Source organism: Mytilus edulis, chromosome 2 (genome assembly GCF_963676685.1).
Source record: "Mytilus edulis chromosome 2, xbMytEdul2.2, whole genome shotgun sequence".
NCBI lineage: Eukaryota > Metazoa > Mollusca > Bivalvia > Mytilida > Mytilidae > Mytilus > Mytilus edulis.
In genome coordinates this window covers 43,745,320-43,889,498 of record NC_092345.1, presented here as the reverse complement: position 1 = coordinate 43,889,498, position 144,179 = coordinate 43,745,320, and the positions used below count along the sequence as shown (strand labels likewise).

General features: G+C 32.2%; 3 protein-coding genes across 3 annotated transcripts; 1 reads left to right on the top strand and 2 right to left on the bottom strand.

Moving 5' to 3' along the window:
* Window positions 1-47,782: 47,782 nt before the first annotated feature.
* On the bottom strand, window positions 47,783-48,289 carry LOC139510858 (ankyrin repeat domain-containing protein 34B-like). The gene has a single exon (XM_071297398.1). The coding sequence runs from the start codon at window positions 48,287-48,289 to the stop codon at window positions 47,783-47,785; it is 507 nt and encodes a 168-aa protein (XP_071153499.1).
* A 7,072-nt stretch (window positions 48,290-55,361) lies between these two features.
* LOC139510857 (ankyrin repeat domain-containing protein 34B-like) lies at window positions 55,362-55,898 on the top strand. The gene has a single exon (XM_071297397.1). It carries the CDS (start codon window positions 55,362-55,364, stop codon window positions 55,896-55,898), a length of 537 nt encoding a protein of 178 aa, XP_071153498.1.
* A 24,240-nt stretch (window positions 55,899-80,138) lies between these two features.
* Window positions 80,139-143,956, bottom strand: LOC139512205 (citron rho-interacting kinase-like). Its single transcript, XM_071299628.1, has 44 exons — window positions 143,842-143,956; window positions 141,846-142,050; window positions 141,140-141,315; window positions 140,592-140,740; window positions 140,089-140,184; window positions 139,575-139,668; window positions 137,967-138,179; window positions 137,094-137,247; window positions 136,165-136,345; window positions 133,038-133,335; window positions 132,304-132,431; window positions 125,934-126,096; window positions 125,168-125,293; window positions 123,557-123,664; window positions 120,335-120,490; window positions 119,832-119,957; window positions 118,600-118,680; window positions 118,147-118,263; window positions 116,336-116,466; window positions 115,462-116,037; window positions 114,872-115,136; window positions 113,714-113,890; window positions 111,414-111,488; window positions 110,795-110,911; window positions 110,239-110,348; window positions 109,608-109,691; window positions 109,247-109,382; window positions 108,506-108,610; window positions 107,957-108,097; window positions 107,267-107,377; window positions 104,574-104,736; window positions 101,409-101,648; window positions 100,849-101,029; window positions 99,241-99,477; window positions 98,878-98,983; window positions 98,226-98,306; window positions 96,060-96,204; window positions 95,022-95,263; window positions 94,477-94,585; window positions 88,577-88,708; window positions 87,788-87,868; window positions 82,933-83,014; window positions 81,267-81,437; window positions 80,139-80,655 (listed from the first exon to the last, which is right to left on the bottom strand). The coding sequence occupies exons 2-44, from the start codon at window positions 142,045-142,047 to the stop codon at window positions 80,496-80,498; spliced, it is 6,726 nt and encodes a 2,241-aa protein (XP_071155729.1). The 5' UTR covers window positions 142,048-142,050; window positions 143,842-143,956; the 3' UTR covers window positions 80,139-80,495.
* Between the last annotated feature and the right edge of the window lie 223 nt (window positions 143,957-144,179).

Sequence of the window (144,179 nt, the reverse complement as noted above, 5' to 3'; positions counted from 1 at the left end):
AAATTTTAATAACACAAAATTCTTTTATTAATGTCAGTACCGTACTAGGGTGGTGATTTTCTCGGATATTGGTCCACCATCAGAAGCATCGACCGAGTGGTAGTTATAACATATAAAACGTTGCCATATGCATCAGATGCGCATTTCGACAATCTATGTCTTTTCAGTGATCCTCGAGGCCAAAATATTTCAAAATGTTTAGCCTATTAACCAACAAGGACCGGGCAAGGAATCAGAGCTTTGCAAGAGAGAGAGAGAGAGAGATACATTCCTACATTTTTTATTTTTTCAATAATTTTGTAACAGCAGATCTTAATAACACAAAATCCACATTTTCATGCCAGTAACATCTATCCCATCGAATTGGAGATAAAGGATACTACAGATACAGTTAAGTCGGCTTCATATCTTGACTTACATCTAGAAATTGACAATGAGGGTCGGTTGAAAACAAAACTTTACGACAAAGGAGATGATATCATTTCAGCTTTCCAATTGTGAACTTTCCATTTCTAAGTAGCAACATTCCAGCAGCACCTGCATACGGGGTATATATCTCCCAATTGATACGATATCCCCGTGCTTGCGTTTCCTATCATGATTTTCTTGATAGAGGGTTACTGCTCACAAGGAAGCTATTAAACCAAGAGTTCCAAATGGTGAAGTTGAAATCATCCCTTCGTAAATTTTACGGACGCCATCACTAGTTGGTTGACCGTTATGGAATAACCGTTTCACAAATGATATCGGATATGTTCCTTACGTCGTAACTACAATCCCCTTCCCTTTCATGAATGTGACCTACCGAATTAGACTATTTACCGGATTTGTAATCACATAAGCAACACGACGGGTGCCACATGTGTAGCAGGATCTGCTTACCCTTCCGGAGCACCTGAGATCACCCCTAGTTTTTGGTGGGGTTCGTGTTGTTTATTCTTTAGTTTTCTATGTTGTGTCATGTGTACTATTGTTTTTCTGTTTGTCTTTTTCATTTTTAGCCATGGCGTTGTCAGTTTGTTTTAGATTTATGAGTTTGACTGTCCCTTTGGTATCTTTCGTCCCTCTTTTTTTAACAAAGTACTGGTTGAATTAAAGCAAAATCTGTATTTTCATTCCAGTACCGAATTATAATTGGTTAGTTATTGAGTAATTTGCGTCTTTTAAAGCACAGGAGTTAGAAATCTAATAAAGGTGTATAAATACCATTCGTTCATGGCATTAAGTTTGTTTCCAAAACACTCACGCTTTTCACTTTAAGGAATTTTGGTCCTCCATGCTCTTCAACTTCGTACTTTATTTGGCCTTTTTAACATTTTTTTATTCGAGCGTCACTGATGAGTCTTTTGTAGACAAAACGCGCATCTGGCGTAAATACAAAAAAAGTTTTAGAATATCTGGCCGGAACAGGACATATGATATCATTCCTGTATGTGCACAAAACTGGTTCGACGATTCGCGGAATTTTTAATTGAACACAATGATCCTGATATCTATATAAAATTTTCTAATACAATCGTTTTACCTATACCAAGTCAGGTATATGGCAGTTGTTATCAATTCGTTTGAGCTTGTAATTTAAAATACAGCCAACTATATGTTGTGGTCCCTTATTTTGGCAGTTCACGGACATGGAAAATTGATAATTTAAGCGGGTCATAGTGCTACTGATCTCGTAGTATTAATCATGATCTAATGAACCTAGAATTTTCCAACTTATTTAAGCAGCATTTTCTTACACTACTCTCTTCGGTATGTAGAATTAATCAGTCAAAACACGTTTAACTCATTCAAATACTGTAATTGTTCATCAGGTAGAGAGTGTGTATTCCTTTTGTTTGGTTGCTGTCATCTGTCTGTTTTTCAATTTACAAGCGTAAACACGACCATTTGTGATCTGCGTTTGGTGTTTCATCTTTATGCAGTTCTCTTTTTTTTTTTTTTTTTTTTTTTTTGGCCTTTGATTTTTGAATGAAAGTTGGGTAATCAGCAATCATACCACATATCTCTCATTTTTAGGCTTGAGGTCATAGACCGGTTTATATGTAATATTTTATTGAACGTTGTCTATGTATTACCTGATATAGGTTATTAAATCCGGGATTTTGTGACAATAATTTACTTGAAAATATTACTATTTTTTTCCATAGATATAAAGATTTAGTTTTGAAGTTTGGTTGAACCTGTAGAATATTTATTTCGGACCGGGTAGTACATACTTATTTCTACGAATTGTCGTTAATAGGACGGAAATTTAGATATAATCCGGGTAATTCTAAAGGGTTACTAATTCAACACTGTAACTATATCTTTGAACATTAATTTATTTATTTTTATTAAGGTAGTTCAGGGGTATACCGCCATTTTGAATTGTACAATCACAGTAAATAATCGGTCCAGTTCTTTGCTGTATTTGGCAAAACTTTTAAGGAATTTTGGTCCTCAATGCTATTTAACTTCGTACTTTATTTGGCCTTTTTTTTTTTTAACTTTTTTGGATTCGAGCGCCACGGATGAGTCTTTTGTAGACGAAACGCGCGTCTGGCGTATATACCAAATTTAGTCCTGGTATCTATGATGAGTTTATTTGCCTAAATCTGCATTTGGAGACAGATTTACAATTTATTGGTTACACTGATTGTCTATATAAGAAAACTTATTTATTCATTGCATTATCGAAAATGTTTTCACAAATACTAAATATTTGTGTTTTTAGAATTATTTTTTCAAATAGGCCTTTAAGGGGAGATTACTCTTTTAGTACAAAATTTATACTGGACATTTCGGGAAATTTTTGCTTGTAGCAAGAAAACGAAATCAAGTTAGACCATTTTTTATTTTTTTTTTTTTTTTTAAATATAATTATGAAACGTCGCACGATACTGGTGTCACCTAACGTTACACACTCAAAGACGTAAGCCAAAATAAAAACGTTGGAATGCATGTTGCTCCCTCAGGCAAAGTTGGCTTTAGGTGAATTTGGCTATTAAATTTAGGTATTTTTGACATATAATAGCTCTTCAACGATTTTCAGTACTTATACATCTTCGGATTTCAAATGTTTGGCTTTGAGCGTTCCTGATGAAGGTAAATCCAGAAAAGCGCTTCGGACGCAGTAAATTATTAAACGTGTTGTTTTCCATTTTTACATCACTCGGTCGATACCTCTGCTGGTGGACTATCAGTCCCCGAGGGTATCATCAGCTCAGTAGTCAGTGCTTCGGTACTGACATGATTTAACAAACTTTACTAAAATTTTCCGTTTATAAATTTTGAAATTATTATGAAACTAAGGTTTCAACTCCCTCAGGCAAAGTTGGCTTTAGGTGAATTTGGCTATTAAATTTAGGTATTTTTGACATATAATAGCTCTTCAACGATTTTCAGTACTTATACATCTTCGGATTTCAAATGTTTGGCTTTGAGCGTTCCTGATGAAGGTAAATCCAGAAAAGCGCTTCGGACGCAGTAAATTATTAAACGTGTTGTTTTCCATTTTTTGTTCAGATGGCTTTTTACAATAAATTTTAAAGGATTGATTTTTTTTCCTAAGAAAGGATTAATTGTTTTTTCTTAGATAAAAGATGTTAAGCTTTAGTTTTATTAACAAATTAAAAATAAAAAAGTAACTTGAATTGAAACCATTTGTTTTATATACATTTTAATTATAAAGGCAATCGATTACTTTTTTTTCTTTGCACTCCAGAATGTCAAGGCGAAAGGACTGCGGCATATCTAGCATGTTAGTTCTGCACAAATATATGCAAGGGAATTAGCGGGAACAATTATTATTGCTGTTTCTTTTTCTATTAATTTGTATTATAGCGGATCCGACTATTATATTCCGGAAAACACTTCAGTTCCGCAAGAAAATCTCTCCCAACCCCTTCTTTATGAATCGGTAGAGCTTCCACATAAAACATTAATTTTAAAGTTTTCTTATTAAGCAACAAAATAAAATAGCCGTATTCCAAATCGTCTGTGAAAACCGCAATAATGACAATTAGACGGAACGTTAGAAGTATATTTTATTAAATAACGTCAAAATCGTATGAGGGGACATTGTATCGGACATTTTAGTTTTATCTGATATCTCGTTTATTAGATTTAATTTATGGGAATTTAATATCAAAATAAAGCTAATTTTTTGTACTTTTATCCATTATAATTTGTTTTATGTAGCGAATGGCACTGTATTAAATAAACATCATGAAAAAACAGAAAACGTAACCATACGTTTAATTTAGTTTGAAGGGGACAAAATGTCGGACATTGCTATTCAACTCGAATAATAAGAATTTATTTAAAAAAATCCTGATTATTGCATGAGGCGAAAGTGTGATCTTTGTACCAAATACTAGTATAAGAATTATTTACTTTCAACATGGGGATTACTCTGAAATTCCCTTTTTTTGAGACAATTTAACAAAAATTACGGCAACCTTTCGTGCATGGGACAAATAATTTGTATCATCTTGATCCCTTTTTTTATATTTCTGTCTTTTCGAGAGAAAAAAATCGACATTACGTCATCGCCCAATTATGAATTGCTTGTTCTAGACAAACTTTTATATCGTTTGATAATAAAATTTATATGTTTTTTACGGTATTCAGAATTTCACAAAACTAAAAGTGTAACGCGGGACAAGGAAATCATATTGCAAAATAAAGGTTTTATTGCGTTTTAATTAATGAAAATGGTCTGTTACATATACAAAATTGCAATAATCTGAAAAAAGAGTTTAAAAGCTTTAAAATGATATACAACACTTTATAATATCAATTTTTATGTTTAAAAATTAATAAGATGAATGTGTCTTGTCTGTGATTTTACCAAAGTAACACCAGTAGCGTGCGACGTTTCATTATAAAATACTTTATTTCAAAATTCTGTCTCATGGATTTCTTTTTATGCACAAAAATGTGTTTATTCATGAACAATCTAAACAAATTTTGGCAATTTTGAACACTCGTACCTTGAAAAAAAGCATAGTAAAATCTTTATTTTGGCAAAGTATAAGAAAATTCTGTAATATTTTTTTTTCTATACCTCTGAAGTACCTTAATATTGATTTGGCATTAAATTAAAATAAAATTAAATGTTGTTTTATATACATATACACTTGCTTGACACCCACAATCTGTCGTTCCTGTGTCTTAGCATTGACCAAATGTTTTTTTCTGACTGTTAAGATCTGTTGTGGACATCTTTACACTAAATCCATTGTATGTTGGAAGTGTTCTAACTGATAGTTCAATTTTAAATGCATGCCTTTTTCTATTAGTTGGTCTTTGCTTTGAACTAGCAGTCAGTAACTGTGAGTACTCTCAAGTCTGTACTTAAGTGTCTTTTTGTTGTGGTAATTGAAAAATACTCTGTCACGTCCACCCTTTGTTTTGGCTATATATGGGTTTTTTTTATCTGTCTTATTTAACTGTTTTTTTAAAAAAAAAATTATATTGTACCATTACACCACTTCCTAGGTTAAGAGAGGGGTTGGCATGGTTAAATTACAATCTTGTTTAACCCCGTTACATTCTTTATGTTCCTGTTAGAAGCCTGTAATTCACTGATCCATTGCCACTGAGACAACTCTCTAAAGAGATCAAAGACACTGAAATTTACAATTATTGGTCACTGTACGGCCTTCACCAAAGAGCATAGTTAACTATTAAAGGCACCGAAGTGGCAAATGTAAAACAATTCAAACGAGAACACTGACTGCTTAATTTATGTATTATACATTGTAGTATTAAAAGTTTGCGAATGGAAGGTCAACATAACAAGTGTGTTCTCTTTTATCTATCATAGATAAACGTATGTCCTCAAGTGAGAAATTACACTGTAAGTTAAACAATCATCATTTAATCAAAGGGTACGAGGGTTTTACGTCAAATAACCGAATAAACTAAATGACTTCAATTCGTGTTTTAAAAAAAGCTTAGGAGAACATCTGCTCGACAAGGTTTATGACTCCTTCTGGTGTTATGTATAAAATTGCACTCTAGATCTCTAGCTCTAATGATTAAGGAGTTGGTTTTTTTTTCATTTCCTTTGATAGATTTACACATGTTCTTGTGAAATTAATCAAAGGAAATTCTACGTAAAGTGACCTTATAAACCAAATGACTAATCCATGTTAAAAGTATATAAGAACATCAGTCCATGAACTTTTTAAAGTGTAATGTAATGAAAACAGCAAAAAGTGATATATTTAAGAGGCAAGTCATTTTGTACCCTATACCACAGGGAAACGTCATGCACAGCAAATTGTTTCTATCAGTCTTAATACAAAAAGTCATACACAAACTAAAATCCACCAAAACCCGAGCTAAGTAACGAACGTTGATCGCATCTTAGTAGGTGAACTTCAAAAGGTCTATACTTTTTGGAATTTTGGATCCTCAATGTTCTTCAACTTTTTACTTGTTTGGCTTAAAAATATTTTGATATGAGCATCACTGATGAGTCTTTTGGCGTACTAAATTGTAATCCTGGTACCATCTATAATACTAAAATTACGAGGTCCAATTTGTCAGCCGTCATCGGGTAAAAACGACAAATCAAAGAATTCAACTCTATTTATATCTAATATAGGACAATTGTATAGATTTAAAATAACACCACTCCAGACCCTTTTGTTTTCCACATAATTAATATTGCCAATAATTAACAAGTTGCGGGTCGAATCCGATACCGATACCAATAGTATATTCACCTGTTAGCTATTACCTTATCTGTACGTTCCGCATTTGACAGGCGCACCACCAAACGGTGTATTTAGGATTTTGCTATATACACGGGTCATAATCAAAGGGCTGACACTACTAAATTCAATCATTGTCAAATTGTTCCCTATTGTAGTTTTATTCAGCAATAAGCAAGACTTTCTAAGATAACTAATATAGGACAGTGCTGTTGATTAAAAAAATACTCCATTCCTGGATAGCCAGGACCTTTTGTTTTCCAAATAATTAATATTACCAATAATTGATAAGTTCCAGGTCGACGGGTTCAAACAGAAAGATTTGAAAGCAAAGAAAACTGTGTATCTTATAATCGACATGACTTTATTAGATGACAATACCAATAACTAAAATAAGGCTTAGGCATAGTTTTATACTTTAATTCAGTCACGGACCCGCGATATCACGGGTGTGTACTTGTTGATAACTATTTTAACCTGTTTTAATTAAAACTCTTTTTCAGTAAACTTTAGGAATGAAAGCAGTGCATGCTATAGTTATGGTTACAGGTACAGAAATTGAACTGTAATCAAACACATAATGTTCAAGACGCGATATGCAATTGACCATTATCAATACGAAATAATATTTTGAAAGGTAGGCTTATACTAAATCTAGTCCTGGTATCTATGATGAGTTTATTTACTGAACGAGTACATTTTTGTAGGGGCCAGCTGAATCACGCATCTGGGTGCGGGATGTTCTCGCTCTATTGAAGACCAGTTGGTGGCTTTGGATGTTTTCTGCATTTTGGTCGGATTGTTCTCTTTGACACATTGCCCATTTCAATGCTCAATTTTATTGTTCATACACTTTGAATTATTCTATTGTGTTTAGGTTTTTTTTCTTCTTCACTTTTAATATACAAAAAAACTGAACTCTGAGGAATATTAAAAAAAAGAAAATCCCTAATCAAATGGCAAAATAAAAAGCTCAAACGAATGGATAACACCTGTCATATTCTTGACTTGGTACAGGCTTTTTCTAATGTATAAAATGGTGGAGTAAATCAGGTTTTATACCTAGCTTAACCTCTTACTTGTATGAGTCACACTTAATTTTATTATATTGATAACGTTGTGTGAACAAAACAAACAGATATAATAGATTTAAATGTCAATAATGGGGTATGTAATGCAGACAATCATTTACCATGGCACAATGATGACGGAATGTAAAAGTACAGAGCCACAGAAAGAAACACAAAAAGGCATAAAGCATATTGTTAAAAATAAAAGATAAGAATACAAAAATAACGTTGTGTGAACAAAACAAACAGATATAATAGATATAAATGTCAATAATGGGGTACGTAATGCAGTCAACATTGTGTTATTATCTTAATCACTATTAAAATAAGTATATAACAATCATTTACCATGGCACAATGATGACGGAATGTAAAAGTACAGAGCCACAGAAAGAAACACAAAAAGGCATAAAGCATATTGTTAAAAATAAAAGATGAGAATACAAAAATCATCAGAGAACAATGATGGGATTTATACAGAGCCACGTCATTGCAATTAAGAATTACTAAAAAGGAGTTATGCCATATATGTTATCGTACCTTTGATAATTATTAACACCACTGAGTCGATGCCACTGCTGGTGGACGTTTCGTCACCGAGGGAATCACCAGCCCACTAGTCAACACTTCGTGGGTCGATGCCACTGCTGGTGGACGTTTCGTCCCACGTCCCCGAGGGTATCACCAGCCTAGTAGTCAACACTTCGGTGTGTGTACTACTGTTTGTCTGTTTGTACTTTTCATTTTAAGCCATGGCGTTGTCAGTTTATTTTCGATTTATGAGTTTGACTGTCCCTCTGGTATCTTTCGGGCCTCTCCTCTTGCTTGAATATGTTGGTGTGTGAAACCAAAATTTTGTCAGGCAAAACATGATTATACGTTAGACGAAGCAAAACAAAGAGACCAATATGCAAAGTATATTAAAATAGCATGAAGCCGTAGGATTGAAAAAGACAAACAAATATCACCCGAAAGACAAAAGCACAGTTTTCTGCTTACAGAAAAGCTGTTGGCGAAGTAAGAATATTAAGCAGGAAATCGATAATTCATAAGCAGTACTCTTTTTTTTTAAAGGTATGAAATGATTTTCCTTATAACACTTGATTTACATCCCTAACAAAAACCAAAATTAACAATTGCACTTCTTTTCGGGTAAAGGATTTTACTGGTACTTATATCTATATATATATAATTCGTCTAAATAACAGCCCAGCATTGTTATATCTGTTCTCCGCTGGCCTAAATTCGATCTCGTGCTACTGATATATCGGAACACAACGTTGTAAGGCAGTTTTTTAGACAAATTATATATACAGTACGTGTTTTAGCTTTGTGTCACCATTACTGGTGATCGATCCTATGCATTAAATCTATCATAGAGTTCAAACGTACTTGTAATATAATTAAATATTGTTACAGTTAGTTTGTAAGTTCCTCTACGATAGATAATTCAGCTGATCTGTAATATACCTTCTTCATGCCTGATATATCATGTCCTGTGTTACGACGCTACATAAAAACTGACGAGGAAAGGTTTCCCGTCGACCGAAAGCTAGATTTTTGTCGAGCCTATGTGGTCGATAGGTCTAGCACGGGGCATAGTGCAAGGCAATTTGGTGCCACGATATCTCAGTTCGAATCCCAGCAAGGAAAGAACAAATATTTGCTTTCGCAAATTTACAGTTTTAACATTGTTTTGCTGTTATTTATAAGACAAATTATGTATACAGGATGTGTTACGCGCGTCTGGTGTATTAAATAAACTCATCATAGATACAAGGTTTGAACTTTCCGTGTTTTCAGCCTTGTTCGAGGGATTAAATCTGTCGTAGAGTTTTCATTGGTTCAGATATACTTATATATGTGCTTGTATGTGCGGTGATGCAGTTCAAATTTGGATTCTACTGACTGTCAGGCCATCTGCTAAACAACTATGTTCGCCGTACACAACAACGTAAAAACCAAAAAAAACCTAAAAGTCTCTTGAATCCCAGCTAACCGACAAGCAGAAGAATTTCTCGATACTATTATTCGTAATGCTATCCCGTCTTACTATCACATGTGTCTTCTTGTTGTTGCTTTTGTAGTCCAAATAAAAATACGGTGTTTTTCAGTTCATATCAAATGCAAATGCATCCGCTCCATGTTGTTCTAGAATCTTTATTGTTTCATTGCACCCGTTTATATAAGCATAATGAAGAGCTGTCCTTTTTAAATGTCACTTACGTTTACTTTTGCCCCTTTTTACCAAACATTTTCAAGCCATATTTTTTTTCAAAATGACAATCACCTGTTACTGTATCGCATGCCGCCATCAATGTTGTTACTCCTGATGAAAGTTTTGCAGAAAAATTTGCTCCACCCTCCGCTAAAATTCTGGCGAGTTTAAATTTCTTTAACAGAATTGCTGCAAATAGTTTGTATTTTATTAAGTGTTCTTTTAATAGATATCCCACAAGGACGCGGTGTGTCAGTGTAAGATCATCCCGATGGCCGGAGGCCAGAGGGTGATCTAACACTGACACACCAAGTCCGAATGGGATAACTATTTTACATCCCAGCTGTTTTAGATTAGACGGAAAACCATTTACAATTCATAAAATCTAGTTTAGAATGCCACACAACCATTATAATATACTTTATATATTACTATATGATGTATACCCTTAATGACCCTCAAACTCGATGAGTAGATATCAAATAATGTCATTTCGCCCCACTTGCCAATCGGCCCACACTATATCGCTCCACTCTTGTTTACCGACTCGCCCCACTTTTGAAAAAGTGTAAATTCGAATTGAACAATCAGTCTGAAAACTCACTTATTCATGTTATTAACGAAAAAGGTTTAAACCCCACTGAATAAAGGTTAGACAACTCGCCCCACTTATAAAAAGATCTTGCTTCATTTAAGTTTGTAAAATTACTTTTAATTCGTATCCAGTCGTCCTTGTGTAGTGGTATGTGTCGTGGCTTGATATGCTAAAGGTTTTGAGTTCGAATCCCAGCATATACACTGGATTTTTTCTACGTGAATTTTGATAGATAGTCTTTTCCGTATAATTAATTATAAGTTTTATAGTGGATTTGACATTCCCGCCAAAATGTTACAGAACAAAGGAAAGCATGCATAACACAGAAACTCAAACTGGTGTTATCTGGTATGATCAGATCACCCCTGTTAGAACAAAGGAGCTTGGATGTAACTTCCGAACTAGACCTACGTCTCGTATACAGACTTCTTTCCATGGTAGAAATCTCAACTTGTTCCTCCAGTAATGGAATATAATGCGAATGTTAATAGTTATCAAAGTTATAATTTATTACGCCAGACGCGCGTTTTCTCTACATAAGACTCATCAGTGACGCTCATATTAAACAAATTGGTCAGGTCATCGCTATGTTTGAATTTAAGCTGAATAACATTACCAAAATATATCAAATGATAGAAGGATATTTATTTTATCTGTTTTTCGATTAACCGCACATTGCAAGGACTCCTAGGGGACATTTGCAGCCTTCACATTAAAGCATTTGACAAAGTAGGGCGTCTAGTTAACTATGCGGGATGTATAAGTACACAGTCACGCCCGATCAATAAAGAGATATATAATTCGATGATTCATGTTAATATAGGGCAAACGCTCTTAAAACGTTAAAAACCGTTGCATCATTTCTTTAACGGGTCAGCAATTTGCCAATTGCAAGGCAGTATTCTGTCAATATCCAACATAACTTTACTTACTTGTTTGAATCCAATTTCCGGACGACCTATTTTTTTGTTTTTATTGTAAACCTGTTTTTTCGTCTTGACCATGCATAAACTATTTGTAATTTTTCGTTCCGCATCTAAAAATCAATCAATCAAGAATTCAATTTGTGTTGTTTAGTAATTTTTATCTTTAATCTTCTTGTTTCTCTTATTCCTAATTTTTTTCTTGATTGCCTCTATTTAGACAGTTCTGTTTCTTTTTATTTCCATTGAATTTAAATGAGTCCGTCCAAGCAGTTCTAATTCGACAAGAACACACCCGAAATACCAATTTAGAAAATCATTTGTTTATTTTTTGTTACAATAATCAATAATATAATCTCAGTCAAGAACGATATCAAAATAATACCATGGATAATGCTGTCATCTTAATTAGCTTTTTGTGTGCTTTGGCGATTCCTTTTTTTTTTAAGATACTACCTTACTTCATGTACATTTATTTTTCGAATAGATGTGCTCCCTTGTATCATTATTCCGTTGACATATTTCACATGACCATGCACATGTATGCATGTTGAAAGAGGCACTAGCTGTCAAATTCATGTACAACAATTTGACTAAAATTCTCATATTTGTCTTATAACAATGTAAAACATTTATCCAAATAAAAAAAAAGTATAAAATAAACAACTTACAAGCCATTGACTCGATAATATATAGCTTTGTTTTGTCTGTACTTTAGTCTAGATGCCATCTCATTAACTGTCGAGTTTAACAGTCGAGTTGACCTCCCGAAGACCACCGATGCCCATATAAGCTATACAAACATAACTATAGATATAAAGAGAAAAGGAAACTTGTGCAATTAGATTCTTCTAGGCTGCCGTTCCATAAAACAGTCGCCAATAACGACTAACGACTACATAAAGATGACGTCTACGTGCGTTTCATAAACCGTACGCAGAAGAATCGTTAGAATTTTTGATTGCTAGACAATTGCTATTTATTTATAGCACGGGAATCCCCGAAAACAGCACTCTTTTTCATTGGAGGTATGTAACATAGAAATTAACAGACGAAAATAAGTACAACAATATCTGAGATCATCAGTGAGGAGGTAGATGTAATATTGTGGAGGGAGTGCAAGAGAATTATTCTAATCTTTTTGGAGCACTCTCTCCCAATTTAGACCAGAATAAAAAAAGAAGCCACTCTGGTCAAGTATTGTTCAAAGTATGTTTACACACCACTGAATATTTTAAATAGACACAAATTGAATTAAACCAAACAAATCAGTAACAAATAAACTCGTCATAGATACCAGGACTAAATTTTGTACATACGCCAGACGCGCGTTTCGTCTACAAAAAATTCATCAGTGACGCTCAAATCCAAAAAAGTTAAAAAGGCCAAATAAAGTACGAAGTTAAAGAGCATTGAGGAACAAATTTCCTAAAAGTTTTGATAAATCCAGCTAAGGTAATAATAATAAAAAAAGATTGTTCTTTTAATAATTTGTCAGATGAACGCAAACACTATATTCAGTAAACCGAAATCAGTCCAGTACATGTTCGTTCCCCACAATATATATACTCTATGATCCTCTATGTCAATGGGTTTTTTTTTCCCTATCCTTAAATCTCGGAAACGATAAGGATCACTAACCGCTTCTGGTATGTATTTTAAATATGCACACTTGTACAGTGTACTCCTTTCTTAATTTATTCTTTTTTCAATTCAATTCAATTCAAAGTTTTATTGCCATATAAACTATACAGTTTGTGACATATAACACAACAAAAACAAATAAAGACAATAACTATGTAACTCAATATATATACACAAATTCAGGTAAATATTAAAGGGTCCTCAGTTCCATTGACTTTTTTATAAAGGATCCTAGTTTATTCATTTGTGTTGGTGTTGATAGGTTAAGTATATATATATTAATGAACGGCTATTATCTATTTTGAATTTATCGAACCATAAAACTAATTTTTGACTCTTCACATAGAATAATCCGCCATAGAACAAACAACAGCCGAAGGTCACCAATAGGTCTTCAATGCAGTTTACCTTGTTGAAATGTATCCATTAAAAAGAATACCAAGAAAGAAAAAAATATGTGACAATACTGGTTCTATTGGTACAAAGTTGCTTCATGCTCAAAATATATCAGAGTATTATTATGCTTGTACATATCAGAGACATGTATACTAAATATTTATATATCTCTTTACATATCCACATTAACTTGCAAAAGGTCAATTTCTACCAAACACATCTCATATATGTTTAGATACACCTTGAGTGTGTAAGCCTGAATTGATGTTACTCATTTACAGCATGGTATTATTATGAATTCAGGTTAATTGTTTTCAATATTTTAAATGGAGGATGTGTTCCACAGATATTATATGGTTAAATCTGTGAAACACATGATATATAATTAAAAGCATGAATTGATAAATATAGGATATCCAATTTCATTTGACAATATCTTGGTGTTAAAAGCATGAATTGATAAATATAGGATATCCAATTTCATTTGACAATATCTTGGTGTTAAAAGCATGAATTGATAAATATAGGATATCCAATTTCATTTGACAATATATTGGTGTAAACCTGTATGTTACTTTTAATCAAGAAATATTTGTTATAAGCAAATACTTTTTCATTAACTATATGGAAGTAACAGCTCTTTTTTTCTCTCATCTAAATAGAGTCAATTCAATTAGTTCTGTTGTACGAACTATAACAGAGGTGAAGCACAAATGACAGGATATGTAACTGAAGTCAAAGAGGAAGGAGTCAGAAAGAAATGAGCTACAGAATTTGACAGGTGGTGGACCAGCACCACCTGCTTTAACACCACTTGAGTCAAAGGTTGAATTATTATGTTGTTTTATTATTGTTGTAGTGCAAACAACATTGTTATTAATACATGTAATATATGAATATAAAGGACATATAAAGACAAATTTTGTTGACATTTTGTGTGATTTTAGTGCTCATGAGAATAATATTGCGATGGATTTAAAGACTTTACAATAATTTGGCTTTTAATATTTATGATTTCAAATCCTTGTTTAAATCAATGTTTTCTTGTTTGAAATAAATTAGGTCAACATCTTCTTCTTCAAGTTAGTATTTGACCCCATACTTGAGTGTTATTATTTCATCAAGTAAATTGGTCGATTATTTATTTAAGGTCCGAAAGACAAAAGTACTGCAAACACCAAATGAAATCAAAGAGAGAACCGAGCAAGTATATATCAATAATAATGGATGCCATGGATCAAAACAAAACAATGATAACGCATTTTAACAAACTACCAAAATCAACTGATGGGATGTGGAAGTTAAAGACACATTTGCTGGCAGCCAAAGTCCATAGTGTTGGCATTTATGGCTTCTTTGGTATCTTTCAATGGGCACATGGAAGCAATTTAACTATAACAGCTCTTTTTAATATTTAAAATATCATGAAAGACTCTCTTCCAGAGGTTCTATATCTTCAGATGGACAATTGTGGACGAGAAAACAAAAACAGGTAAGTCATGTCCTTTTTATACGACCGCAAAAAATTTGCGTTCGTATATTGCTATCACGTCGTCGTTGAAAAAAATGCTGAGGTCGGACAGATAATAGAAATTGCAGCTGCATTAATTAAGATTCACTGGTACAAAGGCAACAAGACAGGACCTTGGTGTCCATGTACCATTCCTGTACCAGGAAAACGAGGAAAAAGAATGCCATGGATTGAAGAGATAAGGGCAGAAGAAATATGGAAGAATAATTTCAACTTTACCAACAAAAACTGTTTTACAAAGCAAATAAGATATGCCATTGACAATTATGACAATTAATCAAAAATATTTATGTGGTTCAAATTTCTTGTTATTTAAATATTTTTATCAACTTAATATTTGGATAGAAATTCCCCATTGATTTTATTTATAAACTTTTGACAGAAGTTTACTTGAAATCTGTTCTTCTGAAAAAGTCATAGAAAAATATGTCTGACTAGAAAAGTATACAGTTTTTATTCACATTTCATTTTAATGCTTATCATAAAAAAATTTGCCAAAATAACGTGTAAAATTTGAATGCATTTTTATCTGCCTTTGCTACTGTATCATATGACAATTTCAAAATCATTTAAAATCAGTATCATGAAAGCATGCAAGACAGCTCACTGTGCGGACTCTTTCTTATTTAGTGTGACTTAAATGTTGTTTAACATAGTGTTGGATATATGTTTATGTAGTGTTGGTCATAGTTGTTATTTATATTAATTAATATTCATAACATAACAATAAAAGGGCAATCCAAATAGACAAGACATAAAACCAAAAAGTTTAAGTTTATTTTTGTACAACAATTTTTGTAATACTTATGTTAATTATTAATGTTATTGTAGGTAATGGCTAATGTGTTGTAGCCTGTTTTTTAAGGTGGTACATTACACTACAGGGAGATAACTCTTTAAAAATCAGCTGAACATTTTTATCACATTAGCAAAGAAAAATTTAGCTTCTCAATGATCGAAAATAGTGTTTTTCAAACTGCTATGATATCCACTGAAAATATTCCCATAAATTGTGTGGTTAAAATTTTTCGAAATTTTTATATGTTTGTCAACAGATCAAAGTACATCTTTTATCAACAGATCAAAGTACATCTTTTGTCAACAAAGTACATCTTTTGTCAAAATTTTATCAAAATTAAACGAGACAAATTTATTATAGTTAAAGTGTTGGGTACCACCTGAAAGAAGTTTTAAAATAAAAATAATCTGTAGTAATTTTTGTTTATTGCTCTGATACCATTTTCTATAATCAAATAAATGTGACAAGTGCTGTAAAAATAGGAAAGCGATCTACAATAACCCTATAAAACACCATCTTGATTGTGAAATAGCAATACACAATTAGTCTAAGTTATTTACTGTAATTGGCAAATTTTTTAAACAGAATGAAATAAATGCATTATTTTTATTCAATAAAAATGTATTTTGGTAATTAATTGTATTATTGAGACACTTTGTACAAATAGCAAATATTTAATTTTGTTTTTGAATATATTGGTCAACTTTAATAGCAATATTTTAACAGAAGATAACTGATATGAAAAAATGTTAAAAATCTTTTCTTTCTTGAGCTGGAAAGCGAGTTTTAAAATTATCTGTTAGATTTCTTGTATTCACAATAATGTATTTTTAAGGATAATTTGTTTAAAATTGGTCAGTTTCGCAAACCTGTAGTTTACTTTAATGAACCCTGGGTTACATTTTTCATATATAAATAAAAAAAAAAAGCATGGTTAAGTATACATTATTGCAAAATATTAGCAAATTTTATTATACTTCTTATGTAGACCACCAACTCATTGATGCAATTACAGATTATGGTTCTTAATTCCAAATGTTTATTGCAAATACAAATGTTATGCAGTTTTTTTTATATCTGTTTTAAAAAACTAACCAGTTAACAAATATGTAATGATGTTGTAACATTATTACCATGTTATGAATATTTATGAAAAATATGATATTTTTTTTTTTTTTTTTTTTACTACACAAGAAAATTGTGTGTTAAAAATATGCAAATAAAGTTCTTGTGCTATAAAGTCATTGATATCTGTGTTTATTTTTATATTTCATAAAACTCTGATTAAGGCAGTGAAGATCAATACAAAAAAAAGGTTTGTGCCTAAATTGTTAATAAGAAGGGGAATAAAAAAACATATGAATATCTTGTATAGACATATTTACACTTGTATGCAAATTAATCCGCCATTAATGAAAAACACACAAGTTCCCGTAAAAAAATGTATCACAATTCAAAAGGTTATTTGGAGACAAATATGAGGTCATTTGGAGACAAAATTCAGCTGAATACCCAAAGTGTAAATACATATTTTTCTCTATTTATCACTTGAAAGGGAAATTTTTTTGGTACCAGTAGGTTTTAGTAGCTTCAAGTACTTTTTTGGTATGTCATTTCTTGTTATTAGTCAGGTTCTGTAAATGATGCTGTTGACCAAAATGCAGATTTCATGGTTTAAGTCTGTTTACATGCAAGCTTTGCCATTTGTTGCTATTACATGTTTACGACTTTCCAAGTTTACAAAGTTTCAGAGTCATTAATTATATTCCACTGGTATTTCAATTTTTTTTTCAAAAGTATAGTGTTTGAATATAGAAATAAGAAGATGTGATATTATTACCAATGAGACAACTCTCCACCAGAAAACAAAATGAACAGTTTATTACTCATATTTTCATTGTGTATGTTACCTGATAGAAATGAAACTCCAAGGATGCAAGAAAGACAGTGATGCTCTGCTTAAGTACTGCTGACAAACAAAGAAAGATCCATATAGTAACAGACATGTGGACAAGACGCGTTTTTGGCGTATTGAATTTTAAACCTGATGCTTTTTGTTATCTATTAATCATGCTTTTCTTTGTCTAATATGGTCTCCTTTTTATTTGTATTGTAGTCCTGTAATATTATGTGTCATTTCAATGTTATATTTAACTTTGCCATTAGAGTGCGAGGTTTGGCATGCCATAAAACCAGGTTCAACCCACCACTTTTATTCCCCTTTAAAAGTGTCCTGTACCAAGTCAGGAAGATGGCCATTGTTATAATATTGTTCGTTTCTGTGTGTGTTGCATTTTAATGTTGAGTCGTTTGTGTTTTCTCTTATTTTTGAGATAAGACGTGGCACGGTACTTGTCTATCCCATATTCATGTATTTGGTTTTGATGTTATATTTGTTATTCTCGTGGTGTTTTGTCTGTTGCTTGGTCCGTTTCTGTGTGTGTTGCGTTTCGATGTTGTGTCGTTGTTCTCTTATATTTAATGCGTTTCCCTCGGTTTTAGTTTGTTACCCCGATTTTGTTTTTTGTCCATGGATTTGATTTTGTTTTTTGTCCATGGATTTATGAGTTTTGAACAGCGGTATACTACTGTTGCCTTTATATAAGACCATTTCAAATTGGTCAATGTGATATTGCCATTCCAGAATAGTCAATGTACTGTCACCATTCCATAATGGTCCATCCCATGTTGCCATTCCAGAATGGTCGATCCAGTATTGTCATTCCAGAATGGTTGATCCAGTATTGCCATTCCAGAATGGTCAATGTACTGTTACCATTCCAGAATGGTTGACCCAGTATTGCCATTCCAGAATGGTCAATGTACTTTTACCATTCCAGAATGGTTGATCCAGTATTGCCATTCCAGAATGGTCAATGTATTGTTACCATTCCAGAATGGTTGACCAAGTATTGCCATTCCAGAATGATCAATGTACTGTTACCATTCCAGAATGGTCAATGTACTGTTACCATTCCAGAATGGTTGATCCAGTGTTGTCATTCCAGAATGGTCAATGTAGTGTTATGATGTACTCATATAATGATTACCATTGGCCAACAAATGATATAAAAAAAAATAGAAATAATATCTGCTCAAATTACCATGACATTGGGCACAACAGATAGTGGTATTTATGTTTTGCATAACACAATCTCAGTTGAAATTGAAAATGCATATCGATCTACTTTCTAGAATTCTAAATAAACCCTAATTTAATAAAATAATCTGTTTATTATATAAACATGTACCAGCTTTTTAAAAAGTAAAATTGACGAATTTGCAATGTTTATAACCATGATAACAGATTTGTTATTACTGTATATATTTAAAATAAGACCCATTACAGTATATTATCTGGCTAACTTACAAATTAATTTCCATCTCACGTTTTTATGAATCATTTATTAAACATCATGAAGTACAGATACAGTGACATTGATTCTTTGCCTTAAATTACAGGATAATAATTAAAGGCTTTTTCACCTTGAGAAGAATCCCAATTTGAAAAAAAAAAATGACTTTTAATTGTTCCCAAAAAGATTTTTTCCCGGAAGTGCAGTCTCAGAAGTAATTGTGCATGAATATAAACTGAAAAACACACATTTAAACATTTTTCATGCCGAAAAGACCATGTGTGCAGATGTGAGGGTCTATTTATGTATCATCACTGATAACTCCTATTTACCCAATAAAAAAGGGTAGAGGTAGCTTTGAAGAAAAAAAACCCAATATCACTGATCTGATATTCGTCTTGAACATGTATGAAATATTTGCCACTGGACTTTAATCAAGCAAAAATAAACCAGTTTACGATCTTTTTTATTTCGTTGTTGCATCATATGATGTTATATACCATGTGTAGTAATGTGCCATCCTTTTAAAACTTAATGAAATAATTATTTATTTACATAATTATTTTTTCCCTAAAAATACAGAATATAACTATAAATAGTTGCCTTCTATTCCTTCGTGATAGTCCAGATGAGGGTCTCTTAAAATTTAGAATTCTTATATTTCTAAGGGTTTTTTTTTTATTTTCATTTTTTCCATTATTCTGTATTCAGTATTTTATGTTGAAAACTTCTCTATCGTCTGATCATTATAATTTGGCACCCCAGTTTTCTAAATTTCTTAAGAGGGGAAAAATGGGGGGGGGGGGGTTGTATGATTGTGTAGTGTTGGTTTATTTGTGTTTATACTCAATCCAAAAATATAACTTAAGAAATAAATCAGTATATTGTTTATAACCAAACAAGAAAAAATATCGTTGAGTAAATAAACAAAAGCAAACAAGTTTTTTTCACTTTTAATTAAATTATTGATCAATACCTATCATATATAACCATAAGTACTTTTGAGACGACTACTTACATTTTACCTGTCGTAGTCGTGGTCAACGGTAGGTGTAAAAAGTTGTTGAAAAGATCTATTTATAACTATCAACATAATATCAAGGATTAGTAAAACTAGAGGCTCTTAAGAGCCTGTGTAGCTCACCTTGGTCTATGTGTATGTGCATATTAAACAAAGGACACAGATGGATTCATGACAAAATTGTGTTTTGGTGATGGTGATGTGTTTGTAGATCTTACTTTACTGAACATTCTTGCTTCTTACAATTATCTCAATTTATAATGAACTTGGCCCATTTGTTACAGAGGAAAATATTTTGTTAAAATTTACAAAAATTTACAAAATTATCAAAAATTGACTATAAAGGGCAATATCTCCTTAAGGGGTCCACTGACCTTTTTGGTCATGTTGACTTCTTTGTAGATCTTACTTTGCTGAACATTATTGCTGTTTACAGGTTATCTCTATCTATAATAATATTCAAGATAATAACCAAAAACAGCAAAATTTCCTTAAAAATTTCCAATTCAGGGGCAGCAACCCAAAAACCAGTTGTCGGATTCATCTGAAAATTTCAGGGCAGATAGCCTGAATTGCTCTTAATGCTTTGGTTACAGAGTTATAAGCCAAAATCTACATTTTACCCCTATGTTCTATTTATAGCCAAGGCGGCAATCTTGGTTGGTTGCCGGGTCACGCCACACGTTTTTTAAACTAGATACCCAAATGATGATTTTGGCCAAGTTTGGTTTAATTTGGCCCAGTAGTTTCAGAGGAGAAGATTTTTGTAAAAGCTAACGACGACGGACGCAAGTGATGACAAAAGCTCACTTGGCCCTTCAGGCCAGGTGAGAAATTTCTGCGTGTGTCGTGTTTTTTTTTTTTCTTTCTCTTTCTTAAAATATAAGCAATAGGTCAACTATACTTGTTGGATGGAAGCTGTATTTGTCTGTTTATTGCTATCACTTTAGTTTAAGTAAACCACAGAAGTAAGGTTGGGATTGATTTTGTGGGTTGTGGTCCCAACAGTTTATAAAGGGGTCCAAATAATCTTTTTTTTTCTAATTTCCAATAACTTGCGTGTAATGTATGGATCATTCTGGAATTCTGGAATAAGGGGGCAAAATTGAGTGCTCCAAATAGTTATCAAAAGTACCAGGATTATAATTTTATACGCCTGACGCGCGTTTCGTCTACATAAGACTCATCAGTGACGCTCAGATCAAAATAGCTAAAAAGCCAAACAAATACAAAGTTGAAGAGCATTGAGGACCTAAAATTTCAAAAAGTTGTGCCAAATACAGCTAAGGTAATCTACTCCTGGGTAAGAAAATCCTTAGTTTTTCGAAAAATTCAAAGTTTTGTAAACAGAAAATTAATAAAAAACAAGCCATTAAATTTAGACTATTTCCATATATTTTTTTTTACTAATTTAGAGAACTAATACCATATTAATATCTGAGTAAATTTATTTAACTTTAAAGTAAGAGATAACTGTATGGTATTTTACGCTCCGACGGCATCAGTTGGGGATTTGATGGTCGCAAATTCATTTTCGATTTATGAGTTTGACTGTCCCTCTGATATCTTTCGTCTCTCTTTTGTATTGATGGTAACATTTTACATGGAGGTATATATTTTTTTTAGTCTGATTTTTTCCGGACAATGTGCAATCATAGTATCAGTTTAGTTTATCGACACAATCAGTCAAACATTTTTTTTTTCAAAATTTATAAGGCCTAGGTAGTGAGAAAATCTTAATATTTGTTTTATTATTATCTAAACAAAATAATTGATAGTGTCTTTTTAATGATGTGCCAACTTACAAGGGTCATACCTAATGAAAAGTTGAGTATTTTATTATAAGTAAACGTGTTAATTATATACTCAAACGGTCATAACCATACGAGAATGGTCAAAATAGCAATATGGTCCGGAACACATCAATGTTTATATTTAGACCGGAGTAAATTTGGTTTGACAATCAAACAATTCCTGTTAAAACACCATTATGTAGCGTCAACAGTAAATAATGGATCGAAATATTTGGTAAACAATTTTGTTTAACATAACTTGTTATGGGACTATGGTTTGAGTCCAGATATATATGTTTTTTTATACTAGATAATTTACCATTTAAGTCCATAGCACTCTCAGTCTAGAAGAAAGACAGTATATTTTGTTTTATGACGTCAAAATTTTACGGGAACCTGTGTGATATTCAGTAATGGCGGACAATTAGCGATAAGGTGTATTGCTGAAAGACATAAGCTTCCGTCTTATCATATAGTTTTCTGACGGAAGATACACGTTAATTAACAAGCTTTTTTTAATCTATGTCTCCATATAATATTTGTGGACGGGTTGTTTTTATATAAAAACCCAAGACTCGTATACTTACTTCATCTTGGCATCACAAATGGCTTGCACATTCAAGCTGAGCAAATATTTTTCTGCACACAAATAAGTTCAATATCATTTAAATTGTCCATAATATTGGTCCCATCTCTAAAGACTCTTTCCCTCCGCAGTGCCCCGCGTTCATTATAAGTAATGCGACGGCCATCTTTGCGGACGCTGCGGTTAATCTGCGATAGGTTCAAGTACACGCCAATGACGTACGCGATTTGCACGCAATGTACGACCATCGCAAAGTACGTTTGGTTAACGTTCAAATGTACGCTAACGATCGTTTTATGAAACGGCAGCTACGTCTGTTTAATTTCATTTAAAGATTAAAAATATATGTTAATCATTATTTTGACCTGAATAAGAATAAATTTTGGAGGATCGAATCGGGCAATCAAATGATTTACCTTTGTTTCACTTTCAATGTAAATTGAATTTCACATGAATACGGATTCAATGAAGTCAAATTATTAACTAGCCAGTAAATAATTCATCATGAATGTTTGATAACTTATTTTGACATATTTGGATCATACTTGATGCTAAATAGCGAATGATTATTTCACTATTTCAAACATGACATTATTATCTATGACAAACAAGACGATTTTAATTTTGAAATTAAAAATTTCCCCCATCTTAGTAGCAATATACCAACTTCACCTGCATATGGGATATAAATTTCACAACTTATTAGTTCAAGAGCTTACAGCTCCTACTCAGACTTTGTAAAACGTCATCAGAGTCTGAGCAGAAAGTTGATGAACCAGGGTTATGTCAAAGAACGTTTCGTCCTTTTTCTGAAAAAAAAAAGTTCATCGAAAGGTACCAAGACCTTGTTGACAAATATTCCGTATCAACTTCACAAATAATACAGGATGGTCTTGATGTATAGATTCTGCGTACTGACGTTGTTTAGCATCTTAACAAATTACATCTTAAAATATTGTTATTTTATTCGTCTTTGTTCCATCATTAATATTACTTTTACTGTTGGATTGTTTTCTGTGATATCCATTTAACGTGGCTCGGTACTTATACATCCCGTCAATGTGGTATTATCTTTAATTTTTGCTGGTATGTTTTTGTATATGCAACTTTTTGAGTTTCGTTGGTTCTTTTAACGCCACTCTGTACTTTGAAACATCCTGTCAGTATGTTATTGTTCTATTTTAAGTCATGTTATATTGCTATTATGAATTAAAAAAATACGTAGATCCATAAACGTCAAAATTATTTGATTATGGAATGAAACATGGATTCTTAGGGACGGCATCAAAAGTTCAATGAAGGATAACAAACTTAATTCACATAGTTTTTGTCACTGACCCCCAACACCCCCTCTTAACTTAATTTGGGATAAGTTGATTGACCAATAGGGATATATGTAAATTCGATTTTAGATTAATAAAACTTGCAGCAATGTTGACCCCCACCCCCAAACTATTTGATTTAAGTTTTTTTTATCCTACATCGATCTTTTGATGTCGTCCCTTATAAATTCAATAGAACTTTTGGACTATTTTAGATTTCGGTCTATTTCTGAAACTAATTCTTACATACTTTTGATTGTTTAACCCTGTATGCTAACATTGCCCATGTGAAATTTTATAGTTGTTTTGTATAAACATTAAACGACAAAAATATGTGACGTTTAACACGTCAGACACGCGAAATTGTTTCTTTTAAAATTGTAACACTGATGACTGCTGTACCCATATTTTGACTATTTTATTTATTAGTGAGTCTGTTTAGTTCACGCATCATAGTAAATAAAACGGAATTTGATGACACTGTCGTACAAACTGAGAGGTGTATCGCTACAAAACCAGGTTTAATCCACCATTTTCTATATTTGAAAATGCCTGTATCAAGTGAGGAATATGACAGTTGTTGTCCATTCGTTTTTGATGTGTATGTCATTTGATTTTGCCAAGTGATAAGGGACTTTCCGATTTGATTTCCCCCTGAATTTAGTATTATTGTGATTTTACTTTTCACTCTCATTAATGATTGATTAAAAAAAAATATCATATTTTACATTATCCCAGACAGAAAATCCTAGTCGTATTAGACACAACTTTTGGTCCTCGATGCTTTTCAACTTTGTACTTGTTTTGGCTTTCAAACTTTTGTATCTGGGCGTCACTAGTAAGTCTTGTGTGGACAAAACGCACTTCTGGCGTTTTAAAAATTTTAAACTGTGTTGCCTTTTGTTAGCTATTTCTCGTGTGTTTCATTTTAACGTTGTGTCGTTTCTTTTCTTTTATTTTTGAGTATGTATTCACATTACTATAAGACGTGTCACGGTACTTATCTATCCCAAATTCATGTAGTTGGTTTTGATGTTATGTTTGTTATTCTCATAGGATTTTGTCTAATGCTAAGTCCGTTTCTGTGTGTGTGTGTGTGTGTGTGTGTGTAACATTTTAATGGTGTGTCGTTCCCCTCTTATATGTAATTAGTTATCAAAAGTACCAGGATTATAATTTTATACGCCAGACGCGCGTTTCGTCTACATAAGACTCATCAGTGACGCTCATGTAATGCGTTTCCCTCAGTTTTAGTTTGAAACCCCGATTTAGTTTTTTGTCCATGAATTTATGAGTTTTGAACAGCGGTATACTACTGTTGCCTTTATTTGGAACTTTTGGTCTTCAATGCTCGTCAACTTTGTACTTGTATTGGCTTACGAACTTTTTTCATCTGAGCGTCCCAGATTATTCGTGTGTTTCTCTGTCCTACAAGTTCTCCCATTTTTGGAAAAAAAAGGAAAAATATGAAGAGAAAAAATTACGATAAGACAACCACCGACATGTCGACTCAAAATATCTTGGCGTTTGGATCTTTCAATCATCCCCCCCTTTTCTCTCCAAAAACATATTCTTCCTTAGATAGATTGTCATGTTCCATTGTTGAACCATCAACGACGTCTTTTGGGGAAAGCCGAATACATGTTCAATAGCTAGTTACATTTTTTTTTATCTGAATAACACTTTAGTGCATGCAAACGTTGATTTCTCAAACGTTAACAAAGGGCGACATAAAAGATTAGTTCGTTGCTAAATGTGAACAGTTGGAAAGTCACGGTTTGATCCCAACTCTAACAACAACAATTGAGTCACTCGACCTGCAAAAACAATGTTTCTTTTAATAAACAAGGAGTAAATGAAGAACTTAAAATTGATAAAACTTATGAATAACATCATTTTGCTCTTATCTGTTGCTTTTACATAATTTAGCTCTGTTTCAATCGTATAATAAAATTAACGGTACCAATTTTCTTGCACCAGATGCGCATTTCGACAATACATGTCTCTTCAGTGATGCTCGTGGCCAAAATATTTGCAATCCAAAGCTTATATAAGAGATGAAGAGCTATAATCCAAAAAGTCCAAAAAGTATTAGCCAAATCCGTGAAAGGAATCCGAGCTTTGCATGAGGGAGATACATTCCTTTATTTAAAATAATTTCTAATATTTTGTAACAGCAAATTTTAATAACACAATAAATCCGTATTTTCATACATTTTCTTTTATTGTGCCTTTTTAATATAAGGGAATTGCTCATCTGATTGTTAAAGGTTTAACAGGTTCGTATAGATTTTTACATTTTGGTTCTTTGGTCTCTGTAGTGATCCTTATTTGTATGCCTTTTAAACCTTTACATTTATGGTTAAAAGTTGTAAAGATATACTCAAATACAGTTGGTATGTAACATATTATTTGGTTGTAATCTAAAACAAGAGATTGAACATAGGTGTTTTTGAAACAGTAAAGTTTGAAATAATGTCATTTACAAAAAAAGTTTCATGCATAATCATTATTAAGAAAAAAAAAGCTTTTGATTTACTATTTTGCAGTTTACATTTTGTATATCCTTTACTTATATGTGTATCTTTGCTTATTGTAATTAATAGTACAGTTTGTTATAAAGAAAGGCAACAGTAGTATACCACTGTTCAAAACTCATAAATCCATGGACAAAAAACAAAATCGGGGTAACAAACTAAAACCGAGGGAAACGCATTAAATATAAGAGGAGAACAACGACATAACACTAAAATGTAACACACATAGACAAAATCCCACGAGAATAACAAATATAACATATATATATATATATAACATCAAAACCAAATACATGAATTTGGGATAGACAAGTACCGTGACACGTCTTATCGCAATGTGAATTTACACTCAAAAATAAGAGAAAACGAACGACACAACGTTATAATGTAATACACACAGAAACGAACTATAATATAACAATGTCCATATTCCTGACTTGGTACAGGGCATTTTTAAAGGAAAAAATGGTGGGTTGAACCTGGTTTTGTGGCATGCCAAACCTCGCACTTTTATGGCTAAAGCATTAATGATATCTGACAATCAATACCAGTGTACAGTTATATGTCATTGCTGTCCATATTTTATTTTAGGTATTAAGGTGTATTATTTTCTTGGACTATTAAGGTGTATTATTTTCTTGGGCTATTTTCAATCTCGGTCTATTTCTGATGTTTATTCTTACATACTTTTGATTTTTTGATATGCTAACGTTGCCTTATGTAAATTTTATAATTGATTGTATGCACATTGAACGACAAATTTATGTGACGTATACATTTTTCTGACGTCAGACACTCAAAATCAATGAACGTGTTTGTAGATAGATGTTTTTGTTTTCTGTTGAATGGTTATACGATGATGACTGATAGTGGAGTTAACTATTTGTGGATTCTTATAAATTCTATATATAACTTTTTGACTATTTTCAATCTCGGTCTATTTCTGATATTTATTCTTACATACTTTTGATTTTTTAACCCTGTATGCTAACATTGCCTATGTAAATTTTAAAATTGTTTGCATGCACATTGAACGACAACTTTATGTGACGTATTAAAAAATTTCTGACGTCAGACACTCAAATCAATGAATGTGTTGGTAGATAGATGTGTTTGTGTTCTGTTAAATTGTTCCTTTTAAAATTGTTACACGATGATGACTGATGTACCCATATTTTGACTATTTCATTTATTGTGTTTAGTTTACGCATCAAAGTAAATATAACGGAATTTGATGAGACAGTCATCAAAGTGAGAGGGTTAGCGCTATAAAACCAGGTTTAATCCACCATTTTCTACATTTGAAAATGCCTGTACCAAGTCAGGAATATGACAGTTCTTGTCCATTCGTTTTGATGCGTTTTGTTGTTTAATTTTGCCATGTAATTATGGACTTTCCGAATTGATTTTCCTCTTAAGTTTAGTATTTTTGTGATCTTACTTTTTAGTGACCTCTTTCCCTTAATATCTACCGTTTATTCCGTATGAACAGCAAACTGTTATAAACACACTATTGTTTTTTGTTTCTTTTTTGAGTACTTAGGGCACATTATTGGTCTCTTTTTTCAATAGATACTTAACTAAAAATGAAATGATACACTGATTAAACTTTAACTTTACATAATCATTAACACCACATATATACATTGCCTTTCCAAATATGGAGCAGGATCTGCTTATCCTTGCGGAGCACCTGAGATCACCCCTAGTTTTTTGGTGGGGATCGTGTTGTTTATTCTTTTGTTTTCTATGTTGTGTTATGTGTGCTGTTGTTTGTTTGTCTTTTTCATTTTTAGCCATGGCGTTGTCAGTTTGCTTTAGATTTATGAGTTTGACTGTCCCTTTGAAATCTTTTGTCATTCTTTTCCACTTACATAGACATATGTTGTTGACACAGCCTGTGTTATAATTGCATCCATTTGTAAGAAAGAGGACAGTATGTTGAAATCGAGAATAGTTTTCTGTAGTATCCCATATTATAGACAAGCAAGACTCAGATTTCATTTCCAATTCATATTCAATAGGATTTAGTAGTTTAACAGGGGAATGTAGGGCTTCGATACCCAGCAACCACGCATCCGTTTAATATGCTTCTGCTGTTGGCATCATCTCATCATCATTGACCACACGATCCCAAATATTTTTTTTTAACCTTCTCTAAGAAATCTAAAGATTCCTTTGAATAAATGCCAAGTAGGTATATTCATCTGCAACAATAAGAAAACAACCCAAATGCCAACGAGAATTCAAAGACGTCTAGATACACAATTTCAAACAATCGACAAAATAAAACTAAAAGTAAAGCCAATTGTTATATTTTAAAAATCAAAATCAAAGATATGATGAAAATTAAAAAAATATTCATCCAGTAAAATACAGAAAATAAACTACCACTATAAGTAAATAAATTGTCTAATTACACTGATTCTTCTTATCCGTTTTTTTTTTGGAAGCAGGAAAACAACGAATAGATGATATCTCGGAAGGTATGTTTCTTCTTCATGTTTGGTCCATCTGAAAAATAAACACAAGCAGTCATGAATGAATAAATTGGACAAAACAACTGCATCATTCTTTTTATGCCCCACCTACGATAGTAGAGGGGCATTATGTTTTCTGGTCTGTGCCTCCGTCCGTCCGGTTAAAGTTTTTGGTCGACGTAGTTTTTGATGAAGCTGAAGTCCAATCAACTTGAAACTTAATACACATGTTCCCCATGATATGATCTTTCTAATTTTAATTCCAAATTATAGTTTTGACCCCAATTTCATGGCCCACTGAACAAAGAAAATGATAGTGCAAAGTTCAGGTTAAAGTTTTTGGTCAAGGTAGTTTTTGGTGAAGTTAAAGTTACATCAACTTGAAACTTAGTACACAAGTTCCCTATGATATGATCTTTCTAATTTTTATTCCAAATTAAAGGTTTTACCCCAATTTCACGGTCCACTGAACATAGAAAATGATAGTGGGAGTGGGGCATCCGTGTACTATGGACACATTCTTGTTAGTTTTTAAGAAGCAGGAAAACAAAGAATAGATGATATCTCGGAAGGTGGGTTTCTACTTCATGTTTAGTCCATCTGAAAAATAAGCACAACCAGTTAGAAATATAAATTTGACAAAACTGCATTGTTAACTACAAACTTAATTCCAACGTAAAGCGCATGTCCACTACGATATATTTTTGTATTTTTTTTTAAAGATAACCTCTTATATAAATATAAATTCAAAAATGCATTTGATAATGACGAAAACATTTTAGAAATGTATGTATCACAGAAACATATTGTCCGAAAAAATGATCATATACATTATGAGATAAAAAGAACTTTGGAACTGAGTGAGTTCTATATATATTTGTTATACCTTTTGTTTATCCTCCTCCGTCTGACTTCTATTTTTAACACCGTAATTTAATGTTATTTATTTCTGTTTTGTTTTTTTTAGTTTGGCTATTCTCCTCTATTTTTACCAACGTAAAAAGGTAACTTGTAAAATTTAAAAAAAAAAAGTTTCATGCATTGTCATAATTAAGAATAAAAAAGGCTTTTTCATTAACTATTTTGTATATCCTTTAATTATATGTTTGGCTTTGTTTATTGTAATTTTAATTTCACTATTACCATTCATGATATGTGACAAATTAATACAGTTATATGTCATTGCTGGCAATATTTTATTTTAGGCTTTAAGGTGTATTAGTGACCTCTTTCCTTAATATCTACTATTTAATCCGTATGAACAGCAAACTGTTATAAACACACTTGTTTTTTGTTTCTTTTTTTAGTACTTAGTAAAGGCAACAGTAGTATACCGCTGTTCAAAACTCATAAATCCATGGACAAAAAACAAAATCGGGGTAACAAACTAAAACCGAGGGAAACGCATTAAATATAAGAGGAGAATAACGACATATCACCGAAACGTAACACACACAGAAACGGACCAAGCATCAGACAAAACACCACGAGAATAACAAATATAACATGAAAACCAAATACATGAATTTGGGATAGACAAGTACCGTGCCACGTCTTATCAATTTCTCAAAAATAAGAGAAAACACAAACGACATTATTGGTCTCTTTCCTCAATATACAAACATTTTTTTCAATAAATACTATAACTAAAAATGAAATGATACACTGATAAAACTTTAACTTTACAACACCACATACATTGCCTTTCCACTTACATAGAAACATTGTAACGGCCGTGGCCTGTCCCGGGAGAGATTCAAGATGTCAAGTACAGAAATACTGAACGTAATTACCGGTTAAATGGCTCTGGGCCTACACTATCTTTCAAGTTATTACAGTTATAAACGTATTGAATGATTATGAAATGTGCTTCTAACCTCTGATTGATACTTGTTGGCATTTTTCTTGGTAGTTTAGCATACATTTTTAGGGATTTAAAAGGTATTTTGCAGCGTTAATGTTACACGACACGGTCTGTGTTGTTATATTGTCGTCAGCCATTATTGTACTGCATCTTGGGATAGCGCAAGTGGCATGACGTCACCATGCTATTGGCGTTATGCCTTCAATTAACTTTGTGTCGCACCGTGTCGTACTCATTTTAAAACGGAAGTTCGCATCTCTCAGGTGTGTCGTTCTTGGTAAGAACTGACCATGGGGCCCTCAACTGGTTGTTAAATTTTAAAAACCCAGAGGGCCAAATGGCTACATGGTTAAATTTTTTGGCATCGTACAACTTTACTATCCAGCATAGGCCGGGAACTCAACACAGTAATGCAGACGGCCTATCACGCCGACCTTGTACAACATGCAGTTACTGCAGTAGACAAGAAGAGAAGGACGAAAGCAATTCGGAGTCCGATAATATACAACATCTACGAGTGACAAAGACCGAAAAAGAACCTGAGATCCTTGGTACCGAAGAAGAAGACACAAAGGACAGTGATGAGTCTGAAATGGGTGGATGGGAGAAGTAGAGAAGAAATATCCCGAGCACAGCAGGCAGATAAGATTTTGGTACAGTAATGGAAACTGAAGGACAGTCCAACTCAACCAAAGTGGGAAAGAATTTCGAAACAAAGTCGGGTATTTAAAGTATACTGGTCTCAGTGGGATAGAATTAAATTGACAAATGGTATTTTATACCATGATTGTATTTCAAAAACTAAGGGAGAAATATCCCAGTTACTTTTGCCAGCTTGTTGGCAAGATGAAGTTTTGAGAATGCTTCATGATGACCCTACTGCTGGCCATTTTGGTCAACATCGAACCATGGCAAGAGTCTCCAGAAGGTTTTATTGGGTAGACTATACGTATATTGTCGCCGAATGGTGTAGGACATGTTAAATCTGCGGTTCCCGGAAAGGCCCCCAAAAACATCCCAGAGGTCTGATACAACAATATCTGGTGGGAACACCATTGGAACGAGTGGCAATTAATATTATTGGCCAATTGCCGAAAACAGAAGGAAACAAATACATACTGGTACTCACTGACTATTTCAGTAGATGGGCTGAAGCTTACCCATTGGTGCCGAAGAAGTCGCGCGCGTCTTTGTGTATCAGTTTATTGCCAGATTCGGCGTCCCAAGACAGATCCATATGGACAAAGGTTCGCAATTGGAATTTAAATTGTTCCGTGAGCTCGGTAAGCGCTTGCGAATCGACAAAACAAGGACCACTGCCATGCATCCTCAAAGCGACGGCATGGTCGAGCGACTGAATCGAACGGTTGAAGATGTGCTCAGCAAGTACGTGGCAAAACATCATAGAGATTGGGACAGGCACCTGCAATTGGCCCTCATGGGTTATAGGTCCTCCGAATATGAAAGTACCGGATTTTCCCCAGACATGTTCATGTTTGGCCGGGAAATAGACCTGCCATTAGATCTTCCTTTCGGACAACCTCCTGCAACCGACGAGACAGAAATAAAAACCGATGGCGATTACGTGCACGAATTGACTCGAGAATTGTGGAAAGTTTATGAAATTGTCAGAAATAAAATGAAAGAAGCGCGCGACACTACAATGTTGGGGAACCGGTTTGGATCTTTAATCCATTTAAATCTAAAGGAAAGAGCCCAAAACTTCAATGCCATTGACTGGGTCCATATTTCATAACCGAAGTGTACTCAGATTTAGTCTATAAAACGAGACATTCAGAGTCAAAGGACATCATTATACATCATGACCGATTAAAACCATATCTTGGACAGGTCGATAAATGGCCTGTGATGGAGTCACCAAATCCATCAATCCAGAAATCAGAAGAAGCTGTCCCTGAAAAAGAAGACGAAAATGAACAGTTAGGGACTCGACGTCGTCATAAACCAGCTTATCTCAAAGATTATGTTGAATAATTGAATTGGTTTACTGGCTGTTCATAATTTACCTGTATATACTAGCATGTTGGAATTTTTATTATGTTACTAACCTTTAAACTTTGAACTTCATAGTAGTTTCAGGCAATGCAGTAGGAAGAATTATCATAGCTCTGGTATCATTAATCCCTACCCTAAACGTCGGTGCATGATTAACCCATTATTATATTTTTCTTTTCTTTATTTATTAATAGAGGAACACAGGTATGGTATGTATGAGGACATACGGGAGTCGAGAAAGTTTGAGGTATGCTCACAACGAGAATAAGACTAGATGTAGGTGGTGCCCATACGATATTTCATCAAATGAGAGGTTCCGTATGAGAGACCACGAGCGGTCTCAGGACTGGTATCGATTCTATGTGGAACAGGCTGCAGAAAGAGAACTCTAGTAAATACAGAAATCATAATAGTAAAAAGGGAGAAAGGAAGAAGCACACAGCTGTTTCAACTATGAAATCCACTGTCAACAAAATTTGTGGCAAGAAAGAGGAAGAAATAAAGAAGCTTTTCAACGAAGGAATTCCCAAATATATTGCTAGACCAATTTCTCCACTCATGGAGCCATCGCCAGTGAACACAGAATTCGAAGAGTTGGTGGCCACTAAACTGACGTCAGATAAATAAGACCGGTTATTCAGTGCGCCGAGAAAGAGGGTGGCTACATTTCCAATGCCGCTGGCAGAGAAGAATGACTAAATGGTGGAGTGTGAGAAGGAGAAAGCAGATTCATTGTCTGGTTTCTACAGAAACAAAGGACGAACCCAATGAGAAGGGAATAGGAACAAAAGAACATCGTGGAGATAGAGGAATTAGACGAAGGAAAGAGTGATCGTACAGAAATTAATTATACTACAACAGAAAAAGAGGACCTACCGGCCGAGAAGGATAGAGGAACCGATGAAGAGGGTGCAATGGAGATCGCAGAGATGGGGGAACTAGGAAAAGGAGGGAGTGCAGAAATTAATCACATGACAACAACAATAGAAATCCTGGAGGGAGTGTTACAGAAACTAGAGGAGGATATCCGGTGGTAGAGATTGACGGCACCCGACCTACCCCGCGATATCTCCCAGCGAAAGTGACGGTAACAGATAGGAAGTATGGCAGGGTTTACTACCATAGGCATTACTTGGTTCCGGAGGAGAAAGACATGTACTGGCATGCCCGCCTTCATCTTATAGTCTGGCGGAAGAGGCCGCATTGCTAAGGCGCCTTAGAGAGGAAGCAAGACGGAAGGGGGTGATCTCAACCACTATTACCCGACGGGTATTCTGGTCTTATAAAGACAGAAAGATGCGAGTTACCCGATGGCACCATTTATTCAATTACCAGCCATTGGGTACCGGAAATACCAATAAAGAGGAGAAATAGCATCAATACACCAGTAGAGGAAAAGAAAGTGTCCTTTACAGCAACACAGACTGAAACTGGACTTGAGAATACCACAGAAACAGCCGAGAAGGCAATAGATTGTGATATAATTGCCTGCAGATTTTATTAGAGATACAATTGTATAATATATATTTTGGATAAGTTTCAATGTAATTTTAAATTTATAAACAGGTTTAGATAGAAAGGTTGTAAAATCGAATACAAATTATTTATATTTAAAGGGATATCTTTTATCACATTGTATTATGGGAAGATTTTGAATTAGTATGTTAGTTTTGAGCTTCGGAATAGTTAAGGAATAGTTTGGAGACAAACTGTTTTTGTAAAGGGGACATTGTTAACGGCCGCGGCCTGTCCCGGGGGAGATTCAAGTTTAGGAGGGATATTTTTTATTATAAAAAAATTGTCATTGTCAAGTACAGAAATACTGAACGTAATTACCGGTGAAATGGCACTGAACCCACATTATCTTTTTCGCGTTGTTACGGTTATAAACGTATTGAATTAACATGAACTGTGCTTATTACCTTTACTTGAAACTAGTTGGCAAATTTCTTGGTAGTTTCTTGGCATATATTTTTAGGGATTTAAAAGGTATTTTGTAGCGTTAATGTTGCACGACACGGTCTGTGTTGTTATATTGTCGTCAGCCACAATTGTTGACGTTATTGTATTGCATCTTGGGATAGCGCAGGTGGCATGACGTCACAGACGTTACCATGCTATTGGCGTTATGCCTTTAATGAACTTTGTATCGCACCGTTTCGTACTCATTATAAATACGGAAGTTCGCATCTCTCGGGTTCAGTCTTGTCTTTTCTGGGCACCATATCCAAATACTTTTGTCGTATTGTCGTTAAGGTGGGCACAATTAACATTAGTGTTGAAAGTAATTTCGATTCATTTTATCTATAACAATTAATTTATCCTAATAAAGAAAACAGTTAAAGATAATATACTGTCTTAGCTGTGTCTCGAAACGACACGGCCCCGACACTGCTGGAGTGTCATTTTTAGAAAAATAGGTTAAATCCCTTTTGGGAAAATAAATACCCGAAATTTGATATAGAGTTGCGTAATTGAAATTAATTCTACTATTACAAGATAATATTTATTATTTGTTAAAGGCCAACAAGGTTTTTTATTTACACACACAAAAATTAATTGCAAGTCCGACACGCTAGTGACACATTTTTGAGCTATCATATTGAATATTTATTACTATATCAGTATAAAGTAGATTGACACTCACAGAGATAATAAACTGTTTATTATACGAACAATCATAATATCAGACATTGTTTATTGAGAAATATAATTTTATTGCTAGACTTATTGTGTACTTTTTTTGTTAACACCCTTGTGTCTATCATATTTTGATACCAGAGCTAACAAAACAACTGCATCATTCTTTTTAGTTTTTAGTAGTATTGTCAAATTGAACAGTTTTGATTAACCGGTTACTCGGACAATCTTTCGACCGATTAACTGGTTAACCGATCGTTGAATTGAAGTTTATGCTTTGGCTTGGCTTTGAGCAGTCTGATAAAAGTTTATTTTTGATATCTACTCATCGTGTTTGGGGGTCATAAAGGGTATACATCATATAGTAATATATAAAGTATATTATAATTGTTGTGTGGCGTTCTAAACTAGATTTTATGAATTGCAAATGATTTTTTTATGAATTGCAAATGATTTTTCGTCTAATCTAAAACAGCTGGGATGTAAAATAGTTATCCCACTCGAACTTGGTGTCAGTGTTAGATCACCCTCCGGCCATCGGGGTGATCTTACACTGACATACCGCGTCCTTGTGGGATAACTATTACAGCCTTTACATTAATGCTAGCAAGACAAATCTTTGTTTGGCTTGCTTGCTTTGTTTGTATTAATGTTTGCTCAAGCATGGTAATTAAGATAGGCGGGGCTTTAGCTTGTATACATCATACTTAAATTTTATTGGACGTTATGTTGGAGGTCAAGGACACTAGATTTGAAAACATCACATGATACATATTCTAACATGTTTCCTGACCTCTAAATACACAATACAGACAAGTTTCTACTTCGTCGAAATTATCTTTCTATTACGCCAGTTCTTTTTCACAATAGTAGAAACGGAAGACAATTTTTTTTTTTCAGAGATCCAACTTAAAGACTGTCGTCAAGCACTTTTAGTAAAATAGCTATTCGAACACACCTACTCTGATTTTGTGATCCATTGGATAGGTATTTCACTTGACCCCTATATTTCATCTTTTAGTACTGTGATTTTTTGTTATGTTATAAAGTCAACCTGTAGCTTTGCTATATAAAGTGATGGAGTCTGAAGCGAGATGATGTATCACATACTCTTGTTTCGTACATTTTCAAGACAAAATATTCATCTCAAACACACCCTAACATAAAAAAGGTGCACTCGATTGTCTCTTTTCGATACAATTGTTTCCCATTTTTCAGAATATTTTCTGCATAGTCGAAGGACAGACATGGAAATAACTGACTGAACTAATAAATTGATATGTTATAAAAACAATATTAGGTCAATTAATGTTGAAGACCAGTTTCTCAGCCTCATACAAGAAAAAAGTTTATATTTTTCTTTCATTGACAAATTATTGTATTTTTACAGGTGAGAAAACATGTTAGAATATTTGTCATGTGATGTTTTAAAATTAAGTGTCCTTAACCTCAGACATAACGTCCAATACAATCTAAGTATGATGTATACAAGCTGAAGCCCCGCCTATCTTAATTGCCATGCTTGAGCAAACACTGATACAAATAAAGCAAGCAAGCCAAACAAAGATTTGTCTTGCTAGCATTAATGTAATAGCTGTAATTACCAGCCTGTTTTTTTGTTACCTTTGTTCAATTAATACTTACTTTTAAATTAGATCGTGCCCCGAGCTGATTTAAAAGTTGTCTGTGTGTTAATTAATTTTATAAAATTGGAGTGTTTTCAAGGTAAACAAATAGTAATCAATATACTGGACAATAGATCTCTCAAATTAATTAGTAAGACTATCATTTTAATAATTAATCAATCATTTCCATTCGCATTTATATCAAATCTATTAACAGGTTAACTAGTTTTTAGGAAGCAGGAAAACAACGAATAGATGATATCTCGGAAGGTGGGTTTCTACTTCATCTATAGTCCATCTGAAAAAATAAGCGCAACCAGTTACAAATATAAATTTGACAAAACTGCATTGTTAACTACAAACTTAATTCCAACGTAAAGCGCATGTCCACCACGATATATTTTTGTATTTTTTTTTTTTTTTAAAGATAACCTCTTCTTATACAAATATAAATACAAAACTGCATTTGATAATGACGAAAACATGTTAGAAATGTATGTATCACAAAATCAAATTTTGACAATATACAATACGAGATACTGATTGAGTTCTATATATTTATGTTATACCTTTTGTTTATCCTTCTCCGTCTGACTTCTATTTTTAGCACCGTAATTTAATGTTATTTATTTCTGTTCCCCTCTTTTAAGTTCGGCTATTCTCCTCCGTCTGTCTTCTATTTTTACCAACGTAAAAACGTTTAATACTTGTAAAATTTTAAAAATAAAGTTTCATGCATTGTCATAATTAAGAATAAAAAAAACTTTTTGATTAATTATTTTGTATATCCTTTAATTATATGTTTGTCTTTGCTTATTGCAATTTGAATAGTTCGTTTCACTATTAACATCAATGATATGTGACAAATCAATACCTGTGTACAGTTATTCGTAATTGCTGTCCATATTTTGGTTTAGGTAATTAAGGTGCATAAGTGACCTATTTCCCTTTGATATCTACCGTTCATTTATGAACAGTAAAGTGTTATTTGACATATCTTGTTATGTGCAAAGACATTGGTTTTTTTTGTTTTTGTTATACTGGCTATTTCAGGCTAATTTATATATTCATATTGAAAAAAGAGCCTACATCATAACTAAATAAAATGTATGGTCAGTAAATCAATAGCGAAATTAATTTAGTAATGAATTCTAACTATATACTATAACTAAAAATGAAATGATACACTGATAAAACTTTAGATTTACATAATCGTTAACACCACATATATACATTGCCTTTCCACTCACATAGACATCTGTTGTTGACACAGCCTGTGTTATAATTGCATCCGTTTGTAAGAAAAAGGACAGTATGTTCAACTCGAAAATAGTTTTCTGTAGTATCCAATATTATGGACAAACAAGGCTCAGATTTAAGTACCCATCCATATTCAATAGGATTAGAAGTTTAAAAGAGGGACGAAAGATACCAAAGGGACAGTCAAACTCATAAATCTAAAACAAACTGACAACGCCATGGCTAAAAATGAAAAAGACAAACAGAAAAACAATAGTACACATGACACAACATAGAAAACTAAAGAATAAACAACACGAACCCCACCAAAAACTAGGGGTGATCTCAGGTGCTCCGGAAGGGTAAGCAGATCCTGCTCCACATGCGGCACCCGTCGTGTTGCTTATGTGATTACAAATCCGGTAAATAGTCTAATTCGGTAGGTCAAATTCATGAAAGGGAAGGGGATTGTAGTTACGACGTGAGGAACATATCCGATATCATTTGTGAAATGGTTATTCCATAACGGTCAACCAACTCGTGATGGCGTCCGTAAAATTTACGAAGGGATGATTTCAACTTCACCATTTGGAACTCTTGATTTAATAGCTTCCTTGTGAGCAGTAACCCTCTATCAAGAAAATCATGATAGGAAATGCAAGCACGGGAATATCGTATCAATTGAGAGATATATACCCCGTATGCAGGTGCTGCTGGAATGTTGCTACTTAGAAATGGAAAGTTCACAATTGGAAAGCTGAAATCATCTCTTTTGTCGTAAAGTTTTGTCTTCAACCGACCCTCATTGTCAATTTCTAGATGTAAGTCAAGATATGAAGCTGACTTAACTGTATCTGTAGTATCCTTTATCTCCAATTCGATGGGATAGATGCGTTCCACATAGTCACCAAATTTTGAATTGTTTAGTGAAAGAACGTCATCTATATAGCGGAAAGTAGAGTTAAAGGATATTGCTAACTTCTTATCTTTCTTCCTAAGAAGTTCCTGCATGCAGAGGAATGGAGGGCTTTGTCCCACATATTGGATAACCAGCAACCACGCATCCAGTGATTTTTTATGCTTCTTCTGTTGATGTCATCTCATCTTCATTGACTTTTTGATCCCAAACGTTTTCTCTTATCTTCTGTGAGAAATCTAAATGAATTTGTAAGTTGTCCTTTTCGTGTGATCTTTGGAGAATGAGAAGGCTTTTTTGGTGAAGGTTGTTTTTAGGAAATGCAGTCCTTCAAAAAGTATAATGTACCAATAAGTCTGTAACATGCAAAATGATCATCGGGATTGGTTTCTGCAAGAGAACCTGTGAATTATGTCCCTAATATGAAATCAGAGTGTTTCCAAATGTTGGCAAACACTATTTTTTGTAAATCCTCTGTAGAAAGAGAGAAAGTTAAAAGCAATTACAATGAATAGATTGTGTAGGCATTTATAAAGGTTTTCAATTGTGTTACAAGAGATAATTTGCTATCTAACTGCTTAATGTGTTCATGTCGAGGTATCTTTTTTTAATAATTGCTGCCCTTCAGTTGAATGAGAATTGTTTTAGTTTTATGAGAATTTTCAGACATAATCAGAGGTCAACATATGAAGCCGGTACCTGTATCAGGACTGTAGGACAAAATATTTGTACTCGGAGATGAAGAGGCGTGAAACCATGCTCTGCTATCCCTTTCATCGTGAGTGCTGTTGTCCTTAGAATATTCAAAAATTTCGCCTTCAAGAACACAGATGGCCTTGTCGTCATTGTCACCTTCACAACCCACTGCTGGAACAAAAACAAAATCATGTAACTTTTAAAGTTCTAAAAAATAATTTTAATACTTCGGGTGTTGGCATCAATTCATCTTCATTGACTATACAATCCCAATTTTTTCTCTAATCCTCTTTAAGAAATCTAAATCAATTTGTAGGTTAACCTTTTCGTAGCAATTTTAGTGAAAGGAAAGGCTTTTTGGTGAAGAGATTTTGTCAGGGATTGTTTTCCTAAGCTTTTAACAAATCCAATGTACCATTAAGTCTATAACATGCCAAAAGATCATCGCGATTGGTTTCTACAAGAGAACCTGGGAATTCTGTGCCTGATATTAAATCACAGGGTTTCATAAAGTTGTCAAAAACTATTCTTCTAGTAAATTCTCTGAAGAAAGAGAGGTAGTCACAACCAGTTACAATGAATAGATTGTGTAGGTATTTATGAAGGTTTCAATTTTATAGCAAGAAATCATTTGAAACCTCACTGCTTAATGTATTCATGTCAAGGTATGTTTTTGAAATAAATTTGCTGTCAATCAAACATTTGTACAAGTAGACAAAGAGACATGCATCCATACTCTGCTACCCCCCACCCCCAAGTAAGAAACTGGCATATGGAAGTAGGGAAACGGTGAAACAAAGTGGGTGATAATTCGTGATAAACATTCCATCCAAAATAATACCTGTTGTATTAGAACTTGAAAAGGAAAGGCTGTCTGTGTAAAAAGACTTGTAGAGTGATTTCAAGAGGATCACAACACTTGATTCGTCTCCGTTTTTGTCTTCATCAGCAGTACATATAGCTCGAGGCAGTATTATTTAGATGATGCAATTCTTCTACAAGCTTTTCTAATGTTTTTGAATAAGCCTTTTGATTTTTCTTAAACAGTGAATAACCGTTTTATTGTCTTGTACTTTTTATCGTTGGTTGTGTTTTGGAGTGGTTGCAGAAAATGTTTGAAGGTTTCTTCGTCTTCTATGAACCTATATTTTTCTTTAGTCTTTAGATCTCCACAACTTTTAGAATCCTCACTCCTTATTTCCAGTAGTTGCGCAAGTCGGTTAAATGGTAAGTGTGGATGTTAATCCTGTAAATATCCGGTGTAATGTTGTATTGGTTCCATTTGTTAATAAAGATGATTTCTTGGCTTTTCATGTTTTCCTTTGATGTTTTTTTTAAATCATTTTGCCTGATCGACATTTCCCAATAGTTGAAAATTGATGCTTAATTTTAAGCTGGTTTTTTTCAAATTTTGTAGGGCTTTTGCTCTTCAAGATAATGATAAGAAAGTAGAAGCTAAGGACTGTTTTGTTGTGGAATTCAGTGCTTGTTTGGTTTAAAAAAATAATTTGCATTGCATGCGTTTCATCTCAAGCTACACGGTTGAATTCGGTGCCATTGCTGAACACTGGAAACGCCCCTAAGGAGAAGAAATCTAAAATAGGTTCTGGAAAGGTCAACAAGTCTGCTAAATGATAAGGTACAAATTTAAGATTCTTATCTTCCAGTTCCTTGCTGATCCTTGATCTATTGGAAATATACAGAGCAAAGAGTGAGAGTAATTAGTGTGTATGAAGTTGTCCCAAAATCTGAATGTTTCGTTTTCCTCTCTATTTTGGGAACGCCGGGGTTTGAAATCAGAATCTGAATTAAATTGTGATATATAACTTTATTATAAGAAAAAAATGGAAACCTCATCTAAGAACTCGTTTTCAGTGAAGGAAGCATTAATGTTTGAAAAAAAAGATATAAAATCATTATGAACCTTGGTACATCTTTAGTTTAGAAGATTTTAATCGAGAAGTTCAGCTATATCTTTCAGAACTTCCTCATAGGGTATCTTCATTAATACAGGTTGGAAAATTTTCAGTATATACCAGTCACAAAGATAAATCAAAAGCCACTTTAATGCATGTCATTATTCAAATTTTATTTTCATGAGAGTGACGTAGAATTTTCCATCGCCAACCAATACTAAATGTTAAACATATTTCCCCACTTGCATTTTTAATATGATCAATTTTAAAACTTTAGCACTGTATCTTTGTCATCCAGCAATGCAACAAAATAAGAATTGGATTTTTCAGGTGAAAAACTTTCGTTAAATAGAGCAGGAAAGTATTGAAACCGTGTTGTCATTTTTGTTTAATGCTGTTTTGAATTGGTTCATGCAGTTAAAAACAACCATGCCATTTAAAATCATTCCAAAGACTTTTTAAAATTTTCTGACATTTCAAAATTATTAAAAGTTAGAAGTTGATTTTGTTGAAGGACCAATGGTTTTCCTATTTGGTCAATTGGTTCGTATAAGCTCTTAAATAGTTCTGAAGACATGTTTGTCTTACTTGACTTGACATGGTTTTTTTCTGAATACTCAGTGGGCAAACTGGTGACAAAATATTACCTCCCCTGTAAACAGTGCGCTCTTCTGACTATAGGTAATCGGTAAAGAAAAACGGATGATGCTGTAATTGTTTAGCTTGTTTAAAATGAGCTAGCACAAACGAACTAAAACGTGTCAACATAATGTGAATATGATAATAAATCAGGTAAATTTTTGATTGTTAAGTTATCACCTCATCGTATCTTCATATGATAGGTAAATGCGTTAATATTCGATTTTCAGTGTCGTCAGGGTTCAATCTTGTAATCATCCCATCCTTTCATTATTTTTTTTAAATACTATCCAATGGTGGTTTTTTTGTGTTTTTTTTTTTGCATCTCTGTTCAAACGTTGGTATAATATTTTCAGGTTCTCTTTGGATTGCCAAATAATATTATAATCACCTAATTAAATGTTCAAACTATTTTGCAGCGCTGTTCTGTATGAAGGAAGACTGTCATAAAATCCAACAGTTCCGGATGGCCCTTTTAACTAATTGATTAACATCAATAACGATGTTAGATTCAAGTGTCTGATCCAGCACAAGTTTAGCCAGGTTTTCCTTGTAATTGTGGCAGAAAAAACACTAGACAGTGTCTGGCATTGAAAGGATATCAAACGGATTTTTATGGAATGATTCTCACGTACATATGACAATCATATGCATAGGAATGTGGAGCTAGTCTCTTTCATGCAGCAATTTTTAATTTCAAATATAACTCCGAAAAGACAAGAGCATAGAAATGTACATTAATGAGAAACATTCTTTGTGAATAAAATAATTCCAAAACTTAAATGTGTCATAAGTGTTGCATTATTTATCAGTAGAGATGATATGATTCCAGTAAGATTGCCCAAGTGAAGGTTTTTGTTGGTAATGTTTTGTAAATCTTGGCTATTTTGCAAGACAAGCTGGACCGTGCAGGTTGACCGGTCGCCCATTTCAGTGTGAGACAATATTTTGTTTATTATATACGAAATCAATGACGCAAGACTGGAGTGGGTCCCCTTTTAGACAGTTAGTGCGAATCCCCCAAGGTTTCAACCATTACATGCAAAAAGGGGAAGGGGAAGTTTTTTGTTTTTTTTTTGACCGAGTCAAACATTTTTCATAATAATTATACATTAAGATTTAACACATACTTTCCTATATGTAGTGTTTGTATTAAAGTATTGCCAACAAAATTCATCAAATTTGGGATCATAATATTGTTTCAGAAAAGAGCCTTACCCCCTGTACATCATAAAAGTGCAAAGTCTTCTTTAACACACGTGCATGGTTAATTAGGATCACATATTTTCTATTCTGATATTATAAGAATTGGAAGGTTCATATCATTTACAATATTATTTTTGAAAATAAATAACTCAGCTTTTATAATCACAAAAATAAAGGGTATGTTCTGTGGTAGTTTGAAAATAAATTACCTGACTTGCAATGTATTGAAAATAAATAACTCAGCAGGTCTAATCGAAAGTATGAGATGGCACCAGATTCTTCATAAATTCATCCTTTTCCTTTAAAAAAAAAATCGAGAAACATTTCCTATTTTTTTTTAATAATTAAAGTATAGATATTATTTAAATATACTTGAAATGTCTGAAAATTGGTTTCATTTAACTTGAGGTATATTGTCTCAGGAAACCTTACCTCACTTTTATTTTTAACAGGACCGTAACTACATTGAGGCAAATGCCTCATGTAGGAAAAGACCAAACGCTTGTCTCCATATCAAATTGTGCTCACGGCAAGTGCCTTGCAAGAAGCAAGTTCTGTTTTCCCTCAGACGTAGGCCTGATTTTTCGGGATCAATGTTTCTCTATTATTTGTCTTTTGTTCATTGATTGTCCTTCTGTATTCTGTTATTTTTGCATTCCTTTTGTAATCTAGTAATTTCGTTATGAACTTGATCATGAGTGATCAAAAAACCAGCAGCCACAGACTTGACTATGTGAAATTCATTTTTGCTTTATCATGCATATTGGTCTTTTGATGTTGTCCCTAGAAGCTTAAGTTTAGTTGGGAATATAAAAGATTAATTTCTGCAAAGGATGATGATTAATTCTGATTAAATGGTACACAATGACTTGACTATACATGTATTATTTATATTAAACAAATCATTTAAAAAATTTATGTTTTCGAAAGTCATAAATATAGTTTGAAAATGAATAATCAGTCCCTTGCTTTAATGAAAATGAAATATCTGGCTTCAATAGTGCAGAAAATGAATAATCTGTCCTCTTAGTTTACAAAAATAAATGACCGATCAAAAACAAATCCTTCTCTCCCAGTGGTTGAAGTGGGAATTTCTGTGGTTGAAGTGTGAATTTCACTGGTTAAAATGTGAATTTCACTGTTTGAAGTGGGAATTTATCTGGTTGAAGTGGGAATTTCACTGGTTGAAGTGAGAATTTCATTGAGTGAAGTCAACATATCACTGATGGAAGTGAAAGAGCAACGTTGCATGTGGTTCAGTGTTTTTCATTAGATCATTTTCAGATAATAAATATGTAACAGAAAGTAGTAGAAATTCAGGCAAGGGCTATACAATCTAAACAAATGTACCATATAAACCAGAACTTGATTATATAGCTATAACTGAGGAACTAACTTGATTTTTATCAATGTTGTCATAAGGCAGCAACCATTTGATTTTCTGGGGGGCTATGGTTTTTTTTTTCTTGACAAACTTTTTTTTCGCCTGCGGTGAAAAACAATCTATTTTTTTCGCGACAAGTCGAAAACAATTTTTTTCTTTCAATTTCTGCATTACAAATAGTGGCAGCTGAGGGTGAAACAAACATTTTTTTTTCTCCAAAAACTGGAAACAAACTTTTTTCCAAAAAAAACCATAGCCCCCCCCCCCCCCCCCCCCTCCAGAAAATCAAATGGTTGCTGCCTAAGAACCAATAGAAAGGAGTTGATTCGGTTGTATAATTTTGCTCAACTGCATCAGAAACGTGTATGTGTATATTTAGAAATACAATAACCAAATCTAGATAATTTTGCAAAGCAATATGTGAACGAGTTCAAGTATCTGTCTGCAGTGTCGGTTATAAGCATATGTAGTGGTTTGGTACGTGCATTGTTTTTTAATATGAAATTAAGAAAATTAATCATCTTTGTAAAAGTCTTTGACTGAAAAAAAAACGTGTTCTCTTCTTGTTGTGGTATGAAATGAGTTTTTATTTTGATGAAATCAAGAGGCATGTCCTTTTTTCTGCTACTGTTGCTGTAATATAATAGACAAAATGCCCACACACAGGGTCATTTCTTTTTTAATTTCTGTTACGATGTCTTTTCTATATTTAGTTGAATATCGGTTTGTTTGAAAGATGTTACTCAAAAACACTCTGTCTGACTCTCTGTTTTCTATTTCTCTATTTTTATTTTTATCCATATTGGAATCACCATTCTTCAGTAGAGCGTTAGTATGCACATATTTTCATATTCATACTTGTTTTGTACAACTTTCTTCCAGCTATTCTGGGTTTTCTTCTGGAGTATATTCTAACATTGTTTTTGCCAGCTACAACATATTAAATGACTAGCGAGTTTTTTTAACGAAGTTATTTTTGTTGTTGATCCCTATTTGATCTAAATGTATCATATAGTTTGAATAAAAAGTATATAACATTTCAGGTTTATCTCCTAGAAACTCATTGTGAACATGACACACATAATGTTGTAACACATCATATAGGCATTTCTACCATTTTGTTCAAACTGGCCAAGTTTTTCCAATTCATATTTATAGAATTTATCATGTTGCCTCTTGTTTTTGATATTTCATTAAATTTAATGATACATGCACACGACTGTTTTGTGGAGTTTTTGGAAGTTTCATCAAATTCAGCCAAAGAACTGAGTGTATTATTGTATTGTATATCTGCAATAGAAACCTGTCTGCCATTTAAAATAGTTTTGTAACATGCAATGCATATATTCTGAAATCGACTGTCTTTTTTGATCCGTTTACAATAATGTTGATGGCATAATGAACTGTGTACATTATTATCTGAAAATGTATCCAACTCTCTTTTAAATATTTCATTAAATGAATAAACTTCAAAAGTTTGGATTAAGTTATGGATACTGCTGGCCCTGTAATTAAAAAAAAAGTAAATCATCTGAAACTGAAGGCAATGAAATAGTATTTATATTATTGCTGCGTTTAATTTTGGCAGGTGGACACTTGTACTCACTTTTTGTTGTTAAAATTTCCTTTTCATTTTTAATTGACATCTTTGGCAAATGCAAACTTCTATGTAACGTAGTGCAGATTACATACAAATGCACATAAAAATTGAAGGGTTTTCCTTTTTTGTTGGAGATGAATATATGTGGAAGAAGGTAATTTGGAATACAACAAGGGACGGGGGATTTCTCTAGGTGAAAAGACGGTCAGTTTGACGGTAAACCTGCCATATTTACAGGTTTCACTTCAAATTTAAGTAGATAAATCATAATAATCAATGTTATATATTGAATGAAGCTAATCATGTGAATTGATTATTAATTTTAGTTAGTGTTAGCCTAGAAAAATCTTATGTAATTTGTTTGTACACAGCTATGGCTTCTTATGCAAGATAAAACTGAAGATGACAAATATGTATCTTAACGGTTAAATGATGGCTTGAATCTTGGACATTTTTAACATAAGTTTTGAGTTTTAAATATTAGGTTTAGGTCATTACTTGTGAAGTTTGGATACGCAAACTTAGTATCCAACTGTCAGAATCAGTAGGCTGTAGTTGTCCATTTGTGTGCATTTTTTCAACTGTGACCAAGAAAAAAATAATATAGATTCATTTTGGGTTTTTTAAACTCTATGTCTACATCTGAATGTGTCAGAGAGATGGTCCATGTTTAAATTGTATGCCTCCGATGTATTATCTTTTGACCTTTATCAAGAACGCTGAAATCCAAACATTTTAATTGATAAAATTCTTGAAAAGACTGTCATACCATTAGTGGTTACGCTCTATATAATCAGAATTGAACCACAACTTCTCCCATTAAAATGTCTTATAGAAAGTTAGGACTTTAGTCCAATAAAATAGTAGAATTGAAATAATTTTTTTTTTTTTTTAATTTTTATTTAAAAAAAACCAGATAGAAAGCACTAAAAATTTATTGATTTATTAAATAATATTGGTAAAACACAAAAACATACAGTACCGTTACGAATGGAGGATTTTTATTTACATCAAGAATTATGAACAGTTAATTGCTGCAAAACATTTGTCCTAAGGTTTCCTGTTAATAATAATCACACATTCTTGGTTTATTTATGACAGCAATGCTATCACGCCTTGTGAGTACCTTAAATTTGTTCTGCATGAAATTTTTATCTGAATAAAATTTGGGAACTTTACCGTTGATGTCAACTGCAAACTGATCGGCCCCATTTTCCTTAAGAATTTCAATAATATCCTGGGATCCATTTATACAAGCATAATGTAGTGGTGTTCGGTCATCGTTGTCCTTAGCATTGACGTCAGCGCCATTTCTAAGAAGACATGATATGACTTCACATTTCTTTTCCAAATGTTTGTCGTCGATTACAGCATCACATGCCGCCATCAATGGAGTAATACCAGAGGGTAGCGTTGCCTTAACATCAACTCCCCCTTCTGCTAAAATCCTGGCAAGTTTGAACTTCTTTGATACAATGGCTGAAAACAGTTTATCCGTGATAAGCTGGTCTTCTTCAAAACTGGAATCATTTCCATTCGTATCTAAAAGGCTTTTCCTTTTTATGTCCATCGTCAAAGGAAATTGTGATTTGTTTAGTATGCTTACAGTTTATTACCTGACTAAAACGTTTGCCAGATAATAATCGTTTTATATCTTCTTTCCTGTGATACATTGATCGGACAGATGGTTCATAGAATACCAACGGAAAGTTTATGACATTTACATTAACAGTTTGATCAATCTTAATTAGCACATTCATTAACTATCCTATGTTATGTTATGTGTATTTGTCTTTTGGTAGTTATTTATTTGTTTGAGGATACTCAAATCTTCATATTTCCCGAAGCCAAGGGAAATGAATGTTTTATTCCACTGATTGTGCTTAGTTTACTACCTGAACGCTTTTGATGGTCCTTTTGATTCTGTTAATAGTTTTGATTTTTCTACTCTTTATACTACACTTCCACACTATCTTATTAAACAAAAGTTTTCCTATTTAATTAAATGGTCGTTTGGTAAAGCTGAATGTAGATATATTTGCTGCAACTCATTTAAAGCCTTCTTCTCTAATGAGAAAGATAAGTATGCTAGATATACTTATTGGAGGTGTGATGAGATGATTGAAGCTGTTAATTTTCTCCTTGATAATATTTATGTACGTTTCGGCAACAAAGTTTATCGACAGGTTGTAGGTATCCCCATGGGCACTAAGTGTGCCCCTTTAATAGCATACTTGTTTTTGTACTGTTACGAATCACAGTTTATGACTAAACTCAGTAAAGACCCGTCGAAATTGCATTTAATTGATAAATTCAACAACACTTACCGTTATCTTGATGATTTTTCTTTTCGTTAAATAATCAAGAATTTTTTCAATATACTGCTGATATTTACCCCAAGGAACTTACTTTAAATAAATCAGATTTAGTCGGTAATAACTGTCCTTTCCTGGATTTAGATATTTCGGTTTTAAATCGGAAACTCCACACTAAAATTTACGACAAAAGATACGATTTTTCGTTCCCTATTGTTAATTTTCCATTTTTAGATGGTGATGTTCCTTTGGCACCATCTTACGGTGTTTATATTTCACAACTTGTTCGCTATGCCCGTGTCTGTTGTGACATTTGAATTTTAACGAACGCAACCTATGTATTACTGGTAAATTATTAAACCAGGGATATCGTTACCATAAATTACTGAAAACCTTTCCTAATTTTTTTCCATAGATATAAAGATTTGGTTTTGAAGTTTGGATGTACCTGTAGAAAACTTATTTCAAACGGGATAGCACATCCTCATTTTTACGGAAATGTTGTTTACCGTGCCCGGAAATTTAGAAATGAACCATGTAAACTTGTTGCTCCTTTAAAAAAAACTTATTCTAAAAGGTTACCTATTCAACACCGTAATAAGATCATTGAATATTGTTTTTATTGGAATAAATACTGATTTTGTTATCAGTAGATTAAAAGCTAACTAAATTTTACTAGTATCTATAATACTAAAATTACGAGGTCAAATTTGTCAGCCGTCATCACGTAAAAACGATGAATCAAAGATTTCAACTTTATATATAACTAATATAGTACAATGGTGTTGATTAAAAATTACACCACTCTAGGCCCATTTGTTTTCCACGTAATTAATATTGCCAATAATTAAGAAGTTCCGGATCGAGTCCGACACCGATACCAATAGTATATTCACCTGTTACCTATTACCTTATCTGTACGTTCCGCATCTGACAGGCGCACCACCAAACAGTGTATTTAGAATTTTGCTGTATACTGTTGAGTAAAAAATACTCCATGCCAGGCCCTTTTGTTTTCAAAATTATTAATATTACTAATAATTGATCGGTTCCAGGTCGACGGGTTCAAACAGAAAAATTTTGAAAGCAGAGAAAACTGTGCACCTAATACATGTTATAATCGGCATGACTTTATCAGATGACAATACCAATACTAAAATAATGTATACGCATAGTCATATATCAGTCACGGACCCGCGATAACACGGGTGTGTTCTATTGTTATATATATACATATTCATGGATCTACAATCTGTCGATACATGTAACATGGCATTGCACAAGGTCATGTTTTTCTCTTGCTGTTTATGATGTCTTTACACTAAATCCATTGGATGTTGGATGTGTACGGATTGATAGTTTAGTCTTAGATGCATGATTTTTTTATTAGTTGTTAGTGGCTTTGAACTAGCTGTCAGATAACTGCGAGTACTCTCAGATTTGTTCATTGTGTCGGGATGTATAAGTACCCGGCCACGTCCACTTATATTTTTGTCCATCTGATGAGTTAAGCCATTTTCAACTGATTTTTATAGTTCGTTCTTATGTTGTACTGTTATACCACTGTCCCAGGTTAGGGGGGGGGGGTGGGATCCCGCTAACATGTTTAACCCCGCCACATTATTTATGTATGTGCCTGTCCCAAGTCAGGATCCTGTATATTCATTGGTTGTCGTTAATTATGTGTTACATATTTGTTTTTCGTTCATTTTTTTACATAAATAAGGCCGTTAGTTTTCTCGTTTGAATTGTTTTACATTGTCTTATCGGGGCCTTTTATAGCTGACTATGCGGTATGGGCTTTGCTCATTGTTGAAGGCCGTACGGTGACCTATAGTTGTTAATGTCTGTGTCATTTTGGTCTTTTGTGGATAGTTGTCTCATTGGCAATCATACCACATCTTCTTTTTTATATACAATATAAGTTTGCATATATTTATTTTTACTTATCCGCATGTTTTTAGAACTAAACACAACATACACATGATTGGTAAACAGTAAGGATCAAAAGTTAATTATTAGTCTTCTTTTGTTTTAACGTCTGGAATGATCATGATAATGATTTTTGGTATCACTATTTAAAAAAAAAGTTCAAATAAAGGCAACAGTAGTCTACCGCTGTTCGAAAGGCAAAAATCGATTGAGAGAAAAAAAACCGGGTTATAAAATAAAACTGAAGTAAACACATCAACTATAAGAGGATGTTTTTTCATTCAATTAAGATCCAAGAAGGAAGGCATAGGATAATTGACCTAGAATATAAAACCAACGGCCCACCGGGCGCCCAGTAAATGAATAATGGTTGTAAATATGATTACAATAAGATGACGATGTAGTTGACATTTGTGAACGCCTTCATGTATTTGGGTAATTGGAAGAAAAGGTGAAAAGTCTGATTACTTCTGATTTGTAGAGTTCGCTGCTTCAAACTATCATTTCGATTTATAAATAGTAGCATTCCTTTCAGATAATCATTGTCAGAGTTTAAGTTCCTCACCTGTGTTCACACGAAGATCCAAATTGTTTTTATCTTGCATTCAGTTTCCACAATCTATTGTTGTCATTTATATTTATATTTGACAGTACATTTGCCATAATTAGCTATATGCCACTAGCCTCGTATTTTCAGATATATCGAAGACGGTTCTATTACAGCAATCTAGACTACAGTATCTTTATATATTTGTATTGTTTGAATACCTTAAGTTTCAATCTGGAAATAATAATATTAAGGCTGTGGCAAAAAACTTCTCATTTATTGTTTTGCATGGCATAATAGAATTGAGGTCTTGTACTTAGATAAATTTATCATGATGCACTGTCCCATAATGTTCAAAGTAAGTGTAATGAGACCATGATCTCGTCGTTAGTTACTTAACCGAAATTCTGACGAAACGATTCTTTTTCAATTTGGATTCAAAAAAGAAAGCTGAAGACAACTGAATTACAATATAAAACCCGATATTACCCTTTCTTCCTGGAAATAGAAATTGGTTTTCTACAAGAAACTCTGCTTTGATTTAGTTATAAATTTCAGGTGTCGTAACTAGTAGTGTTGACTTTACCGGACGCTTTCATGTATTTGGCTAAAATGACAGGTGAAGACTTCTAGTTATAATGTTATCGAACTTTCAGACACAGACTAACTCTACGTTGTCTGTGATTTACAGAATTCGCTCTTCGAAAACATTTCGTTTTATATAGATAGTATCACTCATTTTAACTGATTTATAAAGTGTGTTCTTATGTTATTTTGTTGCACCACCGTCAATTAATGAGATAGTTTGGAGCCAGCAAACATTTTAACCCCAACACATTCCGTATGTGTCTTTCGTGTATTAAGCATGTTATTCAGTAATTGTTTGAGACTGTATGACATGTTTTACGTATGTTTTGTTCATAAACCAGGCCATTAGTTTTCACGTTTGAATTGTTAGCATTTGTCATTTGGGGCTTCTTACGGTTGCTATGTGGTATCGAGTTTTCTCATTGTTAAAAGCCATACACTTTTTAACTTCTACGTTATTTGTTCTATGATGTTGGAATTTTCTCATTGGCAATCATACAACACCTTATAGTCAAACGTAAGGATTTTGATCCCTCATCCGTGTTGCCACAATCCATGGTAGTCATTTAAATATATACTTGACATAATATGGTTGTATTTATAAGCGATCTGCGGGATTTTTTATAATATAATCTAACCCAGTTCCACAATATAACATTTCACTAAAAGTAGACCTGTAACAATTCTTGCAGCTTCACGCTGTAGTTTTCCCAACAGTTCAGTTTTTTTTCAACACCATATTTATCCTATACTCAAATAATGTTTCATAAGTTGAATACAGTTTTTCGACAGATAAACGAGCTATCGGTGCAACAGTACAACACAAGAACTAACTATACCTATTAGATTTTGCGGCAGAAAAAAAATGGGAAGGTATTCTAGATAAAGTTGTAGAAAATTGGAAAAAAAATACACTTTCGTGTTAACAGGTTTCAAAAACACTACGTTATGTTGGTTTCAATATAGAATTATTCATTATATTTTGGGTACAAACGCTCTATTCCTTAACATGAACCTTATAAATTGTAATTTGTGTGCATTATGCAAGGAGGAGCCAGAAACTGGAACATTTACTTTGGGGTTGTCATACTGTAGCTGACATTTGGCACAATCTGAATTCTTGAATTTTCGATATAGTTCATACTTAATTTGGATATTGTCATTTTTGGCTGCTATAAAAAATATAAAATGAATTTTATCCCAAAAAAAAGCCATGACCTTGTGAAAGGTAAAAAAAAATAGGCATCGACAGGTTGTAGGACCGTGAATGTAAATATGTGTATAACGATATTATTTAATTGATAATACAAAAAAAAATAATATTTATAACAATATACAATATTCAAAGATCTAAAAATTAATATTTATAACAATAAAACAATATTCAAAGATCTAAAAATTAATATTTATAACATTCAAAAACATTCAAAGATCTAAAAATTAATATTTATAACACTAAAACAACATTCAAAGATCTAATAACAGTGTTGACCTTTTAGATTAAGTTTCTATAAAGGATCGATTAGTTTACCCGGATCGTATCGAAATTTATGGTAGGATAACATCACCGTAAAATTAAGATGTGATTTTCCGTTTGTAATACGTTTTCTACAGGTACTACCAAACATCAAAACTAAATCTTTGTTTCTATGAAAGATTTTAGTTTAAACTCGCTGAAGCTTTGTATCAACCATCCATTGTTATGATTATAGTCGAAGCTTCTATTTTTTTCTTTCTATTTTTTTGATGTGAATGGTAAAAAGGATAGAAGAACTGGCTATTTCAAACGCATTACTGATGTCCATGGTTAATCAATAACCAAGGTCTAATTTATAATAAATATTCTACTGTTATTCAGTTCTTTTAAAGACAGTATATGTTTGTTGTTAAAGATGTTATTTATTATTTATAATCTACATTCTTTTATTTGCCAGTGAGAAGTGTTTTACGGCACTTAGGCTCTATGAATGGTCTTGATGTCGTTCTCTATTAAATACTATTTCCAATTTCAGTATTGATTATGTTCTAAAAGATTATGGTAAAACAAATGTTCTATTGGTACCGCTAATGTTATTATTTATTCTAGATATATACTGGAAATAATTAAAGGAGAGGCGAAAGATATCGAAAAGACATGTGAATATTCACTTGCTAGTTTTGACCAAAAAAAAATCTGCGGGGAACCTTTGATGACTGTCTGTCATTATTCTGGCCCGGTACGTGAACTTTGAAAGAAGATAGCAGTGTCAACCAAATTTAACAGTGCGTTTAACCTCTTTCTTGGGCGACATTATTTTTTATAGTTCCAAATATGCATTTTAAAGTCAATATGTCCAATTGGGCTCGACATTGCATCCACACAGCCAAAAGAACGTAAAAGTTCTTATATAAACAGACACCCATGTCAAGATTAGTTTTAATAACTTTGTGAGTCCAAATTCTATATAAAAACATTTCCATTTAATAAGATAGGAAGTGACAATCGAGGCCTAATTTCTTTGCTAGTTCATTATTTTCAATTCTTTTCTCAACTTATTTTTTTTTTTTTTTTTTTGTAATTACCTTTGTACTATCATTAATCCTTGTATGTTACTTACAAGGGTCATCATTACCTATATTCAATGAATATAATTTTTGGTTCATCGGTTTTATTGTTTTGCTGGCTCATTTACTGAACTAATTTTATACACCGTTAAGTATGTTAAAACTATTTTAATCAATCGTTACTTGCCAAGTAAGAAAATAACATGTGTTGTGTAGGTTGCTGTTTAATTAAGCGTACCCCTTTATCTAAATAAGTAAGAGGTTTAGCTAGCTATCAAACTAGGTCTACATAAGAAAATGCCTGTACCAAGTCAAGAATATGACAGTTGTTATCCATTCGTTTGATGTGTGTAAGCTTTTGCTTTTGCCATTTTATTACGGAAAGCCCGTTTAGAATTTCCTAGGAGTTCGGTATTTTTGTTATTTTACTTTTTTATACTTCTTGATATATTTATTATTTAAGTCAACTCCAAATAATCCTATCATTTCCATGGTAAAACCAATTCGATATTGTACGATCAAATTGATTAAGTCGACACCTACATGAAATTAACACTAATTGTATCTATAATAAGAAAACGTTCGTTGTTGTAAATAGACCTTAGGTTATTGGTTAACTGCAATGTTAAATATCGAGTGACAAAATAACGATGACGTTTGAATTACATTTATTTTACTAATCTTGTCTCGTGGCTAATGACAGCAACACATACAACATGGAGGAAATAAACAAAAGTCCACCAGGAATCAACTCACAATCTGTTGATGAAGATCAATTCATTACCGATAAACTTTTTGCATCTATTGTGTTAAAACGGTTTAAACTTGCTAGAATTTTAGCTGAAGGAGGAGCAGACGTTAAAGCAACACTTTCATCTGGAGTCACTCCGTTAATGGCAGCATGTGATGCAGTCACAGAAAAAAGACACCTGAAAAAGAAATGTGAGGTAATATTTTGCTTGCTTAAAAATGGTGCTGATATCAATGCTAAAGACAAATATGACAGAACGCCATTGCATTACGCCTGCATAAATGGTTGTGCCGAAGTAATCAAAATACTTGAAGAAAATGGCGCCGACAAAGAGGAATTCGACTTGAACGGAAAGAAACCTAGTTTTTACACAGAGAATGAACTCACACAGAAAAAGTTTTCTATTCGAACACAGCGCGACAGTATAGCTACAGAGAGTATGATGAACACAAATTTCTCTTATCGTCACTGGGACTCCAGAGAATTTTTGAACGTATTTTAAAAGTTTGGTTCTTCATGTGATTTTATAAACATATAAATGTATATGATTTGACTCGCATATTTTTGTTAAGGGTTGTTTGAATTTGTTAAATATTCATTATTTTTGTTAAGTCGTGATTCTTTTTGTTTAGTATTGTTTATTTTTTGTTTAAGGATTTTTAGATTGTTTAGTGTTGTATATTTGGATTTTTTAAGCAAATAAAAGTAGCATCAGACGAGTGATCGATTTGTTTTTCGCTGTCTAACATAATCATTTTATTGGGCACTCTGAAAGTGATCAATAAACCGAACACTTACGAACATAAATTTGTTTAAACATATAGAGTATACATGTGGTTCGTATCTTCTTTGGATCGTCTGAATAATGTAATCTCATTAGCATATGAAATAATGAAAACGTTAAATTTGTAGGGATTTGAACTGTCACCTTATTAATTTAGTTCAAACTATGAACTTATTTAATGTTACAATCTTAAATCCAAATAAAGCGGCTGAACCTGATTTTATTAGTCACAAGTAAAGCTACTGATCAGCTGTAAAGAAGCAATGTAGCAGTGCCATTATGTATTTATTTAGATTTTTTACATGTTCGTGTCCTTCTAAAGGGAAATTGGCTTATGTTATTCATGTCTTTAAAAAGGGAGATACTTCGATTCCTTCTTACTATCGTTTGATTTCACTTAAACGCTGTGTAGATAAAATTATTGACAGGGCTATATATAACCGCTTTATAAAATAATTGATAGTTGAACATAGCTTTGTTTTACCTTTACCGATCTTGATTTTTTGGCAAATGATTTAACTGCACAACAACTCTTGGAATTCGATTGTAATGCATTCGAAAATAAGGAAGATATTTGCTTTGTTTTTTTGCAGATTCAGCAAAAGCATTATTTCAGACTTGCATAAATGATATAAGCAAAATGTAACGTCTCTCGGTAGATTATATGTGATAACTCCTTTGGGTATTCTTGTAGAATAGCCATACTACAAAATATTTTTCAATTCTAAATCAATTTAATAACTGGTTAATAACGTGGTTAATGTCTTCAGACAGATTATTTTTAACTTCACAAACAAGAAACTCCCAGATGACCTTTCATTTCGATTAGACAATCAATAAATTCCGATAGCATCTAATCACAACACTTGGGTATATCTTTAAGATAAGATTGTAAATGGAACGATCTTGTTCTCAAAATTACTGAAAGACATATTAAATCATCAAGGCTTGCTAAGAAAATTAAAATATAAGCTAGCTCTCTCGGGTTAGGGGGAGAGTAAGACACCCGCTAACATGTTAAAACCCACTACATTTTGTTTGTTCCTGTATATTAGTCAGGAGTCTGTATTTCAGTGGTTGTTATTTATAGTTTTGTTCATTAGTCCATTAGTTTTCTGGTTTAAATTGTTTTATATTTGTTAACATTGTTTTCTAACCTGAAATTGGTTGTTTAAGAAATCCATCCAACGAATACTGGGATATAGAAATTAGTAACAATTGACTTCTTTCGACCGGAAATAAAAACATTATCAAAGTAGGGCGTTCGTTTTGCTGTCGGATTGTATACATTCGTAGTCATGTTCATGGTGACATTAAATCTGGTACATCGTGTAGAAAGAGTGTCATACTTTCTGCACGTTAAAGAATCATTGCACCGGAGCACCTGTGATCACCACCAGTTTTGATGGGGTTCGTGTTGCTTATTCTTTAGCTTTCTGTGTTGTGTTTTGTGTACTAATGTTTGTCTGTTTTTCTTTTTTTTAGCATGGTGTTGTCAGTTTATTTTCGACTATGAGTTTGAATGTCCCTCTGCTAACTTTCGCCACTCTTTTGGGACATTTCTTTGATTGGTGCTTAGGTGGTCTGCTGCAAAGCAAAACTTCGGCCCCTTTCTAGCATATCAATGTTTTTCAATGCCAATGCAAAGGCCTCGCCCTCCATCTATCTCGCTTCACCTAGCAGAACCTTCCTGTTGTATTACGAGTTAATAGTTTCTCGTCATATGCATGAAACAATTGCCACTGAACATTAAGCAAGTATCAATCAATCAAATTTTAACCATGCAGAATAGAGATGAAGAATATTCAAAATATTCATTTGGACAGAAAACACACATTACAATTACGTCTCGGGGAAAAAATACTTACAAGTGTCTTAGTATAGTGTGTTACTAGTATGTATTCCTCAACTTGACCACACTGATAAAAGAAAAATATAAACCTCCGTAGGTAACTAATTTCATTCTTTACATAACAAATGTATCAAATTTGTCAATACAATATGTCGTTGAAATTATGTGCGAATCATGTCCATAGGATTTATTTCTTCTTTGCTGAATATATTTTGTGAAAAGTGTAAGAAGTCTTCCAAACAAACAAATGGTTCTGTATAACATCTTTGGAAAGCATTGATTCAATACTACTCAAAACAGACGTATTATAAGGCTTCAATTGTAGTGCCTAATTTCATAGTACTAAAACATGCCAATGTAAACAGAAATGTCCATTTAAAAGTTTATAATGGGCAAACGATCAAGTTTTCATCCCATGGGAGTTTTTTTACGACAATTTGCGACTATCTATTTTTTACCAGGTCAATGAAAAAAATGCCTCCATGGGCAATTTAAGGTGGCTGGGAGGGGGCGTCTTAATTAAAATCCATAAATTTTTTTGATAATTGTATCAAAATGAAGTTTTTATCATGCTTTTTTTTCAAAAATATAATAAAAAGTACAGGTCACCGGACTTTTTTTCATGCTACAGGTTGTGCAAAATTGTCATATTTTGTATAGATAATGCATGGAAAATCCTATCTTGTGTGATAAAAAGAAAACTACATGATAGGATTTTAAGATGAAATGTGAGAAGATAGCTCTTATAACATGCTTTCAGAAAAGAAAAAAATGGGGTCACCGAACTTGTTTTCTTCCTACATATTAAAATAGGTAAATTCACAACACTTTCTATTATAAAATCTTTATCTCAGTTATCACCCCTACTATCTGAGTTATCTCCCCTTATTTGTCAAAATTGAAAAAAAAAATAATCAAACACAAATATGGTGTTTTATAGAAATAACAGCCGTAAATATGATAATAGTTATCAAAGGTACCAGGATTATAATTTAATGAAACACATAACTTTCTGTATTAACATCAAAGGTCCTACGCATGAATAATAGTTATCAAAGGTACCAGGATTATAATTTAGTACGCCAGACGCGCGTTTCGTCTACTTAAGACTCATCAGTGAAGCTCGTATCAAAATATTTATAAAGCCAAACAAGTACAAAGTTGAAGAGCATTGCGGATCCAAAATTCCAAAACGTTGTTCCAAATACGGCTACGGTAATCTATGCCTGGGATAAGAAAATCCTTAGTTTTTTTCGAAAAATTTAACGATTTTGTAAACAGGAAATTTATTTAAAAAAATGACCACATTATTGATATTCATGTCAACACCGAAATGTTGACTACTGAGCTGGTGATACCCTCGGGACGAAACGTCCACCAGCAGTGGCATCGACCCAGTGGTGTAAATACTACTCTCAAAATTTGCACATTTCATTAAAGATCTAGACCAACTGCTATCTGCTACTTCAAAATCCAAGATGGAGGAAGACACCCGGAGCCACCTAAAGGGATGAAAAGGGTCGAAATTTTAGATGTTTACTCAAAATTTCTGGGTGTTTTTAACAATGTTATCCATTGAGTAGAAATACCCAACGTTTTTTTTCAAAACGTTCGATTAATCTTCTTTGCATACTATGATCTAAATATGTGTAACAGGGCTTTTGAAATATTTCATTTTTTACTAAATTTCCACGATATTAGACTCAAGTAATCTTCTTACATAAACCAAAAGTTAAAATGTATTCACTTGTCTTATAAAAATAAAAATAAAAGGTGTTTAAATTAATTGTAATACGCCTTTTTCTTTCAGCACACCTTTTGCCTTCTAATTAACAGCTAATATCAAAACAATCACATAATCTTTATTTTTAAGTGATAATTACCTTCTTTAATAATTTCAACTGTGAAGAATAAGAGAATTTTAATAAAAACATATTAACACTATAAGGACTAAAGGATGAAAAGAGTGTGTAGGCCGGGAAAGGAAATGCCAGATTATTTCATTTGTTATTTAAAAAAAGCGATGAAGAAAAGTTTCTTCACAGCAGGTCTACAAAACCATGTGTTATTGATCGGGCTATATGGGCTTTGTTTTGATGGGGTTCGTGTTGCTTAGTCTTTAGTTTTCTATGTTGTGTTTTGTGTACTCTTGTTTGTCTGTTTTTCTTTTTTTAGCATGGTGTTGTCAGTTTATTTTCGACAATGAGTTTGAATGTCCCTCTGCTAACTTTCTCCACTCTTTTGGAACATTGTTTTGATTGGTGCTTAGGTGGTCTGCTGCAAAGTCCTTTCTAGCATATCAATGTTTTTCAACGCCAATGCACATGCCTCGCCCTCCACCTATCTCGCTCCACCTTGCAGAGCCTTCCTGTTGTATTACGAGTTAATAGTTTCTCGTCATATACATGAAACAATTGCCACTGAACATTAAGCAAGTATCAATCAATCACATTTTAACCATGCAGAATAGAGATGAAGGATATTCAAAATATTTATTTGGACAGAAAACACACGTTACAATTACGTCTCGGGGAAAAGTGTCTTTGTATAGTGTGTTACTAGTATGTATTCCTCAACTTGACCACACTGATGAAAAGAAAAATATAAACCTCCGTAGGTAACTAATTTCATTCTTTACATAACAAATGTATCAAATTTGTCAATGCAATATGTCGTTGAAATTATGTGCGAATCATGTCCATAGGATTTATTTCTTCTTTGCTGAATATATTTTGTGAAAAGTGTAAGATGTCTTTCAAACAAACAAATGGTTCTGTATAACATCTTGGGATAGCATTGATTCAATACTACTCAAAACAGACGTATTATAAGGCTTCAATTGTAGTGCCTAATTTCATAGTACTAAAACATGCCAATGTAAACAGAAATGTCCATTTAAAAGTTTATAATGGGCAAACGATCAAGTTTTCATCCCATGGGAGTTTTTTTACGACAATTTGCGACTATCTATTTTTTACCAGGTCAATGAAAAAAATGCCTCCATGGGCAATTTAAGGTGGCTGGGAGGGGGCGTCTTAATTAAAATCCAAAAAATTTTTTGATAATTTGTCAAAATGAAGGTTTTATCATGCTTTTTTCAAAAATATAATAAAAAGTACAGGTCACCAGACTTCTTTTCATGTTACAGGTTGTGCAAAATTGTCATATTTTGTATAGATAATGCATGGAAAATCCTATCTTGTGTGATAAAAAGAAAACTACATGATAGAATTTTAAGATAAAATGTGAGAAGATAGCTCTTATAACATGCTTTCAGATAAGAAAAAGAAAACAATGGGGTCACCGAACTTGTTTTCTTGCTATGTATTAAAATAGGTAAATTCACAACACTTTCTATTATAAAATTTCTTTATCTTAGTTATCACCCCTACTATCTGAGTTATCTCTCCTTATTTGGCAAAATAAAAAAAAAATCAAACACAAATTTGGTGTTTTATAGAAATTACAGCCGGAAATATGATAATAATTTAATAAAACACATATTTTTCTGTATTTACATCAAAAGTCCTACGCATGAATAACATGCTACTCTCAAAATTGGCACATTTCATTAAAGATCTAGACCAACTGTTATCTGCTACTTCAAAATCCAAGATGGAGGAAGACACCCGGAGCCACCTAAAGAGATGAAAAGGGTCGACATTTTAGATATTCACTCAAAATTTCTGAGTGTTTTTAACAATGTTATCCATTGTGTAGAAATACCCAACGTTTTTGTCAAAACGTTCGATTAATCTTCTTTGCATAATATGATCTAAATATGTGTAATATGTGAAAAATTCCATTTTTACTAAATTTTCACGATTTTAGACCCGAATAATCTTCCTACATAAACCAAAAATTCAAAGAAAAGAGGAGTCAATGTATTCACTTGTCTTATAAAAAATAAAAATAAAAGGTGTTAAAATGAATTGTAATACGCCTTTTTCTTTCAGCAGACCTTTCGCGTTCTAAGGAACGGCTATTATCAAAAGAATCACACATTTTTATCTTCAAGTGATAATTACATTCTTTAATAATTTGAACTGTGAAGAATAAGAGAATTTTAATAAAAACATATTAACACTATAAGGACAAAAGGATAAAAGGAGTGTGTAGGCCGGGAAAGGAAATGCCAGATATTTCATTTGTGATTTTAAAAAAGCGAGGAAGAAAAGTTTCTTCACAGCAGGTCTACAAAACCATCTGTTATTGATCGGGCTATATGGGCTTTGGCTTCACGTTCAAAGACATGTTAGTTTGTACTAAAAAAACAGGACAAGACCTCAAATAAAAAGATAACCTATTGCAAAACGTTAATCTTCAAAACCTGTCTATTCTCTGGATTATTAAATCTGAGACATATGATTAAGATAGTCGTCGTATGATGAATATGAACAGCGTATGTATAAATCCTACTGTTTTAGGTTGTTGTTGTTCGGTTTCATAATTCACTAATTAATGAGAAAAGTAACATAATACTCATCAAAATATTATAAAACATGATATTATGGGGATTAACACCAAAAATGTATCCAATACGCCTGTAAATTTACTTTATTTAGTTTCACGAGAAAAAAATGTCAGTAAAAAACATATTCATGAATGTTCTTTCAAACAGCGGCAAAAAATTACAAATATATGATATATTAGTCAAATGTAAAGTGCAAGGTTCACCTTTCATATGCGCAATATTACATGGCCCCATTTATCAAGGATTTCAGTGATAACTATTTCATTAGAGTATACATGTTTATTTAACCACAAACTACACACACAATGTTTACAATTTCAAAAACAGCAGTATACATAAAAATAAGTATTTTGATGCCATGGGAAAAGTTACTCCATAAAACCTAACAGAATATTATAGTTGTGAACAATGTTTTGGGTAAATAAACTATTGATGGACACATTTGCAAATCTAAAGATTCAGCACTTTCAAATAAGCTTGATGCAGATTAAAATCCCCAAAACAACAATTAACGTTCAAAAAGTGTTTCATTCTGCCAACAAATTGACATTTAACAACACATCTAAATTATGTAAACGTACACACTTGTATCCTTGGCATAAGTATCAATGCCAGACCAAAGTAATATGTGTAGTAATAATCCAGTGCTAAGATACTGTGATGATTTGATTTAATAAAGCAGCAATTTTGAGTATTAAGATGACCTAAAAGTTTGAATCATTTTTAATTTTTTTTAATAGTTTACTCTTTAATTTTTTTTATATTTTTTTTTATTATTATTCATCATGGATTAACAGGCATTTACATAAATTATCTATAGTGGCACATAATAAAGCAAGCAAGAAAAACAAGCAGAATCAAGCAAAAAAGAGTAAACAAAAATAATACTAATAATACGATATGATATAACCGAATATAGATGAAGTATAACATTTTCGTCAAAAAATATATAGGGATAATGGAAAGTACATTTCAAGCACATCTATACATAATAATTCACTATTAAATTAATTAATGACTTTATCCCAGGGGTTCCAGTACATGTTATAATCTTTCACAATCATATTTTTTGAGGAAATATGTTTTTCTAAAATTTAAATTTTCTTTAATAAAGTATATATAATAAGTCCCTCTATATGAGGTTTTTTCCTCTTGCATCTTTGATCTGTATATAAAATATTTTACTAGTAAAATGACTTTATTTTTTATAAAAGTTAGTTTATAGTTATCATAAAGAATGAACATGAATATAGATATAGGAAGATGTGGTGTGAGTGCCAATGAGACAACTCTCCATACAAATAACAATTTAAAAAGTAAACCATTATAGGTTAAAGTACGGCCTTCAACACGGAGCCTTGGCTCACACCGAACAACAAGCTATAAAGGGCCCCAAAATTACTAGTGTAAAACCATTCAAACGAGAAAACCAACGGTATGAATATGTCTACATTTAGTGGAATTTCAATATGAGTTGCATCAAAAATCCAGGCATTCAGATGATGCCAAATGTCTGCTACAATATGACAGCCCAACAATAAGTGTTCTATGCTTTCTGGTTCTTCCTTGCAAAATGTACATAAATTACACTGTACACGGTTCATCTTTAAAAGTAAAGTATTAGTACCTAAAATACGGTGAATAATTCGGTATTAGTTTACTCTTTAATGCTCTTCAACTTCGTAAATTTTTAGGACTTCCGACTGTTTTGATTTTAGCGACATCGATTCGATGTCATGTGTACTATTGTTTTTCTGTTTGTCTTTTTCATTTTTAGCCATGGCGTTGTCAGTTTGTTTTAGATTTATGAGTGTGACTGTCCCTTTGGTATCTTTCGTCCCTCTTTTCGACTTGAAACATTAAACGCGCGTCTGGCATGCCAAGGTATAAGGCTGGTATGTTTGGGTATTCGATGCAATTCTTTATCCACGTTTGTTCTTCGCGGGGTTTTACATTCAAACTGTTTTAATACGAGCGTCACAGAAACACGCGACTGGCATACCAGATAAGCCTTGTATAGTTGATGATTTGTTTCCTACGTCCGTAATTAACGTTTATTTGTTCCTCTTTGATGTATAAGTAAAGGGTTATATTTAAATCATAGTGACCTTTCTATTCATTTGGTTGATTGATTCGATCCACCAAAATATCAAACTTATACAGGTAAAAACGATGATGAACATACTTTCTTACCTACAATATGAAATCTAACAGACCTAGAAAAATAAAATTGCACGTGAACGCTATCTGTTTATATTTATTTTTATGTTTATATCGAGTAATATGACCGTTGGCAGTCTTCGGAGGTTATCTCGATGGTTATTTTTATATGACGTCTAGACAAAAATACATATGAAATTTGGATACATATTATCGTCCATACATTGTTAATTGTTTATTTTAGACTTTTTTTTAATTTGGATATATGTTTTAATATATTATAAATCAAATCTGAGAATTTGAGTCAAATCGGTGAACATGATTTTGACAGCTTATGCTCCTTAAAGTCTTCTAACAACAAAATTGCTGGAATAGGTACAGTGAAATTGCATTTTGTTTTGTTATTTAGTCTTTACTGTCGATGTATTTTCTTGTACATTGAAATGTGTTTATTTATTTACTAGTACTGCGTTTGCAATCAGCCTCATGGTTAAATTGACTTTTTAGATTTATTGCTATTGCGCTATAGAGAAAAACTTTATTAAAACATATCGCATTTTTAAACCATATAGAATGCTAAGAAATAATGTTCCATTTTTAAAAGTTTGCTACTACAGGGACTCCTGTAAAATGAATCGCAGTAAGGTATAATAGACTATTTTCTTTTACCGACTTTTAACTCCGAATTATATAAATTTTCGACAGGTTACCTACTCTGCGTTTGGACATCCTGGTATTCAGTCAAGTAAGAGCGACCAAAAGAAGTAAAATCAAATATACAATCAGTGCAATTTGGTAGGAAAGATAACTGTTTTCTGATGATTTTGTTGTGTATAGAAAACATAAAACAGTTAATTTCCCCCCAAAAGTGTACCGATTGAAAGTTTGATTTGACTTACCTGACCAAGTACCAGGATGTCCTACATGATAATAGGTAAACTGTCGAAAAAATATATATTCCGAAGTCAAAAGTCGATATTAGGAAAATGGTCTATTGTATAAAGGCAACAGCAGTAAACCGCTGTTCAAAAGTCATAAATCGATTAAGAGGAAACAAATTCGGGTTACAAACTAAAACCGAGGGAAACGCATCAACTATAAAAGGAAAACAACGGAACAACAGAAACACACATATCTCAGTCACGTCTCAGTCATTACAGCTGAACGGACGTGCTGGGCCAGCTCTCCTTTACCCGCTATCTTCGATGAGGGTTTACATACAGGGGTTAGATATCAACGACTTACTACTTAAGATGACAGAAACCAATCCATGCCGTACAGATAGACGTAGTAGTTGGCGTACCTGCGATAACACGCACTCCAAAACCATTGTATCATGGGGAGTGTTATGCCGATTAACGTCCGAGGGATGTATCCTAGGCTGTTGGGTGATACGACCTTCATTTAACTGCCTCACGGCTTTGGTCCTGATAACGCTTCCTGTCATCTTTAGAACTACGTCAGAGATCATCTACCAGTACTCCATCATCGAGGCTAGCGGGCTGCCAAGCTGATCAAACTGGCCCTGAAAGCAGCCGTTAGTGAAGAATAAACAACAAAATAGTCAACAAACCAAAGACAACTCACCAAAACCAAGATGGCGGCCTACATATTGCGACCTCCACTACTTGTTCCTGACCCACGGCATCAAAATATGTTAAAGCTCACCAAACGTCTTCGGGCACCGAGCCGACCGTGCTAGGGTTGAAAAGCCAGTCAAGGTCGTTAAACACTTCCATATACAGAAACACTGAACAAAACAAAAACAAATGCCAACATACATAGAAACAGACTGTTTGATATGGACAATTTAAGAAAAATGGTGGGTTGAGCCTGGTTTGATGGCTGGCCAAACGTCCCGCTTATATGGCAATGTTAAAAAAATATCAAACGACAACACTGCGTGCCAGGAATACAGTACAAACAAACGCAAGAACACTCAACACAGAGAAATACATAAATAAATTATATAATAGTACATTACAACATGTAAACCACAGAATAACTACGGACATCTCCCATTATAAACGACAGCATAGGACACTACAAACAGTGGCGTATTTTTGTGTACAAGATGTCATTTTGTTAAAATATTAATGTGTGCTGACTTTTTTCATTTTGACTTGCCTTCTTTCCACAGGTGACACAACTTTATATCCAATAATAAACCAACCAGATAAATGTTTTATCCCTAATGATACAAATATAACATACATGTACATTAAGCATTGACTTAATTTGGCACAAAGCTGCAAAGGTTGACAAAAGATTGGATTGGATTCTATTTAAATATTTTCGTTTGTATTGGTTTCTTAGTTTATTGAATATCTCATAGCATCATTATATTATTTTTATATCAGCGTAATGAATTATCAGAATAAAATTAGCATGACATGTAGTCATGTACATATGAGACATGTACATATTTTAAGCCTTGTATTTATGACGTGATTATGACAGAGATAAGCTTCGTCAACATTCAAATACATGTGTGTTGATAAATCCAATGGTTGGGGTTAACCTAAATCCCATTTGAAGCAGCCGTAGTGATCTACACTACATCCGGTTTCATATGAAATCCTAATTCAATTCCACAAATAAACAAATGCAAATCTTTAAGAAACATTAACGAGTGACTTATCACTTAGTTTATTTTTGTGCACAAGATGTCATTTTGTTAAAATATTAATGTGTGCTGACTTTTTTCATTTTGACTCTCGCCTTCTTTCAACAGGTGTCACAACTTTATATCCAATAATAAACCAACCAGATAAATGTTTTAAACCTAATGATACAAATATAACATACATGTACATTAAGCATTGACTTTTTTTGGCACAAAGCTGCAAAGGTTGACAAAAGATTGGGATGGATTCTATTTAAATATTTTCGTTTGTATTAGTTTCTTAGTTTATTGAATATCTGATAGCATCATTATATTATTTTTATATCAGCGTAATGAATTATCAGAATAAAATTAGCATGACATGTAGTCATGTATATATGAGACATGTACATAATTTTAGCCGGATATTTATGACGTGATTATGACAGATAAGCTTCGTCAACATTCAAATTTTTATTATTATTATTAATGATGATGAGAGGTTTTCAAAATAGTAATAACTTGAACAAACATTATGTGAAAATAATCAATTGTTCACAATTTGTGCATAACATTTAAATATAGTTTTCTCTTGGTTATTAATGCTTATAATAATGAGGTATTAAGATAAATCCAATGGTTGGGGTTTAATAACCTAAATCACATTTGAAGCAGCCATAGTGATCTACACTACAGCCGGTTTTTCATATGAAATCCTAATTCAATTCCACAAATAAACAAATGCAAATCTTTAAGAAAAATTAACGAGTGACTTATCACTTATATATATAGTTTATAATATTGCAATATTTCATTTGACCGACTCCTTTTCAATAATGTCTCAGAGACGATCCAAACTCAGATGGTCAAAAGTATAAACTGTTGCTCATCTTATTTTCATGGTTATGGTTGTTTTTATGATATATTTAGAAGAAAGAAGTAGTACTAGTAGAGAAACCTGTATTAATTGAATAACAAATTAGAACACTTTAAAATGAATAACAAGTTCGATTGTTAAGCATGTCTTTATTAGTATCTTTTAAAGCACCGGTCACAACAGATCGTGCGATTTTTTTGTCTTGGAAGATCTATAAAATAGTTGTCCTGGCTCTGTCGTGCAAAATGTAAAAAAAATATTTCGAGTGGTTACATCAGCTATGACATATCCACGATGGTTCCACGATGAGTAGAAGACAGAAAAAAGAATTGTAATTGTACTATCGTGGGTTTGTCGCAAGTCGGTCGTGTGACAGTCGTGCGATAATCGTACTATAATCGTGAGTTGTTTCGGGCTATTTTTCAGGTTTTCATGTCAAGGGATGCGCGTGTTACTGTCATGTCACTTTCGTGTCGCTGTCGTGTCACTGTGATGCGACTCTCAACAAAAGCTTTTGAATCATTTCAGGCTCCATCTGCATGAATCCAACGAAATCACCGACAGATTCCGGCTCCAAATCTAACATCAGTGTACTATACTGCCCAAACATCAGGCGCCGTGTGATCCATGGCCTAACCCACCAACGTCCGGCGTTTCGCTGGTTCCTATTCTGTTCACGGGCTCGAATCAACGCGCATAGGACCATGTTGTAGTTATTAGTTATTAGTTCTAGAAATTATTATAAATTAAGGAATGTATCTCCCTCATGCAAAGCTCTGATTCCTTTCACGGATTTGGCTATACTTTTTGGACCTTTTGGATTATAGCTCTTCATCTTTTATATAAGCTTTGGATTTCAAATATTTTGGCCACGAGCATCACTGAAGAGACATGTAATGTCGAAATGCGCATCTGATGCAAGAAAATGGATACCGTTAATTGTATTACTATCACTGGGTCGATGCCTCTGCTGGTGGACTATTAGTCCCCGAGGGTATCACCAGCCCAGTAGCCAGTACTTCGGTACTGGCATGAAAATACGGATTTTTTTTTGTGTTATTAAAATTAGGTGAAATAACAACACAGACAGGACGCAAACCCCAGTTTGGTGAAAAAATGTTGATTGACATATTTAATCTTTCATTGAAATACATGTAAGGTGTGTATAGAATTATGAAAGTTTCATCTTCATATTTTTTCCATTCACCTATATAGTTTTGTTTAATTACGAAAATTAACACTTTCCATGTTGAGAAAGACTTCCTCCTTCCTTAATTACATATTTTGGATAACGCTTTCTTTGATAACCTCATTAATTTTTTTCTGCGAAAAAAAATGTTTGTGTTGTGAGACTTCATTCTTCCTTAGATACTAAATTGATTAATACTTTCTATTTCAATAACATTATCTATTATAATTTATATTTATCTCCCAATTAAACCATATATTCATTTAAGTTACACTGATGATAAACTACGTAAAATTGCACGTACCTGCATCATTCTGGTTTAGTGTAAGAGAAATATCGTGTTGATCTATTATAACAGAGCATACGCTAAAGTGTATCATTTCTTATCATTATATTGAATTGTCTGTTGAAAAGCATTCATATGAGGTTGTACTGCAGGTATGACATGTACTTGACATTATCAATGATAAATAAATGTGTTTGTTATATGTTAATGTTGTGTTTGTGTCGTAATTCTCTTACATTTGATGCGTTTCCCAGTTTTAGTTTGTAACTCGGATTTGTTTTTTCTCTATCGATTTATGAATTTTGAACAGCGGTATACTACTGTTGCCTTTATCTATAAATAAAAATCATCTAGGTCTGACGAACATTGCAAGAATGCGATAAACATGTTAACCTCACTAAAAATACGGATAATGCTAAAATGAAATTTAATTGTATTTAATTTTTTATTTTCTTGAATTAAGATCATTAAGGTTTTGGATTTCATTTACTTTGGCCTGAAGCATCGCCTTAGACAGTAATTGTCAATATGACGAACTGGTGCCGTTAAGCTTGGTATCACAAGCCCGTTAGCCAGTAATTTGACTCAAAATAATTTGCTCATAAAACATTTTGATAATCATTTTAAATATGGAATTTATCTCGATATGCATAGCTTTCACTTTACTTTTGGTCCCCATGAAATATACTAACTTCACCTTATGGGATATACATTTCCCAACTTATTCCGTTTTCAAGAACATGCAGCTACTACTCAGACTTCACCAGTGTCTACGTAAAAGGTTAATGAACCAGGAGTTCATCAAAGAATGTCTCGTCCTTTTACTAAAAGTTCATCGGAAGGTACCAAGACCTTGTTAATAAATATTATTTAGCAACATCACAAATGTAAGATGGTTTTGAATGATAAGATTCAGGATACTGGTGTTTGTCATCTTTTAATAACATCCTGTCATTGTGTTATTGTGCTTTGTTACATATTTGTTTTTTTTTTATAGCGATTTAGTTATTTAAGGTTTATGTACCCTTCTGTAGCCATTTTTGTACGAACTTTTCAAACTTCAATTGTATCAAAACTACAGATAAAATGAATAATAGAGATAGGCCATTTTGTACATATGCCAAGGGGAAACTTGATGCAAAGCATTATTTTTTACTGTTCCGTTGCATTTAATAGAAAAAGAGGACTTTGTGGCAAATAAATCAAGATTTTTATAGAAAATCCACAGCCTTTATCCTTGTATTCTCATATTTGGCAATTTGATGACTGATAGATATAGGATTATTGCATGCAGTGCTAGCATTGATTTCCTTAAAACAAGTTTATAAATGTAGTTATTGGTTAAGACAAGTATAAATATGGCCAAAATCAAGTACACCTTTTAGGGTGCGCTCGACTTTAGTGACTCAGCACGAGGTGTTTTGGAATTTACAGGTTACTTAGAACTTTTTGTAAAAAATAAACACTAGCACATCATAGAAAATCAAGTGAGTAATTTATGTTTCAAATTTTATAACAAAAATCTCTGTATTAAAGGCTGTGGATTTTCTATAAAAATCTTGATTTATTTGCCACAAAGTCCTCTTTTTCTATCAAATGCAATGAAACAGTAAAAATAATGCTTTACATCAAGTTTCCCCTTGGAACATGTACTAAATGGCCTATTTCTATTATTTATTATATCTTTCGTTTTGATACAATTGAGGTTTGGAAAATTCGTACAAAAATGGCTACAGAAGGGTACATAAACCTTAACACAATGTCGACTGCTGTAACCCTATTTCTGACATTATTACCTAATATGTCTGCTTGTTTTCTTCAAATATCGTTGTCAATATAATGGAATTTGATGCCACTGTCCTACAAGTGGGGGCTTTAGCTAGCTATTAAACCAGGTTCATTACACCATTTTCTACACAAGAAAATGCCTGTACCAAATCAACATTATGACAGTTGTTATCCATTCGTTTGATGCATTTGAGCTTTTGATTTTGCCATTTGATTAAGGACTTTTATTTTGAGTTCAGAATTTTAGTGATTTTACCTTTGTCTTAACTAAAGGAATCTGTATATAATAGATAAGGTATCCAGGTTTTCGCTTAATTGATTAATGACTTTTGAACAGTGATATACTAATGTAACTAGTGTCACTAGCCACCACAAGTGATATATATTGCAAATTATTGTATATACATGTATATACGCCTCACATTCGACTTGAGAATTTCTAACACCTGTACTACAGCATTTGTCATATAAATGTTTTAACGTTAGTAATGTAGGAATTTAAAAGTCACTTATAATCAGCTATAAATGAACATGGCTTATCATGCATCTTATACTCCTCTATAAAAAGGCCTCAACTGAAAACCTTATATTGAAGCAATGTAAATAGTCAACACAAACCATTACTCAGACGAATACAGTACCATATTCTTTTTTGGAGCTGAAATTGATTAAAAGCATGCTAATGCATCATGTCATATAACAATGGTCTTCAAAAACTTCTCTTCATAAACACAACTAATCGGAAAGTTTATGAATTAAAAAGAGGCTAAATATCTGAGACAGCAATCCTTAAACATTATCACATACCTTAGAATATGATATTTGACTATCAAATCAGTCATCGGTGATTTTACTATACCACATGTATTAGAATTGTTTAAATAAAAGCTACTACAGATCTGCCATCAACTTAAAATTCATACATTTAAACAGACACAATTAAGTTGCTAAAAATCTTCTTCATTTGGTCTTTGTTGGGTTATTGTCTAGTTAGAAATCATCTCACATTTCCCAACTTTATAATATTAAATTGGTAATTTAACAATCTTATAAAGTCAATTGAGCTTGACTGGAGGCATTCTAAATGGAAGGATATTGTCAAAAAATCCTAAAGCCATTACCAGTGCTCAAATTTTAGATGTCATGGATCAAGATAAGCACACAAGCTTTTGTTAACTTTATAAAAGTAAAAATAATTAGACAACTGACATTAGAACATACTCACCCCTTCTTGTCCAATGAAAAGTCAGTTTTTCCCCCTCTAATTTCATAGTACATGGTTTTCCATGCACTATGAAATGCTATACAGCCCGTAACAGAGAAGTGATGGAATTGGCGTTTCTTTACCGTCAAAAAAAGTTACGTTATCGACAAACTTATTTCAGAAGTGACATAACTTAATTTTCTTCATCGACAAAATATTTCATGTCCAACGTGTAAGTGTACATTGTTGAAGTCGAAGTTTTTTTTAACACAGTAAAACATTTTTTATAATCAACCTCTGTCATTGGCATTTTCATTTTAACGGTAAAGGATCAAATGCGGGATCTCCGAAATTTCTATTATTTGTTACGAGGAAATCATTATTCAATTGAACATATGCTCAATGTAGATATTATATACTGCTTGCACTGTGAATATTTATGGGATTCAACACTGTAAATAGTTTTTCTTTCGTCTGATACAAAATACCCCATATATTTTCTTTTTCATACCTATCTGTTTATTATGTCCCCAGTATTTATGTCAATCATACATTGTTGCAATACCGACATGCTTGTACTTTGTCACAGAAAAAACTGAAATAAATTTCCTTCAAATCGAAGTAAAAAATACAAATGTACCCTTTAACATTTGAAATGTTGAAGACAAGATTGCACTATATCTTAAGTTATTGACGAATATTTGAAATTTAAACCTCTATAAGATGTGATGTACGGCACAGGTTTTCAACAAGAGTAGAATTCAAAACCTTGAATATGAAAGCCTCGAAATCCATGATACTTTTTCTGTGCGGCAGTTATAGCTACAAAATCCAAACATCTACACGACATATAATACATGTATATTTATATATTGGGAATTTATTTTTGTTTCCAAACAGAATTATAAGGTTATGTATAAGTGCCTCCGTTCACTGCACAACTATTTCTTGCAATGGCAATTTTGTTGAGAAATTTTCCCGTTTAAACTGTACTAGAAAAAAGTTTGGCATGTGAAACGGACGAAGACATATTCTAACAGAAGTACAAATACCAGTCCTCCCTTTTGTGTATACATATGAGAAAACATTTCAAAGTTATTGATTGAATTCAAATCCATCACACATACGGTACACATTGTAGTCCGAAAAAATAAAGGACTTCATTCCTATCACACACCTTTTTAATTGTTTACCAGTATATTTATTTTAGTTTTGAGTAAAATTGTAAAGGTAATAATACCATCAAGACGTCCTTCCATAAATCTTTTTTTTCTGTTCTGACTTTGAAGAAATGACTACCTTTCGCCCAATCGAAATGGTGAATGGACATATTTTGTTTCATATTATTAGAATTATTTTCAATATTATCGGTATTAAACTTGATTATCAACACATGAAAGTTTGTCAGCATTGTCAATCTTTTTAACGTTAAAGTACCAATAGTTCGGTCACTACTCAATTAAGTTTGTCGATAATAGTAAATTTTGACGGTAAAGAAACATCAATTCGATCACTTCTCTGTTACGGGCTGTACATGAATGACTTTTCATTGTCAGTTAATTATGAAAGTGAACTCTTAATAACTGCACTAACGAAGTGTACAAGCCCCTGAGGCAATTTCCATGGAAAAGAGTTTACTGATTAAAGATAAAAGAGCAAAGTTTAAACAAAACATTTTGAATTTTGCAAATTTTCATGCATTTTTTAACGGTACACATATATAGAATAAACAAAAACAATTTGGGTACGGATGTAGGTAAAATAATACTTATTTAATTTATATACCTGACATTTGAGAGATTGTTTTCTTTCAAGAAAACAATGTCAGACTGCTGATATATAAAGCAAACTTTTTTTTTGGAGAAACACAAAAACATGTAAATTTATCAATAAAAAGAAAGCATTTAATGTTGAATGGTCTGATTTTAAATATTTATACAGAGTGTTTTTTTATTTATAAAAAAAAAGTCAAATTTCAAAAAAGGGGATTTATATAACATTGTGTTGCTTTTTAAAATAAAAAATCTCAATATATATAACTATTAAATTTTACCTTAAGCAGAAGAAAAACAATTTATGCATTCGGTCCTCACAAACTATGTCTGAGCTTTTTTGTCTGAGCTTTTTCATTCCATCCATTGAAATGATGATTACCTATGTTTTACATTTATTTCATTATAAAAAGTGAACTCTTATTCAGGTTTGAATATTACAATGGGAAAGGATAATTTTGTAAGGTCACTCGAAAGTGTGAATATGTTCTAAATTGGTCAGACAATACTTAGTCATGTTTTATGAAGATTTAAGCCCTTGGCTTCGCCTTGGGCTTAAATCTTCATAAAACATGACCAAGTATTGTCTAACCTATAAATATACTTAAGATTTCTTAAATATTTATTCAGAAATATCCATAAAAGATTATTCAGTTACATGCTCATGCCAAATTTCTATTTTCAGTGTAGTAAGTATCATATGTTGGATTGGGTTATAAACCTTAATTCTATAATACCTTTTGAACTTATTATTTTCCCAAGATTAAGTATCGTAAAAAATTTCGACTGCTTCATATTTTAAAATGAGTCATGCTGGTAGGGGTATATTGATATAAGAAGATGTGTTATTAACTTATGAGTGCAAATGAGACAACTCTCCATCCAAGTCACAATTTATAAAAGTAAACCAGTATAGGGCAAATATGGTCTTCAACACCCAGCCTATATATGTATATAAAAATAAAATAAACAAAACCATCATTGTTGTATCGTATATTTTATAAAGTATTATTTTTTAACTTCTACAGAACACATGTGGTGGAAGATGTCACACATTATTTAATTACAACAGAAAAAAAATATTACAAGCTGTTCTAATTTTTGCACCTGTCAAAGAGATCTTAATGTGTTGTACATGTACTACAGATTATTAACATAACAAGAGAACACAAAGATACTAAAATGTTACTGAAAACCATTCAAAAATTTAAAAAGGGGCAAATGTTTCTTTAAAAATATTTTTTTATGAAATATAAACTAATCACTTTCAGTTCTGATGGAAAATATTTATTTACATTTCTGTCAGGGCTATTCCAGAAAAAAATGTATGGAGGGGTTGGAAGGCACATTATATTAATAAAACATGGGTGATGGGTATCAGAGCAACTTTTCACACTATAATGCACTATAAGTCTCAATTACAATTGTCTGGGTGGCGGGTGCTGACAAAAAGTGCCTTCCAACTCCCCCATACATTTTTTTCTGGAATAGCCCTAAAAAAAAATCAAATCAGGTAGTAGGAAATAGCACCATTTAAGATTATTCTTCATACTAGTATTAAATGGAAGAAGAAACAGTTAAGGACTATAAACACAAAATATTTTATGAGATATAAGATGAAACCAAGGTAAGAATATTCACATAGTAAAATACATAAAAATGTACACACATTCAAACCAGATGCTCCGCAGGGCGTAGCTTTATACGACCGCAGAGGTTGAACCCTGAACGGTTGGGGCAAGTATGGACACAACATTCAAGCTGGATTCAGCTCTAAATTTGGATTGTGATTAAATAGTTGACACAGCATAGGTTTCTGACACAGAATGAATGTGTTCTAATGAACTTAAATTTTTTGTTTTCTCTTAGAGCAATTCACTATGCTGTTGAATATTAATCCTCTCAAAACAAGAATGTGTCCTCAGTACACGAATGCCCCACTCGCACTATCATTTTCCATGTTCAGTGGACCGTTAAAATTGGGGTAAAAACTCTAATTTGGCATTAAAATTAGAAAGATCATATCATAGGGGACATGTGTACCAAGTTTGAAGTCGATTGGACTTAAACTTCATCAAAAACTACCTTGACCAAAAACTTTAACCTGAAGCGGGACAGACGGACGGACGAACGGACGGACGGACGAACGAACGGACAGACAGATGGATGCACAGACCAGAAAACATAATGCCCCTCTACTATCGTAGGTGGGGCATAAAAATGTTTGAAGAAATTTTCTTTTTTATTTATGAAATTTCAAATGAGAAAAATTGAACCCAATTTTTTTAATCACATCCCCCTTTCCCTTATTCCAAAACTAATCTCAATTAAAATTTCTAATGGAGTTTGCAACAATAACTACTCATTTAAATACATCATAAAATATTAAGATGTAAAAAAAACTGCTTGTTATCACTGAATGTTATTTATTATAATTTATCAGTTGGTAGTAAAAAGTGAATATACATTGTATATTGTATATAACAAAGATTTAAGTTGATTCTGGACAAAGAAAGATAACTCCAATTAAAAAAAAATCTTGCTATTGCACAATATTTTGCAATTAGATATTTCTTGCTTACTATTCTGGACAAAGAAAGATAACTCTAATTAAAAAAAAATTTGCTATTTCACAATATTGTGCAATTAGATATTTCTTGCCATTGCGCAATACTGTGCAATTGAAAAGACTTGCTATTGCACAATACTTAATATAATAATTTTAGATCCTGATTTGGACCAACTTGAAAACTGGGCCCATAATAAAAAATCTAAGTACATTTTTGGATTCAGCATATCAAAGAACCCCAAGATTTCAATTTTTGTTGAAATCAGACTAAGTTTAATTTTGGACCCTTTGGACTTTAGTGTAGACCAATTTGAAAACAGGACCAAAAATGAAGAATCTACATACACAGTTAGATTTGGTATATCAAAGAACCCCATTTATTCAATTTTTGATGAAATCAAACAAAGTTTAATTTTGGACCCCGATTTGGACCAACTTGAAAACTGGGCCAATAATCAAGAATCTAAGTACATTTTTAGATTCAGCATATCAAAGAACCTAACTGATTCATTTTTTGTCAAAATCAAACTAAGTTTAATTTTGGACCCTTTGGACCTTAATGTAGACCAATTTGAAAACGGGACCAAAAGTTAAGAATCTACATACACAGTCATGACAGTTAGATTCGGCATATCAAAGAACCCCAATTATTCAATTTTGATGAAATCAAACAAAGTTTAATTTTGGACCCTTTGGGCCCCTTATTCTGTTGGGACCAAAACTCCCAAAATCAATACCAACCTTCCTTTTATGGTCATAAACCTTGTGTTTAAATTTCATAGATTTCTATTTACTTATACTAACGTTATGGTGCGAAAACCAAGAAAAATGCTTATTTGGGTCCCTTTTTGGCCCCTAATTCCTAAACTGTTGGGACCTAACTCCCAAAATCAATACCAACCTTCCTTTTGTAGTCATTAACATTGTGTTTAAATTTCATTGATTTCTATTTACTTAAACTAAAGTTATTGTGCGAAAACCAAGAATAATGCTTATTTGGGCCCTTTTTTGGCCCCTAATTCCTAAACTGTTGAAACCTAAACTCCCAAAATCAATCCCAACCGTTCTTTTGTGGTCATAAACCTTGTGTCAAAATTTCATAGATTTCTATTAACTTAAACTAAAGTTATAGTGCGAAAACCAAGAAAATGCTTATTTGGGCCCTTTTTGGCCCCTAATTCCTAAAATGTTGGGACCAAAACTCCCAAAATCAATACCAACCTTCCTTTTGTGGTCATAAACCTTGTGTTAAAATTTCATAGATTTCCATTCACTTTTACTAAAGTTAGAGTGCGAAAACTAAAAGTATTCGGACGCCGGACGACAACGACGACGACGCCGACGTGATAGCAATATACGACGAAAAAATTTTCAAATTTTGCGGTCGTATAAAAACTACACAATAGTCATGTATAAATTAAAATGATATGTACCCTTCAAAAGCAATAACTACATACAACTATATACATTTGTACATTCATTTTCTTTCAGACTGAATCAGCTTGACACATGAACTTGTAAGAATATAATGATTCAGGAAAAATGAAACTAAAAATGTGACCTCTTTAGCACAGACAACTGTTTGTCTAAATTGCACGGAAAAGTTTACTAAGGAGCTATAGGTCAAATGTACTATACAATTTAAGTTTAAGCTTCCTAATCAACATAAATAAGAGGCAGACAGATTTACAAACAAACAGAAAGCAAAAATATAGGAAAACAAACATGTCTAAAATAATCTTTTGTAGGAATCATAAAATTTGATCTATAGTGAATATGAGATGTAACTTGAACTCTCTGGAGTTTGCAAAAAATACAAAACTAATTTATTAATTGGAATATACCTTAAAAGTAGAAGTGCATCAACTCAGATATAATAAACACATGGTAATCCACTGGATTTTGTTTTCACACATGATTAAGAGGGATGGAGTTTCATTTCATTATATACAAAATTGATTATTTCTATCATATTATAAAGATGAAAATAGAAAAATTAGTGACAATAATATGACAGAATACAACAAACTGATAACTATAACATTGATTTCATTTATTTGTTTAGTTAATCTATGATTGGTTTCAAATGAACAAGAAAACCAGAAAATGTGGGGATAGCTAATTCAAATGAAACCACCTAATATGCATGCTTACCATCCCTTTTTATTATTTCTTATTCCAAAGGCAATTAATTTTCCAAATTATTGCATTAATCAATTCAAGTAGGATGTTTTGGCCGCAAGACTTTTTCAAGAATTGCAAAAATTGAAAAGGAGAAACTAGTCTTAACCTGAATTCTAAAAGAATACTAAAAAAGTTTTTTGAACAATCAAATCTATCAATTAGAAATTATTTATAAATCTATTAATTCTAACAAAAATCATTTATCAATGAGTTAGTTTTGACAATCCTTGTAAAGGGCCAAAAAACCTTTGACTTGAGGTTTCAAACTCCTCCTACATTCATTACTGATGAAGATTAGAATTGTATTTCTAACTAACTTTCTTCATCTCAATTTTATAAGAAGAAGTCCTATATACAGGAACTATTACATCTCCAAACAACAACTAGGGCACTACGATCAGAGGGCAGCCTTAGACTCGAACTGCCACATGTCCGAACAAAAACGTACGGTGAAAGACAATTTAATCGTGCTGCCCTATTGAACAATCTACCTGTACAAATTTGTCACTCTAAATCTGTTCAGTGTTTTAAAAAACAATTGAAGACATATTTTTACAGACTTGCGTTTAATAAGCTGTTATCTTAATTCTTATTCCTTTTATTTGAAAATGTGCTGTGATTTTTGTTTTTTTTGTTTTCTTCGTACAATTTTTATTCTAGCAAAAGTTTTCATGACCATTTCAATTATTTATTATAATCTTTCTGCTAAATTTTTAATATATTTTCGCTTTCTATGTTTTAATTATTTTTTATTTTTTTATTTTTTTTTTGTACTTATTATTGATTTTAATTCTATTATTTTTCTATCAATATAATTATTTATGTTCATATATCTTTCATATATACGTTTTTAGTTCTTTTAAACATAACATTTTTTATTTCATTTTGTTTTGTGGTTAACTTAATATATTTTTATCATGTATATATATATGTAAAGCGCCTTAGAGTGATTTTATTGTTATATAGGGCGCTATAGAAATTTTTACTATTATTATTATTATAAGAAATATTTCAATAAAAAAAGATGGATCCACCATCATCACTTCCTTTAAATCACATTAGTCAAGTTAGTTTACTAGCAATGAAAAGTAATTAGATTGAATAACCTTGAATTATAAATTGATTGACCTTGGAATGCTTTTTGTTTACTCCTACTTGTTTTTAATAACATGACCTTGGACAGTTGTTTATAACACCTATCTTAATAAATAATTAGCTAGGATTCCAAATATCCTTGAATCAGTTTGTTACTACATCAATGTAAACACCATCTTAATCAATTGCTAAATTAGATTCCATGACTATTCACACGTCTGATTCTACTGTCATTCGGCTATCTGCACTTAATAGACTATTCACACGTCTGATTCTACTGTCATTCGGCTATCTGCACTTGATACAGATATCTCACTAAAATTACTGTCTAAAGAAGTTAAAGAGAGTTGTCTCCTCATGTTAGAAGATGGTTTCACGCTTCCTTTTTTTGGACTGAGGAATCTTCCTGGTGACTTTGGTCTACAAGTAAAACAATAATAAAAGATGAAGAAATGTAATCTAATATTGCAATTTCTTGTCTTTGATAAATGATCGAGCATGAACATTATGTTTAATGACCACATTTTTACCAATATTATAACAAAACAAATCAAAAGACAAATCCAAAATATCTAAGAAAGATTAAGCATTGAAAATAAAAATAATTAATTGAGTAAATTTGAAAGATAAACTTGTGATTGATAAACAAGAGACACTATGTCAAAAAAAAAAAAAAAAAAAAAAACCCAAAAAATCATCAATTCAAGTAATTTGTTTTTTAGTCTTGACCATTACTAGGAGGTCTTAAACCTCATCTTGTGGAACAGACCTAATTTCTTATATACATTTCTAACAACAACAAAAATGGCTATTAAAAGCAAATCTTAAATTTTTACAATAATGTTTCCAGAAGGTCCAATTTATCTTTAACAAAATAGCTTTTATTAGAACATTAATATTGTACATATGTTAACATTGCCATTTTAAAAGTATAAAACATTTACTGTGTATATTTTAAAATTACCATTTCAGTATAAAAATTGAAACAGTCTGTTATAACCCACTCAATCTTTTGTTTTTTAAAAACTGACCTATTTTCTTTATCGTCCTCATCCTTGAATTCTCTAGAGATTCCATCGTTTCCTTGGAGAACTATTAACTCTGTCAGGTATCCTGTTCCCATGGAAATGTAAACAGTACCACGAGTAATACCTACACCCAGAAATCGGGGGCCTTGAATATCTATACAGGTCTGTTTACCTCTATAAGGATAAGATACCAACAAAATTATTATTAAATAATAAAGGGCTGCGCTTTAGCGCATGATACACCCGTTGCTCTTTTAACTTGTCTTTTATTGGAAAATCCCCCCTTTTTTAAGCATTAAAATTCATAACACGGAAATGTAAAATCTGAAAGGGAGCTTACATCAAAAGATATAAACAATTCACCAAAGTTTCAAGGACATTGGTGAAAGCCTTTTTGAGTTATTGTCCGAAGTGTTAAAAATCCCCTTTTTTTATGAATAAAGCCCCATAAATCCAAAACTTAAAATTTGAAATTTATAAAAATTGAAAGGGAGCTTACATCAATAGATATAAACAATTCACCAAAGTTTCATGGACATTGGTGAAAGCCTTTTTGAGTTATTGTCAGAAGTGTTAAAAATCCCCCTTTTTTTATGAATAAAGCCCCATTAATCCAAAACTTAAAATCTGAAATTTATAAAAATTGAAAGGGAGCTTACATCAATAGATATAAACAATTCACCAAAGTTTCATGGACATTAGTGAAAGCCTTTTTGAGATATTGTCCGAAGTGTTGAAAATCCCCCTTTTTTTATGAATAAAGCCCCATAAATCCAAAACTTAAAATCTGAAATTAAAAAAAAACGAAAGGGAGCTTACGTCAATAGATATAAACAATTCACCAAAGTTTCATGGACATTGGTGAAAGCCTTTTTGAGTTATTGTCCGAAGTGTTAAAAATCCCCCTTTTTTATGAATAAAGCCCCATAAATCCAAAACTTAAAATCTGAAATTAAAAAAAAACAAAAGGGAGCTTACGTCAATAGATATAAACAATTCACTTAAATTTCATGGAAATTAGTGAAAGAGTTTTTGAGTTATTGTCCGAAGTGTGGACGACGGACGGACAGACGGACGGACGGACGGACAACGGTATACCATAATACGTCCCGTCCCGGGCGTATAAAAACTCATTTGTATAACATTTCAATTAGAATTTTAATATTCTTACTAATTGAAATTGATACAACCTACCCATTGGCAATATTCACTAAATTTGGAATATTATCAAGCTGAAATGTAAAAAATTTCAAAAATGTGAATAGACCATATAAACACAAAATATTAAATACACAGGGGACACAGCACTTTACAAATATTAGTGAAAAAACTATATTCATATATTATTTTCAGTAATTTGGATTATAATTCACAGCACTAAATGCCCATAATTAATTAATCTGATAGAAGAATGTGTCAATAGGCCAATGTATGGGATAGTTGAGATTTGATAGAACAATGGACCAACAGACGAATTCCGAAAACAACACCCAATTTAATTTTTTGTTAGGAATTTTCATGTTAACATTTTATATGGATTGGCCAACTAGAACAAAGATTCTCACTCAAGGAAACACCAGTGACTTTGCAGACAATGACAAAAAGAAGTTTAAAGTTTTTAAAAATTTCTCATTAACAAAGAATTTCTTACTCCAAATCATTTACAAACCTTGTTTCTCTTTTGTCAGCAGGTATTGTAATACATTGTACACTACTAAAGTATGTCACATATAGGAATGGTTCACTGTAAGCTGTAACAAAAAAATGATTTTGTTTTAAATAAAAAAATAACAGACTAACAGGTTCTCTATAAAGTCTAACCATAGTAACAGCAAATTCATTCCCTGAAGATTATGAAGTCAGATAAATGATTAAATAAATTACAACTAATATTTTTAGAGTCACAGAATTACTTGTGTGTAAATATGCTTAAAAGTGGACAACTAAGAAGAAAAAAAAGGTACATAAAAATACAAACTTGTAATTTCATATGACATAATTGTTCAATCTTTTTAAAAAAAAAATTTATACAAAAATTAAATATTATTATATAAATTCATAAATTATGGCATACATTTATTGGTCTGATTTTTGAAAAACAAACTTAATGGTAATTTAAATAAAATTAAATTATAGTTTATACATATTTTGATAATTCCCATGATTAAACTTCCGCTGGTTTGTTTTCTTTAATGTTAAGGTCAGCTTGTTAGCTTGTCAGCTTGTCAGTTCTGTTTTAATTAGAGATTAAGGGATAGGTATTATATCATAAATGGGAAACAGCTTGATGACAGCATAGGTGTTATCAGACATGTATGAGAATCATCTGTATATAATTTTGATAGGATGGCAGTTGTCGTTTGAGCATTGCACTGTTAGCAGTCATATTTTTACTTGTGGATAATTTATTCAGCCCACCCACCGAATCCCCAGCTGCACCTTTAAGAATTTAATAGTCTTATTTTAGTGTTAATTATTTTACATGTTTATTTAAACAGGGGCTACTCATAACATATTTGTTTTTTGTTTGTTTTAGTTTTATGTTGTGTGTGTTGTTCTGTCATTTAATTTGGCCTACTTAATTTCAGGGAAATTATTTTCCCCCAATTCATTAATACATTTTATTATTTATTTAGGCTTTGTTTTATTTAAGGGTGATAATTAAGTTATTTTTTTTGTACCTGTTGGAATCTACCGCAGGAATTCTCATTTTTCAAATTTATACTTGTCTGGGCTCTACCAGTCAGGTTCTAATAGTACCTGTTGGGATCTACCCCAGGAATTCTCAGTTTTCAAAATTCATACTTGTCTGGGCTCTACCACTCAGGTTCTAAAAGTACCTGTTGGGATCTACCGCAGGAATTCTCAGTTTTCAAAATTCATACTTGTGTGGGCTCTACCACTCAGGTTCTAAAAGTACCTGCTGGGATCTACCGCAGACATTCTCATTTTTCAAATTTATACCTGTTTGGGCTCTACCAGTCAGGTTTCTTAAATTAATTTTTCACCTGTCAGGGCTCTACTGCAGGTTCTTAAATTGCATAATTTAGACAATTTACTTTTTAATTAATTTAAAAATTGTTTTGAGTAGGTAGTGTTTTTTCATATGGTTATTTTAATTTTTATTGTAAGTTTTAACGAGTAGATCCCTAGAAAGCCAAATGATACATTTATTATTATTTTCATATGTATTTAGTATAAAAGATGTAGAAATGATTGTGAATATGATTTTAGTATACTGTGTATACAATAGTGTTTTAGTATACTAGTTTGTTAATAAAATTAGAATAGTTATTATAAAGTTTTGCGTATGATATCAGTATCCTGTACGGCAAGATATATATGTTCCATCCTAGTTGAACATTTCCTTTTCTACTCTAAGCATCTATAGAAATATAGATAAATGTGGTATGATGCATGAGACTAGTTATTGTCTATAAGGACACATCAACTGTTCTTGTGGTATGGTATATATGTATGAGACTTGTTAGGTTTTAGGCGGAGATTTCTACTTGTTCTATGTGGTATGGTTCTTGAGACTTTTATGTACTTAAAGACATTTACATTTGTATGTGGTATGGTATATAAGAATTGGTAGCATTTATTAGGAGACATCTATTGTTCCTTGTGGTAGGTTACAGGAGACTTATTAATGTGCTTTAGAAGACATCTACTGTTTTATTGGTATGGTATATTAGACCTTTCAGTGTTCAAGGAGACTTCTATTGTTCTGAAAGTTATAGGTATAAATGCAAGATAAACAAGTGAAACTGTGAGCTACTGCTCACTGATGATACCCCCGCTGCAAGTGGATCATTTTTGGTGTTAAAATATGCAAGTGTTCTGTAAACAGGAAGTTGTTGAGTGAAGAATCTGAAAAAGCATCACAAGGTATAGCTGACTTGTATAAATCCTGAAACCAAATTTCAGAAATCCTTGTATTGGAATTCCTGAGAATAATGTGACGAAAATTTTCAACTTGGTTATCATGTGTAAAATAATACAAGTGTTCAGTAAACAGGAACTTGTTGAGTGATGAATCTGAAAAAGCATCACACGGTATAGCAGACTTATATAAACTTTGAAACCAAATTTCAGAAATCCTTGTATTGTAGTTCCTGAGAAAAATGTGACGAAAAATTTTCAACTTGGCTATCAGGACGTGTAAAAATGATACAAGTGTTCGGTAAACAGGAACTTGTCGAGTGATGAATCTGAAAACGCATCACACAGTATAGCTGACTTATATCAAGCCTGAAACCAAATTTCAGAAATCCTGGTAGTGTAGTTCCTGAGAAAAATGTGACGAAAAATATTCATGGGACGGACGGACTGATGGACTGACGGACTGACGGAAGGACAGACAGAGGTAAAACAGTATACCCCCCTTTTTTTCAAAGCGTGTTCAAAGTGGGGGTATAATAAGTACAATTTCAGAAAGATCTGCATACAGATGTATGTATCAGATACCAGAATGTGAGTTCTAATTATTATGATACTCACCCAGTTAGTTTGAACGTATTTTATTGGTCAAAAATGAGAAATGGTTAGACACAAGTTTTTCAACTAAGTAACGTCTTCTCCAACTCACTTGCATTATTTACATTTATAAAAACCTCATCATAATTTCTAAATTTACAGTATAATGTACAACAAAAGTAAACTAGAGGCTCTAAAGAGCCTGTGTCGCTCACCTTGGTCTATGTGCATATTAAACAAAGGACACAGATGGATTCATGACAAAATTGTGTTTTGCTGATAGTGATGTGTTTGTAGATCTTACTTTACTGAACATTCTTGGTACTTAGAATTTTCTCTATCTATAATAAACTTGGACCTTTAGATACAGTGAAAAATATTTTGTAAAAATTTACAAAAATTTACCAAATTAGTGAAAATTGTTAAAAATTGAATAAAATGGGCAACAACTCCTTAAGGGGTCAACTGACGATTTTGGTCATGTTGACTTATTTCGAGATGTTATTTAGCTGAACATTATTGCTGTTTACAAGTTATCTCTATCTATAACAATATTCAAGATAATAACCAAAAACAGCAAAATTTCCTTAAAATTACTAATTCAGGGGCAGCAACCCAACAACAGGTTATCCGATTTATCTGAAAATTTCAAGACAGATAGATCTTGACCTGTTACACAATTTTACCCCTTGTCAGATTTGCTCTAAATGCTTTGGTTTTTGAGTTATAAGCCCAAAACTGCATTTTACCCCTATGTTCTATTTTTAGCCATGGCGGCCATCTTGGATGGTTGGCCGGGTCACAGGACACATTTTTTAAACAAGATACCCCAATGATGATTTTGGCCAAGTTTGGTGTAATTTGGCCAAGTAGTTTCAGAGGAGAAGATTTTTGTAAAAGATTACTAAGATTTACGAAAAATGGTTAAAAATTGACTATAAAGGGCAATAACTCCTAAAGGGGTCAACTGACCATTTCGGTCATGTTGACTTATTTGTAAATATTACTTTGCTGAACATTATTGCTGTTTACAGTTCATCTCTATCTATAATAATATTTAAGATAATAACCAAAAACAGCAAAATTTCCTTAAAATTACTAATTCAGGGGCAGCAACCCAACAACAGGTTATCCGATTTATCTGAAAATTTCAGGGCAGATAGATCTTGACCTGTTACACAAGTTTATCCCTTGTCAGATTTGCTCTAAATGCTTTGGTTTTTGAGTTATAAGCCAAAAACTGCATTTTACCCCTATGTTCTATTTTTAGCCATGGCGGCCATCTTGGATGGTTGGCCGGGTCACCGGACACATTTTTTAAACAAGATACCCCAATGATGATTTTGGCCAAGTTTGGTGTAATTTGGCCAAGTAGTTTCAGAGGAGAAGATTTTTGTAAAAGATTACTAAGATTTACGAAAAATGGTTAAAAATTGACTATAAAGGGCAATAACTCCTAAAGGGGTCAACTGACCATTTCGGTCATGTTGACTTATTTGTAAATATTACTTTGCTGAACATTATTGCTGTTTACAGTTTATCTCTATCTATAATAATATTTAAGATAATAACCAAAAACAGCAAAATTTCCTTAAAATTACTAATTCAGGGGCAGCAACCCAACAACAGGTTATCCGATTTATCTGAAAATTTCAGGGCAGATAGATCTTGACCTGTTACACAAGTTTACCCCTTGTCAGATTTGCTCTAAATGCTTTGGTTTTTGAGTTATAAGCCAAAAACTGCATTTTACCCCTATGTTCTATTTTTAGCCATGGCGGCCATCTTGGATGGTTGGCCGGGTCACCGGACACATTTTTTAAACTAGATACCCCAATGATAATTTTGGCCAAGTTTGGTGTAATTTGGCCCAGTAGTTTCAGAGGAGAAGATTTTTGTAAAAGTTAACGACGCCGGACGACGACGGACGACGGACGCCAAGTGATGGGAAAAGCTCACTTGGCCCTTTGGGCCAGGTGAGCTAAAAAGAGAATTAAAAACACCCTGTACTTGAGGTAAAGAGGCCACCTTCTAACTTCACCTACCAAAAGACAATGGCAGACAACTCCATTTCAGCTCAGTTGGTCTGCTTCTTTTTCCCTTGGAATCAACATAAAATCCAAATTCTGCAAAAATAATCAGTTACATATTGACTTTTTATGTTCAATGTAGTCATTTTGGTTTCTGCCTAAATGCAAATAAAACCTTAAATCCTTTTATTTGCAAAGAAGTTATTTATTCTTACAAACTTTGTAGCTTAGTACCAGTATCTATATTTCATTAGAAAACAGATGTATATTACTATAAATTCATCATCATTTGTGAGACTTCAATTTTCATGGATTTCATTGGTAAGGTAAACCACTACGGTAATTTAAATATTCAATTATTGTAAAATTTTCTACAGGCTTGTATGCAGACATAGGCAAATCCACAAATTAAGATATACATAAAAATGCAATTTTTCTGCCAGAAATTGAATCGGTATCCACGAAAATAAATGAATTCAAATTAATTAAGGTTAATGAGCAATTATCTGGAGGCCTTTTGTATTGAAAAACAAAACGCTCACAATGTAAAGGTTAAAACTGTAATGTAAAACATAACACATTTTAACAAGCTTTATCTTCAATAAAATGACCTTATAATGTAATCTTCAAAAGAGATGTTTAACAAACTTGTCTACCAATGAGGGTCTCTCATGATCATTTTTTGTTTTTATCTCACATGGATATATGCACTAACCAGCCTCTGTAGAGCTGTGTGAAACCCACAGGTAGAGGACTCATCTTGATTTTTTTTTAGTTGTAATTAATGTTTAACAAAATCATTACCATGGAAACAGATGAGAAATTCCAGCGGCAATCCTTCAGGTGATACTTTTACAACTGCTAAAGGAAAGCTATTGTGTATTGCTGCTCCAAAAGCTGCAAATGCTAAAGAGTTATCCCTCTTGTCAACAAAATCTACAAATATAAAAATAAAATCACAATATATAAAACATACAACATTGACAATTTAATTTGAACAGCTTGACTTTCATTGTTCATTAAATCTTTCTTTTTAAAACAATACTCCAAATTGACAACAACACCTCAAATGGTCTGCAATTTTATTTGCTATGGTCTACATGTTTCGCCTGCCAGGCAGGCTTCATCAGGACAATTTACGTTCAGAAACTAAATACTGAAGTAATCAAAGTGGTACATTGAATTTTATGTTGTCATGGTGAGAGAAACAATGAAAAGTGAAAGTAGCAATAAAGAGTTATAAATAGATAAAATAAATATAGAAAAAATAAAGTTTGTTTACAATGTATATTGATTTGGTATTACTTTTACATGATACATGACATTGTTCAAAAAGCTTGGTCTCTTAATGGACAACCTTCCCATGGTCCCTACCACTACGCAAGGCTTCTCTTCCAACCTGACCATTGTTGGATGTTTGTTTTAAAGATATTAAAGTTTTTCAAACCTTACAGAAAAAGTCAAAAATGAGAAAATTAAAGTAAAAGTATTATTCTTGAAAAATAATTAGAGAGGCATGCACATATTTTTTGAGTAATACAGTAGAGGTAGTTAAATTGATTGCCAATCTTTGGTATTATAAATTATTCAATACAAAAAAGAATAATAGTGGTTCAAGTTCAATCTATAATTTAAACACAAAATGTTACATTGTTCACATCATTCATGGTAGAATCCTGGATAAAAAAATATAAAAAGAAACATAAAAAAATATGCATAACCTTGCAATGTAATGAGAAATTTATTCAACATTCAGTTTAAATTTTTTTTTTTTAACAAAAAACCATTTAATATCTGTGTATCATTCTATTCTTAAAAAGAAGCAATTAGTAAACATGCTAATTAAATATTTCCTTTCTGCAGTGACAAACCACATGTTAATACATTTTCTCTGAATAAATATTTGAATTTCATACAGTCGACTCCACTAATTGCATACTGCTTTTAAAATAGCATAATTCTGTTAATTACATAATTTTCTCCTGCACAAAACCATTTCCCATTCATCTAATGTTTAATTGTCCAGTTAAATGCATAGCTCTTCAAGTGGCCTTTCAGTTAATTGCATAGAAAAAAATGCCAGATGGATGTGCTTAGTTAAAACTGACGAGAATTTTGACCGGAAACGGCAATTTGGTGAGTATATTTTTCTTTAATGCATCATAATTTTCATTATTATTTCATATTTACTTTTGTGTTATCTATACAATTAAACGAGAAGACCTCATTTTGTGTGTCGCTTCTCTTCCTTCCACAATATGAAGACTATGAATAACGTGTATTTGCTATCTGCTATCGTTTTCAAGTTTACTATCCACGGCGGTCACTGAGTTTATTAAATAGAGAGAGTCTATATATTGAAATCAATAGAAAAAAAAAATATAGGAGTTTTGGAGGAAAAAAATTAGGAGCCGGGCTAGAAAAACAATTGTCATGTCCCAATAACTTTTGATACCTTTTCTGAAATTCTTCAGTCATAAAATCTTTTACAATAATTCATCGGGTCACAAAATATATTAAATAGAGAGGGTCTATATAATATATCAATGACCGCCGTGGATTGATTAGTTAACTGAGAATTGATAGTAAAAAGCAAACACACTTTATTTATAGTAATGTATGTTAATAACATACTAACATGTTCATATTGAAATAAATAGAAAACAAAAAATTGGAAATTTTGGGAAAAAAGGTGAAGGGGTTGAAAAACAATTGTCCCGCTGTCCCCAAGTACCTATAACTTTTATTACGTGACCTTTTCTGGAATTCTCCAGTCATTAATGTTTTTACAAAAATTCATCCTACAACACTTTACATACTTTCAACCACGCTCTGGATGCCCGCGGGTGTGTTCTAGCATTTATCATCCTTGCTTAAAGTATTTCAGTTTGGGTCATTTTGGGAGGAAAACAAAAATATAGGTGTCCATATATTGTTTCCGTCATCGGACTGACTTTTTGAGAAATATAAAAGACTTCCGCTGCCCTTTAGGCCTGTTTTAAAATTAAACATAATTTGCATAAGTACTTGGGACAGAACAATTATTTTTTGCGTTTTGCTGTATACTATGATCATACATATACTATAGATAAAGTGCTATTTATATATATTATCAATTCCAATAGTTTTCTATCCACGGTGGTCAGTGAAATATTTCTGTATACTACATACAGTTATACTATGAATAAATTGTATAAATTTGCTATAATTTACTATAAATTCCACTGAATAGTTTACTGGGGTGATTTTTAATATATCAGTGACCGTTTTATATAGTAATGTATGTTCATAGTATACAGAAAAACATAAAGAATAAAAACGGTATTTGAAACTAGAGGCTCTAAAGAGCCTGTGTCGCTCACCTTGGTCTATGTGAATATTAAACAAAGGAAGCAGATGGATTCATGACAAAATTGTGTTTTGGTGATGGTGATGTGTTTGTACATCTTACTTTACTGAACATTCTTGCTGCTTACAATTATCTCTATTTATAATGAACTTGGCCCAGTAGTTTCAGTGGAAAATGTTAAAAATTGACTATAAAGGACAATAACTCCTTGTGGGGGTCAATTGACCATTTCGGTCATGTTGACTTATTTGTAAATCTTACTTTACTGAACATTATTGCTGTTGACAGTTTATCTCTATCTATAATAATATTCAAGATAATAACCAAAAACAGCAAAATTTCCTCAAAATTACCAATTCAGGTGCAGCAACCCAACAACGGGTTGTCTGATTCATCTGAAAATTTCAGGGCAGATAGATCTAGACGTGATTAACAATATTTGCATAAGTCAGATTTGCTCTTAATGCTTTGGTTTTTGAGTTATAAGCAAAAAACTGCATTTTACCCCTATGTTCTATTTTTAGCCATGGCGGCCATCTTGGTTGAATGGCCAGTTCACCGGACAATTTTTTTAAAACAAGATACCCCAAAGATGATTGTGGCCAAGTTTGGATTAATTTGGCCCAGTAGTTTCAGAGGAGAAGATTTTTGTAAAGGATTACTAAGATTTACGAAAAATGGTTAAAAATTGACTATAAAGGGCAATAACTCCTAAAGGGGTCAACTGACCATTTCGGTCATGTTGACTTATTTGTAAATCTTACTTTGCTGAACATTCTTGCTGTTTACAGTTTATCTCTATCTATAATAATATTGAAGATAATAACCAAAAACAGCAGAATTTCCTTAAAATTATCAATTCAGGGGCAGCAACCTAACAACGGGTTGTCCGATTCATCTGAAAATTCCAGAGCTGATAGATCCTGACCTGATTAACAATTTTACTGCGTGTCAGATTTGCTCTAAATGCTTTGGTTTTTGAGTTATAAGCCAAAAACTGCATTTTCCCCCTATGTTCTATTTTTAGCCATGGCGGCCATCTTGGTTGGATGGCAGGGTCACGCCACACATTTTTTAAACTAGATACCCCAAAGATGATTGTGGCCAAGTTTGGATTAATTTGGCCCAGTAGTTTCAGAGGAGAAGATTTTTGTAAAGGATTACTAAGATTTACGAAAAATGGTTAAAAATTGACTATAAAGGGCAATAACTCCTAAAGGGGTCAACTGACCATTTCGGTCATGTTGACTTATTTGTAAATCTTACTTTGTTGAACATTCTTGCTGTTTACAGTTTATCTCTATCTATAATAATATTGAAGATAATAACCAAAAACAGCAGAATTTCCTTAAAATTACCAATTCAGGGGCAGCAACCCAACAATGGGTTGTCCGATTCATCTGAAAATTTCAGGGCAGATAGATCTTGACCTGATAAACAATTTTACCCCATGTCAGATTTTCTCTAAATGCTTTGGTTTTTGAGTTATAAGCCAAAAACTGCATTTTACCCCTATGTTCTATTTTTAGCCATGGCGGCCATCTTGGTTGGTTGGCCGGGTCACGCCACACATTTTTTAAACTAGATACCCCAATGATGATTGTGGCCAAGTTTGGTTTAATTTGGCCCAGCAGTTTCAGAGGAGAAGATTTTTGTAAAAGTTAACGACGACGACGGACGACGGACGACGGACGACGGACGCCAAGTGATGGGAAAAGCTCACTTGGCCCTTCGGGCCAGGTGAGCTAAAAAGGGGGAGGGCAAAAAAAAAAATGTGTCCAGTCCCCAAGTACCTTTGACTTTTGATACCTCTCCTGGAATTCTCCAGTTATAATTTTTTAACAGTTTACATACGCTCTTATTCCCCGCGATTTTGCGGGTGTGTTCTAGTTTAAATAAAATTTTAAAACAGTTTCTTTCATGTTTATATGTTGGAATTTAATTATAAAATAAACCTTTATGTGTACACAGGTAAAGTTTCCCATGTTCTATTAAGTATTTTAAGCATCGAGGTCACAAAAATGTCAAACAATTAATTTATGTAAAAACACGCCAATTCTATCTCAAAAGGTATTACTTATTGATTGGATTTCAAACATTGTCCATAGATTACATTTGGGGTTTTATGTTAAATATTACAGGGAATTTATAGAGGGGGGGGGGGGCGCTCATATTCGCAGTTTCATGATTTTGAAGTGTAAAAACTTCAAAGGATGGTTGAAATTGAAGAAATATGCCGGGAATTATATTTTTATAACAAATATGATTATTTTTGAAAATGATACCAAATTTCGGCAAGCAAAGGACCGAAAAACTGACAACGATTTTTAGCCAATTTCCTGAATGGAAAAAACGATTTCAAAGAAGTATTTCTTTAGTAATTCTTTGACAGATTGTCCTAAATTTCAGTTTTTTACACCTTTCAAATGTCTGCTATTCATCTATAATGAAATTAATTGATAAATATTGTTTAAAGCTGCAGTTATTTGGATGCAGTAATAGATGTGTAACAACGGCGAATATGTGTCCCCCGTTGACAAAACATCAGGAAATTTCAAACACCCTTTAATCCAACATTTCAAATGATTTTTCTCAAAAAAAAACACATTTTAAAGCTAAGAATATTTTGCATTTGAAGTTATCTTCATATACATGTAGATATATCAGTATACTTCAAAAACATAAAGACCTGAATATAAACTGGAAAAAACATGGAAAGATATGGCGAAAATGAGCACCCCACTCTATATGGTTGAAGAATTTTATACATCAATCAGTTATTTTTAAATTTATTTTAATGAGCATTTACTTATTATTATATTTGCTCACTTTCAACACTTGTGTCCAGCAAATAACCTGTGCAGGGCCCCATTACCTGTTTACTGCTTTGCATATATGAAACTAACAAGGTTAAACAGTGTTATATAACTGTGCAAGCGGAAAATACTGTATATCAAATGCAGTTCATTGCACATCTATTGTTAAAAATTATTAAAAACGGTGTAATATTGTTAAACAGTTCAATCAAAGCGTAACAATGTATATTGTACATACGGGTCATATAAACAAATCTATTTGTAGAACAATTTGTTATTTATTTTCGTATCCCAGGTAAAAAGAAACTTCGGTAAATAAACTAAAACTAAATAATTTAGAAAAATTATTGAAAGAATACAAAATAAAATAGTATTATGCATATAACTTTTATTAGAATAAATAATCATTCGATATGAATTTTGACTCTGTAATTTGGCATTTCGGATATAAGCATACTCCGCTTAATCGCATAATTTTGTCTGACAATTAGGCTATGCAAATAACGGGAATCGACTGTAATACTAATTAATCAACATACCAGTAATGTTTGGATGATCTAAACTCAAGCGATAAAATTTGTCTGTTCCCACTATTGCAAACTCATGGGATAAACAAACACAGCTACATGGCTCATTAGTCATGAATTCCTGCAAAAAAGAAATAAATCAAAGTTTTAAAATCATTTCACATAAATAAAAACTTTCTATGCTAGTTCTGCTGTGAAACAGGTTTTAAAATATTTTTTTTAAGGCTGTCTAATTTTTCAATGTTGCTTTCATTTTTGCTCTCTATAAAATATCAATATAAATGTAAAATGCTCTAATTTTACTTGTAGAAGGTTTTCCAAATAGCAATAATATCACATCCTTTTATTCTATATTTATCAAACATTTACCCTTATCAAAACTAAACTTTTGAGTTCACATTTTTTTATTTTATATCTATCTAACATTTACATTCACAGAACCAAAATTTAACATAAAGCATTCTTTTCTTAAACAGAATGACTTCATTACTGAGTTCACATATTTTTATTCTATATTTATCAAACATTCTATTTCTAAGAACCAAAACTGTACATACTTTTCTCAAGCAGAATGACTTCATTTCTGAGTTGTATTTCATAAGCAGAACCCTGTCTGCCATACCAACAACCATGTAGGAACCACCATGACACTTGGAAGCATCCATCACAGTACATCCCACAATTCCCTCTATGACAGTATGGGGGATAGGATTTGTCTCTTCTTTAGCAGCAGAGTTAGCCTGATCTATTCTAGAATGTATCATACGCTTGTCTATGGTGACTACAGACCTTTCCCTTCCTGCAACAGAAACACATTTTGTTAGTAAGATTGAAATGGTACATGATATCAATAAGACCTTTTCTTGTTCAGTGCACATAGAGAAAATGCATATACAAGATTGTTTTTTTTTTTTTTTATCAAAAACACAAACATAGTATGTACAAGATTAATTTTTAATTATGTAACAGAGGATCTGCAAACTAACTAAAGTATGTGCTACACTTACTTACTTTTCTAGTTTTTTACTGTAAAAATGAATGTTCATAATTTTGCAGGGAATGTGGACTTTTCTATTCTTCATATACTGTAAACCAACTTAGTATTTTAGATACTTTTATTTCACGTTTTACCTTTTCTAGACCAGTTCGCAGCTATTTAATTTCGCGATTTTCTAATATACTTGATGTAGTTAAATAAGGAAAGATCCAAATCTTAAAAATTTGCAACGTTTTGTATTTGTGTTATTTTTTACTCTGACACGAAAGTTGCGAAAAGTAAGTTGGTTTACAGTATTGCTCACAACTATTAGCCTAGTTTGAAATTACTTTTTGGTCCTGGTAATGTAAGTTTCAGCTTGTCAAAATAAAATCAAGGAGATATGACATAATTGCCAACTTGAGACCAAAGGTAAACAGCTATAAGTCACTTTATTGCTTTCAACAATACCATATGGTAACAATCTGATTCAAGTTTCTAAATCCGTCATATTTTGATTTATAGCTTCTAGGATGACACATTATTTATTGTAAGATACATCTGGTGCAATAAAATATGGTTTCTCATAAAATCAGTGCTACATGTAAATTTTTTTTACCTGTTATTAGAATGATCAGGTTGAGAGATGATATGTATACAATTTGGTGCACACATTTAAATCCTGTCAGCTGTGTTATAATGGCATGTGTACCATGGTATAAATTCACACAAAATAGTCCCTCATCTGCTCCTAGTAATACCAGCTGAAGAAAAAGAAGAAAAAATTGTTAACACAAAATCAAGCAAATAGTTGTATTCATATGCACCACATGTTTATATTTACAATTTAACAATGTTCTGAAAATATTAACCGAATGGAAACTGGATAAAAAGATTATTTCCTATCTCAGCCATTAGATCTGCACAATAACAATGTTTACTCTATGATTTGTTTATGGTGTCTTCTACATAATACATCACTTATTATTCAAAAACATCTTTTAATTTCCCAGTTTCATTTTAAGATTTTCAATTTTATATATAATCTATTTTGTTTTAAAAATTAAACTAGAGGCTCTAAAGAGCCTGTGTCGCTCACCTTGGTATATGTGAATATTAAACATAAGAAGCAGATAGATTCATGACAAAATTGTGTTTTGGTGATGGTGATGTGTTTGTACATCTTACTTTACTGAACATTCTTGCTGCTTACAATTATCTCTATCTATAGTGAACTTGGCCCAGTAGTTTCAGTGGAAAATGTTAGTAAAAATTTACAAATTTTATGAAAATTGTTAAAAATTGACTATAAAGGACAATAACTCCTTAGGGGGTCAATTGACCATTTCAGTCATGTTGACTTATTTGTAAATCTTACTTTTCTGAACATTATTTCTGTTTACAGGTTATCTCTATCTATAATAGTATTCAAGATAATAACCAAAAACAGCAAAATTTCCTTAAAATTACCAATTTAGTGGGAGCAACCCAACAAGGGGTTGTCCGATTCATCTGAAAATTTAAGGGCAGATAGATGTTGACCTGATAATTTTTTTTACCCCAGTCAGATTTGCTCTAAATGCTTTGGTTTTTGAGTTATAAGCCAAAAACTGCATTTTACCCCTATGTTCTATTTTTAGCCATGGCGGCCATCTTGGTTGGATGACCGGGTCACCGGACACATTTTTTAAACTAGATACCCCAATGATGATTGTGGCCAAGTTTGGATTAATTTGGCCAAGTAGTTTCAGAGGAGAAGATTTTTGTAAAAGATTACTAAGATTTACGAAAAATTGTTAAAAATTGACTATAAAGGGCAATAACTCCTAAAGGGGTCAACTGACCATTTCGGTCATGTTGACTTATTTGTAAATCTTACTTTGTTGAACATTATTGCTGTTTACAGTTTATCTCTATCTATAATAGTATTCAAGATAATAACCAAAAACAGCAAAATTTCCTTAAAATTACCAATTTAGGGGCAGCAACCCAACAACGGGTTGTTCGATTCATCTGAAAATTTAAGGGCAGATAGATCTTGACCTGTTGAACAATTTAACCTATGTCAGATTTGCTCTAAATGCTTTGGTTTTTGAGTTATAAGCCAAAAAGACGCCGGACGCCAAGTGATGGGAAAAGCTCACTTGGCCCTTTGGGCCAGGTGAGCTAAAAAGAACATGTAGGATCACCAAACTTTTTCATGTTTCACAGAAAGCAAACATCACTCTGTATGGGCCTGTCAAGAGCCTGTTTTTAAGTTGTTGTTCTTTGTTGCTGTATATCATATTTGTTTATCGTTTATTGTTTTGTTCATATATCAGGATGTTAGTTTTCTCGTTTGAATTTAGCGGCCTTGGCCTGAACTGGTCTAAGTAGGCAAACTACTGTATCATTAGCCTGTTACTGAGGTTGTGAGTTGGAATCCATGTCAGGTGTGTTTGACTCCAATCTTAATTGTCTTGGATTGTCAGTTTTCCTATGGCAAGTAGTTCTCTCCATGCACTCCAGCTCATTAACCACAAACTGACTGCCACAAAATAGGGCAATAGTACTGATAGTGGTATTAAACACAAATCAATCAATTGTTTGAATAATTTTATATTTTGTCATGTTGGGCCATTTTAATAGCTGGCTATGAAATATAGGCTTTTCTCATTGTTGAAGGGTGTACATATAGTTGCTGAAATCTATATCCTTTTTTCTCTACTGGAGACTTGTCTCATTAGAAATCAGACCACATCATCGTATTTTTGTATCAGAAAAACTATTCATTTAATTGACCTACCTCTTTACAAAGAGCAAAGGAGCAGTTGAGTTCCAGTCTCCGACTTCCTTCTAATTCTAACAGTGTTTTGGAAAACATTCCCTGTAGAATAAAAACAGTATTATATTCATTAGAAATGTAGGTTGCTAACGTTAACTTTGAACATGAGTAGTTTGTAATCAACATGTCAGAGTGATTTAGAATTCCAAAGATTCCCCATTCATTTTCCAACAGATCTAAATCTTTGGTTAACATTGCAAAGGGTGGATGTCTAAAATAACATTAAACATGAGTAATCTACAATATCACTTTCCCTTTCATTTCCTACTGACAGAATATCAAATCTTGGTGTACATTGAAGAGGGTGAACATCAAAGATAACATCGGACTTGAGTAATCTAGAATATCAGTTTCACTATCATTTTCCTATTGACAGAATGTAAAATCTTAAGCAATAAGAAACAGAATACAGGCAACTCCAAAATCAATTTTGCCTAAAATGATGTACCATGAAATAGCATTACCATGAAAAATAATTTCTTGATCAATAATGCTGAATTAGAAAATATTTCGAAACCCATATTATACAGAAACAACATCTACAAAACATAAGAGGGATCTACTTTTACCTGTGAACTCTCAAAGTAAAACTTTGTAATATTTATGGACTTACCGTTCTGACAATGGTGTCTTTTCTTTGTATACTTTTGACAGCAGCCTCTAAACATGCTACCCATTTCTGCTTATCTGAGAAATTACTAGCCATCAGATACAACACTCTGAAAATAGATTATAAAGACTGGGTTGAAGGCTGTAGGAATAGTTGTTTACACAAATTTGGTTCATACTTTTTCTTGTCCTGCCATTAATTCCAATGAGCCAAAATTATTTTATAGGGGTTCAAATTTGCTTAAAAAAAAAATGTTCCCTGGACTTTCAAATATCCAAGTAAAAAGATCTCCTTAAAAGCAAAGATCTTGAAAAAAGTAGAAAGTAAAGCTCCAAGAAAGACAGGTCATGGACCTCAAAATTTTACCTTCCTGGCCAGCAGGTTGTGAGTGGTTGTTGTTCTAGTTTCATGACATGAGCAAGGTCAGTGTTTGTTGTGTTAGGCAGCTCAGCCGTACTGATTGCACTATGAACTGTAACATCTGTATTTGGTGGACCAAGATCAAAAGTGTCAATAGGACTAGCATCAGATTCATACACAAATAATAACAATATATTGTTTTCTAGTGAAGCCCATCGTCTCTCCCAGCCTTGTTTCTCTGTTCTGTTAAAAAAAATAAAAGCACATATGTAAATTAATAAAGATAAATTAAGTTCTAACTAATATTGAACACTATATATCATTTCACTGTATAAGGTAAATATTGATAGCTATATTAATATTTGATTGGTAGAGACTATCCTATGTGACATGGAAAATATTTCATATTACCCTCTAATTTTGTAACATGTGCATCTTTTCAGCTCTTTTTTTAATATTGCCATAGTAAATATATAGACAATAACTGATAAGTGTATTTAAATATCAGCTATATTTGTACTAGGCGAAGAAACAGGTGTAATGCTAGCTTTAGCTATCTATTACTCCTGTTTCGTGCCGAGTACAAATACAGCTGATATTTAAAGACACTAAACAGTTATTCTCTTTATCCTGCAATCAAATCTGTATGTTGTTTGTGCTTTAAAAGACACAAAAACTCTCATTTTTTGCATTTATATTCGATTTAAAATCCCTTAAGGCCAACATATTAATATTAACATCACACATTCAGCTACAGACTGGTTCGCAAAAAAGAATCTTGAATGGTCAACAATAATACATCACTCAAGGTGAACAACTAATTTCGACAGTACAAATGTAAAAGCAAATAACAAAACATTATCCAATTTGAAACAAAAGTGTACGAGTTGTCCTATGCTTCAGAATTTTAAACTGAACTTGACGTTCACTTAACATGCATGCCGAAATTGACATGATTGATTTGGTTACACATGTACACATTCAAATTTTGAAATCGACTATTGTCATGGAAGAACATACTGCTGTTCATATTTGTCTATTATCAGAAAATTGGTTTAATTCTTATTGTTCGAAAGAAATGTTTGAAAACGAACAGAACATGTAAAAGTAATCGTTAGTTCGCATAAGGTCAAACAATACGTCATTGGCATGCGACTGAAATACAAATTCTGAGGTCACGCAGGTTCATACAACAATAGTCAACAGCAATACACAAACGTAGTCCGGCAGTGGGCAGAACTTTACAGCGATACATGTATAGTATACAGATACAGTGATATCGGTAGGGCTGTATTTGTGTAGTAAAACGCCCAATTGCAGGATAAATATATATATAATGTTTCAGCATATTTTATTATAAAGTGTATGTACAATCTAAATAGAAATGAAATATTATAAATAATGAATTACTAATGTACTGTTTTTGCCATATAGTTATAAAATCAAGCAGATATGAAAATTATATGTTTACATGATGTCATGTCTAATATATCACAGACCTTAAACAAATGGCCCTAAAACACAATGCACCATGTTTTTTCTTGCTTTGAGTCAATACATATCTTTTTTTTAAATAAAAAAATTATTCACAAATATACATATAAATAAGTTTACCTTGGAACTTTGAGCCATCCTTCCATTTTGATAGGGACATCAGAAACTATTGGTGAATACCTGTGACTAGACTGTTCTACCTGACCCATAATGCTTGAGAATTGTTGGATATACTCTGTTGGCATGCCACAATTATCTTTAGCAGATGACACACATTTAGGATGGCATATCATGCCACATTCTGAAAAAATTATTCATAATACATTGGTGAAGCATGTACAACGTCATATCTCCCAAAAGTTCAATCTTGTCATTATCAAAGTGTGGTGAGAGTCGACTCATTCTCCTACAGTTATTTCCATACAACTTTATTTCTGACATTCCATTTTCTTATCAAAATACAAACATGTTGACCTTTGTTGAATTGGCAGCCCTTAAATACTTGTTTAACTGATTTTTCTTCTATCTCAAATAGTCAAATGTGCTATTATCAAAAATATACAAAACAAATTTAAAATAATGAAAAGTCAATAAAACGTTTTGTTGTTCACATTTCTGTCTTATTTTGTCCGGACTTGCGATAGTCACATGAGCTCACTAGGTAAATTTAATTTCCCTACCTTGACACTTAGATGCCTGCTTGACAAATGGAACGCTCCCTAAACACACCCCACACTTTGTGGCTCTAGAGTTTAACCCTGTAACAAATCTATGTGGAATCTTATGATGCATTCTCTGATGTGTCGAGTTGTAATTCATGGTGGCAGCTCTTTTGACACTTGGTGTAAGAAGTCCAAGGTTCACTGCTTTCTTCACTTCAGGGGTGATGGTGTCCGTTAAAGGTCCTTTTAATCGTAATACTGTAAAATAATTAGAATTATTCATAACATTAATTCATTTAAGTTTCAACAATCATTCAGAAAATCTTTATACAATACAATATTCATAGTTTTACCAAAATCTAATGTTACAGATAACTTCAAAATATAATCAAGTCCTGTTCACTTAATTTTATATGTTGAAATATTCAAACTAAAGATGTCAAACATGCTTTATTACATTATACCACTGATTCTTGAATTAACAAAAATGTGTCCAAAGTACACGGATGCCCCACTCACATTATTATTTCCCATGTTCAATGGACCGTGAAATTGGGTGAAAATGGAATTTGGCCTTAAAAGTAAAAAGATCAACCAAAAGGGAACATGTGTACTAAGTTTCAAGTTGATTGGACTTTAACTTCATTGAAAACTACCTTGACCAAAAACTTGAACCTGAAACTCACACTTTTAATTTCTATGTTCAGTGGACCATGAAAATGGGGTCAAAAGTCTAATTTGGTTTTAAAATGAGAAAGATCATATCATAAGGAACATATGTTCTAAGTTTCAAGTTGATTGGACTTCAGCTTCATCAAAAACTACCTTGACCAAAAACTTTAACCTGAAGTGGGACGAACGGACGGACAGACGGAAGGACGCACAGACCAGAAAACATAATGCCCCACTACTATCGTAGGTGGGCATAAGGTGGGGCATAAAAAGTAAGTAGAACCATGTATATCTGTTACAAACATATCTTGTCAATGTGAAAACCACAATTTTAATGAAAACTTGAACTATAAAGTTGAAATAATTTGGCCTATGCAAATACAAAATAGATTGATGCTATCCATTAGTCTAGTATAGTATAGTTATTGCATATAAACTTAATAGGTATCATTATAATGATTATTTGAAAATAATCCCCTTTCCATTATGTTTCCCCCAAATAACAATTCCCAAATCCATCCATCTTGTCACAATGTATTATATATATCGCTCCATAGAAATAAATTCAATCTAATTCTATATACATTTAAACTGGTTCTGACCACTTTGATATATTTTAAAATATCAAAAGTCAATAAGTTTGCCTCATGTAATTTCCCTCCATATATATTTGGAACATTGCAATCCGCATTTTCCATTAAATCATTAGAGAGAAACCGAATCTACCACTTTACCATGTTAACTACAGTATCTATCCAATCTTGATTGCCAAATTTTCTAATTTAAAAAGCACTGCAAGCCTTAATTTAGAAGTTGGAAAAATTCACTATCTCATGTGGATAAAATATCATTTATATCAAGGGCTTCCAAAAATTTAATTGACCTGATAGATTACTTTCCCCATTTCTTTATGATTTTATTCAAGTCATTTCAAAACCATTTTATTCAATAAGTCATGGTATTGGGGGCTTTATGGTAGTTAATGGACTTAATAATTTAATAAATTCAAACTTTATTAAAGGTGGATTGGGAATATCTTTAAACCAAAACCTGATTGTTGAAATGATATAATGTTTGTTAAGAATTCATATTGTTATATTAAATTACTACTATATTCTATTGATTTAAGTACAATAAATGGAATAATAGGGTACTGTGGATTGATTTATTTTTGTGGATACCAATTTTGTTGGAAAATTTACAATCTTTTAAGGATTTGACAAGGTCTTCATACAAGCCTATGAAAAATTTGCAATTCGTTTAACTTTTAGCTAGTGGTTTACTTTTACCATCAAAATCCACAAAAATTAGTATTCCACAAATAAAATGAATCCACTTTATGTCTGATAGCTTTTTATGCATCCATTACCAAAAGCAGTTTCACACAGATCAAAAACTCTGGATTATAATATGTTATACTTACTTGGTGCTACAGACAGTTAAAATATCATTTATTTCAAAAACTTTACAAAATATATACAAATCACATATTCCAAGCTCAGATGATCAACTAATCAAAATGTATAGACTGTGCAGAAGATTAAAAAGAAATTGAAAACATTGTAGTACAATACAACAGTGCTGCCATCACAAGGCTAAAATTGTCTTGACAGAACACCGTTATCTTTGTGGCTCTATACATTCTATAAATATATGAACAATTGCATTTCTAAACAAGCCACAATCAGCTCACAGCAACTTGAATCAATTTTCATTCAACCCAATAGTTTTCAATTTTCCTCCTCACAACTTTTAAGCTTATCTTAGGTGATAAGTTTTTAGTGAAAACACCTTTCAAACAACCTAAAATTGTGCTCCCAATAGAAACCTTCAAACCCCAGAAAATGTGCTATTCTTTTAACACTTATCTCAAATTTACCTTTTTTTAAAATACTAATATTAACACAAACAATGAAAACTTTCTTACTTGAAATAACCTTGTAACATTTACCTATAAGAGATCATATATCCTTAATACACCCGAAACTATGTTTATATTTACAAATTTCATACAAGTGGTCAATTGTCAATTGCAAAAATAATATTGATATCATAATTCATCGACACTTGCACTATTTCACATTTAAAGCTTAATTTTCAAGATGATATGTAATCGTCTTCATGAAAACTGAAAATTTGATCTCTCTTTTTATCTTGCTTTCAATTTAAGGTAGCTGGGGTGTCTAAATGTAAGACAACAGATTTGTCTTTAACTTCTGTATGACAACTGGGTCCATGGACTTTTAAATTTCAATATAAAATCTGGAGGTCATAGACCTCATCTGCTTAAAATTCAAAAAAAAAAACAACCCATATTGTCCTATCAAATTCTATATAATTATCTGCCCTTGATTTAATCTTTAAATACACTATAAACCTGAAGTACCATTTATAATACAATCATTCTTGCAACTTTTTTCTAAACAACATCAAAGAAGGAATAAAAAAACAAAAATCTAAAGTGTAACACATGCGAAAATAAAACAATACAGCTATTGTAACAATGCTTACAATCTTGTGCTTGTGAATAATTTTCTTGTCTAAGTCTTTCATTCTGTTCCTGAAGTCGTGCATTTTTCTTCCTCTCCTGATCAAGAGCAGCCTGTAGATCTCCACATACATTCATCACTGGACTAATAGTGTCTTTGCCTTTATTTCCAAATAATTTACCAGTCTGAGGAAAATATATGAAAAAAAAAGTTAATTAAATAACTAAAAAGTAATTTTAGCTGTTAATGACAATATATTTATCTGGATTTTTTTAATCAAATTACTTTTTTTCAAACAATTCCTTTAATTCATAATCATATACCTTGTTTTTATTCAACTGCCACATGACTGTAGTTAAAATACATTAAAGGGTGATAAAATTTTCTGGGTTTTCTCTTAAATATTGATTTTGTCCTTGAATGGTATTTATGGAGTTATTACTGATTTGGAGATTGTAATTTCATTGAGTCTTCTATTTTTGTAAAAATGTAAATCAAACTAAAGCAATGAACATTTATTCGACAAAAACCTCTACATAAAAGGCTGACCACATCCTATACCTCACATGCTTGAACCACTTCCATATAATGTACATCGTTTTACTTATGATTTAAATATTTTTGTCTAGTTATATAAAATCTGCATTTTTAACTTGATTGTTATTGCGAACCCTATGATAGTTTTTCATAGATTCACCTGAAAGTTACCTGTCGATTTAAACTTTTGTAAGTTCTATTGTCCAATCTTACAAAAACAACAGGTATTGTTCTCTGTATAGTTCATTCACTAGGACCTTTAAATTTCTTCTAGGAGAAATATATCACTCATTGATTAATTTACCTGACCAAAAAATTATGTTTTTTTTTATTGAAATACTTCTATAAACTCACATAAACTGTATGCAATATTGTATTTATTCAATATATATCATTAATATATTTTCAATCTGTTCAATATAAAATCTGATTTAATAATAAAAAGTTTATTTTAGACACATTTTTTAGTATTTTCCAATGAATTTGCATGTTTTTGTTGTTGTTCATTTAGAGACTATATTTATGACGACCTTAATTTAAAAATAATAATATTCAAATTTTTATTTATCAAACACACAAAAATATTAAATATTTGATCAGAAATCAATTTTTAATTTTTAAATCAGTATTTATATTGAACACATTAAAAACGAGTTTTTAGTATTGAATAAATACAACACCACATGCAGTTTTGTGAGTCCTTTCTTAGTATTGGTATAAGTATTTTTTCATCATTGACAGTATGGAGAAGACAGAACTAAGTTGAAAAACTTGTGTCTAATCCATTTGTTTTGAACAATAAAATATGTTTAAACTATCATTGACAGTTCAATTTTTTGTTCAGGTAAATTAATCATTCGTGATATATTTCTCCTAGAAGAAATTTAAAGGTCCTAGTAAATAAACTATACAGAGAACAATACCTGTTGTATTTGTTAGATGGGACAATAGAACTGCCAAAAGTTTAAATCGACAGGTAACTTGCAGGTGAATCTATGGAAAACTATAATAGGGTTCGCTATAATACAAAAAAAGTTCTGTTTGTATATATTTGTGTTCTGTTGATAAAAAAAACCTTTCATATTCAAATACATAAATATGTAAACGAACATCTGTACTGTACTATACATATCTAAGTTTCAGATATTTTGCTGACAGACGGAAAAGCATTTGATTAATTGATTTATTGATTGTTGGTGTTTTAACGCCACTTTCAAGCACCACTCTTGGGCTATTTCGTAGCAGCCAGTTTTTTTTGGTGGAGGAAGCTGGAATACCTGGAGAAAACTAGACCTTTGATAGGAATAAAAGCTTTTGGAAGAAGCGCAAATAAGCTCAGCTGTGTTGTACGCTTTTGTCTAAATTAAGTTTTATTAACTTTCACCAGGGGTGCTGAGAGTAAAAAAATTGGATGAAATGATGTATTAAGAATAGGGAATGAACTGTGTACTAAGTGTTTGTTCATTGGACAACATGCCCTGCTTACACTATTGCATTTCCCTAACTGAAATCTTGGTCAAAACCCTATTTTTGCCTATATTTATATAAAAATGATCACATCATCTCTAATTAATGTCTTCTTTCAAGTGAACTGTTTCAAGTTGATGTAACTATAACTTCATGATGAACTACCTCACACCAAAACTTTAACATGATATGGCCAATTAAATTAGTATTTACTCTAGGCTCTGTCTATACAAAATAGCTATGAATATGCAAGCTGTATAAAATTTCTGATTATAATGTCATACTTACATCATTCTATAATAAGAATAACAATATTCATTTAAGTTCAATTATAATAAAGTTCAACTATTTACCTTTTGCCTTTTACATTGGAAAAGTTACTTTTGTTGTTGATACAATATATTCATCTGTACTAGACATTTTTTTTTATCAAATGACATTTTTTTGGAGCCTTTCTTTTTTCAATTACAAAATTGCAGTAGCAAGAGGGTTCTTCCTAAAAGAAGTTGTAATTGCATTCAATAATTCAAAAACAGCTTTACTTATCAAATATTGTATCCAGAAATCGTTGCTAATAATCTATAAATTGATCTTTAATCAACACTATTCAAAATATACACTGTAAATTCATCCTGTTGCACTATTCACATTAATAAAAACCTTGCAATAATTGTGAATGTACAGTGACTGTTAGTGATATAAATGACAAACCTTCTTCTTTTTGCCATTATTTTCTTTATATAATTCCTGCAGATAATCTATTAACTTCATTTGTTGATTTAAGGTACTTTCAAATCTGTATTTATCTAAGAAATGTAGTCCCTGAAACAACAAATATATACCACATACTAAAGGGAAAGCAAGAACACAAAATGCACAATATAATCATGAAATTGTTTCCAATGTAATAAGGAATGTATGTAAATTTTAGGAGCTTATCATCTGAAAGTACAAGTGCCGTAAAAGGAAATGTTCATCCTTCAATTACTTAACTGTTCTGGGAATGTAAACCCTGAAAATACCATTTCAACTAAACTGTTCAGGAAAGATTTGACCTTAAATTACACAATACTGCACTATCATAGAAATGTGGAATCATTAAAAAGTTAACGCTCTACTAATGGATATATTGACTGAAATTAATGAAATAAATGCCTTTTAAGGAAAATTATTCATAATGGACTCCCCAAAACAGTGCACTAACTTGGAAATTTTAACCCTGAAAAGACTTTTGAATAACCCCGTACTATTAAAGTCCTTTTCACAAAATTAACATTATTGACTGAGCAATATGTCCTATAAAAAAAATGCTGAAAAGGTGAAAAGACATTACAAAAAAAGAATCAGTAAATAACTTGCAGGATGGTTCTGTTTTTATAAAAGATAATTCTATAAATATACCTGTAATGCCTCTGCAAAATTTTCCAGATCTACTTTCTCTCCAAATATCATTTCAAATTTGTCCATAGCATCTTCAAGTCCATGTTTAAGCTTCAGGCTTTTCTTCCTTAATTCTTGATTTTCTGTTATCAACTGGGATATCTGGTGGAAAAAAATATGCCTTTATTGTAATTGATCATTATAACACGTAATTCTATATAATTTAAATATGTTGATGATGTTCATATGACAGAGTTTTTCCATTTTATAAGTTGTTTGAACGAACATATAAAGCTGATATGAAAATGTGCATACCAAAAATCAAATGGCAACTAAAATAAAATTTATTCTGAAGTAGAATCAGTTTTGATAACTTCACTTTTCAATTACTAATGTTTTATTAATATTAAAAGTGTTTCCCTTCATTTAAGCTTTGATCCTCAGTGATATTAAAAAAAAATGAATATTAAAGAAGGAAGTGTACACAACTAGCATAAAAAGATAACTTTCTACTTGATCTTTTCCTAAATGACTGTACTACAGTACTATATATATTTTACATCTATTTACCTCTTCTTTCAATGTCCTTTTGTCGTCTGCTTCCACTTCCATCAAACGTTTGTAATTGTCTGATGACATTTCCCTTTTCTGTAGCTGTTCACGTAACTGACCAATCTATGATAAGTTTGTTTTATTATGTAAGTGATTTTGTTTTATACTATCCATCTATTCATTTTGTGCATACCAATTTGCATGAATTCCAAGATTTTATGGTTTTAACAAATTATGCAAACAAAAAATTAAAAAAATTAAGGTTTTGTTTAATATGTTAACTCATGATTATATAAGTAATCTACAAATGATTACAAATCCTATGTCAATTGAACTTGTCTTATCTTTTAAAAATTAAAATCACAAAAATACTGAACTCAGAGGAAAATTCAAAACGTAAAGTTCCTAATCATGACATGAACTATGACATGAACATAAGGATAATACCTCATTGATTGATGTAAATGTAAAGTGACAAACATTTGATGAACTTGAACAAGCTACCAATATAAAATGTTGTAATTCAACTTGATTTTTTATTGCAAAAAAGTTGTACATACACATCTTTTGCTCTCTATTATTAAGAATTATTTTAATTTTTTATAGTCATTATTTCGTGGTGAAAGGACTAAAATTTTGTTATAATAACACATGTATTCAAATTTTTCTTTAAATCCTTTGCAGCCAGGTAAGAGTTAATTACGTTTAAAGTTCATACTGATTATATCTTCAAGAAAGCAAACCCCTGAAAGAACTCACCTCTATATTATATTTTTGTGCTGCTCTGTTGGCCTCCCACACTTTGTGATTTAACTCTTCAACTTCAGCTTTATGTAAAGCCTTTGACTGTTGTACCTGCTCTTTCATTTTGTGCATTTTCTGACTAGCAGATTGCCTACAATATCAAAATAATAATAACTTATATAACGATATTATACTGGTACCGGTAAAGTATAATTAATGTGCTTATAACAGCCTTGGTTTGCTATCTTATTGATGTATACTCCAAATCTTCTTTCATTCATTCTTATTACGTCATTATATATTTCTTTACTACTTGTTGAATAAAATATTTGTTTATCATGTTGTTTACATGTGAAGATACACAAAATCAACTCACTTTGCTTGTTCTAAGGCATGAATTTTCTGGGTCGTTCCTTCAATTTCATCTTCTCTTTCATCAACAGCTGTCTCAAATGTTTTCCTAAAAAGACAATTAAAACATTAAAAGTATTCACAAAATGAGAGAAATCAGAATATGGATATGAATAGAATGAGAACAAATTAAAAATATATCAAAGTAGATTCTGCAAAGTGGTTTGACAAGGATGGAGGAGGGAAAATTTTGAATGCCAATGGCAAGAATGGCATATTTTGGTTATTGGCAGAATATTTGCAAAGCAACAGGTCACCTACAGATCCCTAAGATAGTTGAAGCAAGAGTTTATTAATGTGCAGAGATTATAGTCATAAGATTTAATGACCACATTCCAACTAGACTTAACTGCTTATTTATAACATCAGCTTCATTTATTACTGTGATTTCAATTATTTTCATGGGTACTAATTTGAGTAGAGATTTGATTTTGTGGTTTTGGCTGCATACAAGCAAATAGAAATTTTTAAATTCATTGAACATTTGAATTTGTGGTTAATCTTTATCAAGGAAATCCACAAACAATTATGAATCCATAGAACCTGAAATTTGTATCAGAAATCAAATACTGTTTATGATAAAACATTTTTCTTACTTGATATTATCCCATTCCACATGTCTTTCCTCATTTTCTGTATTAATGGCTTCTAAATCTTGTATTTGCTCTTCAAGTTCTCCACATATCAGCTGTAGTTTTTCTGCTTTCTGTTAAAAATCAAGTGTTTTATTAATTACCAGAGAAACAATTACACAGAAAGGTGTATATACATGGAGGCACCCTTTAAACATGCCAAACCTGCCTATCATTTCAATAAGATATTGCTTTTAAAATAAACCACCTCTACATTTTCTTAAAAACCTTCCAACCCTCTGCATTCATCTGCGATATGCCTTATAAAATAGGTAAATTTACATTTCAGAAACCATCAAAGTTAAGGATTTTATTCATCAAAATCCTTCAATAAAAAGTTTTATATTTCAGCACAAATCACAAATGCAAATATAAATGCTTGTTTTTATTATTGCAAACCTGATATTGGCACATATTGGCACATTTTCACATCAATAAAATCGTTGTAATAATTTCTGAATTTAAAATACATATACATTTCTACTCCCAAAATCCTTGAAAGCTCCTTTACACAACATACCGTGATTTCAAGTTCCAACTGATGTTCCTTTTGCTGTAAACTATCTTTTAATGTCTGTTTTTCCATAAAGGCTGAGCTTTTCTCTCTCTGGAGTTTACTCATTTTTTCATCCTGCTCCTAAAATTTAATAAATATAGGAGACAAACCCAATTTTGACACTTTAAAAGAGCAACTTCAGATTGATAAAAACAGATTTTTCACTTAAAACAATGTCAATTAAAATTAACCCTTTTTTTAAATATTATTGTCAAAATCAAGTTCAATTTGCTGTTAATCCACAGTGCCTATATTAGAATCCTTCAAAAAGTCCCCAACAACAACCATATTCATCCTTATATCTCTGGTGGATAGTTATTTCATTGGCAATCATACGGTATCACAGTATTTTATACATTCTTTGAGAATTTATGCAAACAGAACATCAAATGAACATTTATAAGATCATAAAAGACCAATATAACATGTCGAAAACTAAAACTTCCGTTTCAACCCACTCACAATCACTTCTAAAGGGAATAGCTTGAAATGAACTTTGTTGTGTGGTTGCCTGTTAAATACTGCAATAAATGATTACATTTTACACAGATCGATGTTATAATAAACAGTAACTATATTTTACCTTAATATGTCTATTCAATTTGTCTCTCTCAGACTTCAATACATTAACTTCATCATCATTATCTGGGCCTGATGTCTAAAAATGTAAAATATAATTGAAAAAATAAGAAAAAAATCTTAATAAAATCCACAACTTTCAATATCTTATAAAATACCTGCTACGTGTGTTAGAATAAAAAAAACTAGAGGCACTAAAGAGCCTGTGTCGCTCACCTTGGTCTATGTGAATATTAAACAAAGGACGCAGATGGATTCATGACAAAATTGTGTTTTAGTGATGGTGATGTGTTTGTACATCTCACTTTATTGAACATTCTTGCTGCTTACAATTATCTCTATCTATAATAAACTTGGCCAAGTAGTTTCAGAGGAGAAGATTTTTGTAAAAGATAACTAAGATTTACGAAAAATGGTTAAAAATTGACTAGAAAGGGCAATAACTCCTAAAGGGGTCAACTGACCATTTTGGTCATGTTGACTTATTTGTAAATCTTACTTTGCTGAACATTATTGCTGTTTACAGTTTATCTCTATCTATAATAATATTTAAGATAATAACCAAAAACAGCAAAATTTCCTTAAAATTACCAATTCAGGGGCAGCAACCCAACAACAGGTTGTCCGATTCATCTGAAAATTTCAGGGCAGATAGATCTTGACCTGATAAACAATTTTACTTCATGTCAGATTTACTTTAAATGCTTTGGTTTTTGAGTTATATGCCAAAAACTGAATTTTACCCCTATGTTCTATTTTTAGCCGTGGCGGCCATCTTGGTTGGTTGGCCGGGTCACGCCACACATTTTTTAAACTACATATCCCAATGATGATTGTGGCCAAGTTTGGTTTAATTTGGCCCAGTAGTTTCAGAGGAGAAGATTTTTGTAAAAGATTACTAAGATTTACGAAAAATGGTTAAAAATTGACTATAAAGGGCAATAACTCCTAAAGGGGTCAACTGACCATTTCAGTCATGTTGACTTATTTGTAGATCTTACTTTGCTGAACATTATTGCTGTTTACAGTTTATCTCTATCTATAATAATATTCAAGATAATAACCAAAAAACAGCAAAATTTCCTTAAAATTACCAATTCAGGGGCAGCAACCCAACAACGGGTTGTCCGATTCATCTGAAAATTTCAGGGCAGATAGATCTTGACCTGATAAACAATTTTACTTCATGTCAGATTTACTTTAAATGCTTTGGTTTTTGAGTTATATGCCAAAAACTGAATTTTACCCCTATGTTCTATTTTTAGCCGTGGCGGCCATCTTGGTTGGTTGGCCGGGTCACACCACACATTTTTTAAACTACATATCCCAATGATGATTGTGGCCAAGTTTGGTTTAATTTGGCCCAGTAGTTTCAGAGGAGAAGATTTTTGTAAAAGATTACTAAGATTTACGAAAAATGGTTAAAAATTGACTATAAAGGGCAATAACTCCTAAAGGGGTCAACTGACCATTTCAATCATGTTGACTTATTTGTAGATCTTACTTTGCTGAACATTATTGCTGTTTACAGTTTATCTCTATCTATAATAATATTCAAGATAATAACCAAAAAACAGCAAAATTTCCTTAAAATTACCAATTCAGGGGCAGCAACCCAACAACAGGTTGTCCGATTCATCTGAAAATTTCAGGGCAGATAGATCTTGACCTGATAAACAATTTTACTTCATGTCAGATTTGCTCTAAATGCTTTGGTTTTTGAGTTATAAGCCAAAAACTGCATTTTACCCCTATGTTCTATTTTTAGCCATGGCGGCCATCTTGATTGGTTGGCCAGGTCACGCCACACCTTTTTTAAACTAGATACCCCAATGATGATTGTGGCCAAGTTTGGTTTAATTTGGCCCAGTAGTTTCAGAGGAGAAGATTTTTGTAAAAGTTAACGACGACGGACGCCGGACGCCAAGTGATGAGAAAAGCTCACTTGGCCCTTCGGGCCAGGTGAGCTAAAAAGGAACTACGTGTAAACAATTTCTTTTCTGGAAACTTATATTTACTAAAGTTATGTTAATTCATGTACAAAGGACCTGGGAAGGTAACATGAATTTGCCACAATTGGTGGGTGGTGGGTGTGAAATATTTTGCTGTACAAGTTATATAATGTATGCAAGTTTGACATATTGTATATGTATGGATGGTTATTCTGTTTCCAAAGTCCCTTCCATGGATACCACAAATGTACAATAAATATTATCTATAGTACAATGCAATACAAAAAGATAAAATTCAAACAAACAAAAAATACCCCAAAAATTAACATGGCATGAAGGTCTCAAAGTTTACCTCTAATTTGTGAAGTTTAAGTTGTAATTCTCTAATATCTGATTCCAGTCTCTCCCTCATACTTTTCTCCTGTCTCTGTGTAGCAGCCAACAATGACCTAGCTTCACTCAGTGCCAAGTTAGACTCCTCTAGTTCCTGCCGCACCTCCTGGATAGCTTCTTCATGACTTTTTCTTTCCTACAACAGTAAGAGTTGATTTGTTTGCAGGAGGCTTAATGTAAATAGGCAACAACTCTATAAATAGAGATTCAATAAAGACTTTTCTTACAGCAAAATCTGATACATTTTTATACCATTGATAAGCCAAATTTCGACTTCTGTTTCGATTATAACCAACTAATCAGAAGTACATCAAAATTTCTGATGTAGTTTTATCAGTCATTGCATTAGTAACAGGTCAGATGTGTACCAGAAAATGACTTACTCAATTAAACATGTCTATCAGGGCCTTTTATAGCTGACTATGCGGTATGGGCTTTGCTCATTGTTGAAGGCCGTACGGTTACCTATAGTTGTTAATGTTTGTGTCATTTTGGTCTTTTGTGGATAGTTGTCTCATTGACAATAATACCACATCTTCTTTTTTATACTATATGATATTTGATAAAATTGAGAATGGAAATGGGGAATGTGTCAAAGAGACAACAACCCGACCAAATAAAAAAACAACAGCAGAGGGTCACCAACAGGTCTTCAATGTAGCGAGAAATTCCCGCACCCGGAGGCGCCCTTCAGCTGGTCCCTAAACAAATATATACTAGTCCAGTGATAATGAACGCCATACTAATTTCCAAATTGTACACAAGAAACTAAAATTAAAATAATACAAGACTAACAAAGGCCAGAGGCTCCTGACTTGGGACAGGTGCAAAAATGCGGCGGGGTTAAACATGTTTGTGAGATCTCAACCCTCCCCCTATACCTCTAACCAATGTAGTAAAGTAAACGCATAACAATACGCATAATACATTTAAGCAAATTTCAACACCATCAAATGAATCCTCTGAAAAAAATTTGATGTTCAATCAAAACAAACAAATAATGGTCTAGATAGCTTCTATAAATTGTTTTTAAGATGTTTTAACAATATGCAAATTTGTACCTACACAATTAGATCCAGATAAAAATAATCTATCTATTAAACATTATACACTGTACCTTCTGGAATCTTTCCTCTACATGTAAGACATCTTTTTTAGTGTCTGTACTCTGTCTCTGTTTTTGTTCTAGGTCACGGTTCAGTTCTGACAACTTGACCTCTGTTGACCTTTTCTCCAGACGTATTCTGTCTAATTCTTCCATTAGACTTTTAATCTTTCCATCTTTCTTGCTGATTTCTTTAGTCTGTTCCTCAAGGTTTCTTAGTTTGATTTCTAATTGTTCCAATGTAGCTTGCTGTGTCTTTATTTTACTTTCTAAATATCTGGCGAAAAATTCCAAAATTATGGTATATATGAAGCTTTTTGCATTTAAAATTTAAAAATGAACCAAATGAAAGTTTCAAGTTGGTGTAATTTTCTTTTTTTTCAACTAAAACATTTACTTATCATCCATTTCATTTGCATATTTACATACCATCACCTCAGGTTTTTTTTTAATGAAATGCATTATAAATTAATATAAGCCAATTAACACTTGTAAAGTTATCCCATTTTCAAAAGCCATCCCTGGATTAATTGTATGCATAATGGAGATGTCTTAAAAATATCAGTCTGCTTATAAATATGAATTATTAAATCATTATTTACTTGTTTTCTTGTTGGAGATCTTCTGCATCTTCTACCTTGTTCCATCGTTTAGAAGATAATATTTTCAAATCACTTAAATCTTTCTCAAGATTCTGCACTTTAATTTCTAAACTATCTCTTTCATGTTTGAATTTATCGGCAGCTTCAGCCTTTTCAGCTGTCTGTTCAAGTTCTTTCACTTTCAAATTTAATCTGTCTTTTTCTAGTTTTATTCTCTGAAATTCTCTTTGGCCATTTTGCAATTCCTCCACTTGTTTTTCAAGACGATTTACTGCATCTTTTGATCTTTTAAAAGAAGTTTCCAGAGTGTCATTCTCTAACCGTAAATCCCGGACTTTTTTATCCAAGTCAAATTTCTCCTTCTTACACTGATCCATCTTTTCTTGAACACTGTTAAGTTTTTCTATATTATCTACAACTTCTGTTTTTAATCGAGAAATTTCGTCAGTTTGATCGTTGGAATGTTTCGATGTTAATTTCAGCTTCTCTATTTCTTCTTCCAGTTCCCTGATTTTAACCTTTAGATCACGATTTTGTTTTTCAAGCTCTGCAAATCTTTCATTGGAAAGTTTAGTCCTATAAAATAGCAGTTTAACTTTAAACATACAAAATTTTTTCAAAAGAATGAAATTTCATTTTAGTCACTGCATTTCTTTAACATTTATTACATGAAAGTTATAGTAACAGAAGGTGTACTATGTCAATGTAGAGCTGCATTTTGTCATTTCAATGTTTTTTTTAAAAGAAAAATATATTTCCGCATACCTGTGCATATTTTCATGATAGATGCACTTTCAAAGAAGCTTTTTATCCTACAGTTCATAAAAGATACATATGTATTTTTCACATTCTGCAGACAGACATTACAACTTACCGAAGTTCTTGTTGTTCCCTCATCTTCACCCTCAAATCAATGTCTCTGTCTCTTGTATCATTCAGTTGTCGCTCCACTCTTTCTAGCTTGCCTGTCTGTCTTGAAATTGTCTGTGTAACATTAGCAATAACCTATTAACAAATGACATGTCATGCATGGGTTAACCATCACCACAAGAGCTATATTGCCATGCTGCTAGGAGCTATATATAGGAGTTAATCATATCTGCTAACCTTAACAATGACAGCTGGTGAATGCTCTCAGGAATTCCTGGGATTTAATGTTCCAAACCCAAATGGACATTAAAAAAAACAATGAAATCCATTTCATTTTCATGTGGATTTTTAAGATCTTCATGCTTGTCAAATTAATAACAGATATATTTTGGTAAATTTGTAAGTTCATAATTCACTAAAACTAAGGTTTCAACTACCTTAGGCAAACCTGGCCAAAGAAATTGTTAGCATAAATTGCTGCACTGGTAGTACACTTCGTTTTGATGCTCATAAATGTTTTATGTATTAAGCTTCTAAAATTTGTGAATACCTGATGAAGGATACTGTGCACTGAAAACTGAATGTAAAATTCAAAGTATTGGCCTGTTCTCAAAAATTCAAGCAATAAGCATACTATCATTTCAAGAAACACAACTGTTCCAAATCTAAACTGTTACATTCAAATTTGTGTCAGTTATGGAAATACTGTGAAGAATTAAAAACTAAGGCAATCTTTCTAGATGGTGTTTCTTCCACAAAATTCTGAAAAGGTTAGCAAGTATGTTTTAAAATAAAAATCATGCTACTACAGATAAATACTAAAGATGCTACTATTAGTTGTATTCCACTTTTCTCATTACAAAGTTAAGAAAGAATACTTACCTTTTAGACAGGTATTTTCAAATAGCATTTAAAGAAATTCTAAATGTGTTATCCATTTAACTACTCTAGTGACACTTAAATTTTTTATTTGTTCTGTGATATTCAATAATGCATTTTTCACCCTTCCTTAAACATTTCTGAAAGGGAGACAACACTTTTTTTTATATATATGGAGACAACTTCTTTTTTTTAAAGGATGAAAATTGGGAATACAAATAATAAAAATGCATGTTAATGATATAAATATACAATAGGTAATTCTAGCTACAAACTACATTAAAAATAACAGTTTTAGTAAATTAAACAAAAATAATAATAGGACAAGTATATAGGAAAAAAGTAATCTAAATCATATGCAGCCATGCAAAGCAAAGCATATACATGTAATTGACTTAAAATAACCAGATAGTATTAAAGGTTAATGATATATGCATGTGGGATTATAAGTAAAGAACTTCTCAGAAAAGATATCTTTAAATATTGCAAAAATATATAATAAATGTAAAAGACAATATTTTTTCTTAATATAAACAGTACTTTTAATAATTAATCATAATATTGCAATTAACTCATCTACATGCTGAGAATAATTTAATTTAGATCTGTTAAAAATTCAGTCAAGCCTGGTAGGTTACCAAGTACACAAATTTACTTTTGGATATCTAATAACATCAAATTTAGATTTTATAATACTTATTCTTAGGAAAAATAGAAAAAAATCTGATTGCAATTCACCGTTTCAGAATCTAATGCATCCTGGGTAATATTTTCAAAAGCGTACACCAAAGCGTTTTGTTTGGTTTTTGGTTTAAAACGTTATAAACAATGGAAGTTAAACCAATGACGTAACATTATTTTCACTTTGGGGTACGAACAATGAAATTACCCATGATGCTTTAATTTCTGAAACGGCAAATTGAATTTACTAATTACCCTCTCTTGTTCTGCCACTTTAAATCTTTTATCTTCTAGTTCTTGTTGGTGTTTGGTGACATCACTCCGTAACTTTCTTTTGTCTTCATGTAACAGATCAACTTCTATCTCTAGGGTCTAAATATATATAATATTATAGATTCATACATTGTCTGGGGAGTGACTGATTTTTATGACGTTGTTGGCGTGGTCTGTTTTTTCCACCAATTGTTTAATCTGAATTATCATATCATCATGGCAAAAAGAGGCAAAATCACTTTGATAAGGCATTTTTTTGCAAAAATGTGCAAGGACATCAACTTTAATATCAAGTTTTTTCTTATATTTGAAATATCTAACCACAAACAAAAAATTAATGAAAAATGGACCATATGCATTTGATTTATATACAATTTTTTTTTAATAGACATAGTTCTTCTAACTTATCCTGAAAAAGTGGTTATTTTTATTTACCTTGACCTGCTTCTGAAGAGCATCCTCTCTTTTGGCAGTATCTTCTGATTCCATGTACAGCTGAATACTTTCTTGTAAACTCTGATATAAATATACATCATATTTGTCAATGTAACTGGGATTTGTGGAAATACCTAGCAACTGCATAATTAACATAAAGATATGTTTGCACTATGAACTTGTTAGAAACTTATTTGAAGGATTTGCAAATGACTGAAAAGATGGTGGACACAAGTTTTAAAGGACTGGGCTTAAAAAACAAGTGAAACTGCGAGCTACTGCTCACTGATGATACCCCCGCCGCAAGTGGATAATATTAATAGTGTAAAAATATGCAAGTGTTCGGTAAACAGGAAGTTGTCGAGTGATGAATCTGAAAACGCATCACACATTATAGCTGACTTATAAAAATCCTGAAACCAAATTTCAGAAATCCTTGTATTGTAGTTCCTGAGAAAAATGTGACGAAAATTTTTAACTTGGTTATCATGTGTAAAATCATACAAGTGTTCGGTAAACAGGAAGTTGTCGAGAAACGCATCACACAGTATAGCTGACTTATATAAATCCTGAAACCAAATTTCAGAAATCCTTGTATTGTAGTTCCTGAGAAAAATGTGACGAAAATTTTCAACTTGGCTATCATGTGTAAAATCATACAAGTGTTCGGTAAACAGGAAGTTGTCGAGTGATGAATCTGAAAACGCATCACACGGTATAGCGGACTTATATAAATCCTGAAACCAAATTTCAGAAATCCTTGTATTGTAGTTCCTGAGAAAAATGTGACGAAAATTTTCAACTTGGCTATCATGTGTAAAATCAGACAAGTGTTCGGTAAAAAGGAAGTTGTCAAGTGATGAATCTGAAAACGCATCACACGGTATGGCTGACATATATAAATGTTGATACTAAATTACAGAAAGGGTGGATGTGTAGTTCCTGAGAAAAATGTGACGAAAGTTTCATGGGACGGACTGACTGACGGACGGACTGATGGACGGACGGACGGACTGACAGACAGAGGTAAAACAGTATACCCCCCCTTTTTTAAAGCGGGGGTATAATAAAATGGAATTTAAAATTAAATGGATACCAGCTGAAATTAACAAACAGGGTCCAACTATGTATAGTGAGAGTTTGAGTCAATTTGGTAAACATGAATTTTGCAGTTTATGACTCTTTTTAACTTTTTCCTTTTTGAAAAAAAAAAAATTGTCATAATTATATACCTTGATTTTGTTCTTTAGTTCATTTATTTCCTCCTGATAAACTTTAACTTGTTCTAAGAGGTTGTCTTTAGTTTGACTTGAAACATTTGCTCGATGTCTCAGCATCTCTATTTCTGAATGTAATTTCTGTAAGAAAAAAAATACAATAATACATTCATTTCTTTCATACATGTAAGGTCGGGTTTTGTTTTCATTGGTAAAGAAATGTATGTGTATTACAGTTCATATACTTGAGCATGTACAAATATCAATAGAGTTAAGTTTGCTTACTTTCAAGTACATTTTTTTCTTAACAATAAGCATGTCGGCAAAATTCTTCTGTAATTCTTTATACAACCGTGGGTCTAAATAATGGTATTGTAAAGGAGACAGATTTGTAAAAGCAAATTGCTTGTTTCTGAATCCTTTATATTATTTCATTGTATAATATAGTTTAATGTTGATTTATCTGAATAAATATTGTTTAAACTAACCGTGGGTCTATTTTGATCTACAAGAATTACCTGATTTTGTTCTTGGAAATCCTCTTCTTTTTCCCTAAAAAGATCAGCTTCTGAAGAGTGCTTCTGAATTAAACTTGTAAGTTCTTCTATCCTTTTCCTACTTTTACCATCAGATTTCCTGCTTCTTGACTTGGTGTGAAACAAAACACGTAATTCCTATAACAGATAATATCCATTAAATACTGAGTTAGTTTTCAACTCCATTTACAGTTAAAAATGACAACTTTTTAGTTTGTTAAAAGTCCAGTTGCAGTGACAAAATTGAAAATAGGCAGATACTATATTAGGTACAGATGTGTGAAGACAATCTTTTTCTCCAAATACCCAAATTATAAAATGTAGTACTATACTAACTGATAAAAGCTGTCTCAACATATTCCATCAGCGTCAGGAATGTTTGTAGGTAATACATGTAGTCTTGTAAGGGTGAAAAAAATCTTATAATTTCACTTTCAATAATTTTCTGCGTTTAACAAATACAAATTTCTTTAACAGATCAATTAATTATCTTCAGATCAACCATTTAAAAAAAAATTATGAATTATTCTGATAATTTCTAATGACGTGAGTTTTTTAAGGGGAGAACCATTAACAAAATATATTTTTTAAATATTTATATTGGAATGCAGGCAATATAAAAGCATATTACAGGATTCGGCCAAAGTCGTGCTTGTAAGATAAAAATGATACAAATAGTATACCAATGAAATTTCTTTGAGGAGAGTAGGCCTGCTTTGTTAGTCTGTCAAAACAATAGGGCAGCAATTTTCAAGTAAATTCAATAAATAAATCTCTTTTGAGCTCAATGTATATCTTTCTTGTGAAAATTATAAATACTCAACATGTACAGTTATGAATATTATCAAAACAAGAATGTATGCATTGTCATGCTAGCATACCACTAGTTGTAATTCAATTTATCAGAAAATATGAAGTAGATGGCTGAAAGATAAGAAAGAAAAACCACTTGTAACAAAATATTGAGTCATTTCATTCTGTCTAAAGAGTGAGACTCAAATATTTGTTGGATGAACAGATGCTATATATAGGTCAGAGCAATATAACAATAAGTATGGTATGTATAATAATAATTGAGAATAAAAATGATAACAAACAACAAATGCAATTTCATTCAAAATTACACCAAAACCCTCTAATCAATAGCTCTTGACTCTTATAAAACATGATCTAAGTGAGCACTTGGGAACTTATATAGACATCAGGTATATATCATTGAGGCTTGCAACCTTAAAACACAAAACTAAAAATACATCCAACATTGTGTCTAGTTTATTTCAGGCGATATAACTGAGGAACTATATAAACTTGGGACTATTCTAGTTTTGTCACTGGGTCTTTTTCATTATCAAACAAAACATAAATTTTGCACCCCTCTACCAATGAAAACTTTACACACACAGACCAACCCTTATGTTATAGAGTGAGGACAATCTGAATGTAAACTTTATAAGTTGTTACCTTATAAATATGATCAGAGAACAGATTGTCATCAATGCTAAATTAACATAGCATGACCATCAACCATGTGTAAAAATTATAGATACAAGCAGTAACATTATAAAACATGTGTACAAATCAAAGATACACACAGTTACATTATAAAACATCAAATTCTACTTTCTAGTACAAACATAATACAGATACCTCATATTCCTAGGTAGAATAAATTTAAATAATACGTTTTGAATCTGTTTGTTTAACCATTCTGGAAATTATGCACACAATGCACACAAACTATAGTGTACACAAAGTGATGTACATATTGTCAATGTGTGTACATAGAAATTTATTAAACTTGTAATTGTACATTTAGCAAATAAGCAGTTAAACATTGAGTAAGTTTTGATATCGGGGAAAATTAGCAACAAATATTTGAAAAAATGGACAAAAAGTGGACAAAAAGTTCAATGCAAATATAAACATTTTAAAAAGCTTCACAAATGATTACACAATTTTTTCTAACCTGCCAAACTTCATGCAACCTTCCAAAAATGTGACATAATTACTGTTTTTTTCTGTTCTGGTTATCAAATAATGACTTTTATATTCTGGCATTAAAGCAACTATCACCACCACTAATATACTGAATATATGAGATTCTCTATTTTTCCAATTCTGGTTATAAATTGGTATGGGCATTTGTTCTTTGATAAAATATTTACTTTGAACTATTCCAACAGAAAAGTTATAAAAAATGGTAGGGGTTCAGATGTCTGATGTAGTTTTCTCAATACCTATTTCTATAAAAGTAAAAAAATTATAAGTCTCAACACACTTTCTTTAAATATACAAAAATATATTTCTTAAAGTATTTTTTTGTATGTTTGAAAAAATATTAAATAAGGAGATGTGGTCTGATTGCCAATGTGAAAACTATCCATCAGAATTCAAAGTCATCATATAGGCTTCAATAAGTTTATATTCCTCCTAAATTTTGCTATTTTAAGTTTATTGGACCTTTGTACTTATTTCATTAAATTTTGTTTATAAAAAAAGTCCAAATCAAATTTAAAACTAAGATGACAGACATGCTTATTTGATTTTCCCAAGTCTAAGTAAAGGGTAATTTGCATGACCAAGAAATTTAAAAGAAAAGATCCTAGCATTATTTGAAACAAAATGTGATATAATAATTGCAGTGTATAAAATCTGTAGAATCAAAGAACTGTCCATGCTGTAAGCAGTATATTGATGGGTTGCTTTACCTGCAGTTTAATAGATGCTTCAATGGATATGTTACAGACCTCAATCATATCAACCTAACAAAAACAGACACAATGGAGAATCAATTATACTGCACAATTTTTTTGGTTTTCCCTAACCCTACCTACCAAGAAAATGGCTGCCTACTCAAATTCTTTTATTGTCCTGATGTGATTTTTTTTTCAGCTAAGCATCACAACTAAACAAACATCTAACACTTAAATTTTTCTTTGATGGAAAAAAAAAGAAAAAAACTATGTTCATGTACCTACCCACTGTCTCTACCTTTGGGCAAACCAAAACAATGTAAGTGTGGCCTTTTATTGTACAAAATTAACCCTAGTATAGATAAACACATATTTTAATATCTATATTTACCCTACATAAATACAAGTTCTTACATTTTTTTGTCTCTAAACTAAGAATTTAACTATTTAACTAATGAAAAACCTAATAAAAGACAGAAATAAATAAATTAATGTATTCTATTACACTAACCACTTTATCAACTTCTTGACTATCTTGCAATTTACTCAAAAGATACTGCTCTCGTTCCATAAATTCTTTTTCTTGAACTTCAAAAGCATCAACCAAATCATCCATTTCCTGTCAAAGATATATGTACAAGTGTTGAAAAAATATCTTGAGTACATCACTACTTTATACCATGTTAACTGGCAAATGATATTGCATTTATTTGCACTTTAGACAAAGTATCATATATTATTGCTATGAACACTTCAGTTTCAATCGTTTTATATCTATATTAACCCTACATAAATACAAGTTCTTACATTTTTTTGTCTCTAAACTAAGAATTTAACTACTAATGATCTGAATATGTTACCAATAACCAAATTTGTTTTTACCATCTAAATCAGTAATTTTTGAGTGGTCTCTGAAAATAAACATAATGAATTATAATTTTGTAGCATGATGCTTTATGATGTAATGCCTATTTTTGTCATATTTAATAATTTCCTATGGAAATTTTTAAAGAGATAAAATAAGATTTTTACCTCCTCTTAATGTACTCTAAATACATTTCAGAAATATTTATTTTATAAATTGTACATCTGAAAGCTCAAATGCTTCATGTACCAATATTTCTTTATTCAGATTCAAGTTCAACAAGTTTCATAAAAAAATCCAAAATATAAAAAAGAAGATGTGGTATGATTGCCAATGAGACAACTATCCACAAAAGACCAAAATGACACAGACATTAACAACTATAGGTCACCGTACGGCCTTCAACAATGAGCAAGGCCCATACCGCATAGACAGCTATAAAAGGCCCGATAAGACAATGTAAAACAATTCAAACGAGAAAACTAACGGCCTTATTTATGTAAAAAAATGAACGAAAGACAAATATGTAACACATAAACAAACGACAACCACTGAATTACAGGCTCCTGACTTGGGACAGGCACATACATAAATAATGTGGCGGGGTTAAACATGTTAGCGGGATCCCAACCCTCCCCCTAACCTGGGACAGTGGTATAACAGTACAACATAAGAAGGAACTATAAAAATCAGTTGAAAAAGGCTTAACTCAGATGGACAAAAAATACAAGTGGACGTGGCAAAAGTCTGCCCTCTATTTACACTTTGCCTTCTGTGAGATTTATTTATGGCTGCTCCATCAAAACAGTTTTGATGGAGCAGCCATAAATAAATAAACATATGTGGGACTCAAGTAAAACACTTTGAATTGAGGGGAGCAGGGAGGGCTCAGATACAGTAAAAATTAGGGTTAATTCTAAATTTCATCTCTAAAGATGCTTATCACATTTTGAAAGTGCCTTTCCTGAGTACCACAAGAGCCATTACATCAGAACAAAGGTTAGAACTTATCTACAAAGAGACTTTATTTTTCACATCAAAATTGCACAAGCCGAACTTAGATAATTCCTGATAAAGTATCCTTAATTATGCTGTTTTATTTTAAGCAATTTTAGAGAGAAATTTATCTTTGTTTATCTCTATGTAAAACAGATGTGACTTCTTTCAGGTAAAAGGTTTACATCTATATAACAGTATTACAGACAAATGAATTAATGTTTTATTTATTTTCTTTTGTTTTAATATCTGTATACAAACCTGCAATTTATTATTAAGTTCTGCTATTTCAATATTTTTGTCTTCTAACTGACTTCTCCATGTATCTTCCCTAGTTTCTAGTAATGTCAAATCCCTCTTTTGGTCATCTCTAGATTTTCTTCTTTCCTTAAATACAAAACATTTTAAATATAATACCAAAGATTTTCTATCTGGGATTTCTCAATAAAAGCAAGCAGATGGTTTTTCTATGAATTAATTTTGACACCAAATAAGGTGTAGTAAAGTAAACAGATATGCAATGACCAAAAGATATTAAAAAACAAGAATGTGTCCCTAGTACACGGATGCCCCATCCGCATGCCCCGTCTTCACTATCATTTTCAATGTTCAGTGGACCGTGAAAATGGGGTAAGATTTCTAATTTGACATTAAAATTAGAAAGATCATATCATAGGGAACATGTGTACTAAGTTTTAAGTTGATTGGACTTCAACTTCATAAAAAACTACCTCAACCAAAAACTTTAACCTAAAGCGGGACAGACAGACAAACGAATGCAGAGACCAGAAAACATAATGCCCGTAAATGAGGCATAAAAAATTGCTGTTATTTTCCTTAAAAATCACAGTAACCATTAAACAAAGAGCAATATCCCAGCCTTAACATTCAAGAAGGCTCCTACAAGTTACAACAAGTTTAATTGCAATTCTTTGATGGACATCAATAATGCTACATCTGTGTTTTCTAATTGTATGTAAAAACATCTTATTCCGAACAACAGACAGAATATTATACATAACTGTACCTTGTCTAAACGACCCTGTAACCTATCTATTTGCTTTTTGTTCTGGATAAGCTGTTCTTTGTTTAACTTTAGCTGCTTATCTCTGTCTGCAATCTTTTTTAACATTTTCTTCTTTTCTTTTTCTAATTCTGCTACCAAGTCTTGCAGTTCGTCTACTTGTGATCTGTGAGAGAAAATAATGTATTTCACCAGTTCTTGAATAAGTATATATAACTTTTGCTTTAAATTTCATTAAATTAAACTAGAGGCTCTAAAGAGCCTGTGTCGCTCACCTTGGTCTTATGCATATTAAATAATGGACACGGATAAATTCATGACATAATTGTGTTTTGGTGATAGTGATGAGTTTGTAGATCTTACTTTACTGAACATTCTTGTTGCTACAATTATCTCTGTCTATAATGAACTTGGCCCAGTAATTACAGTGGAAAATATTTTCTACAAATTTACAAAAATTTATGAAAAATGTTAAAAATTAACTATAAAGGGCAATAACTCCTTAGGGGGTCAATTGACTATTTTGGTCATGCAAAACTTATTTGTAGATCTTATTTTGCTGAACATTATTGCTGTATACAGTTTATCTCTATCTATAATAATATTCAAGATAATAACAAAAAACGGCAAAATTTCCTTAAAATTACCAATTCAGGACAGTAACCTAACAACGGGTTGTCCGATCCATGTGAAAACATCAGGGCAGATAGATCTTGACCTGATAAACAATTAAACCCTGTCAGATTTTCTCTTAATGCTTCGGTTTTTGAGTTATAAGCCAAAAACTGTATTTTACCCCTATGTTCTATTATTAGCCGTGGCAGCCATTTTGGTTGATTGGCCAGGTCACGCCACACATTTTTTAAACAAATTACCCCAATGATGATTGTGGCAAAGTTTAGTTTAATTTGGCCCAGTAGTTTCAGAGAAGAAGATTTTTGTAAAAGATTACTAAGATTTATGAAAAATTGGTTAAAAATTGACTATAAAGGGCAATAACTCCTTCAGGGGTCAACTGACCATTTTGGTCATGCTGACTTATTTGTAAATCTTACTTTGCTGAACATTATTGCTGTTTACAGTTTATCTCTATCTATAATAATATTCAAGATAATAACCAAAAACAGCAAAATTTCCTTAAAATTACCAATTCAGGGGCAGCAACCCAACAACAGGTTGTCCGATTCATCTGAAAATTTCAGGACAGATAGATCTTGACCTGATAAACACTTTTACTGCTGTCAGATTTGCTCTAAATGCTTTGGTTTTTGAGTTATAAGCCAAAAACTGCATTTTACCCCTATGTTCTATTTTTAGCCATGGCGGCCATCTTGGTTGGTTGGCCGGGTCACGCCACAAATTTTTTAAACTAGATATCCCAAAGATGATTGTGGCCAAGTTTGGATTAATTTGGCCCAGTAGTTTCAGAGGAGAAGATTTTTGTAAAAGATTACTAAGATTTACGAAAAATGGTTAAAAATTGACTATAAAGGTCAATAACTCCTAAAGGGGTCAACTGACCATTTTGGTCATGTTGACTTATTTGTAAATCTTACTTTGCTGAACATTATTGCTGTTTACAGTTTATCTCTATCTATAATAATATTCAAGATAATAGCCAAAAACAGCAAAAATTCCCTAAAATTACCAGTTCAGGGGCAGCAACCCAATAACGGGTTGTCGGATTCATCTGAAAATTTGAGGGCAGATAGATCTTGACCTGATAAACAATTTTACCCCTGTCAGATTTGCTCTAAATGCTTTGGTTTTTGAGTTATAAGCCAAAAACTGCATTTTACCCTTATGTTCTATTTTTAGCCATGGCGGCCATCTTGGTTGGTTGGCCAGGTCACGCCACACATTTTTTAAACTAGATACCCCAATGATGATTGTGGCCAAGTTTGGTTTAATTTGGCCCAGTAGTTTCAGAGGAGAAGATTTTTGTAAAAGTTAACGACGACGGACGACGACGGACGACGACGACAGACGCCGGAAGCCAAGTGATGGGAAAAGCTCACTTGGCCCTTCGGGCCAGGTGAGCTAAAAAAGCATGAAAACCAGGAATAAAATTCTCAAATATACATAGACTGCCAAATGTTAGCTTATCTTGATTGAATGCTGCTTAATGTCCAGCAGAACATTTTACATTTATTTTCTGGACAATTACATGTTAATGGTAATTATATACTTGGAATTTCAAAGTAGGACATCAAAACATTAGTCAAGAATTTGAAGGTTCATTTAGAATTATTTGCCAGTTTATCTGATTTACTGTTTTGTTCATTTCTGATATGTTCCGACAAAGATTTATATAGTGGTATAGAGTAGTTCAGTTTTTTTTTATAATGGGACAGACACAATGAAATGCAATAAGCAATGTCCATAATTTAAAAATTTCCTTTGCTCAAATTTTTTCACAGAACAGAAACTTCAAGTTTGAAAATATCTTTAATATCTTTAATAATACAATCAATTACCAAAGTGTCGCTCACCTTGGTCTATGTGAATATTAAACAAAGGAAGCAGGGGGATTCATGACAAAATTGTGTTTTGGTGATGGTGATGTGTTTTTACATCTTACTTTAATGAACATTCTTGCTGCCTACAATTATCTCTATCTATAATGAACTTGGCCCAGTAGTTTCAGTGGAAAATGTTAGTAAAAATTTACAAATATTATGAAAATTGTCTATAAAGGACAATAACTCCTTCGGGGGTCAATTGACTATTTTGGTCAGTTGACTTAATTTTAGGTCTTACTTTGCTGTACATTAGTGCTGTTTACAGTTTATCTCTATCTATAAAAATATTCAAGATAATAACAAAAAAACGGCAAAATTTCCTTAAAATTACCAAATCAGGGGCAGCAACCCAACAACGGTTGTCCAATCCATCTGAAAATTTAAGGGCAGATAGATCTTGACCTGATAAACAATTTAACCCCGTCAGATATGCTCTAAATGCTTTGGTTTTTGAGTTATAAGCCAATAAAGGGCTGCGCTTTAGCGCATAATACGCCCGTTGCTCTTTTAACTTGTCTTTTATTGGAAAATTCCCCCTTTTTTAAGCATAAAAATTCATAACAAGAAAATGTGAAATCTGAAATTTATAAAAATTGAAAGGGAGTTTACATCAATAGATATAAACAATTCACCAAAGTTTCATGGACATTGGTGAAAGCCTTTTTGAGTTATTGTCCGAAATGTTAAAAATCCCCCTTTTTTAAAAGGGAGCTTACATCAATAGATATAAACAATTCACCAAAGTTTGATGGACATTGGTGAAAGCCTTTTTGAGTTATTGTCCGAAGTGTTAAAAATCCCCCTTTTTTTTTATGAATAAAGCCCCATAAATCCAAAACTTAAAATCTGAAATTTATAAAAATTGAAAGGGAGCTTACATCAATAGATATAAACAATTCACTAAAGTTTCATGGACATTGGTGGAAGCCTTTTTGAGTTATTGTCCGAAGTGTGGACGACGGACGGACGGACGGACGGACGGACAACGGTATACCATAATACGTCCCGTCCCGGGCGTATAAAAACTGCATTTTACCCCTATGTTCTATTTTTAGCTGTGGCAGCCATCTTGGTTGAATGGACGGGTCACCAGACACATTTTCTAAACTAGATACCCCAATAATGATTGTGGCCAAGTTTGGTTTAATTTGGCTTAATTTGGATGACAGACAAAAAGTGATGAGAAAAGCTCACTTGGCCGTTCGGGCCAGGTGAGCTAAAAATTAGTTTGAAAATGTTTAATACGATGTTAATCAATAACCAAAAAATTATTTAAGGATGTACTCGAGTGATCTTAGGTGAAATTAAATAAATCAAGAATTTAAAATTGATATTATAACCGGGAACAGTATTTGTAAAGGATCAAAATCAAAGAGCAGAATGCTCTGAGGGATACGATTGCCATATAGTTTTCATTGACACATGAATAGCAGTTCTGCCAACTTTTCATTAAGCAAATTCGTGAGATTTGGCCAAAATAGAAAAGAGGAAAAAATTGATCCAAGGATACTGCTGCAAAAAAGCATGAACATGATAGTCCAAATAATTATGACGTCTTGAAAGGATATTATATTTAATTTTTTTTTACGCCTTACTTCGACGTCGAAGTAAGGCTTCAAAGAAAAAAAATATAATAGCCTTCCAAGACGTCATAATTATTTGGACTATGGCCTTGAAGGCATAAAACTTTGCTCAGTGCTTGGAGCACAAAAATCATGCTCGAAACAAGAAATCAAGCAATTTCATTGGTTGATTTTCGAGCATGAGTACAAAAAAACTGACTCGAAAGTTTTATGACCGCAAGGCCTGGTACAGCTGGATAGTATTATTTTCAAAACTAATTCAACTGCACATGCAAAGGTAATATAAATCTGAATAGTCACTCAACTTTAAAAATAGCTAATCCCGGATACAAGTGTACGAGCAATGTACTTATTGTGTTTTATTTGTGTGCTATCAATTCCAAGTTTACTTTCCACAGCAGTCACTGAGAGAGAGAGAGAAGGTATTTCACTTCATAGTTCGAGATTACTCTGATGTCCGATGGCTGATTTGCCAGACAAGCTGGGACCGTGGGGGACTTTTATGCTAGTATACTTAAATTACAAACTTAAATAGTCCCAGTCCCATATATTATATCAAGTATTATTGGATGCCGAATTGAATTTTAAATAGGTGCCGATTTTACTAGATGCCAAATTAACCAGGTGCCGATTTGACTTTTTCTATGGGTGCCGATTTAACCAGGTGCCGATTTGACTTGTACCCAGTAATCTCGGGACTATTCACTTCGTATATTATCACCGTTAATTCTAGGAGGAACCCCATTTCCCAGTCCCATATATTATATCAAAATATTATTGGATGCCGAATTGACTTTTAAAAAGGTGCCGATTTGACTAGATGCCGATTTAACTTGTACTCAGTAACCTCGGACTATTCACTTCGTATCTTATCACCGTTAATTCTAGGAGGAACCCCATTTCTAACTCTTTAACTATTAATTTCCTTTGGGTCAGTGGGCATGAATCCTTCCATACACACTCCTCTGTTTAAATTGAGATCGTTCTTAATATAATACGACGTTTATCGACATCTAACGAGTTAATTTTTTCTTGATGGGAAATACTTCTGAAAGGGAGACAACTCGAAACGACAATATGGAAGACTCCATTTCGGCTAAAGGGGTGTTATAGGTAAAACTTCATTGATTTTAATTTAAATGATGCATATGATTTTAAATTATGCAACAACAATATTAAACCCTCAATAGCAGGCAGACATAGAAAGAATCCAATGAGTTTCAAATTAATTAATAAGCGGGGAATCCAGAACAACCACTCAATCTGATACCCCTTGAAATCAAGAAAACTATACGCATGCGCATTAATACATAAACAAACCCGCGACTTGCGATTTGGAACAAGAACGTTTATTTAATTTATGATATGATGAATGAGTCTCAATTTCTTTATGAGAGTACAGTATCAGTTTCATAACGGTAATATATAGAAAACTCCACTTCAGTTCTTATATGACAGAAATAGAATTATCGGAATTCAAAGAACTCTCGCATTTATCAAAACTGGGGAATTCCCTCTGACGTGTTTCTAAATTTATAAAAACACTAAATATAAATACTGCTTAATTCTGATTTTCCGTGTTGTTAAAAACACGCATATAAGTCAAGGGAAAAATCAAACATGAAGATTATGAGAAGAACATTACAGGAAAGTTGTTTATGTTCAATCCTTTTGCTTGTTTTTACCTTTTAAAGCAAGACAATCATAAGAATCTGAGATGTTGCTGAATGTTTAGAATAAAACGGTTGACGTGAGGGAATGAGCCCTGAGTCAACGGTAAAAGTCTACAGATTGCTTAAAAGCAATCGTATCCCAATAAACTAAATATATTGATAGGTCATGGATTTTCTCTTCGAGATATTTGATTTATAAAATATGGTGGGAAAAGACTGACTCTGACTTTTACCTTATATTTGCATTGGTATTATTTGAGTCTCAAATCAAAAGAAAGGAAATCGAGAATATGGTTATATTTTGTTGAATGACCTTTTATGAGCTTTAAGTCTTATAATATGAAAAGATACATGGGTGTTATGGGGCAAAATATTTTACCTTGTAACGTATGGAAAAACACTGAGGAGTCCGAATATCTGACACAAATTTCAAAACCTCACCTAAGAACATCCTAAACATTAATAATCACTTATTACAATTCCAAATTTCAAATGATATGCAAGTTACTAAAAAATAACCCCACAGTTAAATACAGGAAGACACAGTAAATCAGTCCCTTGTTGCATGAATGATGCCAATCTTTTTAGAAAATACCTTAGGATTTCTTCCTCAATTTGTAGAACTTCTGAATTCATATCTTTTATTTCTTCATACAATTTGTAGGCTCTGTTTTCCAGAATTTCTTTTTCCTCTACAACTTTATCATATCTGTCCTTTAAATTCTAAAATAGCAACATACAGTTTTTCAAAAATATCAGTATTTTTTCTCTCAATAAGTTCAGTTTTCTTTATATAATTTAAATGAAACCTTTTCTATCATTTAATGTTCAAACTATATTTCAAGCAGATAATGTTATACATCACACAATGGTAAATTCAATACTGTATAGAGGATTAGTTTCGCGGGTGTAAAAATTTTCGATTTTCATTGTCAGAGTAAGGTATACGAAATATTAGGCTGTTATTATTTTGGTGGATTCAACACTTTTATCAATACCTTTGCATGTGCCCTTTTTAAATTGGCAGAATTTATTTTGGTGATTTTGTTATATCCATGAAAATAAGCGAAAATTTGCACCCTAAGAAAATAACCTGCTATACGGTATGTCAAGTTAGATAAGAAAAAAATATTCATGATTAAAAGGGCAACTCTATCATTCTGTTTATAGTTTTGTGTAGGTTTATTTTATTTTCATATTATCTGAAACCCTTTTGATATCTTATATCCCACAATGTGTCCAATTCATGTGAGAAATATTCAATTCCATTTTCATCCAAAAATTTATGAAGATGTTTTCCCCATTAATTTAGATAGTTGATTAACTCACATTAGCTTTGGTAATGTATGACTGCAGCTCATTCTCCAAAGCATCTTTCTCCACAGTAACCTTCATTAATTCCTCATCTTTCTCATGGTATGACACTCTCCACTTATCTACCTCTGATTGTAAGGAGCACTCCTTTTCTTCCAGCTGGTGGTATTTTCTTTTAAGACCATGAAGCTCATTTATTTTTACTGTAAGTGTAACTTCCAAATTACGAGGTGGAGTACTACAACTAGAATCTGCACAAGATGAGGTGGCAGTTGAGTCAGCATCACTAAAACTTTCTGAATGTATCTTGATCCTGAAACATAAAAATCCCTGTAGAGAATCGTTTCTTTCAATGTAGAATATATTTCCTTTATCTTGTATTATCAACCATTAACTGAGGACTCTTTTTACATTTTGTTGATTTGGTAAAATACATATTGGAAGGTAACACAGTAAAATGAAAGTACATGTTCTACTACTTTCTTTATTTCTCCCAAAGGAAAGTTTACTTGAAACCTTTTATAATATATACACTAAAAATCAACATCTTCAGGGGTGTGGAAATAATTGTTGTGAGCACTTGTCCCTGGGCAAGTAAAACTGTAAATTTTACTTGTCCGGAAAAAAAGTTACTTGCCCTGATGGTCCAAATTAATATTGTAGTATTTAAAGTATTGTTAGCTAATATATGATTCTTAGCACGGTTTTGCATCCCAAACAAATCAGTGAAATCAATTGGTTTATATGTGTAAAAATTTAGGGATGTTGGAAATGGGTTTATTACATCAATGGGACAGAAACTCAAAAGCAAATCAACTGAATGAAGTGACATGTAAAGGACAAGTTTGCAGCATTGTTTTTTAATAAAAATTCGTAAGGGTTCCACGGAACCCGGTGTCTCGCCTACTTTTTCTGTTAATCACAGACTCAACAAAAATCAGGAAAAACATCAATAAAAATTTCCCTCACGATACTGTCTTTTGATTGAAAGAAGCTTCCAAGTTTGGTAAAAAAATCCAGGATAGTTTATGAATCTAATAAATGTTTTATAAACTTTAACTGCAGACTGTATGTAATGTTAACTGGAAGAAAAACTAAGTCCATTTATAAGTAAAATACAGAAAAAGTGAATTTTTTTTTTACAAAATTTACTTCTGAATAATATCTTATGATCAGAAATAACTTTTTGTCTAAGTTTGGTAGAAATCCAGGATAGTTTAAGAACATTATAAAAATTTTAAAAACTTAAACCACAGAGTGAATGTTTTGTTTCTGGCAAAAAAACTAAGTCCATTTATAAGTAAAATACAGAAAAGTGAAAATTCATTTTTACAAAATTTTCTTCTTGATACTATCTTATGATCATAAACAAGCTTCTGTCCAAGTTTGGTAGAAATCCAGGATAGTTTAAGAACATTATAAAAATTTTAAAAACTTAAACCACAGAGTGAATGTTTTGTTTCTGGCAAAAAAACTAAGTCCATTTATAAGTAAAATACGGAAAAGTGAAAATTTATTTTTACAAAATTTTCTTCTTGTCAGATACTATCTTATGATCATAAACAAGCTTCTGTCCAAGTTTGGTAAAAATCAAGGATAGTTTATCAAAGTTATTAAAATTTTAAAAACTTTAACCACAGAGTGAATGTAATGTTTCCTCGCAGAAAAACTAAGTCCATTTATAAGTAAAATACGGAAAAGTGGAAATTTATTTTCACAACATTTTCTTGTTGATACTATCTTATGATCATAAACAAGCTTCTGTCCTAGTTTGGTACATATCAAGGATAGTTTATGAAAGTTATTAAAATTTTAAAAACTTTAACCACAGAGTGAATGTAATGTTTCCTCGCAGAAAAACTAAGTCCATTTATAAGTAAAATACGGAAAAAATGGAATTTTATTTTTACAAAATTTACTTCTGGATACTTTCTTATGATCATAAACAAGCTTCTGTCCAAGTTTGGTGGAAATTCAGTATAGTTTAAGAAAGTTATTAAAATTTCAAAAACTTTAACCACAGAGTGAATATTTGTGGACGCCGCCGCCGCCGACGACGACGACGGAATGTAGGATCGCTTAGTCTCGCTTTTTCGACTAAAGTCGAAGGCTCGACAAAAATTGTAGCCAGTAGGTACACTACATATACTAAATTTAGACGATAGTGAGTGAAGAAATGGAAACTAAATAATAGATTAACTAATTATTTCTATCAACTAACACACTTGTTTTTTTCTTGGTAGTTGAACACTTCTATTTACCACTTAGACAACACATAAGGTTGACTTTGATCTATAAAAAAGACAAAAACAAAACCTATTATCTGAATTTCTTTCCAAGGGGTAATCTGATATTCACGATGTCTGATATTCTCGCTTCCGTATATTTTTTATATACACCTTGACCATCTCCGTTTGCGTTTCATGCTTTCGACTAGACTCGTCATTCTTTTTGTCTTGCTTGCCCGATGTTTTATTTTAAAAATATTCATTAATCTGAATCTCGATTCAAAATCTTAAGAAATGACACTTCCGGTGAATAGTAGATAAAACATAATCGACGATCCCGGGTCAATGGACAAAGCCAATGCAATATTATGCGACTCGGGTTTGCATACTTATTTTTACTCATTTTGGTAATCGATCTATTTCCGGAGTTATGTAATATTTATCGTCATGAACATTGATGTTTATACTTAAAAATATGTTTTTACTCGCTGATTATTGGTTTCTTTTACATAAATTAAACATCTTTATACGTTTTGAAATTAATCCTATATTTTTGCTGAATTTGAACTTTGTCTTGTATATTATTTTACTTGTCCACGAGCAACCAAGACAAAAATAATTACTTGTCCAGGTGTTAAAATGTACGAGTCGGGCGTGTCGGGCATAGCATTTCCACACCCCTGATCTTATAGTATTTTCAACATCAACATTCTTCTACCTATTTTTCAACCAAATAAATTAAAACAATGAAGAACATTCCAGTCCATATGACCAGAACTTCATGGTTAACAACCTTAACCACAAGCTTTAACCTGATACTGGAGACTAATGGACAAATCATACAGACTGGAAAACATGATGCTCCCTTCTATTAATATCAGGGCATATAAATGTGCAGCACCTTCCTTACATACCCTGAATCTTCTTCTTTTACATTCCTGACATATGTAAAGCCAACAAAAGGTAAGTCTTTCCCACTAAAATCTCTGGTATCATTGTACTCATCAAATGCTGGTTGATATTTAACTCTCTCAAACTCATCAAAGTTTGATGTATCATCTAAACTTGACAAGTGTGGTACAAAGGGTGGTGTATCTGAAATTGGAAATCACATAATGTAAATTCAGAAATATTTTTTTATTGTGATTTTGGAAAAATAGACAAAAATGTGAGATTAGTTTTTGTGATTTTAGAAAAATCAGTAGACATTGTACATAATGCCAGTTTTAATTATTGCAAACTCATCCAGGAGCATTATACCCATTGATAAAACCTCACAATAATTTCTGTTTTTACAGTAATGATTCAAAATAACAACATTTGATAAGTAACTGCCATAAAATGAAATAATCAACCCATTAAAAATTAGGTGTTCAATTTTTCCCTATTCCACCATATAGATATTTATTTGTAATCACTGGTAATGGTTAATAAGTATGATTGTTATTACACTGCAATTGCTTCACAACCTTCTGTTGAAGTTATGAGCTAATCTGTTTAACCAGTTGATCAGGTTGTAGAGGTAAAATTCAAACAGAAAATGGGTAAAACATTACTGCAATTCATGTATCATTTCTACTTTGAATTTCGCTCTGTAGGACATAGAATTTTATGATGACTGACACTTTGATTTTAATATCACACAGATACTTTGAGGTAAATCATTATAACTTGAAATCAACAAATATTGGTACCCATGAAAATAAATTAATCCAAAGTGACTGTCAACACCCCAAAACACAACCTTAAGGTTCATATCTATAACAGGTGAATATGTATTCATCTATATGTACCCAAGATTTTTTCCGAAACAAACTTTTTTATCAATATATATTTAACCTGCCTTCTCTAATATTTCCCAAATTCAATCCTTTAAAGAAGTCATGTAAGAGTAGACTTCTGTAGCCAAATCTGTCTGATTTGTCTGTTAATAGTTTTTTCATCAGATCAACAGCATGCTTAGATATTTTTACTTTCTCTGGGAAAGTCAAACATTCCTGAAAAGATATGGAAAATGAAATTATTATAAAAAAAAAAAAAAATGTTTCATGAAGAATAGAACGAGTAAATGTATCAATATGCTGGTATAACTTATTATCCTTCTATATTAATATATATAAAAACAAGAAAGTGTCCACAGTATCATTTTCTATGTTTAGTGGACCGTGAAAATTGGGGTAAATACTCTTATTTGGCATTAATATTGACGAACGAACAACCAGACGCACAGACCAGAAAACATAATGCCCCTCTACTATCGTAGGTGGGGTATAAAAAACAAAAATGTGTCCATAGTACACAAATGCCCCATCTTCACTATCATTTACTATGTTCATCAGTGGACCATGAAAATGGGGTAAAAACTCTCATTTGGCATTAAAATTTGAAAGATCATATCATAGATAACATATGTACTAAGTTTCAAGTTTATTGGACTTCAACAAAAACTACCTCGACCAAGAACTTTAACCTGAGGCAGGGCAGACGAACAGACAAACAGACCAGAAAACATAATGCCCATAAATGGGTCATATTAAGGAGATGTGGTATGATTGCCAATGAGCAAATGACGTAGAAGGTTTGCAACTATGGGTAACCTAAGTCTTTCATCCTTAAATTTACTTTTCAAATTCCAAAAAATTGCATGTCTTTTTTTTTACGTTTGCTGTTGTCACTGATATAAGTGTTATATTGGAATATATATTTGTTTACTGACCTTGAAGTTCATGATATTGGAATAGGTGATGACCATGGAGCCACTCTCATCAGTGAATGGTGTCTTCCCAAACAACATCTCATACATACATACACCTAATGACCACCAGTCAACCTCAACACCATATCTGGAATCACTGCTATGGTTGTTCATAGAGGTCAAAAGTTCAGGAGACACATAGTCTGGGGTACCAACAGGCATCCTTGATGAAACCTAAAAATAGAAATAGAAAGAACCATGAAGATCAATCAGAACATGAAAAAAATATTTTTATAGTAAGCAAACAAAGTTGGCAACAAATATATACATTAGTGTAAAAGTGTATTCATTTGTGGATTTAATTTTTTGAATTTTTGGGTTTAACATTATAACAGCAACTATTCAATTTAAACAGATACTTAAGAATATGATGATCGTTTTTATGTATTTGTCTGAAGGCATAATTTCAATGTGGTTAAAATGCAGCATAAAACAAGAATGTGTCCAAAGTACACGGATGCCCCACTCCCACTATCATTTTCCATGTTCAATGGACCGTGAAATTGGATAAACAAGAATGTGTCCTCAATACACGAATGCCCCACTCGCACTATCATTTTCCATGTTCAGTGGACCGTGAAATTGGGGTAAAAACTCTAATTTGGCATTAAAATTAGAAAGATCATATCATAGGGGACATGTGTACTAAGTTTGAAGTCGATTGGACTTAAACTTCATCAAAAACTACCTTGACCAAAAACTTTAACCTGAAGCGGGACAGACGGACGGACGAACGAACGGACAGACGGACGGACGCACAGACCAGAAAGCATAATGCCCCTCTACTATCGTAGGTGGGGCATAAAAATATAATTAGGCATTAAAATTAGAAAGATAATATCATAGGGAACATTTGTACTAAGTTTCAAGTTGATTGGACTTCAACTTCATCAAAAACTAACTTGACCAAAAACTTTAACCTGAAACATGCACTTTCATTTTCTATGTTCAGTGGACCGTGAAATTGGGGTCAAAAGTTTAATTTGGCTTTAAAATTAGAAAGATCATATCATAAGGAACATGTGTACTAAGTTTCAAGTTGATTGGACTTCAACTTCATCAAAAACTACCTTGACCAAAAACTTTAACCTGAAGCGGGACAGACGGACGGACGAACGAACGAACGAACAGACGGACGGACGAACGAACGGACGCACAGACCAGAAAACATAATGCCCCTCTACTATCGTAGGTGGGGCATAAAAAGAGTAGATGTGGTATAAAAATCAAAGAGAAAACTGAATTTTCTGAATCCACCAAAGTTCAAATGAAGAGGATGTATGTTTTATATTATCAGACTATTCAATCCATTAAGGTTGGAAACTGTTTGTATAAGTGTTGCCTATTGGTCCAATCCTTTGTTAAAATGTATGTTTGATATTAAAACAATAAAATATTTCAACTTGAATTGAAGTGGTTGTAGCTAGGCAATTATAGACAACCATACATGAATTTTGACCATGACCACAATGTTTATTTCAAATAAATACTGAAAATATTTGTTTGTGCCTTTCCATATCCACTCACATTACATTTTTTTCTGAAGTAGCCCTTGGTAATTATACTAACCAACATATCTGCTGATAACTGGGCAGCTGATCCAAAATCTGCTAGCTTTACATGTCCTGTACTATCCAATAGTATATTTTCTGGTTTAATGTCCCTTAAAAAAAAGTTCAAAATGTATCAAAACAAAAGATATTGCAGTATCTATACCAATCCAAGTGTACAATTATTGATTGTTTGCTCAAGCAACAATATGTATTCTACCAATTCCATGTGGCAATCATGACACTGTTTTTATGGATGTGAACAGCTGATTTCGGTTATGTCAATTTCAATGAACTACTTTCCTCCAATCATTTAAAAATTGTGTACCCCATCTTTAAATCCTCAACTAAATAATACTAAAATGTTGTCTTTGTTAAAAAAAATCCCGTTTTTAAGGCCTAGTATATTTTATTTGCATTTGAGTATTAAAGCAAGGTAGTGTCAATAAATTTACAAGAGTTGCTTCAGTAAGAACAATCTTATTACTACTATCAAGCCTTAAAATGTCACAACCTATTCATAGAAAACCTACCTGTGTACATATCCCATGCAATGTAAAGCATGTATTGCCTGTGTCATTTCTCCTACATAAAATCTACACATGGATTCTTCAAATATATCATCATTCCTAAAAAAATTCAAACCAGAAAAATAAATTAAATAGCAATATCAGCATTTTTTAACAAAATTAAGATATGAATTGCATATTTGTACATATTTAAAGATAAACTGGAAGCAACTTGGAAGACATTTCAACATCTAAAAAGACTATAGATTATTTATTATAAGTCTTAAAAACAATGATTAAATCAAAACACTTTTTTACTTTGTGGGCTTTTCCAAAATTCAATGAATGGGTTGGTAGGAAGGCACTCCATTCAACCCAAAAACTGCCATCCATACAATTGTAATGAAAAATTCAATGTGTTATTGAGTGAATCTTCTTTGCAACCCCACTACCCCTATATTAGTATCAACTTTTAAACCCTGTAACCCTCATTGTCATGAGGATTTTTTTTTATATTAGAAACAAACCTTGATAATAAAGATAAGAGATCCCCTCCACCATGGAATTCCATCACTAAATATAAATTCTGAGCATCTTGGAAAGCAAAGTGAAGCTGTGTTATCCACTCTGATGTGGCCTTGGCCATAATGTCTCTTTCCTCTTCATAAAAAGTTATCTGCAATTTTCAATTAATAAAAATTGGGATAGTTCATAAAATATGCAGTGTATAATTTATGTGAAGCTCTGAAAAATATAGCTTTTTAAAAATTCAGTGCACATTCTTCATTATTCTTATATTCATCAAAATTTCATAATATTGCAGTTTAATTTAAGAAATTCAGAAACAGTATCTATGAACTGATTGCAGTATATAAGAAATGAACAGAATCAAACATATTATGTTGATATCCAACAATGCAGAGATAACAGGCTCTTTAATATATCTATTGAGGACAGCAGTCCATTTTTTATATATGTGTGTACAGTGATGATTTTGTGTCATACAACAGTCAAAATACCTAAATTCCAAAAGATTTCATGTGTTATTTCTAATTTTTCTAAGTGTGTAATGTACCTCCTGTTGTGCCAATGTCTCGTGTTTATGTAAAATTTTCATAGCATATACTGTGCTTGTCACTTTATCTCGGACTACTTGTACTTCACCAAAATGGCCTCGTCCAATTACATCTTTCACCTCAAAGTCTGCCATTTTCATTCTGATCTTTCTCAGTTGTTTAACTGTTGATTCATCTAAAAACACATATAAAATCTTCAAAAAGTTCAAAGACAGCATTTTTATCTTAAAACAATTTTTGTCTAATATCTTGTCTAAAAATAAAGTTTGGACCAAGGAAATGTAAATAAAAACAGATGTCAACTAAATTAGCCTTGCATTAAACATTGAGTAATATATGGGGTTATTTAAGGGGCCAGCTGAAGCCCACCTCTGGGTGCAGAATTTTCTTGCTGTGTTGAAGATCCATTGGTGGACTTTGGCTGTTTTTTGCTTTTTGGTCAAGATGTTTTCTCTTTGACACATTCCTCATTTCCATTCACAATTTTGTAAATATGCCAGTAAAACAAATGCATCTTGTAAATAAATCAAATTTAAATGCTACATTTTTCATTGGAAAAAGAAATGCATGAAATGGTTCGACAGACATAGATAACACTATTGGCTCCATTCAATCTCATGCACCATCATACACGTGAATACAAATACATAACACTGATCATCAACAATATCATAAATGTACAAATTAAATTATTTTCTTGCTTACATTTTTTCACAAAAGCCAAAACATGTTTATTTTTCATTAGATTGTCATGACTACACTCATCAAATAAGGCCAGCAAACTGTCCATTAATCCATCTCTTGTCAATAAAGATGTATGAACATCATCAGTCTCGACTTGTCCTTTAACAAAGCCATCCAACACCTGTATTCTGTTGGTGATAGATTCCATTCTTAAGTCCCCCATGGCCTAAAAAGAATAGTATACACTGTCACATGTACAATGACATACATCAATCAGATATATTACTACTGAATATTCAACAAATAGATACATGTGTATTATATGAAAGCATAAAAATTAACATAATTAACATATTACTCAAATTGTTGGCATGCCAGACCCTCTTTTTAAATCCTGGAACCGCACCTAGTATTTCTAAATGCAGGAATACAAAACAGGATTTTAGGGTATACAAATTATATTTTTTTCTGGTTTTAATTGAGTTTTGGGGAGTTTTTAGGTTACTGTTTAACCAAATTTATATCTCAGTTTATTTACATGAACTAGCAGTTTCATTGTCATTTTGTTTAGTTTCTTTTGTTACCCAGGGATCTCCATGGCCTGTTTAATGATGGCGCCCTGCCATCGTTCAAATGTGTTGTGCCATCGTCAAATGTAGCTTTATCAGAGATACTTATTGCCAACTATGTATGATGGCTGATCACTTTATCTTGAATGATACATAATGAATAAATATTTGAAAACCCCTTATTTCCTATTTTTATCAAGTAAAAATGGATATGCAGGCATTGAAAGGTATTGAATTATTGTTCCTTTAACCAAAAAAAAGAGGAAGATATATGCAGTTTAAACACACAAAAAAAACCATTGTGTACGTCGATAAAAAGGTTGATAATAAATCTCCAGTTATAAGACCCAAACTCCAGCTGAAAATTTCCAAATCTCCAGTTGTGGCTTGACAATGCTGTCACATGTCTGATATTGATACTTCTATAATGAAAATTCTAATAAATATAATTTAAATAAGCTAATGAATTAGCATGTTCACCATTCCTAACATGGAGGGATGAAATACTTTCGATCATGCTACACTGTACAGCGTAGACACGGTTTGTGATGATGAAAGTTACTCCATCGTTCAATTTTCATCCATTAGAGATCCCTGGTTACCTATTCTGACATTGGATTATACAGTCTGCACGGTTAGCCACTAGTCCGATGCCACAGACTAGTAAAATTTCATTCGGACTAGTAAGTTTTTGCAAAATTTTGTTTGGCCAAATAAGAAAAATGCCAGAATATTGGTCTTCGGACTAGTAGTTGAAAAAGTTTTTGGTGCAGACTGATTATAGGTTGCTGTCTTGTTGAAACATTCCCCATTTCTGTTTTTATCATATGTGTATCATTATAGGCCTATGTAACCATCAGACTAATACTATGGATGGTTGGAAAACAAGTCAAGTTTATTTTGGTGCGCATTATACGCCGTATGTGAAATATTGTCTATAATTTTTCAGTAATATTGTTTGCCTTAAATTACCGTAGAATGAAGGCTTTTACCCCTGGAGAAGAATCCCAATTTGAAAAAAAAATGGCGCAAGATTATTCCCAAAAAGACCACTTTTTTCCCATACAGTGTAGTCTCAGTAGTAATTGTGCATTCTTACAAACTGAAATACACTCATTTTATACATTTTTTATGCTTAAAATGACTATATGTGCAGATTTGAGGGTCTATTTATGTATCATTACTGACAATAAGGGGTCTTATTTCAAAGCAGGGTTTGACTCTTGAAAGGGGGTCTTCAAATTGAAGTTTCAGTCAAATTCATGGTTTATTCTAAATTTTCCACTTTGAAAAAAATGAAGCATATTTTCCCAATAAAAAAGGGTAGAGGTAGTTTTGAAAAAAGCATATACATCATTATTTACTTGCTGAATATGTTTTTTCAACAATATACTGGGGATTAAACAAGTATATAATTTCTGGTGGCAGTTTATTATCTGCAAACTTACTGCTAGTGGAAGGAAAGTATCACAGTTTCATTTGTTGTTTATTATGTTATTGAATTCGAGCGCCATTCATTTTCAAAAACACAGCGCCACCTGTGGGGGAAATGATCCAGTTCAGTACAGTTTCGTACCATACGGATTTCGTACCATGACCCTTTCATATTATCCTATAAACCTGGGAACAGTATATCTAAATATATATGTTCCTGTATAAACCATCTAAATAATTTTATTTATTACAACCATTTACTTATTATAATCATTTACTTTTTATACGATTTTTAAAAAGACAAGATATCTATATATTATAAGGTAATGAAAAGGATCTAAATGTTATGGTT

Excerpts from the sequence above, each read along its gene's own strand:
- LOC139510858 (XM_071297398.1), bottom strand. The coding sequence starts at position 48,289 with ATGGACATAAAAAGGAAAAGCCTTTTAGATACGAATGGAAATGATTCC.
- LOC139510857 (XM_071297397.1), top strand. The coding sequence starts at position 55,362 with ATGGAGGAAATAAACAAAAGTCCACCAGGAATCAACTCACAATCTGTT.
- LOC139512205 (XM_071299628.1), bottom strand. The coding sequence starts at position 142,047 with ATGGGGGACTTAAGAATGGAATCTATCACCAACAGAATACAGGTGTTG. Across the intron at positions 125,294-125,933 it reads TACAGGGTCGTTTAGACAAG|GAAAGAAGAAAATCTAGAGA; the intron begins GTACAGTTATGT and ends TTTGTATTTAAG. Across the intron at positions 95,264-96,059 it reads CCTGATCATTCTAATAACAG|GAAGGGAAAGGTCTGTAGTC; the intron begins GTAAAAAAAATT and ends TTTCTGTTGCAG.